At 38.7% G+C, this 144,179-nt stretch overlaps 1 protein-coding gene across 2 annotated transcripts; it reads right to left on the bottom strand.

The window, feature by feature from the left end:
- Positions 1-63,883: 63,883 nt before the first annotated feature.
- LOC142872353 (myosin-IIIb-like) lies at positions 63,884-135,280 on the bottom strand. 2 transcript variants are annotated; one of them, XM_076005644.1, is made up of 8 exons: positions 135,046-135,280; positions 118,726-118,909; positions 117,574-117,708; positions 107,968-108,072; positions 107,623-107,722; positions 104,433-104,509; positions 84,854-84,999; positions 63,884-64,042 (listed from the first exon to the last, which is right to left on the bottom strand). In XM_076005644.1, exons 2-8 carry the CDS (start codon positions 118,873-118,875, stop codon positions 64,021-64,023), a joined length of 735 nt encoding a protein of 244 aa, XP_075861759.1. In that variant the 5' UTR covers positions 118,876-118,909; positions 135,046-135,280; the 3' UTR covers positions 63,884-64,020. The 2 variants fall into 2 exon arrangements, with proteins under 2 accessions (XP_075861759.1, XP_075861760.1); XM_076005645.1 differs by lacking the exon at positions 63,884-64,042 and having other exon boundaries at positions 84,850-84,999.
- Positions 135,281-144,179: the final 8,899 nt, after the last annotated feature.

The following is a 144,179-nucleotide window of genomic DNA, read 5'->3' as shown; positions in this document are numbered from 1 at the left end:
TGTGGGGACAAGTACCAAACTTTCCATAACATAATGTCACAAAGTCATAATTTTTTTTATATAAGGATCAAGATCAAGTTATTTTAAAAGCATTCTAAATGGTCTCAAACAATTTTTCTACTTAAGTGTAAATTCAAGTACATGTAATATTTCCAAAGAGTAAGATTGTTTTGAGATTCTCTTTGGATTTTAAGAATAATTATTACACAAAAATTAACAGTTCAGGGATTTAAAAAAAATTTTTTTTAGGCAAGAAGCCTTTGCTATAGCAACACAATATATACATAACAGACTACCTTACAATCAGTACTCAGAACAAATCAAGAGTGAACCGGACCAAAGGGAAGCCTTCAATTTGATTTAAACAAATTTTGTGTGTCCCTGTCCATAAACAGTAAAGTCAAGGGGAGAAGCTGCATCAATTACTAGAATTAGGGGACTAAAACCAAAATATCTTTATAAACCTTTGGCCATATGGTTTCAGTTCTTATCCTATCATTTATTTAGAGTTTTATTTATTTTAATACCAATACTTATTTTTGTTTAGGCATGTCTACTTTTTATCTAAGCAAGAATCTTGAAGTTAAACACATGGGTAACTTTGTCATTAACTCAGGAGATTTAGCTGTTTTCATCATACCAACTTACCAAAAATCACACATAGATCATTTTGTTATGGCTGAGTTTATAGTGTTATAGCTTGTGTCAAACCTAACACCTTCAAATATGAAAATGACCACTAAATCCAGGCAAAAATGTATGCTGACAATTTTGAAGACATTTCTATTTTTCCAATAATTTTTTTAAAAAACAGCTTATTTACTAAAAATTATTAAATTCATGTGAACTTGAAAAGCCTTTAGGCTTATTTACTTAATTTGTGAGAGCTCCCTTTATTTATAAGTCAATTTTGCTACCAGGTAGACATAACATATATGTAGATACATAAAACACATCTAAACATATATGCACACACACAAAGTTTCAATAGCTTTCATCTCAGAACTCTAGCCATGAGATCTCCTAAAGTTCTATACAAATCTATATTCATTATGTTTCTATTCCTCTCTTTCCCTTTCTAACAGTGGGCACCCCTGCATCTCAGCCAGGTTGCCTCCAAGGACAGAGATGTCTTTTAATCTCCTAGACCTTAGAACAGAGATGTCTTTTCATCTCCCAGACCTTAGGATGGAGATGCCTTTTAACCTTTCAGGTCTTAGAACTTGCCACAAGAAGAACCACCAATTGAGGTATCTTTTAACCTCCCAGAGCTTGGAATGCTCTTGTTATACTATCAACAGCAAATTCTATGGAAAATATAATAGAGACAGAGAGTTTAACAGACTGTACACTTATATAATACACTCCAATACTGATAAATGCTCAATATAAAGAGAAATTAAGAGGTTCTAAATGAATGAACTGCAGTTCAACTAATAAGCCCTGTGAGTGCTCAATCAAAATAGGTTAGCTCCCACTCTCACAAACAGCTGGGGGCTTATCTAAGCCCAAACAAATAGGAATTCCCTAAATTCTCCAAATAGAGAGGAGCATCCCCCATTGTGCAGTACCTTTAAATAGCATTCCCCCGGCCAGGCCTGTAATCCTAGCACTCTGGGAGGCCAAGGCAGGCGGATTGCTCAAGGTCAGGAGTTCGAAGGAAACCAGCCTGAGCAAGAGCAAGACCCCGTCTCTACCATAAATAAAAAGAAATTAATTGGACAACTAATATATATAGAAAAAATTAGCCAGGCATGGTTGCGCATGCCTGTAGTCCCAGCTACTCAGGAGGTTGAGGCAGCAGGATTGCTTGAGCCCAGGAGTTTGAGGTTGCTGTGAGCTAGGCTGGCGCCACAGCACTCACTCTAGCCTGGGCAACAACTGAGACTCTGTCTCAAAAAAATAAAAATAAAATAAAAAATAAATAGCACTCACCCATCTGGACGCAAACATCAAAATCCAAATACAGAGTTCCTTTCTTTGGAGGCAATCAAAAGGTAATCACCAATGTGATGGAGGCTGGTAATGGCCAACCTGGCAGGAGGAGTCTAAAGCCACCCTCTGGCAAATGCAGCTCTCAGGCAGCTGCCAAGGGAAATTTTTGATCTCTCCTTGCTCCACAGCCATCCAACCACAAGCAACACTATCCCAGATGAGCTCCTACAATTGCTGTCAAAACTATAAGTGGGGTTCAGTCTAGGTCCAGTTGCTCACTACACAAAAATCTAATTAGTGAGACAACAAGTATTACCAAGGAAGAAAGGAATTCTTTAACATGATAGATGTCTTGTCAGCAGAATAGGAGAACCTGCCTCAAATTCATCTCTCCAACAAATGGAGATTATGGGCTTTTAAAGGAGGGGCCACATGCCTTGGGACGGGTGGTGGCATGACCAGTAAGGGACTGCATGTATTGGGGGGCAGGTTATGGGGCATGGTAAATCTTGGCATGTCTGCTCTGGGGCCTTCAGAATCTCGATTCCTTTGTCTTGCAGAAAATCCATCATTTCTGGGAAACAAAATGTCAAGTAGCTGCTTAAGGGAGAGGATTATAAAAAAACATATAGGGGTCATTGAAATTTGTTTATGGAGCCAGTTACAGATCCTAGAGCAAAGCCTAACTTCCAAGCTGCAAAACCTCTGCTGGAGGCTGCTATATTCTGTCTTCTCTCTGGTCCCAGTGTGGGCACTAGGTTTTTAGATGTTGAGTCTCCTCCTTTATTAAACAACACAAGTTGGCAATATTTGCCTCAGGACAGAGTTAGTTCTCAGATAAATGTGACCCTATGATCAGGAGGACTGATTATAACCAAGAGTCCAATGGAACTCCTATTTTTCACATCCTGCAGAGGCACTTTCTGTCATTTACTGGAACAAACTCTGTGTCACTATGTGCTAACAGGCATAACAACTTCTAGTGCCAAATAAATTCCATAGATTGGATTTCTCCAATCACTGTTCAAGGCCTTGCTAGATAAGCAATTTTCAGTGGTAGAAATACTCACTGTGAAATAAAGTGGTTGAATTCCTCACTCCATTTTTCTGGGTGAAGTAAAGTTGGTGGAGGATTTCTGAAAAACAAAAGCAATTTTTGTTAAAGGCAAACTATCGACTTATCTTTATTGATATTCTAAATGCTTTAATAAATCTATTCTGTTTCTTCCCCAGTGGGAGTTATTCATCAGTGATAAATTATAAAGTGCCAGCCCCTACTCCTTGGTGATTCATTTTCATCAGCTGAAGACCTACTATGTCCCTGGCCTTCTCAGGACCTGTGAAAGCTACACAGTTCAGGAACAATCTTCAGGAAGCAGACACTCTAACGAGGGGTGAGGCAAGCACACAAACCCATATAACTGAGAGTTGAGGATTATTAGTGCCATAAGAAAGCTATAAACATAGTGCTAGGGGCTTTAGAGAAATAGAGTTTTAATTGTACAGAATTTTCAGATCATTATGGTACCATTTGAATTAATTATATGATGCATTTAAAGTTTTCTCATAAAATAATCAGTCACATTTTTAACTATTTCCCATGTCTCCACTTCAGTAACAGGCACTAGAGAATATAAAACAGCCAAAAACAATGTCACAAATTCCAAGAGTTTCCTGGGTAGAGAAGGAGATAGAGATATACTATAATACCTAATTATTAGAAGTCCAAGAGAATAAGACAATAGCAGAAAGACCCTTAGGTAACCAGACCACCTCCTGGTGAGAAGGCTAGAGAAAGGGGAAGGGAAGAGTCCCAAATTTAACTGAATATTTACCCCAAAGAGATTTAATTTTAAAACAGAAGTGATGACATTACCTTTAATTAATGAGTTTTTTCCCTCCCTAGCCATAAATAGAAACAGGGGCTTGTGGGCAAGTCAAGTTCAGTAAACAAAGAAAGTAACATTTCTGCACACATGAATTATGACTATAAATTTAAAACCCATTACACGTGATCTTTGTTTTCACCTGGGTTCTAAATGCTTCATAAAGCCATAGATTGCTCAGCTTCAATAGGCAGAGGAATGGGAGCAACAAGAATTACCAGCAGTAAAAAATGTATCAGATAATGTGATTGCAAATTGCCTTTCAATAACCATTCTCTTCTCACTTCTTATGGTATCATTTTTCTCTAGAACATTGCTGCCATAAGAAAGACTACAATTTCTTGAGTTCCTTACAGCTAGATGTGGTTACATGACTGATTTCTAGCCAATGACATAGAAGGAGAATTGTTGCATGGTATTTCCAGAAAATCTCCTTTAAAAAGAGGAAACATGTCATTCTTCTTCCCCTTCTTGCTTCCTGGAGCATGGAGGTGATGGCTGGAGCTTGAGCAGCCATTATAGACATCAGATAAACTTGAAAATGAAAGCTATGAGCTGAGTATGCCAAAGTAGATAGATAAAAAACTGGATTCATGATAACACTGCAAAGTTGCCACACCAGCTCTAGACCACGTCCCTCTAGTTCTCCTTAATAGGAGAGAGAAATAAAATTCCATCTTCTTTCAGCCACTGTTATATGCAGCTGAGCCTAATCTTGAGTCAAATATTTCAGAATCATCCTACCACATGATTAGAATGCAATATGGTAAATGACATAATAGGAACACAAGCACAAAGATATGCGGGAGCATAATTAAGGTACTACTTACTCAATCTGGGGAGTCCCAGAAGATATTTATAAAGAAGATGAACTTGAGATGGCTCCTGAAGATTAGGTTGGATTTTTCAACATATAGAAGGTGAGATAAGCCATTTTAGGCAAAGAAAACAACACATACCAAATCAAAGAGGTATAAAAAAGTATGGTAGGTCCAAAGAACCTGAGTAATTTTTTGAGGCTAGACTATATATGATTCTTTTGAGTCTGAAGAGAGAGAACAGGAGGGAAGGACAAGGTTAGAAAGAATAAGAGAGGAGGAATATGATTTACCTGTTTTGCATAAGAATTTAGTTACCTTTCACATCTTCTGATTCAAAAACCAGTAAATTATCTGTGTACCAGCCAGAAAGAGTGGCAGTTGAAGGTTGCCCTTCAATTATTTTTTTATTTTTTATTTTTTTTTGAGACAGAGTCTCGTTTTGTTGTCCAGGCTAGAGTGAGTGCCGTGGCGTCAGCCTAGCTCACAGCAACCTCAAACTCCTGGGCTCCAGTGATCCTTCTGCCTCAGCCTCCCGAGTAGCTGGGACTACAGGCATGCGCCACTATGCCCGGCTAATTTTTATATATATATATATCAGTTGGCCAATTAATTTCTTTCTATTTATAGTAGAGACGGGGTCTCGCTCTTGCTCAGGCTGGTTTCGAACTCCTGACCTTGAACAATCCGCCCACCTCGGCCTCCCAAGAGCTAGGATTACAGGCGTGAGCCTTCAATTATTTTGAGGACTTCCTATTTATCTCATTCATTCCATTCAACAATATTTGCCTTCATCTTTCCCTTGCATTTAAAAAAAACAATAAGAGTACCATCACATAACTTCAGCTTCAATCCTAGTTTGGCTGACCTTTCTTACTGGCTCCAGCTGTCTGAGGTTTTACAACCACATTCCCCCCTCCCCCAGCTCATCTCTGTGGGCAGCCTTGGTGCTGTATCTTTCAGTGAGCAGGTTATTCTGTGTCATCTCTATGCTCCTTTCCAGAACTTGAACTTTCCTTCATTTTCTCAGGTTTCCTGCTCATTCTGTTCTCACTAAGGTCAGTTTCACAGAGAAGAGCTGCTTAAGCAATCTGTTGTCTAATAGTCTTAATCCATCCCTAACACAGTTCACTACGACAAAGAAGTCATTTGTAGACAGAGTGAACAGACTTGATTGAAACAACACTAGTGGGTTCAACACTGGCTAGCCAAACAGGAATGGAGCATCTCTCTGCCACAAGTAGAGAATGGCCTGGCAAGTGTCCAGTGAGAAACAGATGGTGAGGGTCCACTATAGTATAGACAACAATGTGTCTACTTGTTTTCAGTCCCTTTCTCAGCAGGAAATATGGGCAGGGGTTACTGCTTAGTTGTTGGCCCGAGGAGAACAGCTGTAGACCATCGTTCACCTGTGGCCTCACATGAACCCCACACAAGGAAACATCTTCCTTTAAGCTTGGCTTCATGGGAATTTGGTTTTAGAGAAACTCATTTAATCTTACAGATCCTCTGCCTTTCCTGGGGTCCATCATACTTTGGTTCAGCAAATCAAGATCTTGTGAAAGATAATTATCTGTGTATAACGAAAACTCAAAGGAATTTGAAGACTTTATAGTACTGTGTTTGGACTGGCAATATAAATTCTAGTCCTCTCACAATCCAGGAAAAACACCAAATACTAACAGTGTTACTTTTTCAGCTCTTCTCAATGCTACTGACACAAGCTACGACCCTGCCCAGAGTGTCTCTCTTTAAGAGAAGATGAGAGGCTGCCCATTCAGTGTGATGGGAGAGTTGGTGCATGGCATACAGAGACATGCAGGCATCACTCCTTATATGTATGCTGAGGGCCTGCAGAATTGAGGAATGATGAGTGGCTGGAAGGCCCATGAATCTGAATAACTAGCTCTCATTTAGATACTATTTCTAAACATACCAAGGCAATGTAGAATAGAGATTGGTCAGTGAAGGAAAATGACCATATTCAGTTTGCGTATTCCCTGCCTGGACTTTATTCCTATGGTTTGAACCCCAAATTCAATTTCTATAAAGATGATCCCCTGCCCACAGGCAGCATTAGGGTACATGAGGCTAAGAGTGAGGGGTAATGATGAAGAGAAGCCTGAACCTATTATATGCCCATTTTTAACATCATAATCCTGGGTCCAGCAAATACAATAGAGATAAAGTTAACCTTCTTCCCCCATAGCCTCTGTGGAACAAAATGATGTGCTGAATAGTAATACTGGATTTACTCTAGTCCCTGAAATAGAGAAGCAGCTGATTTCACCAGTGTGGGCAACTGGCCTCAGGACAGCCAATCCTAATTTAGTCTGGTGACCTGTGCCACAGCATGATTCAATATGATAAAGTGGATCAACTCAATTCTTTTCAGAAGGTTGTTTTTTTTTTTTAACCTTGAACTGACAAATACCAAGAGAATAAGGCAATTTAGTAATGAAAGTTGAAGCTGAAAGATCCACGGTGATGAGGCAAGGCAGACTAGAGAGGCCACAGTGCACATGTGCAAGCTGAAGTTGTAGAAAGCAGAAACTGTGAGTAGGCAAAAACCAAGGAAATGAGGAGAAAGTATACCAGGTGGAGGGGAAAAGAAAAGATGTGACAAAAGAGACAGAGACAGAGTAAAGGGAAACCTTTTAGGTTTTCTTTAGTTTTATTTGTGCTTCTCCCTTTGTTGTACCTAGAATATTCTTGGCCCTAGGCTTCTGTTCTTATCCCTATTCTCTTTCCATTCTGTATGTTCACTAGGGCTCTCTGTATGTTAATAGCTTCTTAACCTGCCTTGATTTCTCATCTGCCATTCAGCGGCTGGTGTATCTAACTACTTACTAGATGGTTCCATTTTGATTTCCTAGTAACATCTTATGGTCATCATGTTCAAAACCAAACATGTTCCTTTCTTAAGGCTGCATTCCATCTGGTTGTTGAAGTCAGAAACCTGGATTCTACATTATCCCTTAATCCCATATCGAACTGGAGAATGAAGAATAATTATTTCCCTAGAGATGACCACATTCTAATCCACAGAACCTATTAATAGCTTATTCTACATGGCAAGAGGAACATTGCCGATGTGATTAAGGTAAAGGATCTGGAGATGGGAGGTTGTCTTGGATTATCTGGATGGGCCCAATTTAATCACATGAGTCTTTTAAAGTGGAAAAGGGTGACAGAGACAAAAAAGAAGAGGCAGAAGAGATTTAAAGAATGAAAGAGACTTGACTTTCATTACTGCCTTTGAAGAGGGAGGAAGTGGGCCCTCAGCCAAGGAATGCAGGTAGTCTCTGGAAGACAGGAATGGGCCTCAGCTGATACTTAGCAAAGAAATAGGGATCTCAATTCTACAAGTGCAAGGAAGCGAATTCTGCCAATAATCTGAATAAGCAAGAAAATAAATTTTCTCCTCAGCATTAAAAAAGGGGTGCAGTCTTGCTGACACTCTAATTTTAGCCCATGAGACTCATGTCATATTTCTAACCTCAAGAAGTGTAAAACAATAAATTTGTGTTGTTGGAAGCTGCTACATTTGTGGTAATTTGTTATGACAGCAATAGAAAACTATTAATAATACAGCAATCAAGCATCAAGTCCTGCCAATTCTACTTCCTAAGGCCCTTACACATCACCCCATCCCCTCTTTCACATCCCAGTTTGGTCACTCATTCTTTCATACCCCATCCCACTCCAATAGCCTTCTTAGTTTTCTCCCTCCCTTTACCTCATCTACCTCTAATCCATCTTGTACCTATAGCTAGAATTTCTTTTTTTTTTTTTTTTTTTTTGACAGAGTCTCACTTTGTTGCTCCGGCTAGAGTGAGTGTCGTGGCATCAGCCTAGCTCACAGCAACCTCAAACCGCTGGGCTCAAGCAATCCTTCTGCCTCAGCCTCCGGAGAGGTTGGGACTACAGGCATGCGCCACCATGCCCAGCTAATTTTTTCTATATAGATTTTTAGTTATCAGGCTAATTTCTATTTTTAGTAGAGACAGGGTCTCGCTCTTGCTCAGGCTGGTCTCGAACTCCTGACCTCGAGCAATCCCACCTCAGCCTCCCAGAGTGCTAGGATTATAGGTGTGAATCACCGCACCCAGCCAAAGAATTTCTTTGTAACATACAAATCTGAACTTGTTATTTCCTTGTTCAAAATTCTTCTGTGGACCCACACTGTCAACATGATAAAATATTAACCACTTTGCATGATATATAAATGGTCCTGCCTGTCTGTCTAACCAATCTCATCTCAAACCACTTCCCCACACAGACCCAATACCATATCGCTGTACCATACAGTACTTGTAGCTCCAAAGAAAGGTCCTGTTCTTCCATGCCTCAGAGCCTTTGTACATGCTGTACCTTAGGTTTAGAGTTCTCTCCCCAATTTGTCCACCTGGCGTGCTCCTATTCATGCTTCATATGTATCTATAGTGCTCAGCAAGCAGCCCTTAGTAAATTTTTGCTGATTAAGTGATTGCATAAATGAATGTACACAAATATACATTTGTTATAAGTATGTCAAGAAATGATGTCAAGACAAAATATGACTTGGTCCCTAAAGCAGCATAAAAATTAAACATATGTGGAATAGCTCTTTTGGATATGACAAAATTATTCACAGCAAGCAGGTCTGAAGAAAAAATCATTTTGGACTTCAGTTAGATTTGACAACATAAGCCTCATCCCTCTACTTCTGAAGCCCAAATGTTCACAGGTCCCTGAATATTTATAACCAAAAGAAGCAAATAAATCATGTTAAACCTCATTATCCACATTATCTGATATCAAGACCATTATATACCCATACATGGTGGGATGGAGACAGGAGATGAATATCAATAACTATCACATTGAGTGCTCACTACCACAAAGATTCATGCCAAGTGCTTCACAAATAAGTCATATGAACAGTGCAACAATCCCATATAACAGTAATTATTATTCCAGTTTCAGGTGCAGCTTAAAAGAAGAAATTTTTGCAAAAACATTTAGCAAAAATTGGAAGAGTCATGTTTTAAATTAGATATTTCTGTCCCTAATGCACATATACCTCACTGTTTTCTGTATTTTATCTCATGAAGAGTCCATTACTTTGGAAGATGAATTAAGAGAGCATATATGCAAAAAAATGACATAAAACCAATTAGCAAGCAATGCCTCAAAGTAGGAAATGAAGTCCTCAAACATTAAAGCACACTCACCACAGAGATGCTAAGTAAAAGATTTCTCAATGAGGCTGAGTTAATTAAGGAAGGCTTCCTGGAATTTATGAATTTCGAGACCAGTCCTGAATAGAGAGGACATAAACCAGTTGACAAGGGGAGGAGAGTGTTAGAGAAGGAGAGGGAAGATATAGAGGGGAAGATGTAAAGATTGAAGTATAATAATTAATTAATAATTGTTAACATACAGTTAAACACTTAGGAATGTGTTCAAAAGGTATTCTATTTGTTTACTCATAAAAGCAAGAAAGCAAGACATTTGAATGTAATTAACCGTTCTGAAACTATTAATTATAGCAACAGAGCTGCCACTCTGATACAATTCGTAGATCCCATTAATGAAGTTGAATAGTTAGGCATGTGCTTGTGTTTCTTCCTTCAGTATCATGCCCTAGCCCTAGCCAAATTATTTTTCTCTCTAAGCTGCATCTTACCTATTCAAAATTAATTAATTTTATGATTCATCTCAGTGTAAAAAATTAATTCCCCAGTACAGGAACATAGAGAGTAAAAGGCAAAATTCCTCTTTACTACAACCCCTGATCCCAATCTCCTCCCCATATCACTGTGGTTTGTATTCTTTCAGATGTTGTATTTGTTATATCTGCTATAAATATTTATATTTATATATATATATATATATATATATATATATATATATGCCAGGCGTAGTGGCTCACACCTGTAATTCTAGCACTCTGGGAGTCCTAGGTGGGAAGATCACTTGAGGCTAGGAGTTCAGAACTAGCCTGAGCAAGAGCAAAACCCCATCTCTACAAAAAATTAGACAGGCATGGTGGCATAAGCTTGTAGTTTCAGCTACTCAGGAGGCTAAAGTGGGAGGATCACTTGAGCCCAGGTACTTGAAGTTACAATGAGCTATGATGATGTCACTGCACTCCAGCCTGGATGATAGAGAAGGACCCTATCTCAAAAAAAAAAAAAAGAAAAAAGAAAAAAATATATATAAATAAATATATATATACACACACACACTGTTTTCTTGTGCTATAAGTATATAATAGATACAATATAAATATTATAATGTATTAATATTTATAATATACTTATAGTTGAGGACAGTAGAAATGGGATTGTACACTACACATAAGTGTCCTGGTACTTACTTTTTCCATTCAGTAATACAGCTTAAAGATCATCCCATGTGAACTTCATACCTAAAAGATATTCTACAATGTGGGTGCACAATTGTTCATTTAGTCACTCACCTTATTGGTAGATATCTGGGTTATTTCTATTTTTCTCACTATTAGAAAGAAGGCTAAAATGGCTTACACATGTCACATGTACTATGTGATTGCTAACTTTTTTTTTTTTTTTTTTTGAGACAGAGTCTCACTCTTGTTGCCCCAGCGAGAGTGCCGTGGCATCAGCCTAGCTCACAGCAACCTCAAACTGCTGGGCTCAAGCGATCCTCCTGCCTCAGCCTCCCAAGTAGCTGGGACTACAGGCATGCACCACCATGCCCAACTAATTTTTTCTATATATTTTTAGTTAGCCAATTAATTTGTTTCTATTTTTAGTAGAGATGGGATCTTGCTCTTGCTCAGGCTGGTCTCGAATTCCTGAGCTCAAACAATCCACCTGCCTTAGCCTCCCAGATGATTTCTAACTTTTAAAAGGTTGCTTATGTGTCAAATAGCTCTTGCTAGTGAACACTCAGTATCCTGCCAAGTAACTTAAATGTAGAGAAAGTAGACACTGATTGCCTAATCTTCTAGGTGCGGCTCAGTGAGCAATTCCACAGCAGTGGGGGCAACAGAGCCAAGGAGGAAGCAACCAGAACAAGGTCCCAAAAGGTTGAGAATAGTGCTCCCTGGGCCACAACTCCATAGAACACACCGTGAATAGTGTGACCTTGAGTTATTAAACTCCACCAGTGTCAAACTTTGAACTCTATTACAAGAATCTGCAAGAATCTGCTACCTAGTTCCAATGGTGGGTGTCTCTAGATAATGACCACGATATACTTGGCACAGACCAAGATCTATTTAAAATATACATATACTATAATTCTTCTAAAGAGAAAACATTTGAAAAAGTGAAAGAAATGGTTGAAGACATTTCTTTAAAATCAGAAAATAGATGATATGAAAAGTCACAGAAATCAGTATCACAATGCTATAACTATACCCTCATTAAATGTGAAAGATTGGTCCAGGTTGGAAAAGATATCCATGCTAAGTGCTAAATTCCACTATAAAGGCATCTCCTAATCAAGGTCAATCCTTTGAAGTAGGGAAAAGCAGGAGAAGAGGTTTGTAAGGAGAAACACAAGGTGGAGAAGTATCTGGAAGGAAGCAAAGACAAAATGCATCTATGTCACATCTCAGCCTTAGATTACCACTGTCTAAGAAAGTGGAGCTTTTATGATTACTAACTAGGATACTTTACTCCACAATAACTGAAGAAATTACCAAAGACATTAAGGAGAAAAAGAAGGACTCGTACTTAAATTTCAAACCTATTGATTCTTTGATTCTGATACTAGATAAACTATTTGATTCTGTCCCTTAAATAATGCCATTTGCAATGTTAGGCTACAATCATTAAAATGTAAAGTTACTATATCTTATTCATATATACTATATGAATCACATTTTCTCATTCTCTCTAAAGCATGTTGGGGTACCTTTCCCTCTGTTGTACTCTCCTATGCAAACACACAGGACACATAAGCAATTCAGCCATGCATGTGGAATGCAGGAGAAAGTCAAGGACAATAGAAGGTGCCATGTCAGTAGAAATGATGGAGGGGACGAGTGGGTGTGTAGATCACTGTCTGAGCCAATGTGGTAATTTGCTGACATCCGTTCCTTAATTTCTTCCTTCAACGAGAACTCAGCAATACCATCAATTCCAACTGTTAATGTCCAGTGTGTCAGGGAAGCAGACCTTGCCCCAGGGCTGGCTAATGACCCTTTTCCTAGGTGGTCCTTCACACACAGAGTGAAAACCACAAGACTGTTCTTTTTCATGCACTTCTTTAAATGCAGTATTTTTTTTAATTCATGATTTTAAAAGGATATGTTTCATCATGTTGTTCTCTCAATGGACAACAAATTATCAAATTCTGAACTGTTGTGTGGGTTCTTTGGGACTGTAGTCTTTGAAGGTGATTATTATGGCATAGCTAAGTGTTTTAGAGATATATAATCACTCCCCAATTAGATTAGCATTTTAAGAAAAAATAGCTTTATATATGCAATGGGGCAAAAATCACAGTGATATGGTTGAGGGCCAGGGTAGAGGCAAAGCCATGGGTTACACATGCCGTGTTTTCTTAGAATATCAATTACTTTTCTGGGGGTAAGTTATTTAAAATAGTTTTATATGAAAATCATTAGGGAAATGGTAGGGAGTAATAAAAAGCAGAACTTCTCTCTGTCTGGGTTCTGAAGTAACTGAGAAACAAGATGAAATAGTCAGTAGATAGGGTCCAAATAACACCATTTTTACTGATAGAACTGATCTTAGAGACTGTAGCTTTCATTTGGAGGCTGTGGGTTTTCTCAAACGACAGGCAGAATTAGACTTACATGACCAGTCTTGGATCAGGCTGGACTGCCACAGGCCCCTCCTCAGGGCAGAGCCTTGGCCACTGAGCTTACTATGTTGAAAACAATCAAGCAGGCAAGCTGACTCCCAGGAGAAAGGAGAATGAAAAAAGCTGGGCTATGCATGTCCAGTTCCTCCCCAAACTCACCATCTGCATTGTGATCCTCTAGAATCTATCAGTATGGGTCCAAGCAAAAGATAGAGAAACCACATTAAAAATTTGAACAGGGAAAATTTAATGTAAAGAATTATTAACTTGTAAAAGGGGATTATACTGAAGAATAAAGAGAATTCTAAAGAATATGGATAGCAGATATTAAAAGCAGCTATGACCTCTAGCTGAGACAGAGTGCCCAACAAGAAACAAATTTGAAAAAGCCCCTGCCCTCAAACCCAAAGCTGAGATTCAGACCTCAACAGAAAGGATGTGACTCTGGTCCCCCGTGGTAAAGTTCTCTGAGGTGACATAGCCAGGGCTGGCAAACAGGAGACCACCTACTGGGGTGCCTTTGAGACTCACTAGGAAGCCTCTGGATTAGATGCTGGTAGAACTCGTTGGAGGGCAAGCACCATAGGATGGCCTGAATGCCACTTGGAGCCAAAGGCCACAGAAACAAGGGAAAAGCACACTGAAACCAGAAGAGGGTCCTTTCCTCCTGCAGTGGCCTTCCAGTGCCCTCTACTGACAAAGCTTAACACCTGCCACATGACAAAGGAGAAATGCTTACCGAGTCCAAAGCAGAGTAGAATGGCAATAACTTGATAACTGGGGCAGAAATGAAGTGAATGAGGGAATAGAGAAATACCAGGAGTGTTATAATGCTCTTTCTTTCTTTATTTATTTTTTTTGTGACAGAGTCTCACTTTGTTGCCCAGGCTAGAGTGAGTGCGGTGGCGTCAGCCTAGCTCATAGCAACCTCAAACTCCTGGGCTCAAGCAATCCTGTTGCCTCAGCCTCCCGAGTAGCTGGGACTACAGGCATGCACCACCATGCCCGGCTAATTTTTTGTATATATATTTTTAGTTGGTCAATTAATTTCTTTCTATTTTTTTTTAATTTTTTTTTTATTTTGGCATATTATGGGGGTACAGATTTTAAGGTTTCAATAAATGCCCATTTCCCCCCCTCCCCCCAAAAGTCTGAGTCTCCATCATGACCATCCCCCAGATGGTGCACATCTCACTCATTATGTATGTATATACCCACCCCCCTCCCCCCTCCCCCCTCCCACCTGCCCAATACCCTATTACTGTAGTACCTATGTGTCCACTTAGGTGCTACTCAGTTAATACCAGTTTGCTGGAGAATATATCTGGTGCTTGTTTTTCCATTCTTGGGATACTTCACTTAGTAGTATGGGTTCCAGCTCTAACCAGGAAAATATAAGGTGTGCTATATCACCATTGTTTCTTAGAGCTGAATAGTACTCCATGGTGTACATATACCACATTTTATTAATCCATTCTTTGATTGATGGGCACTTGGGCTGTTTCCACAGCCTTGCAATTATGAATTGTGCTGCTATAAACATTCGAGTGCAGGTGTCTTTTTTGTAGAGTGTCACTGGATCATTTGGGTAGATGCCCAGCAATGGGATTGCTGGATCAAATGGTAGATTCACTTGTATCGCTTTAAGGTATCTCCATATTGCTTTCCACAGAGGTTGAACTAGTTTGCAGTCCCACCAGCAGTGTAGGAGTGTTCCTCTCTCTCCGCAACCACGCCAGCATTTATTGTTTGGAGATTTTTTGATAAAGGCCATTCTCACTGGGGTTAAGTGATATCTCATTGTGGTTTTGATTTGCATTTCCCTGATGATTAGAAATGTTGAGCATTTCTTCATATGTTTGTTGGCCATTCTTCTGTCTTCTTTAGAAAAATTTCTGTTCAAGTCTTTTGCCCACTTTTTAATGGGGTCATTTGATTTTTTCTTCCTAATTTTCGTGAGTTCTAAGTATATTCTAGTTATCAGTCCCTTATCGGATGCATAGGATGCAAAAATTTTCTCCCATTCAGTAGGTTGTCTGTTTACTTTCATGACTATTTCTTTGGCTGTGCAGAAGCTTTGTAGTTTGATCATGTCCCATTTATTTATTTTTGTTGCTGCTGTGATTGCCTTTGGGGACTTCTTCATAAACTCTTTGCCCAGGCCGATGTCTAGAAGAGTGTTTCCAACTTTTTCCTCTAGAGTTCTAATAGTTTCATATCTTAGGTTTAAGTCTGTTATCCAGCGTGAGTTGGTTTTTGTGAGAGGTGAAAGGTGTGGGTCCTGTTTTAGCCTTCTACAGGTGGCTATCCAGTTTTCCCAGCACCATTTATTGAAGAGAGATTCTTTTCCCCAGCGTATGTTTTTGTCTGCTCACGGGACATTCTCTAAGATTGACCATATCCTAGGACACAAAGAAAATCTCAAGAAATTTAAAAAAATAGAAATCATACCATGTACCTTCTCAGATCACAGTGGAATAAAACTAGAAATCAACCCTAACAGAAACTCACATTTCTACACAAAAACGTGGAAATTAAACAACCTCCTACTAAATGATTACTTCGTAAATGAAGAAATCAAGACGGAAATAAAAAACTTCTATGAAGAAAACGACAATGGAGAGACAAGTTATCAACTCCTCTGGGACACAGCTAAAGCAGTTCTGAGAGGAAAGTTTATCTCCATAAATGCCTATAACCAAAAGACAAGAAGATCACAAATAGACAATCTAATGAAACGACTCAAAGAGCTGGAAAAAGAAGAACAGACCAACCCCAAACCCAGCAGAAGAAGTGAAATCAACAAGATCAAATCAGAACTAAACGAAATTGAAAACAGGAAAGCTATTCAGGAGATTAATAAAACAAAAAGTTGGTTCTTTGAAAAAATAAACAAAATTGACACACCATTGGCTAAGCTAACGAAAAGCAGAAAAGAGAAATCTCTAATAGGCTCCATCAGGAATAAAAAAGGAGATATCACAACTGATCGCAAAGAGATACAAGATACAATTTATGAATACTACAAAAATCTTTATGCACACAAAGGGAAAATGTGGAGGAAATGGACAAATTTCTAGAAACACACAGCCTCCCTAGGCTCAACCAGGAAGAAATAGATTCCCTGAACAGACCAATCTCAACAGCTGAAATAGAAACAGCAATTAAAAATCTCCCTAAAAAGAAAAGTCCCGGTCCAGATGGCTTCACACCTGAATTTTACCATACTTACAAAGAAGAACTAGTACCTATCTTGCAGAAACTATTCCACAACATCGAGAAGAACGGAAACCTCCCCGACACCTTTTATGAAGCGAATATTACTCTGATACCAAAACCAGGAAAGGATGCAACAAAAAAAGAAAACTACAGACCAATATCCCTAATGAATACAGATGCAAAAATTTTCAACAAAATCTTAGCTAACCGAATCCAGACACTTATCAAAAAAATAATCCACCACGACCAAGTGGGCTTCATCCCAGGGATGCAGGGATGGTTCAACATACGTAAATCTATAAATGCAATTCACCACATAAACAGAAGCAAAAACAAAGACCACATGATTCTTTCAATAGATGCAGAAAAAGCTTTTGACAAAATTCAACACCCTTTCATGATACGAACACTTAAGAAAATAGGCATAGAAGGGACATACCTAAAAATGATACAAGCCATATATGACAGACCCATAGCCAACATCATACTGAATGGGGAAAGATTGAAATCATTCCCACTTAGAACTGGAACCAGACAAGGCTGCCCACTATCTCCACTTCTGTTCAACATAGTGCTGGAAGTCTTGGCTACAGCAATTAGACAGGAAAATGGAATCAAAGGTATCCAAATAGGGGCAGAAGAGATCAAACTTTCACTGTTTGCTGATGATATGATATTGTATCTAGAAAACCCCAAGGATTCAACCAAGAAACTCCTGGAACTGATCAATGAATTTAGTAAAGTCTCAGGATACAAAATCAATACACAGAAATCAGAGGCATTCATATACGCCAACAACAATCTAATTCAGAACCAAATCAAAGACTCAATTCCCTTCACAATAGCAACAAAGAAATTAAAGTACCTAGGAATATATTTAACCAAAGAGGTAAAAGACCTCTACAGGGAGAACTATGAAACACTGAGGAAGGAAATAGCAGAGGATGTAAACAGATGGAAATCCATACCATGCTCGTGGATCGGCAGACTCAATATCATCAAAATGTCTATACTACCCAAACTGATCTACAGATTCAATGCAATACCTATTAAAATCCCATCAGCATTCTTCACAGATATAGAAAAAATAATTTTACGCTTCGTATGGAACCAAAGAAGACCCCGAATATCAAGAGCAATTCTAGGCAACAAAAACAAAATGGGAGGCATTAATATGCCAGATATCAAACTATACTACAAAGCTGTAGTAATTAAAACAATATGGTATTGGCACAAAAACAGGAATATTGACCAGTGGAACAGATGTGAGAATCCTGATATAAAACCATCCTCATATAGCCATCTCATCTTTCTATTTTTAGTAGAGATGGGATCTTGCTCAGACTGGTTTCGAACTCCTGACCTCGAGCAATCCACCCGCCTCCCAGAGTGCTAGGATTACAGGCATGAGCCACCACGCCCAGCCTATAATGCTCTTTCTTTAGAAAGATGAAACACCAGCATTTCTTTAAAAATATTTCTTTCCTTTTTTTTTTTTTATTCTTCTTTCCAGAAGTGCCTATGTTGTCCATAAACACCAGCTTGTAAGAAATTCTAATTTGGGGCTTGCAATAGGCAACTTCAAACTATCATCAACTATCAACTGAATGAGTCCAGTCTCCTCTGACATTAGCAGCACTTGCTAGATTTATTTGAGAGGTAATGAAGAGATAATAGAAGCCATTGTCCCATTTAAAAAAAATCTGTCTTGTCATGGGGCATGAAATTTCCTCATTAGGACTCATTGTTTTCCATCCCAGAAGTTCCTTATTGAAATGGGAATGTTTTGGAAGGCATCCTTTTGTAAACCTTTACTGGCCAAATCTTTCTTTGGAATAAATGATAGTCATGTATAAAAACTTAGGAAAAGGGACCCAACACAGGGATCAGTGAGAGGACAGGACCACAAATACAGACTTAATCTCTTTGTGTTTTTTCCATTCCTGTAGTTTCAACTTTGTGTGGGCTGAAAAGTGAAGAGTCAGGTAGCATGGAACCTCTTCTGACTCTTCCCTGTCCCTCTGCCTCTAAGATTTCTCCCAACATAGAAAAGAAATCAATGAAAGTCAATGTGGTTCAAAACTCTTTTGCCAGGATCAAGGCTGCAGAAGAGGAACTCCTTTTTCTTCTGGACCCCCATTTCCCACCAACTCAGTTACAAGTGCTGCTCAGGGAGTTGGCTGAGAGGAGCTGATTAATAGCTCTTCCCCTTACTTTCTTAGGCCTCGTCAGGAACCCAAGACTTTCCTGTAAGCTGGACCATTGTTCTGCAGACTCTAAAATTATTTCTGGAGTCTGAATCATTCATGATAATAAAAACAATAGCAGGCCAGGCGCAGTGGCTCACACCTGTAATCCTAGCACTCTGGGAAGCTGAGGTGGGAGGATCACCTGAGCTCAGGAGTTAGAGATTTCAGTGAACTATGATGATGCCACTGTACTCTGGGGTGACAGAGCAAGACTCTGTCTCAAAAAAAAAAAAGAAAAAAAAGCTAATATTTCTTGAGAGCTTAATATGTGTAATCTCTGTGCTAAGAATTCACTCACTTAATCCTCACCTAAACCCTATGAGGCGGATATATAATTCCCTGTTTTAGAGATAAGGCTTAGAGAAGTTCAGAAGCTGCTGATGGTGTGGCCGGGCTTCAAATGCAGTCTGACTCTAAAGTCCACAATTGCAACTGCTACAACATTCTGCTTCCCCACTTGGGAATTACTTTTGGTTAATGAGATACCACATCTTTAGATTTTTTTAGATTCTTCCCGAGCAATTTATGTCATATTAATGAGGAAAATGGGCCTGATCTGATAAGCCAGTTGCCCTTCTGACATCCTATCAACTTAAGCATAGTATTTTTCAGATCATAAGACATTAGCAAGCAAATTCAAAGGACATTCTGTTTGGAATGCAGAATGATTAGTGTTAGCAAGTATGAGCTGAGAATGTTTTCATCTGTTGAGTTTTATGTGTTTTCTGTCATTTAGCTCCCTCCAAAGTCACAGCTGGTAAAACCAAATGGGTCATTTTACCACAATCAGACCAACGTCACAGTTCAGCAAGCACCATTTGTCCTCTAAGGCAAAGCCATGCACCTAATTACAACACACTGTTAATAAATTTATAATAGACGAGAAGAAATTGACTGCTATGGATTTTTTTCCTCAGCAAGCAAAACCATTTAAAGGGCAGATTGTGCATCTATTCCTTCTTTTATTGTTTCCATAAAGTTGGCAATATATTCTAGACAGGAAAAATCAGGCCAGACCACAGATGAACAGATTGTATCATCAGATCCTACCACATTGTCTCTAATGGGAGAAATTAGCAGCTGAACATCAACACCTGTCACCATGATCAGACTCTGGCACACATACCAGGTAGCAAGTTTATGCAGTTCCTCAGAGCAATCTGAGCCTGAGTCACCAGAGACAACACACATGCCAATGCTCACAGAAGCATAGGCAGGCAGGCTCCATTTAAAATCAAGCAGATATATGAAATGCCAGAGGAGATGTAGCAGTAGTTCCTAAGGAAGACTGATTGTTAATAATAGTGAGCTCTAAGGAGGTTTTATAGAGACTGTACAAACTGCAAGAATAGAATCACACAGACTTAGGCAGAGAAACAGGCCCCAGCAGGAACTACTGAATATGCATCCCCTTTCAAGGGCAAAGGACACTAAAGCAGCATACCCTCTCACACCTGGGTGGCTTGGGTCATGTCTCCACTGAGCCAGAATATGGCCAATTGTTTTCACCAACTTGAAGATCAATTGTAATAATTGCTACTGAATGGATTATGCCACAAGTCCTGGCAGTTTGTAAAGGGGGCCCAAGTGAGGAAGTCCACATTTATTTTTCTAACATTGTGAGCATATTTGCTCTTTACAAGGGCTTTAGCCATTTTTTTCTACCTGGTTGCCTAGCAACCTTTGGAAGGGACAGCAATTTGGGAGAGGGATACTGGACACATACAGATAAGTGAATTTGTGTTTATTTCATAGATACCTTTTCAAAAACCAATCTTTTGTCACTTCCTGGTGTAGGGGTGGGGTGGTCATGGAAGGGCTGTGCTATATTATAGTGCTCCTATTCTTCTAGGGGGAATATACAATGCCAACAATTAATTGTATCTATTAATACACAAGCATTTTCAGCAAATGAGGAAGTATATCACTGGTATTACATAATAATAGATGAAAACTAAATATATCAACATCAAGTCATCAGAAACATATTGAGTATACATAGTACCCATTTTGCCATCCTCTCTCAAGAATTCTCACACTATGCCCAAGGGGAACCTATAATCTCTCTCACTTCATCCTAGTTGTGAATGACTAGTGAATAATGCTGAATTAGTGTCTATCTGGTATGCATCTTTTCACTAAATTATATTTCTCTATGGAAAGTACCCATTTAATTCAGGTGTTCAAGTTCATTTGCAAGGAATTGGCTAAGTAGTCTTTCATGATTCTTATAATTTCTTCTGTGTCTGTAATTACTTTCTTCGTTCTATTTTTTATTTTGTATATTTAAACTTTCTTTTTTCTTAATTAGGTTAGTTAGCAATTCATCTGTTTTATTATTTTTGTCAAAAAAACCTCATGATTTATATATTGGTCCACTGTTTCTCTATATTCTGCTTCATTAATTTCTACTTCTATTTTATTAAATCCTTCCTTCTGCTTTACTTGGGTTTTTGCAAAAAATTCTAATTTCTTGGGTTGAGAACTTCTTGGTTATTAATGTTAAGTACATAGGCTATGAATTTCCCTCTAATCCCTGCTTTAACTATTTCTCATTAATTCTGAAATGCAGTATTTTACTTATTTTAGAGACAGGTCTTGCTATGTTGCCCAAGTTGGAGTTCAGTGGCTGTTCACAGGCACACTCATAGTGCACTGTAGCCTTGAACTCCTACACTCAAGTGATCCTCCTGCCTCAGTCTCTCAAGTAGCTGGGACTACAAGTATGTGCCACCACATCCAGCTTTAATACGCAGTATTTTGATGATTATTATTTTCTATGTATTCTTTCATTTCCATTTGGATTTTCTTTTTAACTTGAGTTGTTAAAGATGGTTTTGTTTTTTCATACCCAAGTGGGGTTTTTGTTTTCTATGTCTGTCTATTTCTATTTTTAATTCTTGGAGGTCAGATAATGTTGTACATGTTATTTATATTTTTGAATTTTGAGAATGTCTTTGTAGCCTTTGTAGCAGGTATAAAATAAGCATATGTATTATATTTATATATAATACACATAATATAACTTAATGAATATATAAGTATACAAGTGTATTAAAAACAAGCATATATAGATATTTCAAACCCTACCCTCAAAATCAGAGAACACTTCTCTTTTCAAGTGCTCATAAAATATTCACAAAAACGTATACTATTGTTGCTTATTTTTTTAAACTATCTTTTTTTTTTTTTTGAGATAGAGTCTCACTCTGTTGCCTGGGCTAGAGTGCTGTGGCATCAGCCTAGCTCACAGCAACCTCAAAATCCTGGGCTCAAGCCATCCTCCTGCCTCAGCCTCCCGAGTAGCTGGGACTACAGGCATGCACCACTGTGGCCAATTTTTTCTATTTTTAGTTGTTTGGCTAATAATCTATCTTTTTTTAAATATTCATCTCTCATAGAATGAGAGAAGTTCATTACATAAATTCTGTGACCAATGGCTATCTCCTTGAACCTTCTGTAGTTTCTGCTTTATGAATGTGATGACATAAATAAATATACTTCTTACCTCTTCATTATAAAATAGCACCTATTAAAAAGTACCTTCTTGGACTAATGTAATGCTTTTTGTCCTGAATTCAACACTGTCTAATATTAAAAACTTAATGTTATAATTATTGCTTTATAAAATCTAATATCTTCTAAAGAAATTTAAAAAAGTGAGAAAAATATATTTAAGGAATCTTTCATATTAACCCATATCTTTACCATTTCCTATGTTCTTTATTTCTTACTGCAAACTTCAGTTACCACTTGTTTTCATTTCCATTCAGCCTGAAAGACAATCTTTAGAATTTCTTGTAAGGCAGGTCAGCTAACAAGTTCTCTCAATCTTTGTTTACCTGGGATTTTCTTTAACTTCGTTTTTTTGAAGGATAGTTTGCTAGATATAAATTTCTTGATTGACAATTTTTTTCAGCACTTTGAATATGTCATCCCACTGCCTCAGAATTCCATTTTTCAGATGGAAAGTTGGCCATTAATCATACTGATGCTCCCCTGTACATGACCAATTATTTTTCCCTTGCTGATTTCAAGATTTTCTCTTTGTCTTTCAACAGTTGGACTATGACATGTATAAATGTCAATCTCTTTGTATTTATCCTACTTTGGATTTATTGACCTTTTCAGTTGTGTAGACTCATGTTTTTCATCAAATTTGGAATGTTTTCACCCATTACTTTTTCAAAACATTTTTTATGAACATTTATCTCTCTCGTCTCGTTCTGGGAGTTCCTTTACCTGTATGTTGTAACGCATTATGATGTTCCTCAGATCTTTGTGATTCTGTGCATTTTTCTCTAATGTCTCTTTTTCCTCTATGTTCTTCAGATTGGCTAATTTCTATAAATCTATCTTTAAGGTTTATTAATTCTTTCTTTTCCTACCTCAAATCTGCTGAGCTTTATGGTAACTTTTTTCATTTCAACAATTATACTTTTCACTGTCATTCTGGTGGGATGGAAGCAACCTCGCATAGTGAAAAAGAGAGCTCTGGAGTTAAGCTTCCTGAATTCAGACCTACATACCACCATTTATTAGCTGTGTGAACCAAAACAATTTATCTGGCTTCTCTCCACCTCAAATTTCTCAACTATAAAATAAGAATACTAAAAGTGCCTAACTCACAGTGCAGTTTGAGAATTAATTGAGATAATATATAAAGTGTTTAGAATAGTGTCTGCCATAAAGTAAATACTGAATAACTCTTTGCTATTATTATTACTGCTGATGTAGAAGTTTGGTCATCACTAACAGATATAGTCTGAAATTAGTTTTGTACCCCAAACCAGAGATCTGGTATAAGAGAGATTAACCCCATAAATATAACCCTTCAGCCTTTCTTCTTAAGTTCTACCACGTTTCTTCCATAGGTATATTTGGGTTTCCCTATTGTTTCTCTAAATTACACTATAGTTACACCATTAGGGTTAATGTTCAGCTCACGTGGTGAGATCTTTGATACATGACACATATGATTCTGGTCTCATCTCCAGAAGGCCTAGACCTCGATTTTCATGCTTTTAGATACTAGTTGTTATCAAGCTCCCACCCATACTAACAACTCAGAATTATAACACTCTACCTAGTGAATGATAAGCATTGCAGTACCTGCTTCTCTGCCTTTACTACCTACCATACTGGACCTCTTATATATGACTATTTATTACCTATTTGAGTTCAAGTTTGGCCAAACTCCTTGAAACAATGGAATTTGGCCTGGGACCACTCATGTCATGGGGTACAGCCCAAAAGCCACATCAGCACCCCAGGTTCCAGTTCTTCCCAGGTCCAGCTCTCTCTATCCTGTTGGCTCATGGCCCTGAACATCTCCTTCACCATGAACCACCACTTTCTAGTCCTGGTTCTACACTGACTGCAAACTATCCAGGACTATAATATTTGGTCAAATCTATGTATCTGTGGAATGATTTAGAAAGCACTGTTCTGAAAATTTCTAAATAAGCCTTAACATGGCACTGAGACAAATTCTGGTGAATCAAGCAGACCAGACTTTTCAGTCACATTTGGTCAACCTAAGGAAAGTCTAAGCAAAGATGAATACAAATTGTCCAGTGCTCACTCCACACTCTCCAAACCTGTATGCAACTTGTAAGTTTCCCAATGACAACTAATGACACTTTACACTTTGCAAAGCACTGTCACAAACATATTTTATTCAATCCTTACAATAACTCTGTGACCTAGGTATGGTGGCATATTCTTATTTTACAGATGAAGAAACAAACTAAAAGAAATAAAGGACATATCCAAGTTCAGTTAGCTATTTTGGTGAAAAGTTGAGGTTACAAACCAATTTTGCTTGCTTTCAACTCATGGAGTTTTTCAATGTGCCCCATGAATCAGTAGTCCCATGAGAAATTCGGTGAATAAAAAGTTTGAGATATGGTGAAGATTTTTATCAAGATAAAGATTCTGGGAAACCCTACAGTAAAGGAATCTGGTTACCTTTGTTTTCCACAGTGTTTCTCACACTTACCTGACTAGGAAACTCCCTTTTTTCAAATAACTGTTAACATGTCATAGAATTTGGGGAAATGCTACCCTACATAAGCTGCTTCACAGGAAGCACAGAGAATGTCAGGTTGAGTAAGGATGGGGGCTCCTTGAAGGAGCACTCTTCTCTCAGCAGCCTCCAGACTTTCACCAAACATTTCCTCCTGTCTGCAAGTGGAAGGAGACTCTGATGATGGAGCAAAGTAGGCTGTTATGATGAGGATAAGGGACAAAGAAAAATACATAGATATACTCACTATATAAGATCTGGAATCTTTCCGAAGTGGCCCTAACTCAGTGTTTTCCAAAATAGACTTTACAGCCATCTGCCTCAGAATCATCCAGGAAATATGGTGAACATGAAGATTCCCAGACTATAGCAGACCTCATAAAACAGAATCTCTGGGGATAGGGCCCAGGGATCTACATTTTAACAAGCTTACTGATTCTGACAGGACTAGAATTTGAAAAACATAGCCGTAGGTAGTTGACAACAGATGTGAGATACTTTTCCAATTAAATCAAAGTCGCAAACCCAAATGAAAATGGCCCAAGATGCATCCAGTGGGGGACTATTGGGTTTCTCAGTAAATAACCACATCTCAATGAGATCAGCCTTCCTGGGGAAGATTATTCCATGGTCTATCAGATCTCTTCATTAGGGAAACTTCCCAGCTATTCCATCTAAGTAGATTTTCTTAATTCAATCCTATTATTCCCATGCTTTATACAAAGCTGAGTACAGCAGTTATATGCAATAAACAAAAATGCTACATAAATGCCACTCTAGGCTCATGTTTCCATTCAATTACCCTCAAATGGCCATATTTATCTACAAAGTAAGAGTCAACCTAGGTGCTCAAGGCCAGCTTCTTTAGGTATCAAATCTTGATTTGGAAGAGTAGTGCCATTTTCACAGTCAAGTGTGCAGCCATCAATGGCTCATTCTTGCAAACAGATGGCATTCTCACAGCTCCTCAGCCACATTACAAAAACTGGGAGGGACTCAAAAGGCTGTTCAAGATGGAGGCACTTAAGGAAATGAGAATGTGGCCATAATTACTAACTCAGTTACAAATGCTGTGGTTTCTTGGCCTTGGGAAAAGGACCATGAACAAGATAACAGCAATATCATGACAACCAAATGGAATGAGATAAGGAAGCAGGAGAGATTTGGGTTGCACATCAGGAAGTACCTACTAACTATCTAGATCAGGGGTACTCAAACATTTTAAACAGGAGGCCAGTTCACTGTCCCTCAGACCATTGGAGGGCCGGACTATAGTTAAAAAAAAAACAAACTATGAACAAATTCCTATGCACACTGCACATATCTTATTTTGAAGTAAAAAAACAAACAGGCAAAAACACCTGCATGTGGCCCATGGGCCGTAGTTTGAGGACACCTGATCTAGATTATTAGGAATGACAATAAGCTGCCAAGATAGGCCATATGGTTCTCTCTAAGGTCATCAAAACTGGAAATATGATCTAAGATTTCCTGCCCAGACATAGTTGAGTTGACAAGATGACCTTTTCAAGTTTATAATGAAGATTTTACAAGGATTCAGAAGATGCAGCTAGGGAAAATCATTCTGGTGAACAACAACAACAACAAAAGCTCTTTGGAAGAGCAAGTGATTCATTTAGAGATCATCTGAAGAACTTCAATTGATTTTCCTAGGGATACCTTAGATTCACAGTAACTTGGAAAGAGCTTAGCGAATTGGTATAGCTAAAATAATTAATTAGCCATTTAAATCAGATAAATCATTCATAAACACACATATGTATCTATGATTGAAATTTTGAAGATTATAACATTGTGGGAAATGTAAGTATGGAATACCTGGCAAATTATTTCACCTAAAAATGCAATAACAATCAATAATAATTCTGTGCATTAAAACATCCATTAAATCAACTTTGGAATGATCCCTGAAATAGCACAGACATCTGTAATTTTGAGGACACATTTGCATTGATCTGCTTAGATCCTAGGAGATAAAGAATGTGATCTTTCCAGATATCTGTCAGGACCAGGGTTCCAGACACAGAGAGAAGCCATGGCTGCGAGAGCCTGCTGAGTGAGTGTAGGCTCTGAAGTCAGATTGCCTGGGTTCAAATCACAGTTTCATTGCTTACTATCTTCATTAGCCTGGGCAATTTCTTAACCCCTCTAAGCCTCAGTTTCATCACATGTAAATGGGATAGTAATGATAAATACATTACAGAAACCAAATGAGTATTAAATAAAATAATTAATGCAAAGCATTAAACACTGTCAAGCATGAAGTAAACATTCAATAAGTGATAGTTAAAATTGCCCCCATTATTAAGAATTATAAGTAAATCATGAGTCTCTTCACTCCCACCAATTTTCTAAATTATCCCTGACACTGTATGATAAATTTATGAGAAATCAGTCTGCAAAATAAAGCAGATTCCCAGGAATTATAAGGAAACAAAAGAAATAGGGAATTGTGTGCTGTCTTTTGCGAACTCAAAAATAACAAAATACTAAGAACAAGATACCTGTGATATGAAACAAAACTTGACAGTCCTAAAACTATCAGTCAGGGCCTTAACCACCCAATACAAATTCCATACACTTAATGAGCTCCTGCAAAGAAGGCTGATGCCAAATGAAATACGTGGATGTACCTACCATCCTTGAGGGGCACAGTAGGGACATAATTGGGCAATGCTGAGTAATACAATGTTTAGTAATACAGCCTTAGTGTATTCTTTTATGTATTCTAATTCTAGAGATTCACTCCTAGGACCAGCACAAGATGCTTTTCTTACAATATTTCTCATTATAGAAGGACTTCCCATCTCTGTCAACTACCCCAAATCTTACTCTTCCATTAGATCTTGCCTCCCACTATAGCCATTCAAGACATTTAGCTTAAAATATGTAGTTCCTTACTTGAACATTCATTCACTCATTCATTCAATACTACTTAACTGAACCACCTACAAACAACATATAAAATTCTGTGACTGGGAGCTAATTTGATGTATTTTTGTATATACTGGCTCTTTCTTTGCAGTGTTTTCTGTCCTCAACGAGTTAAAGATGTAACAAAAAGGTAATAAAAGAGAAAGCACAACCAAGGGAATTCAAAGAAGGGAGCAAATGCTTTCAGTGGGATGACCCAGTAAATGGCACCCTAGCCTGGCTGCAAGAGATGTTAGTAGGCAAGGGTTACAGTGGGGAGGAAAGCACATACACTTCGTTGGAACGAATGCAAGTTTGACATTTCCTACAGAATTTTGCTCGTTGCTGTGAATTTATGACAATTGTGGATTAAATGCATACATGAATTAATGAAACAGAGCCTATTTTACCCTCATTCAGGAAAACAGGCGAATTAGGTCCTGGCTCAAGGTTATCTAGGCCTATTGGGGGAGAGGTACTTAGCAGAATCTGGCCATAGTAAGGATTCTAAATTGCATGTTAAAGAAGTATAGTAAAAGATGTGAGCAGAAAGGAGAATGGCCATCAGGATGTTGTTTTTCTGGAAATGGCATATGGGTAAAGGGGGGCAGTAGAGAGGGAGCACAGCTCCCTCTTTCCACCTCTTACTCTGCAGGCTTCTGGTTCACTAAAACCCAATCGGACCCTTGCTTTCTTTCCTGAGTCAGTAATAAATGGCAGTAATTATCCATGCGGGACTCTGTGTGAATCATGAGGCAGCTCTGGCTCCCGTCTCCTTGCAATTTTGAGCTGTGTGTGTCTGTATGTGTGTGTGTGTGTTTCACCCACTACTATTGAGGGGTAGAAAATAGATTACAATTACATTCTGGCTGGCTTTTGAAGACTTGATGGACAGCTGGAGAGAAATCTTGCCTGCAGCTGCCAGGATGAGAGGGTGGCCAAGAGGTGGGCGTGGAGAGAGGAAGAAAGGCTCTGTCAGGAGAGGGGGAAACAATACAAAATGAATTCAGTATATTTTCAAAGGAGCATTTTAAAAGATCAGGGTTGCTGACATTAAAACCGAATCCAGGGTCCAGGTGGCTGGTTGCACAGCTGTATGAAGTAGGTCCTTTTCCGGAACATTTTGAGTGTTCAAGTCCAAAGATGCTATCACTGGATCTTACAGCGGCAAGATGAGACTTGGACCAAGGCTGACACTGAGGATGGCTGCAGCCCCCAGCTCTGAATCATAGGGCTCAGCTGCAGGTTTTTCCCTCCCTCTGCCCAGAACCACTTTTCCAGGTTAAAATCAATCTATTCCTGTTCCATCTAATCTCAAAGAGGTTAGGTGAGATGATTTCTAGGTTCCCTTCCACCCTACCCCCACCAGTTTTTAGTAGTGTGTGGGGGGGGTGCTTTCATTTACTTACTGAGCACTATATGCTTGGCCCTAGGCCATGCATGTTATCTACATATCTCATATAATCCATACTACTCCCCTTCAAGAGAAAGGTCATAACCTTTATTTTATAGAGGAGGAAAACGATGTTTAGAGAGGTGAAATAACTCTCTAAAGGGCTGAGCAAACCAGGCAGGCTGACTTCAAAGTATATCTCCCACCCACAGTGCTATGCTGAGCCTACGTCTGGTCACAGGATTCTGTGTTCTCTGAAATATTATCTCACAGGCCACTGGAACCTATTGCTGAATCTATTATTCCATTTTCAAGGATTAGCTGGCCTATGTGGGACACAGGAACAGCTGCGTATGGACAAGGAAAGGACAAGAAAGGCTCAGAGCATAGGGTATAGTTCTGGGAGAATGTCCTGGTTAGGGCACAGAAAGACAAAGGCAGGAACCGCATGAGGAGCTCAGGGGACAGTCACAAGTAGAGCAGGTCTCCAGAAATAATGGCCAAGATGAGCTGCAAAGACAAACTCATCCTGCTTCCTGGCTTGCCTTAGATAGCTCTGACTCTATTGTTTTTACAGTCCTACATGCATTCATCCTAGGCACCAGCGATTCTGCCTCTATAGCTTGAAACCTTTTCAAAAAGGTGGCAAGGGCACTTTGGTTACAGAACATGAGTGTCCTCTATGATCTCATTCCCACAATGTCATTGCAAGGGGGAGCCTTTCAAATATATGAAGACACAGGTATATCTTTAGATGTAGCTTGTTTGATGAGACAGACAGCCTAAAACAAACCAGGTCATCAGGAAATCAAGGGATAACAATTGTCATACATTTCTCAGACTTTGGGAAACCTCACAAACTTTTCTTAATGTGCCTTGAATATCTCCAAAAGAATTACACCTTAGCCTCCTACGTATGAAAATAGAAGAGAAAATTATTAAAACAAAACAAACACCCTGCTTTGGAGCAGCTAGCCCATCTGACCATTTTCCTGACATGCTGAAGTGTATGCAGGTTATGAGTCACAGGCCTAATTGGCAGGTGTGAGGTTTCATTAGAACCTGACCAAGAACCATTTATTTCTATTTTGTTTCCAGCTTCCTTTAGACAATCCAAATAGCTCTGGATCACCAAATACCTATGAGTAAAGTAGAAGTGAGAGAAGGACAAATACCTCTTGACTTGCTAATGGTCACCCTCCAAGCTAAATGCAATGTGTCTTATCCAATCATTACTGTTTTTGAAACAGCATGTCAAAGCAAAAGAGGCAGATCAAATCAGGCATCAAAAATGCAAAAGTCTTGGTACTGGCACAAGAACAGGGACATTGACCAGTGGAACAGAACAGAGAACCCAGATATAAAACCATCCTCACATAGCCATCTAATCTTTGACAAAGGAAACAAAAACATGCACTGTGGAAAAGAATCTTATTCAATAAATGGTGCTGGGAAAACTGGATAGCCACATGTAGAAGACTGAAACAGGACCCACACCTTACACCTCTCACAAAAATCACCTCACACGCTGGGTAACAGACTTGAACCTTAGATGTGAAACTATTAGAATTCTAGAGGAAAACATTGGAAATACTCTTCTAGACATAGGCCTAGGCAAATAATTTATGAAGAAGACCCCAAAGGCAATCACAGCAGCAACAAAAATAAATAAATGGGACCTGATCAAATTAAAAAGCTTCTGCACAGCCAAAGAAACTGTCAAGAGAGCAAACAGACAACCCATAGAATGGGAGAAAATTTTCGCAAGCTACACAATCGATAAAGGGCTGATAACTAAAATCTATTTAGAACTCAGGAAAATCAGCAAGGAAAAATCAAACAACCCTATCAAAAAGTGGGCAAAAGACATGAACAGAAATTTTTCAAAAGAAGACAGAATAATGGCCAACAAACATATGAAAAAATGCTCAACATCTCTAATCATCAGGGAAATGCAAATCAAAACTGCAGTGAGATATCACTTAACTCCAGTGAGAATGGTCTTTATCAAAAAGTCCCCAAACAATAAATTTTGGTGTGGATGTGGAGAGATAGGAACACTCCTACACTGCTGGTGGGACTGCAAACTAGTTCAACCTCTGTGGAAAGCAATATGGAGATACCTTAAACAGATACAAATAGATCTACCATTTGATCCAGCAATCCCACTGCTGGGCATCTACCCAACAGATCCAATGACACTCTACAAAAAAGACACCTGCACTCGAATGTTTATAGCAGCACAATTCACAATTGCAAAGTTGTGGAAACAATCCAAGTGCCCATTAATTCATGAGTGGATTAATAAAATGTGGTATATGTATACCATGGAGTACTATTCAGCTTTAAGAAACAATGGTGATATAGTACCTCTTGTATTTTCCTGGATAGAGCTGGAACCCATTCTACTAAGTGAAGTATCCCAAGAATGGAAAAACAAGCACCACATGTACTCACCAGCAAACTGGTATTAACAGATCAACACCTAAGTGGACATATAGGAATAACATTTATCGGGTGTTGGGCAGGTGAGAGGGGGCAGGAGGGGATGGGCATATATATACATAATGAGTGAGATGTGCACCATCTGGGGGATGGTCACGCTTGAAGCTCTGACTCAAGGGGGGAGTGGGAATATGGGCAATATATGTAACCTTAATATTTGTAACCCCATAATATGCTTAAATAAAAAAAATAAACAGTTTTTAAAAAGATGCAAAAGTGCAGTAAGATATTTCATTTTTAATTTATACAATATTCTATAATATTTTGTTTCCTATTATAATCAAATAAATACAAATTTGGAAAGTAAGACTTCCAAATACTAGGAGTAAAGGAGGGGGAAATGCTAACATATTTATTACATTTGTCTAAAACAGATACCCACTTGCCTAGGTCCTGCAATTCCATAATGGTTAAGAAAATAAAACACCATGATTACTTCACAAATAAAATATAGATAGCTTCTCTAAGTGTAACTTAGAAATATTTGCAGGTATATGGGTAGAAATCCCCACTCCATATAAAGCACTGAAAAACTCACCAGTTAGAACTCAAACTGTAGGTAAACATGCCCCCAAAATTGCAGACAGGTGTGATTTCCCTGGCTAAGAAATAGAAGTGATTTAAACAGGCCTCCAACCTTTAGGGTAAAGGTGGTTAGCACAGTGGTCTGCAGAGCCGCCAAGCAAAATAATCAGAATAGTCTCCCTTATCCTTAACTAATTGCTTCCACTCCTTCTCATCAGCCTTCTATGCAGGACTGCTTTGATGGCATTTGCTTCTTGGTCTAGATCAAATTTAGATCATAATTTAAGAACTGGTCCATTAATCGCCATCAGCAATTCCTTTGCCAGCAGAGCTGGAACCCTTCCCTAGGCACGAGATGACACTTACACACATCTGGTTAGGGATTTCTTTGTTCAGCAACACACTAAATAGGCACAGTAAGTCCCTAGTGAAAGTCAGGAGCTATATTAAATATTAGGGGTGCATCCTCACACTCTGCTCACAGATAAGTAATGGGCCATTAAAAAATGCTGTCTGGGTCAGCTAGATGGGTCATAAAAGGATGCTTGTGTCAAATTTTAGCCCTTTACTATCAGTTCATCCTATCCCAGACCAGTCTTAGAGTCATCATGCCATGAAATCACAGCAAATGTGACCTATTCTATGGAAACATTTGTGACTGTAAGAAAAGATAAACACCTGAAGAAATGTGCATCTTAGGACATTTGGCTATGTGAGTGGTGAAATGGACAGAGAAGAGGGTGTGCAAAGGAATAAGACATTGTCAGCTGCAAAGAAAAAATTATCCAGTGCCAAAACAAAATAAGAACATAGTTTGAGAACTCACACTTTCTGATTTTAAAACTTACTACAAAGCAACAGCAATCAGAGCAATGTGGTGGTAGTGGCATAAGAATAGACATATAGATCAATGGAATAGAATTGAGAGTCCAGAAATAAGCCCATATATCTATGTCTGATTTTCAACAAGGGTGCCAAGACCATTCAATGGAGAAAAAATAGTCTTTTCAAAAAATGGTGATAGGAAAACTGCGTACATACATGCAAAACATTAAGTTGGACCCGTGCCTTACACCATATGTAAAATTAACTCAAAATGGATTGACAACCTAAATATAAGAGCTAAAACCATAAAACTCTTAGAAGAAAACATAGGAATAAATTTTCATGACCATGGATTCGGCAATTGATTCTTAGATATGACACCAAAAGCGCAAGCAACAAAAGAAAAAGTAAATTGGACATTATCAAAAGTGAAAACTTTTGTTTCAAAGGATACCATCAAGAAAGCAAAAAGACAACCAACAGAATGGGAGAAAATATTTACAAATCATCTATCTGATAAGGGTCTAGTATCCAATATATTTTAATAACTCTTACCACTCAACAACAAAAATACAAAAAGTTAAATTTAAAAATGTGCATTGGGGCTTAGAAACCAATACCCCAAAATATGGCATTTTGAAATGCTGAACTGAAGAAGCCCCAAGGTCCCTCTTTTCTCCCCCTAACCCCTACCTCCCACCATCTCTCTCAAAGCATAGGGTTCTCTGAAGTTCCTTTATCTACCTAAAGTCCAGACCTAACAAAGAAGAAAATAATTACCTCTGGTCCCTCCCCTGAGTTTTCATTAATTGAACCCATATCACAAGGAAGGAAGACTAAAGTCTGTCAACAAACCTGGACAGACTTGTCACAAACCATTATCTCCTCTATGGGCCCTACAGACTTTGCCCCAGACCACTGTATGTTCTTCAAGGCCATTAAATACTCCCTAGTAATCATTTATTGCCCCTCAACAGAATCCTCTTCTCCCCCGTTCCCATAACATGCCAGGATCCAAGCTCCCATTCTTTCTACAACCTCAAAATGGTATATAAGCTTCTGCACCCCATTAGGGTGTTGGGTTTTCAGTCTGAAAGCTCCCATGTATACATGTTAAATCAATTTGTATGCTGTTTCCCCAATTAATCTGCCTTTTATGAGTTGAATTTTTAGCAAAATTTCAGAAGACCAAGGGAAATTCCTCAGCCCCTACAGGGCAAAGAACATGAAAAGACATTTTTCCAAGGAAGATATCCAAATGGCTAAAAAGCACGTGAAAAGATGTTCAACATCACTAGTCATTAGAGAAATGCAAATCAAAACCAAAATGAATATCACTTCACACCCACTAGGATGTCTATAGCTTTTACTATATTTTATTTTATTATTTTATTTTATTTTTTGGAGATAAGAGTCTCACACTGTCACCCTGGCTGGAGTGCAGTGGTGTCATTGTAGCTCACCGCAACCTTCAACTCCTGGGTTTAAGCGATCCTCCCACATCAGCTTTCCAAGTAGCTGGAACTACAGGTGCATTCCATCACGCCTGCCTAACTTTTTCCTATTTTTAGTAGAGACGGGGTCTCACTCTTGCTCAGGCTGGTCTCAAAACCTAAGCTTAAGTGAGCCTCCCACCTCAGCCTCTCAAAGTGCTAGGATTACAGGTGTGAGCCACAATACCTGGACAGCTACAGCTTTTTAAAAAATGGAAAATATCAATTGTTGAAGAGAATGTGGAGGAACTGGAATCCTTATACATTGCTGGTGAGAATGTAAAATAGTGTAGTTACTGTAGAAAATGGTTTGGCAGTTCCTCAAAATGTTAAACATAGAATTACCTAGTAATCCCACTCCTAGATATATAACCAAAAGAACTGAAAACAAGTACTGAAATACACATACATGCATGTTCATAGCACCACTATTCGCAACAGTCAAAAGGTAGAAACAGCTCAAGTGTCCATCAACAGATAAATGGATAAACAAACTGTGGTTTATAAATACAATGTAATATTATTCAGTCATAAAAAGGATTGAAGTACTGATGCATGCTACAATGTGAATAAACTTCAAAAAAATTATGCTGGGTGAAAAAAGCCAGACATAAAAGGCCATGTATAATATAATGCCATTTATTTGAAATATCCAGGCTTGGCACAGTGATTCACACCTGTAATCCTAGCACTTTGAGAGGCAAGAGGATCACTTGAGATCAGGAGTCGGAAACCAGCCTAAGTAACATAGCAAGACTCCATCTCTACAAAAAATGAAAAAATTTGCCAGGCATAATGGTGTGCCTCTGTAGTCTCAGCTACTTAGGAGGCTGAGATGGGAGGATCACTTGAGCCCTGGAATTCGAAGCTATGACAAGCTATGACATGCCTCCAGCATGGATAACAGAGTAAGATATGGTTTTAGACTGAGAGAATCAAGGAAGGTCTCCCTAAGATGTAAAAATTAGCTGAGATAGCAAAGATAAGTTAGAGTTAATAAGTGAAGCAGTTAAGGAGGGTTTGGGGCAGTGGTGGGGAAAACATCCCATTCAATGGAAACAACATGCGCAAAGATCTAGTGGCAGATGTATAAAGGAAGCCAGTACCTCCTTGGTATTTGAAAGATTTATCAGTAATAGCTTTGACTATCTGCAACCAAGCCACTGGCTTATTACACACAGTAATTTACAATTTTGTAGAGATAACAATCAAATTGTGAAGCTACGTGGCCATAGCCAAGTTTGTTGTTCTATCATATTTTCATTTGGTGTTGAAGGGTTCACTTAAAATTTTCATATATTTTGTGGTATTTTATAGGGGAAATTGTATGCCATGGTGGTATACATGATTTTGAAGGTCTCAAGAGGTCCCCTTTGAGACTATCCAGTGCTCTATAGATTCAACAGAGACAGTGATTCTTTGGTGAGTGGACCAGATTCAACCACAAGACATATTTTGATTGGCCAACATGGCCTTAATGTCTTTAGAGATGGCAGAATCTCTCCAATCTAGCCCCAGCCTGCTTCATTGTCTTATTTTACACCTAGATGTTCCCTAGTTTTCATTTTTGCTTGGCTTCTGACTACATTTAAATTTGTGCCCCCTGTCAAAGTAACAAGTATATCAGCAAATGTTTGATTAGCTCATGCTATTGTCTTTCTTGAAGGCTGGGAAGGAGGAAGGTGGGAAAGTCAAATGGGGAAAGGTATGTAGGAATATGAGAAGGGGTTCATTACCTATAATACAAAATAAAGGTAATATTTTCAATATATATATATAAAAAAAGGATTCCTGAGAGATAGATGAGAAATTAAACATGAGTGTTTGAAACCAGTCCCCTTGGACTTAAAGCACAGAGATCCATATATACCTAGACTATGCCCAGCACTAAAGACTCTATCTGTGATCAAGGAGGAAGCAGAATTACCTTTACATAAGTCACTATTGTTATGGGAGCAGTGATTTTTGCACATCCGTTGGCATAAATCCTGGGTGGAGATACTGCAGTCTATATACCCACCAGGCCCAGGGAGGTGCCTTTCTACAGAGAAAGAAATGAGGTGCATGTGTCACATTCTCTTAGCAACATGGCTACAAAAATAATTACAGGAAGCAATCTTTTCTTTGAGTTTTGCTTTCAGGCTTCTGCATGCCAGAAAGGCCTCCAAAGAGCACTGCCTATAGCAATTACAACATCCCGTTGTGATGTTGCTAGAACAGAACATTCGCCTTTTCTCAGAAACTGAGAGTAGTCTATTATCACAGTATGTTCTGAGACAATGGAGTTCAATAGGGCAAACAAAAGGCTGGATATAGAAGACCAGTACATTCAAATCATTGCCCTGGCCATTCACTCAATAAATATTTATCGAGTACTTACTATGAGCCAGAGCAGGCTAGACATGAAGACACAAAAAGAATGATTTCCCATTCTCAGCTGAGACAAATCATTCCTTTCATTTGTGACACAAAGAGTCTTGCCTTCCCACTTCAACACCATATGGGAGGATGGGTAAGCTAAGCTAAAACGGATTTAACAGCGTAAGAGGGTCACATATACCACTAATATGCAATACATTCTCCATCGTATTGATAACAATAAGAAGAAAAGTAGCATTGAGAAGAAAACTTTCAACTCACTGACCAAAGTATTTTAATTTTTTCAGGTTATAGGCACAATTCACCACCTGTTTCTGAGAACCCTGTTCTGTGGTGAAAGTACTTAATTTTTTAAGCCAATGGGGAAGAGAAACACAGAGAATGTTATGATCAACCTAAAGTAAATGAACTGATAAATCACAGCGACGTTGAAATAAAGGAAGATTTTATAGCACTTTTGGGTGAATGAGAACAAAAAGTGGGGAAAAAAATGTTTCCCCCATTTCCATTTACTTGAGAACACACAAAGCTACTTGGAAAAAATTAACTAAAACAGTTTTCTACTGGATTATTCAAATGTACAAAATACTCAAATACTCACATGCAATGGTTTTTATGCACTAATATGACATCACAGACTCGACTGCAGAAGAACCTGGGCTTGTTTGTCCCCAAATAGTCATCTATCCATTTTTCCCCTTGCATACCCACATGCAATGGCAGATGGGCTGGTTTGGTGCCAGAACTACAGAAGTTTTCTGGTCTGACATGGGGACTGACATCCTGATTTTAGGCTCACAGGCACAGTGCTCCAGCCAACTGAACTCTACTTGACCAGGATATTTTTGAAAACAACAAGTCAAATTAATGGCCAGTCACCAGTAACTGTATGACAATGAATTATTTTCAAGGATCAGGTTGTTTGAATTCAAATGTCCCCATATCACCACCCACACACACTCACATAAATTGTATATGTATATCTATGGAGTTCATAAAACAATGATGAAAGCCATCGCATGGCTCTGACTTTAGGTTCTAAATGCTGTGGAAGCATGCCCAAAATAATCATGAGAAACTTCCACATGCAAATTCTTTGATGCTCTTCCCATTGAGAGGTGTGGTCCATGCCCTCACTCCTTGAATCCAGGCAGGCTCTGTAATCACTTTGACCAACAGAATCTTGCAGAAGTGATGTGGTGCCAGTTTGGGAAGTTGGATCTTAGTAAAATGGCAGCCTCCACTTCTTGTGTATTGGAATGCCTGCTCTTGGAGCATTGAACAGATACATGCATCCAGTTATCCTGTTAGAGAAACCATATACATAGGTAGAGGGGTCCAGCTGAGCCCAGGCTTCCAGCCATTGCAGCCACCAAAGACACCAGGCACGTGAGTAAAGCCACCTTGGACTCTCTACACTGGACAAGTTACCAGCAGATTAGCACTGGGTTACCCTTGTTCATATCATATAAAATAAAAGCTGAGCTCTGCCCAAATTCCTGACCCCAAAATCATGAAATGTAATAAAATGTTTAATGTTTTATTCCACTATGGTTTGGGATGGTTTGTCATGTAGCAATAGATATTTGGAACAAAAGCTTACCGGATCTCAGGGGTAGGACTATTTGAATGGTAGGCACATGGAAAGTGTCCTTAGAAGGTATTAATTAGCAGTCAGAGGGAAGTCTATATCTGTTTTGCCCTATTATTATTTAAGACATGATAATGCTTGGGGGAAAGGTTAGGAAGCTAGAAGTGCAAGAGTTGGACCAGGACTAAATAATCTTCAAGTCTAGCCCAAAGGAAACTGCCTCTGAGATTATCACTGCCATATTCTAAAATGAATAGCCTCTGAAAGAGTGAAAAAATACACAGAAACATTTTGAAAAAGAAACAAGGACTCATCCTCTCAGATAATAAAATACAGCTTAAAGTAACTAAAACAGTATGGTAGCGTTTTAACCACAGAACTGAATAAAAAGTACAAAAATAGATCCAGGTATATAAGAGATTTTATTGTGAGATAAATAGATATTTCAAATCATTGGGAAAGGATAAACTATTCTATATAGAGATAATAAATGCAGCATGTGTCCTATGCTATTGGGAAAATAGGTTATTCATACTTTAATGTCTAATTACAGTCTTACTTGAATTAATCAGAAAAAAAGTTCAGATGGACTAAAAACTTAAATATTTATATTATCTAAATATAAAACGTCAAATGATAAAGAATACTTTTACAATCTTGAAAAAAAAGAGAGATTCATGAGTTTGATACAAAATTCAAAAGCCACAAAGGGAAAAATGAACAAATTCAAATGTACTAAAATTTCAAATTCTTACAGAAAAAAAAACCCCACATTAAACAAAATTAAAAGGCCAAGAGAAAACTAGGGGAAAAAACACCTGCAACATATAATATTCGAAGGGTTAAGAGCCATAATATATATATTTTTTAAATTTTTTTCTCTTCTTTTTTGTTCTTTTTATTTTTTATTTTTTTGACCAAAGATAGGTGACTCTATCTGCACAAGGAGCCATAATGTATTACAAAGAAAACATAGAAAACCACGATAGAAAAATGGATGAAAAACATGAACAAGCAATTCACTGAGACGAAGTGCAAATAAACAAAAACATACAGAATTATATTCAACTTCACCAATAATTGAAGTAATGAAAATAAGATATAATTTTACCAACCATATTGGAAAAAATTTTGATGATGAGTAATAACCAGTTTTGATAAAAATGTAGGGAAATAGGAATTCTCATACACTGTTGGAGGAAAATATAAATCTCTATAGTCACTTTTTAGAACTTGGCAATATGTGTCAATATTAAAAATAAGTATTTCTTTTGATTCATAGATTCCATTTTTTTCTAACTAGCCTACAGGAATGCTCACACAAATACACAAATGCATAAATATACACACAATGATACTCATTCAAGCTTTGTTTATAATAGCAATAAAAAAGGTAAACAATCAAAACACTCATCTACAGGGGAATACTTAAATACATTATGAAACCTCTATACTATAAAATTGTGGTCCCCAACCCCTGTGCCACAGATTGGTACCGGTGTTAGATTTTCATAGGAGCATGAACCCTACTATAAACTGCTCATGTGAGAGATTGAGGTTGCACACTCCTTATAAGAATCTAATGCGTGATGATCTGAGGTGAAGCTGAAGGTGATGCTAGTGCTGGGAAGCAGCTGAAAATACAGATTATCATTAGCAGAAAGGTTTGTATAATTATTTCATTATATATTGCAATGTAATAATAATAGAAATAAAATACACAATAAATGTAATGTGCTTGAATCATCCTGAAACTCTCCTCCCCCACTCCCAGTACCTGGAAAAAATTGTCTTCCATGAAACCAGTCCCTGGTGCCAAAAAGGTTGGGGACCTCTGCTACAGAATACAACACATCCATTGTAAAAGAATAAGGTAGGTCTTTATAAATACTGATAAGGAAAGATATGTTTGATAAAATTGCTAAGTGAAAAAAAAAACAACACAAATGATATGATCATATTTTGGTAAAAAGGCAAATTTACAAATGAATGTGTATAAATAACATATATTAGTATGTGCATAAGAAAATTTTTTACATTTATGTATTAATTCTATGCGAAAATGCCTTGTGGAGAGAAATACAAGACCACATACCAAAGATCTTATTCATGGTTTTTCAACTTCAACTATTATTACTCATTGTGCATATTCCTTTTTAAAACAAGAAGTCATGCAGACCCCATACACTATGGTAGCATTATGGTTTTTAGGAACTTTGAGAGCTGCTAAAGGACATATCCAGCTTGGTGGGAAGACTTGCTGGTGCCTACTCCTACACTTAGTCTTGCTCCAGGGCTTTGGAGAAGTATCCAAAACCCACAAACACCTATCTGTTTAGAATTTCCCAATATGGTTTTAATTTGCCTCCTGCTGCTGGCTCTAATTATCTAGCCAGTGCCTGAGAGGGGAAATCCAGCCTCCTGCCTCCACTTTGCCTATATGGCAGCTCTATATTGCTTGTTTCCTATAAGCATTCTCATCTTGCACAGACCCTTACACACAAAATGGTGATGAAATACTGGGCCACATGTCCTCACTGCCCCCTCTGCATGACTATGTATCACACAATCAGGAAACAATTACTCATGATAACTATCATTTGTTATTGCACATATACTATTGAAGATTAGTCATTAAACCACCCCAGCAACTCCCAGCCCTCGTTTTGTTTTGCTTGATGAAAGCTGAGATTCTAGCTAAGGGCATTCTGCCTATATCATCTTCTGGCCATTTTAAATAAGAGTTTGAAGCAGAGAATTTTCTTAGTAACATCCCGTCTTATTTTGACTATATTTTGTGCTACAGAAATGTATAAAATTCAAGTGATCAATTCAATTTGAGGTATTATGACTCTTCGTAGTTGTTTCCTGATTTCAGATAAATCATTTGATGTATAAAGTAACTAAAATATCAACATCCCTAAACTTGACATTTGAATATATTGTCTTCATTAGTCAACTAGGACACATTAAACTAGGATTTCAATCTTCAAAATAAAGCCTGGTTGAGCAGCTGGTACAGATAACTAAGGGTTCTGTGGTCTTTACAGTTCAGCTGAGTGATCATCACATACTGATAAGTAGATTGGTTTAACATTCAAGGAAATTGCTCTCATTGCCATCCAGACAGAGTCCAGCTCCCCTTCATGTTGAAGGATCTTTCCTAGGCTGGGATGCCTTTTCGATAGGCAATGTGCACAGATGTAGCCTATAAAATCTAAATTGCTTACATGCCAGCAACCACCATGGTTTGTCAACTAACTAAATAAACCCTCTTTGTAATTCACCACCTCTTCCTGAGATTTGATTTTAATCTCCAAGATATCTTGTACACCGAAATCTGTTTCATCTTCATACTTAGCTAATTTTGAGATGGGGAAAAACAAAAACAAAAATAAACCTTAAATCTAAGTCTTAACCAAAGAAGTCACTTAAGATGTATTGTGATAGATTTTGAAAAGTAGGAAAATACTCTGTTTCGTGAGCACTCACTAAAGCTGGTTGCAGACTGGATGTGCCAAGGTGAAAAAGCCAGCAAGAAGTCTAAGTTGGACATGGTTATTGTTTCCTAAAATGCTTGACCCTCCACTTTCCAAATCTCATTCTTACATATATAGCACTAAGTGCCTAATTCTGCCATCCTAGTCCGGGCACCAAGTGCCCCTCATGCCTGATTACCAGCCTCCCAAGGAGAGCAGCTCTATCCACACTACTTCCCAGAGGAAAATGTTTGGGGGCAGGAATTGGGATAAAATATGCAATATTATAAGGATTTAGGAAATGACATAGCCTTAGATTGAGGGCTAGAAATGAGTCTTCTCTGGTGACCCTTTGGCACCTGGTAAGGTAGAAAATATAGGAGGTATCGATATGCAGATTATGACTCCGCTATTTTAATATGGGCCCTCCCATGTCAATACTCTAAGCATACAGGCTAATGAGCCAACACTATCCAGAACACTGCCCGTCATCATGGCAGGGGAAAAAAAACATGGCAAATCACCTTTCAAAGGCTTCCACCCAGAAATGTCATGTGTTATTTCCACTCACATTTTATTGGCCAAAGTAGCTCATATGGTCATATCCAACTTAAAAGAAGCAGGTAAGTGCAATCTACACTGTGCCCAAAGAAGGGAATGAGAATACTGAGCAGCTATAATGACTGCCACATCTGCACTGTAAGATATGAAAGTGCTTTTAAAAACTACAAGCCCTAGACAACAGTGATTTATTTTATTGAGTACCACACTACTGAGAATATTTAAGGGCTTCCCCATACTAAGATGCTATAATCTAATCCTAACAATGTAAGGACAATTGTTTTCTGTTATTTAGAAAATGCATCCTAGGTCTTTAGATCTCATCAAAGACCTGACATAATTCTTCCTGTGATCTAGCAATGCACTTTTTTTCCTTACTGCCCTTGCCCACAATTAAAAGATCTTTACCCCAATTTCTTAGATCCAAGAATTGGGCTTATTTCCATTTATACTCAGTGTTCTGGGAACAAAGGGGAAAAAATGGAAGCTAGATTGCTTAATTTCTAATTCTGATCTTGCCATTTGCTAGTTACAAAATCTTAGACAAATTACTTATTCTTTCTGGACCTTGGTTTCCTTCTCGAAAAGAAGGAATATTAACAACACTTACCCCTCCCAGGGTTTTTGAAAAGATTATATATACATAGTAATATGTAAAGTACTCAGCCCATTGCCTGGCTCATAGCAAGTATTCAGTAAATATTTGCTCTTTCCTTTTAGAAAAAAAAAATGTATTGGAAAGTTCTCTTAAGGGCCATGGTAGCAGTAAAGGTAACTATGATGTCAGACAAGCCAGTGGCAACATCCAGGGAGCAAGAATGGCCTCAGAAAATTGCATGTGAGTCTGCCTCAGTGGATTCATTGATTTAATCAGTCAATCAATCAAAGAGGCATTTATTTACCACTTTCTCTTTCAGGAACTGTGCTAGGCCTGTGACTCTATGGGTAATTAAGACACTATTCTTCTCTCCTTTTGTGAGCTCATATTCTAGTAAAGGAAGCATATACATAAGTGAATAATAGTACTGTTGTTTTAGAGTATAAGAAACATCATAGTATAGTCATGTGTCACTTAACAATGGGAATACATTCTGAGAAATCCATTGTTAGGTGATTTTGTCAGTGTGTGAACATTACAGAGGGTACTTACACAAACCTAGATGGTATAGCCTACTACACCCTGAGCCTATAACCTATTGCTCCTAGGCTACAAACCTGCACATCATGTTACTGTACAGAATACTGCAGGCAACTGTGACACAATGGTACGTATTTGTGTATCTAAACGTATCTAAACATAGAAAAGGTACAGTAAAAATATAGTATTATAATTTTATGAGAACACCATCATATATATGTTCCATCATTGACTGAAACATCATTATGTGGTGTATGGCTGTACATGTAAATCCTAACTAATCCAATGTAGCCCCTAGTCACCATCCATCCAAAACTCCCACACCAGGTTATCTATCCCTGAGATTCTATTTAAAGTTCTGATCCTCTAGTTTAAGAATTTCTCTCTCTTATTAAAATTAAAATAGTCCTAATAGAAAAACCACATTATTCTCACTTCTTGCCAGGTAGGACCAACTTTACCAAGGGTGTGATCTCACTGGTCTCTAGGGAGGGTCATATCCTCAAACTCTCCTACCCATTCCTACCATAGGGCCTAATATTTCACCATCTGAGATCCATTCATTTGGAGCATTTTTTAGACAGCTTGGAACCTGATTTTAAAATAAAACAAATTACCTTGAGAATGATTCTAATTCCTTGGAATAAAATTTCCAGGGAACAGGCCCTGGAATATATATGGTATATATTTATACCACACATATATAAATATACACATCTATAAGCCTTCATCAAAATTCTATCAACCCTCCAAAGAATATTTCTAGAACATGATTATCATCATTATTATTTCCTAGCCTAATCACTTTTCCTTCATATATTTGTGTCTTTGGTCTCATGATGGCACCTGTGATAGGCTAGAGTTCCCTAATTGCTAATGGCACATTCTCAGCTATTCCTTTAGTATGGCTGCTATATTAATCATGAACAACGATTAAATATCCTCCAAGCAATTTTAACATTCATCAAACTGATAATGACAAGAAACAAATTGGAGCTTTTCAGTGTTTTACCAAATGTGCTCTCTAATTCTTTATTACTCTATATATTTCTGGAAACTATTTCTATATACAAACTGAGCTGAAAAGCACTCTTTGCTGCAAAAATAAAAGAACAAGTTTAAGCTGCTTGCCACCCTGGGGATAATCACAATCACATTAAAATGCAGCTCAATGGCTCATCTTTCTTCTTTCCTCTCTATCAGTCAGTAAATTAATTCCTTTATAGATATGAACATCAATATGCTATTTTTATAAAAAGTGCCTTTTTTCAATTACTTCCTGGGAAAGCAGAGTTACTATGGCAATCTCTGAAATTTGCACTCCGCAGCTTTAGACTACCACTGTTTTATAAATGGGAAGCTATAATTTAGCTCAATTCATTTTACAAGGTGTAAGGAGAACACCCACCCACCCATTCTTAACTGTCTGTGGCAACAATGTGATGTGTGTGCATGGTAGCTGGGGAGAGGGTGGTGGTTGGTGGAAAGGGCTGTTTCATTTCTCAGGCCTATAAAATGTGGGAGGGGGAGTGGAGAAAAAAATCTTTTGCTAAGGTGAACCCAGCACCTAATGACATGCCTCAGTCACAATGGACGTTATATAAAACTTTGTTGAAGATGAAGATGAAGAAGAAATTGTACATCCTCTTGTGAATTTCCCCCAAAGCTACCTCCTATTAATAATCTTATTTGTTTATGTAAACAGATGGAAATCCATACCATGCTCGTGGATCGGCAGACTCAATATCATCAAAATGTCTATACTACCCAAACTGATCTACAGATTCAATGCAATACCTATTAAAATCCCATCAGCATTCTTCACAGATATAGAAAAAATAATTTTACGCTCCGTATGGAACCAAAGAAGACCCCGAATATCAAGAGCAATTCTAGGCAACAAAAACAAAATGGGAGGCATTAATATGCCAGATATCAAACTATACTACAAAGCTGTAGTAATTAAATCAATATGGTATTGGCACAAAAAGAGGAATATTGACCAGTGGAACAGATGTGAGAATCCTGATATAAAACCATCCTCATATAGCCATCTAATCTTTGACAAAGCAGACAAAAACATACGCTGGGGAAAAGAATCCCTTTTCAATAAAAGGTGCTGGGAAAACTGGATAGCCACCTGTAGAAGGCTAAAACAGGACCCACACCTTTCACCTCTCACAAAAACCAACTCACGCTGGATAACAGACTTAAACCTAAGGTATGAAACTATCAGAACTCTAGAGGAAAAAGTTGGAAACACTCTCCTAGACATCGGCCTGGGCAAAGAGTTTATGAAGAAGTCCCCAAAGGCAATCACAGCAGCAACAAAAATAAATAAATGGGACATGATCAAACTACAAAGCTTTTGCACAGCCAAAGAAATAGTCATGAAAGTAAACAGACAACCTACAGAATGGGAGAAAATTTTTGCATCCTATGCATCTGATAAGGGACTGATAACTAGAATATACTTAGAACTCACGAAAATCAGGAAGAAAAAATCAAATGACCCCATTAAAAAGTGGGCAAAGGACTTGAACAGAAACTTTTCTAAAGAAGACAGAAGAATGGCCAACAAACATATGAAAAAATGCTCAACATCTCTAATCATCAGGAAAATGCAAATCAAAACCACAATGAGATATCACTTAACCCCAGTGAGAATGGCCTTTATCAAAAAATCTCCAAACAAAAAATGCTGGCGTGGGTGCAGAGAGAGAGGAACACTCCTACACTGCTGGTGGGACTGCAAACTAGTTCAACCTCTGTGGAAAGCAATATGGAGATACCTTAAAGCGATACAAGTGAATCTACCATTTGATCCAGCAATCCCATTGCTGGGCATCTACCCAAATGATCCAATGACACTCTACAAAAAAGACACCTGCACTCGAATGTTTATAGCAGCACAATTCATAATTGCAAGGCTGTGGAAACAGCCCAAGTGCCCATCAATCCAAGAATGGATTAATAAAATGTGGTATATGTATACCATGGAGTACTATTCAGCTCTAAGAAACAATGGTGATATAGCACATCTTATATTTTCCTGGTTAGAGCTGGAACCCATACTACTAAGTGAAGTATCCCAAGAATAGAAAAACAAGCACCAGATATATTCTCCAGCAAACTGGTATTAACTGAGTAGCACCTAAGTGGACACATAGGTACTACAGTAATAGGGTATTGGGCAGGTGGGCGGGGGGAGGGCGGTGGGTATATACATACATAATGAGTGAGATGTGCACCATCTGGGGGATGGTCATGATGGAGACTCAGACTTTTGGGGGAGGGGGGGAATGGGCATTTAGTGAAATCTTAAAATCTGTACCCCCATAATATGCCGAAATAAAAAAAAATCTTATTTAACATGTGAAGGAGATCAATTGGTGAAAAGGTTTTGCTCTCCTTTGGGCTTATAAAGAGTAGGCTTGTGGTCAATAAAGACTCTCATATCTCCCCATTATAGGGCTCTGCTCAGTTCTGTAGCCTTCTTATCCCATACAATGCCATTTTGTAGTTTCCAATGCCTGGTTAACAAGAACCTTCTATCGACTGCATTGAAATGGAGAAATCTAAGTAATTCTTATTGGAAAGTCCTTTTGAACACCCCTCTTGAGGTACACCATGTAGGTGTAACTGTACCATTAACCACTCATGGTTACACAGACAGACTAGTAATACCCTAGCAACTTGTGTTTCACCTTCAGCTTCTTCATGTATAGCCCTTTAGCAATTTATTTCACATTGGATGAGCTTATTTTCTCTACTACTGTCTCTTTCAGCTAAGCCTTAAGCTAGAAAGACAAGAAGCTTTCTTACATGGTTCAGCACACTGTCCATCAGGATAGGAGCTTTAAGGCCAAATTTCTACACAGAAAGATATGGGGCCTGCCTCTCACTTGGAAAGACCTCCCACCTTTGGAGGCCCTATTACAAGTATTCTTAACCTGAAGCCTAGGAAGAGCTTCAGAGAATCCATAACTCTTAATAGGTAACATTTTATCCGTTTTTTTAGGGGGAAGATTATATGATTTTCAGCAGGCTCCTAGGGGTTCAGGACACCTGAAAATGGTGAAGTCCATTGGCTTAGCAGGTACAGAATGGGCTTCATATAGCGAAGACTTGGAGCAGATAGCCAGAATTCTATAAAATATCATTTTCAACATGCTAAGAGAAAATAATTCTCAACATGGAATTCCATACCCAGCTAAGTTTATTTTTCAAACATGAAGATGTTCTATAAAAAAGAAGAAATAAAGATATTTTTAGAAAGGCAAAGACTTAGAGAGTTTATTATTCAAAGACTCTTAAAGAACTATTTAAGGTTGTATTTTGATCTTAAATGAAAAAAATAGATACAAGAAGCTATACTGAATAAAGATGTTGGTTAAACATGGATAAATTTATTTCAAATGATAATAGTAATGACTAATTTGGAGGTAGGGCATGTTAAAAATAAAATATAAGTAGAACACACAGAAGAATTGAGAGATTTATAGAGTTAAAGCTTTTTAAGTTCCTTCTATGCTTTAGGAAATAGGTAAAGATACAGATCATCTTTAGACCTTGTTAAGTCAGTATAGTATATTAACAATTTAAGGGAATCCACTAAAATAATATAAATCTAATATACACAGGCCAAATAGCAGAGAGAGGGAAAATGGAAGCAATAAAGAAACTCAATAAATACAATAGAATGTACACAAAAAAGAAAAGCATTATACATAGAAAATAAAATTAAATGGTAGAAATCCAAAAATGTCAGAAATCATTAGCATAAACAGAATAAACTAGCCAATTAAAGAGTGTCAGATTATATTTTTTTAAAAATCAGCCCTAAGTTATTTACAAGAATACTTGAAGCACAGTGATACAATAAAGTTTAAAGGAGATATTATTATATCTTATAATAAGATATAAGAAAAATACTAACAAAATTGAGTTGGTATAGTAAAATTAATATGAGATTACATAATGACAAAAGGAACTATTCATCAGTAATAAATAATAGTTCTGTACTTATAAAAATTGAAAGAGTTACAAGGAGAAATTGATCTATCCACAATCAGTATGATGAAAATTTTTTAATAGATTTCATTTTTTAGATTTTATTTTTTAGCTACAGAAAAACAAGCAGAAGACAGAGATGTCCCACTTAAGAGGCTCCACATATGTAGAGCCTCTCCCCATGATCCACATGCCCCACCAGAGTGGTACAATTGAACCTACATTAACACATCATAATCATCATAAACATATTCTATGGGTTTGGACAAATTTATAATGTCATGTATTTTCCATTATAGTATCACACAGGTTAGTTTCACTGAGTGCAAGAATTTTTAACAAGCTTAATTTGATGGTGATATGTAGGATCTGGCCATTCACAAAGGGCATGCATTCTTTTCCAACATACATGAATTCAAAAATTGAACATGAACTGGGTCACAATTTTTCAATAAATAATGTGAAAATTAATTCATACAAACCACAGTGTATATAGCCATAGTAAAATAAAACTAGTAGTCAATTTTCAAAAGTATAGCAAACTATTTGCTTGAAAGAATAAAATAACCTATAAATAATTTGAGTCAAAGAAAACTATAAAAATAGAAACTACAAACTATTTATAACTGATTTACAATGAAAATAAACACATCCAAAATCAGTTTTTAGAAGAAATTTTGTAACATTATTTCTATATATACATTATTAGAGGAAAAAAGAAAAATTGGGCTGTCTGCAACTCAAGATTGCTGGTGCTATTGGGGGAATAGCAAGATAAGCCCATAGAAAATAGAATGTAGGGAAATTTGATTTTAAGCACAGAAATTGAATAAAATAGAAGCAAAGAAATAATAGAATCAATCAAGCCTAAAGCTGTTTCTTTAAAAAAAATAAATAGGTCCTGGTTCCGGGTAAGATGAAGTAAACAAATTCTGCCTTGTCTCTCTCACTGAATGCAGCTACAAATTTTGGACAGAATGCATCAAGCAGTCATTTCAAGATTCTGAAAAGTAAATGCAAGCAGGTAGCTTGAGGGGAAAGAGCAGAATTGTAAGAATTATCCAAATAGTGGTGAATTTATCATTTTTTCCCCATATCCCCCAGCTTGGTCCCAAGGCAGGCTGAAACCTAGAAGTGGATATTGGCATGGACAGAGAAGCTCCCAGAGAATATCTCTAGTTTAGGTTCTAGAGGCAAGAAAGGGGCTTCCAAGTACAGTAGCAACTGGCACCTAGAATGTTAAGAAAGGGAACTTTTCTCTCCAATCAGAGGAGCTGTGGTCCTAAAAGAAGCAGTGAATCCCTATTAATTTTTTCTCTCTTTCCTCTAGCCACTTGGCCCAAGACGCAAGTACAGTCATAGAAAGCGTATAGCAGTGCATAGTAAATAAATTCCCAGATTTATGGGTGGAAGGCTGAAGGAAACCAGATAGTACCATAGAGATTGCATAGAAAGAAGAGGCTGTAAATGCAACCCTATAAAGATTTATAACCTGACAAAGTATTATCACCAAAAAACATTTGTAAAACCATTCTCTTAAAATGGAAAGCAAGACAGATGCCCACTATCACCACTTTATTCAACATAATACAAGAAATAAGCTTTAGAACTAATAAGAACAAATAAATATTAGAACAAGCAAAATACCACTTATAATAGTAACACCAAAAAATACATATCTAAACATAAATCTTTTTAACGTGCAAAACAATTATGGAAAAAGTATACAACTTCACTGAAGGACATAAAAGAAAACCCAAACTAAAGAAAGGCTATGCCATTTTTGAAGGTTAATACCTCAAAGAAGTTGATTCTTCCTGAATCATTCTTTATGCCATTCCAAATAAACTCCAAATAGGATATAACTTGACATCCTTTTCCTAAATTTCATATGGAAAAGTAAAAAGTCAAGGATAGCCATAATAATTTCTGAGAAGGAAAAGGAAAAGGAGAAAGAATATGGCTGCCATGACTAGATCTGTTCAGGGAAAGCTTCTAAGTAGACATAAATGGGAAACATCCTACACCATACAGCACGGGTACAGAAAGAGGCAAATTGCCCCAGAACTGACCAGCAAGACCCCATGACCAGCATAGAAGAATTTCTGACATATATTCATGCCTCCAGTTTTAGGTTCATCAGATCTAGAGGGCATCTCACTCTGCTGGGGCTACCAAGAATTTGAACTTGAGATGTAATTAAATGAGATAAAAGAGAACAATGGAGAAACAGCCATTTCCTTTGCATTGCTTATTAGCTATTTTGGAAGTTCTGCTCATTCATCCTCAAACCTGGACCAGACTTCATCATATGGCTTATTAAAAGGAGCTTGCTTTGAAATATCATAAATTATTATTAAATCATGATAATTCCAATTGTGTGGTATTCACACAGGAGATTGTCAACAGACCAATGGAACAAAATACAGATTCCAAAAAGAAACCTATATATAGAGTAAATCTAAATATATGGTATATATGATATAAATCACTGGATAAAACACTAATCAATAAATGAGATTGGAACAATTGGCTTTTCATATAAAAAAGGACTTTGGTTTCTCCCTCATATTATACACAAAAATTTAAAGTTCTAGATTAATTAAAGACCTTGAATAAGAAAAGCAAAACTTTAAAAAGAGAATAACTTCATGACTTTAATGTAAATAATGATTTCTACAACACAAAAAGCATAACCCAAAACAAAAAGATTTAGAAATTTGAGTACACTAAAGTTAAAAGCTTTTACACAACAATAAACATCATAAACAATGTTAAAAAACAGGCCACACAAAGGACTTAACAGAAACCTTTCTAAAGAAGACAGGAGAATAGCCAACAAACATATGAAAAAATGCTCAACATCTCTAATCATCAGGGAAATGCAAATCAAAACCACAATGAGATATCACTTAACTCCAGTGAGAATGGCCTTTATCAAAAAGTCTCCAAACAATAAATGCTGGCGTGGATGCGGAGAGAGAGGAACACTCCTACACTGCTGGTGGGACTGCAAACTAGTTCAACCTCTGTGGAAAGCAATATGGAGATACCTTAAAGCGATACAAGTGAATCTACCATTTGATCCAGCAATCCCATTGCTGGGAATCTACCCAAAAGATCCAATGACACTCTACAAAAAAGACACCTGCACTCGAATGTTTATAGCAGCACAATTCATAATTGCAAGGCTGTGGAAACAGCCCAAGTGCCCATCAATCCAAGAATGGATTAATAAAATGTGGCGTATGTATACCATGGAGTACTATTCAGCTCTAAGAAACAATGGTGATATAGCACATCTTATATTTTCCTGGTTAGAGCTGGAACCCATACTATTAAGTGAATTTTCCCAAGAATGGAAAAACAAGCACCACATATACTCACCAGCAAACTGGTATTAACTGAGTAGCACCTAAGTGGACACATAGGTACTACAGTAATAGGGTATTGGGCAGGTGGGGGGGGAGGGGATGGGTATATACATATATAATGAGTGAGATGTGCACCATCTGGGGGATGGTCATGCTGGAGACTCAGACTTGTGGGGGGAGGGGAGGAATGAGCATTTATTGAAACCTTAAAATCTGTACCCCCATAATATGCCAAAATAAAGAAAAAAGAAAAAACAGGCCACAGACACAAATACACCATCTAAGAGAGAACCTGGAATTCAAGCAGAAAAGTGATAGGAAACACCTGAGGCACTGAAGGAGAGGAAGGCAAAAGGGACAGTCCAACTGAGCCCAAGAGCCTGTATAGGTTCCCAAGGGCAAGGAAAAGATGAGAGATCCAACTGCAGCAGTCCACAATCTCACTGGAGACTCTCCCATGTAATCCTAGCCATGGGAGAGTCTCTTGATCCCTGCAGGCCCTGAGACCAGCATAGGGAGCTCCCTGGAGTCCATGTGATGCCACGGCTCCAGATAGGAAGTTCACACTGGGTCCCACACATCCCCTCACCTTTCCTCCCCAGTCCCAGGAAGTTACAGCACAATACCATTTTGAGAGCCCAGCCACTACCAGACTACGTCCTGACCCAAAAATCAACAGCCCCTGCATTTCCACATGAAGCACCCCATTGACATCCCCCCATGTCCACCTGGAGGGCTGCAGTGATGAAACACCAGCTGGACCCAGCAGAGCGGCAAGGTCGCCAGCACTCCAGCCCATACAGTGTCCTGTGGGGAAAGGTTGGTACAGTGCACAAGGAAGGCTGTCCCCAGGACAAACAGAGCCCAAAGCACTGCTCCCCAGATCCTGAAACCCACCTTCCTGGGGACACTGTCATTGATAACAACCCCACCCCACCACCAGCAGGAATGCCATGTACTTACACGCATCCTGAGGACAGGCTTTCCTCACCAGTTGCTGCAGCCATTGCTGCCACCGGGAACACAAGCACATGTTCCCTAGAGCCTGAAATCTGCCTACCTGGGGCTATTGTCACAATAGCTACAAAAAAAGAAAAAGAAAACCCTAGAATTTAATTTAACCAAGGAAGTAAAAGGAAAACTATAAAAACACTGATGAAAGAAATTGAAGAAGACACAAATAGAAAGACATCCATGCTCATGGATTAGAAGATTAATATTGTGAAAATGACCATACTACCAAGATTTTTCTACAGTTCAATGCAATCCCTATCAAAATACCAATGACATTTTTCACAGAAATAGAAAAAGAAATTCTGAAAAATAGCCCTAATAGCCAAAGCAATTCTGAGCAAAAACAACAAAGCTGTAAGCATCATACTACCTTACTTCAAAATACATTACAAGGCTATAGTAACCAAAACAGCATAGTTTTGGCAAAAAAATACACACATAGACCAATGAAACTAAATAGAGAACCCAGAAATAAACCCATATATTGACAGCTGATTTTCAACAAATGCACCAAGAACATACACTGGAGAAAAGACACCCCTTTCAATAAATGGTGCTGGGAGAACTGGCTATCTCTATGCAGAAGAATGAAACTAGATTCCTATCTCTCACCATATACAAAAGTCAACTCAAAATGGATTAAAGACTTAAATATAAGACCTGAAGCTATTAAACTATAAGAATAAAACACAAGGGAAACACTCCAGGACACTGATCTAGGCAAAGATTTTATGGCAAAGACCCCAAGAGCACAAAAAATATATAGACAAATGGGACTATATTAAACTAAAAAACTTTTGCACAGCAAAGAAAATAATCAACAGAGTGAAAAGACAACATGATGAATGGATGAAAATATTTGCAAAATATTCATCTGATAAGGGACTAATATCCAGAATATACAAGGAACTCAAACAACTCAATAGTGAAAAAAAATCCCATTAAAAAATAGTCAACAGATCTAAATAGATATTTCTCAAAAGAAGATCTACAAATGGCCATCATATATATAAAAAAAATGCTCAACATCACTAATAATCAAGGAAATGTAAATCAAAGTTCAGTTAGAATGGCTACTATAAAAAAGAAAAAAATAGCAGATGCTGGCAAGGATGTGGAGAAAAGGGAACTCTCATACACTGTTGGTAGGAAGTTAATTAGGACAGCCACTATGGAAAACAGTATGGAGGTTCCACAATAAATTAAAAATAGATCTACCAAATGATCTGGTAATCCCACTCCTGAGTATATATCCAAAAAGAAGGGAAATCAGTATATTGAAGAGATATCTGCATGCCATGTTTATGACAACATTATTCACAACAGCAAAGATATGAAATCAACCTAAGTGTCAATTAACAGATGATGGGACAAAGAATACATGTGATACATTTACACAATGGAATACTATTTGACCATAAAAACAAATGAAATCATATCATTCGCAGCAATATGGATGAAACTGGAGGTCATTATGTTAAGTGAAATAAGCCAGACACCAAAAGAAAAATATCGCATGTACTCACATGTGGGAGCTAAAGAGTTGGAGGTAGAGAGTAGAATGATAGTTTCCAGAGGCTGGGAAGGATGTGAATAGGGACTGATGGTAAAGGGAGGTTGGTTAATGGATACAAACATCAGTAAGAGAGACAGAAGAAGTTCTAATGTTCAATAGTAGAGTGACTATAGTCCACAGTGATGTGTTGTACCTTTCAAAATAGCTAGAAATGAGGCTTTGCAATGTTCTCCATGCATAGAAATGATAAATGCTTGTGGTGATTGATATCCTAAGCATCCTGACTTGAGCATTACACATTTTATGCATGAAATGAAATATCACACATATCCTCAAAATATGTATTAATACAAATAAAATGCATTAATAAAAAATTTAAACACTATAATGAATTCTTTTTAGTATTTAGGGTATTTGGAATTATATTTAATGGCTTCAAAAACTTGCAGCTGTTGCCAAAAATAGATTTGTGCTATTTAAATTCCGAAGAGCTATTTTATAACTGAAATGGAATGAATTGTACAAGGGATTCTGAGTATAATCTTTTCCTACATCCTTGCTGTATTTAGGACTGCGACATTCTTAAAATTTCAAGCAGGGAAACCTGCTCTGGTTACCTTGGTGATAAACTGAGGATAAAAATTACACATAATTGCTGCTGATGTCACTACTGCCATATTGTTTCCTAGGCTACAGATTGTCTCCAAATAATTGTAATGCTTTGTGCATTGGAAGCCCACTCTATAGCAAAAAGCTTAGTACTGCTGTTATTCTTTCTAACTCTATCTAATAAACCATCCATGGCCTCTCGGGGACTTTGGATAATTACGGAGATAAATGGGCATTGAAAATGCCTCTATCTTAACCTATTCCAGGTGCACAAACATAATTTGAAAAAGCTAATTTATAGAAAAGTTAGTTTCTATTATGATACATCAGAAAATTTCCTTCTAAAATACATGTCCCCTTAAATGCTAAGGGGGAAAAGCAAATTGCAGAAATGTATGTGTATGTATTCTGCATGGAAAAGAGCTAAAAGATATACAGCAAACTGTTAGCAGTGGTACTATCGGAGGGGTAGGATTTCAGCAGGCTTTCATTCTCTGTAAGACATACATTTGTGTAATATTTTATTATTTTTAATCAGCCTATGTTACTTTTGTAATCAGATGAAACAGTACAGGTAAAATCAAATTCCTAGTCCTCAGCAATGCTATCCTTAAATCGCTAGCCTAAAAGAAATGGTTTACTAAGTCGAATGAATAGATGAAGCCCTTTATAAAGGACAAATTTCCCTCTGACCTCATTTCATTTGTAAAAGCATTGCCCAGTGAGTTCTTTGAGTAATCACACTCAGCCACAATTTAGTTACCCTTATATAAGTTACATTATGCAAAAATCAAGACTATCTTTGAAAACCAGCAATTGATGTATTTTGATTTAATGACGTTTTATGCCAGCCATAGATGCTGACTGTCAAGAGATTGCCACAAGATAGCTATGGTTGATGAAAAACACCATTACATTTTAGCTTCTGGGAAAATCCTATTTAAAGCATAATATGCTCTAAAAACACACCCGTAATGATGTGATTAACAATAACAATCATTAGTACAGAGTATGTGAGCCTCAAAACCTACTGCTAAGCCTGGGCTTTATATGTGCAGCTGGAACTGTGTGTTTCAGGCACTCACTTGACCAACAGCAAACAGAGCAGAAGCCTCCCAGCTCAGCCTTCCCCAGGGTGCTGCATGCCTGCTGCTTGATGACACTGGCTCCCAGCACTGACCTTGTCAGCATGACATTTTCCACTAGAGCAAAACAGAGCTGGTGCTCACTGTATTTCAGCTGCCTTGCCTACCTGACCAGCTGGTTTTGAATAGTAACAATTTATTTCCAGAGCCCATTTACTATATAATCCATAAAATGGCGCACATCTGGCAGGGGGTTCCTCACTGAACAATCCTCATCTTTTAGACTAGAATATACAAAAACCAGAAACAAAAATGATGCTCTAAATAAATAAATTATAAAGCAAATGACACAGCCCTTTTATATCACAGGGTCCTGATTCTTTTCCTGCTGGTGAAATTTACATAGGAAATTGCTGCTACAAAAGGGAATAGAGATCAAAGAATTACATTTACAAGAAATGTAATTGGTTATATTGGGCAGGCAGTGCATTATCTGCCTATGAAAGACTGAATACTAAATATTTCTACCTGCCTTTATATTATCTCTTTAGGCTCTAATACTGATTTAATGATTCATTTTTGTGCTTCCAATAACTGGCAAGGTGTGCCTACCTTCAAATTTACAACCTAATAGCAGCAAACTATACAATTAAGATGGCAGAACTGTTAGACTACAGGATTTGCATACCATGTAAAATGTTTCCTCATTTTACCAAAGTGGATTTTGGAAGCTCTTGGATAACCAGTAAGCATATGGGTTCCACACTAGAAAGCTCTTTAGTGCATCATGAGACTAGAATTAATATAGGTTGGGTTTTATGAATAAGCAGTCTATAAATAAAAGAGGACCCATTCATATCACTCAAAGATTCTCTAAGTGACCAATTTATTTGCCATTTCAATGGACCATATTAGGAATAATTCACTCAGGACTTGAACCCATGCCCACACTAGTTTCCACGTTGCCCACTGCTGACTTGAGAGAAAGTCTCCTCTAATGACAGTAGATATAGATGGGAAATCTATACTAGCTCTTAGCCTGATTTCATTTGTCTAAAGTGACCATCACTATTCTAGGAGTAAAAGTCATAAGTGATCTATGAATGATCCCTTCCAGGGATAACTTTGGCTGGCATGGAAAAGCACAGAATTGTATCTCCAATGTCCCTCTCCTCTGTCATTGCAGAGAAGAGAACAGCTTGGATTTAGTAAAGTTTAAAAAATTCTGCTGTTAAAAAAGCCATAAATAATGGAGAGTATTTAAAGGTCCATAATCACTATAACTATATGCAGAATCACTCAGAGATGCTTATTTTTGTTTTATTTTTTATTTCCTGTGTGAACAAAATATAAACACCATTATTAAAGCGAAAATTTCTTCCTTTACCTCCACAGAATGCCAAATAACTAGTTTAAGTCCATTTATTTTGTTTTGAAATTTTTTTCTGCACATATTTTACTGGTTTTATGATACTATATGTCTTTTGCAAAGCATGAAACAATTAATTTAATAAAGAAAAAATGCCTTAGAAGTCAAAACTAAAGGAAGGAAACCCATTCATGCCCTGACAATGAATATTCCTTACACGTTCCAGAGATTCATTTTTAAAATAAGTTAGTATTTAGCTAACATTTGTGTTATTTGGCATAAATATGAATAAGAAGTTCAAGAGGCCCTAGCTTCATATATTTCTAAAATAAAATTAATGCAACTACACAGTATTTAGGACATACTGCACATAAAAATACTACAGTAACAATAACAATTCCATTAAATCAAATTCCAAAGCAAAGGTGTGAGAAAGAAATGGCAACTCTAGAAATTGTGGATGAAGCTTGATGTCCATTCTGAGACATCAGCAAATCCTGAAATTAAAAAACCTGCTTACTTTGTATAAACCAGAATTTCCCAAATGCACTTGGAAAATGCAACCTTCATAAGTTGTCATTGTTGTTCTTATTTTCAATTAGCCTATTTAAACAGTCTATGAACCAGCATTTAAGTCTGGGAGATGCCTGATTAGGGTAGTATAATCAATATTGTTTAAAGCTCTCAAATAAAATAGTTAATAGTTTGGCAGTAACATTAAATAAGAGCCTAGCAGAAGCTGAAGGTCAGAAATATGGGCTTATTTCTTTTTGAAATTAATCTTTTGTTTTTTATCAGTACTCAAAACTAGAAAGTAGAGAAATACTATCTTCTATGTTGGCAACATTTTGAACAACGTCAAGCTTGCCAAAAAGCAATATCATGTTCCACGACCAACTTTCCTATTATCTGGATTCTATGGTCACAGAAAAAAAAAAAGAATTTGGTAAAACTACATTAAAAAAAAGTGTTGAGATTCTTAATTAGGAAATTAATACGTTGTTGAGAAAATCTTATTTTACTTTGCTTTTTGTCTTTTTTCTTTCAAATTGACTCATTTTTAGGTTAAGTTTGTTAAGTTATAATTTATATACAGTAAAAGTCACTCTTAGGTATATAGTTCTGTGCATTTTGATAAGCATATAGTCAAGGAATCACCACTAGAATCAAGATACAGAGCATTTCCATCACTACGAACAGTAGTTGCCTCATGTCCCTTTGTAGTCAGTTCCCTCCCCTCCCCACAAAACCCTGTGCCTTTCAGGTTTTGATTGTACAGAATAATTTCCTGGATACTATGCAGCATCCTTAGTGCCTACTGTTAGTTCACTCATCCAGTATTCATTGATGCCTACTAATACCAGGCACCGGCCTATATGCAACTGAGGATACAAAGTGTAGAAAGCCTTACGGTCTTCTCTCAGAAAGCTCCCAGAGATAACGCTAGTCAAAGCTCTTCTGGTTGTACTGAAAAGAAAACTGCTTCAAATAGCTTGAGTAAACGGAGTTTTATTTAAGGATACAAAGGATACAACATTCCGAAGAATCTGAGAGCACAAAATTACATTCAAACATTTGCTTATATTTGCATGTTCACAGCAGCACCATTTACAATAACCAAAAGGTGGAAACAATCCCTTCCCCTCAAAGGATGAATAAACAAATTAAGGTAAATTCATACAAAAGAATATTATTCAGCCACAAAAAAGAATGAAGTACTGGATGCATGCTATAATGGGGACGAACGCTGAAAACATTATGTTCAGTGAAAGAAACCAGACATAAAAGGTTATGTACTGTATATTCAATTCATATGAAAAATGTCCAGAATAGGTAAATCCATAGAACTAAAGTGAGCTGGCGGTTGTCAGTGGCTGGGGTCAAAGAGAAGTGGGTATTAACTATTTAATGGGTACAAGGTTTATTCTGGGGTGATGAAAATGTTTTAGAACTAGGTAGAGATGATGGTTATACATAGTACATGAATGAATAGTAAATGGTTCACTCTAAAATGTTTAATTTATGTAATGTGAATTTCACTTCAATAAAAAATAATAAAAAAACAAAAAAAAAATTACATTCAGATAGGCTTCAAGTGAACAAGGCTGGGAACAGAAAAGAGGAAAGGCAGGAAACACTGATCATCTCCCTAAGCCATATCGTCTCACCAATTTTTAAAGTCAGCTCAGTGTGTGCTCACAACTCCTACTCTCTCTCGCTCTCTCCCCACTTCCCTTTATCCATCTTGATATATACCCAATATGCCACCACAGCCTGAACCCTTTCCAACCTTCCAACTCATGCACATACCACCAAATGGACCTCTATGTCTCAGTTAAAATTTCCAAGAATGGAAATATGATTGGCCCAGCTCAACAATGTATGACTTCTTCGGCTGCCTTCTCCATTCAAAATGGGGTTCCAGACCTCTTATTAACAGCCATGACCTAGGAAATTGGGGTCATTTTGAGTCTGGGAATGTCTTATTCCACGAATAAGGCAATTATCATAAAATACTATTAAGCCCTAAGAAACAATGGTGATATATATAGCACATCTTGTATTTTCCTGGATAGAGCTGGAACCCATACGACTAAGTGAAATATCCCAAGAATGGAAAAACAAGCACCGCATATACTCACCAGCAAATTGGTATTAACTGATCAACACCTAAGTGGACACATAGGAATTATGTTAATTGGGTATTGGGCAGGTGGGAGGGGGAGGAGGGGACAGGTATATACATACATAATGAGTGAGATGTATACCGTCTGGGGGATGGTCATGCTTGAGGCTCATACTTGTGGGAGGAGGGGGAACAAGGACATTTAAAAATAAAGTGTTTCTCTCTGCCCCCATTTAGAAAAAGTTGTTGTCACTTTGTCTAGGGGCATTCAGATAAAAATGTAAAAACATAGCAGTCCCTCACCAGTCAGCTGGCACTTGCAAGGCTGCTAGACACAAAGAGCTATTTTCACATTATTGTATACTGAAGTCTGAGTGCAAACAGGCCACTAAAACCTACTAGTCCCCACCTCGAATTCTGAGACTACATTTAAAGCAACTTAAAAACAAATGCCATTGTAGAGAAAGTTTCCAAAGTCCATTGTAGTATCAGAGTCAATGCTGGACATAAAGCAAAAACTCAACAAATTTGGCTTCTTGGTATTTAAAATAGTCATTATGACTATTAGCAATTTTTAAAATTTCTTAGTAAGACCAGAGAAGTAGCACTGATACATCACTTTTCACAAGATAGTACAGTTTAAGGAGTTTTTGAGTTCACTGCATGTTAAAATGGCTAATTATTATACAGTGACTCTCAGCATCAGGCCATGTTGTACTTTACACGCTGGGCCAGACTCCACACTTAGGTACAGGCAGCAGATGGAGGAGGTTAAAAGTATCAAATATCAAAGTATCAACTTTGCTAGGCCAACCTCCCTTTATAATTTACACTCTTCTGTTGGAGACTTGAAAATATATTCTAGACCGATGACATGTTAGCAGAATCATTTCATGGTTCAGCATCCTCTCAGTGTGATTTATCTTTATCTGTAGGCACCAGAGGCCCCTATTCAAGAGATTTATGAGCTACCTATATGATTCCATTTTGTTGAAGCAAACGTGTACATTACTGAGAAACAAAATGATCACACATATTCTAAGATTATGCCACTTTCCAATTAGAGGCTTTACAGCTAAAACATGTTCACCACTTTCGCATTCCTTGTACCCCATTCATTTCTTTACTCCATTAACAATACTAAAACAAAACCTGAAGAGAAAAGGAAGAACCTCAAGTCCAATATCCAAGAGTTTAGAAATGATAAACTCTTAGAAATCAGACTTGAGGTTACAAAACCTGGATGTAGCTTCCAAAGTTGCTACTTAGTAGCAATCTTTATAGGCTTCAGTTTCCATATCTGGCAAATAAGTATAATAAACACTTCCTTTCAGGGTCTGAGAATTAACTGAGATAATACATGTGGATATGCTGTGCAAATGGTGAATTGTTACACAGCTTCATGGTTGTAGAACTGGCAGTAGTGGCAATTGGAGTAAAATACTTTTCTCTCTCTTCACTCACATCTACCATACAACTTCAGCTAAAGAAAGGCTGGCTAAATAAACAATGAAAGGTACCAAATGTCAAAATTGATGCAGTGGCTAACCATGAGTTATAGCTCCTTTGGTGAGTACTTTCCTTCCCTAAAGTCACAGCTCCAACCCCTGAAAACTCTAATAAGTCCCCTCCTAGACTACCATTCCAACAACCTTGCCACCACTGGAGGCAACACAAAATGGTCACTGAATGCTATCCAGTGATTGTCATGCTATAGAGGCTGTCTACACAGGGCAGGGCAGGAGCCTAAACTGTGCAAGTTGGTAGAAACTACAGGTTTAAACAACATAAAATTAAAGCCAAGAACTAGAAAAGTCAAATCCAAAATCTGAGAGAAGAGGCTCAGAGAAAAGTAAATACCTCAGATCTAAGCCAGCTATGTGTCCAGAGTCTGAGAAATGAGAAAATTTCAAAGTGAAACTTTTTTTTTTTTTTAGACAGAGTCTCACTTTGTTGCCTGGGCTAGAGTGCCATGGTGTCAGCCTAGCTCACAGCAACCTCAGACTCCTGGGCTCAAGCAATCCTCCTGCCTCAGCCTCTTGAGTAGCTGGCACTACAGGCATGTGCCACCATGCCCAGCTAATTTTTTTAGTTGTCTGGCTAATTTCTTTTTATTTTTAGTAGAGACGAGGTCTCACTCTTGCTCAGGCTGATTTCGAACTCCTGACCTTGAGCATCCACCTGTCTCGGTCTCCCAGAGTGGTAGGATTACAGGTGTGAGCCACCACGCCCACCCCCAAACTCCTCTTTTATGCATCACATCCTATTCAGGTCCCCCAAGCCACCTTTGTTCCTTCAGTTTCTTTAATCATTTTTCCTCCAACATAGATTCTCTCCAAGCCTAAGCTCTTTTACAACTATGCACCTAAATGCCAGATTTTCTGGGATGCTAACATACCCTGGGCCTCCAGATTAAATCTTCAAATTCCATCATCTGTGTCCTTGAAGTAAATATTAGCACAGATTATTAATATATCTACAACTTTGCTTCTATCAGATAGCAAGATAGAAAGAAAGTTTCTAGAAGAACTGTCCAATGACAGGGAAAGTGGGAATTTTCCTGACTAGTTGACACAGCATTTGGAATGGATAACTCTACAGGGCTGAAGACTGGCAAAAGGACCTGATCTCCACATCTAGTGGGAATAATGATATTTATTTAATATCTTGTCCTTATGGTAAAAGCAGATATATAACTATATGTACAGCATGATACTATTTTTCTGGAAGAATATACATGTGTATGGGAGTAGTACAACTAGTGCAGACTAGTTGTCCACCAGATCAATTCCCCTTCTTCCTGCACACAGAGCTAGATTACATTTCCCAGCCTTATAATTTGGTGTGAACATGTGACTAAGTGTTGACCAATGGCATGTGGCATAAAGAATGGATATCACTCTTGTGCAATCCTGTATTTTCTTTCTAATTGTCTGCCAGCCCAATGCAGAGCATCCAGTGGTGCAATAAGAGGCCCTAGAAGATGGCAGGTCCACTTGTTAAATATGGCAGAGCCTCCATCAGCCTGGGTCCCCCAAAGACTGTGTGAGGCAAAGCCCACTCCCCACCCCACCACCCCCTACAGCTATTTGAGCTTTCTGTGAACAAAAAATAAACTTTCATCTGTTGAGCCACTAAGGATGGGGGGATTTCTAGCTAGCTTACCTGACTCTAACTAATATAGAAATATACCCCTAGAAAAATATCTAAGAAAATATATACCAAGATGTTAACCAGATGGTGGGCTTTTTGTTTTTTCTTCATTTGCCTTATGTATATATTCTAATTACTTGTATACTGTTTAAAGGTTTCTTAAAATTATATATAATATATATATATATATATATGTAGAGAGAGAGAGAGTTTCCTTTCTGGAAAACTGCAAGTTTGGTCATTTTCTGCTGATATTACCCAAGAGGAGCAAATGATGCCAACCATGGTCATTTGCCATTATCTACAGTTTTTATTCTATTGCCATCAGAAGAAACCACTTAGGAATGACATGGGACTATTTACAGTTTTTATTGACTTTCTATCAATTTTGACTCCATGGATGAGAATCTGTCATGAACTAAGAGATATGAACTCACTATAGACCTCTAGCTATTGTGATGCTTACATAGAACCTGGGACTTCCTTCTCTCATGTACATCAGAGTTCTTCCACTCCCCTGCTTGAAAAAGAAAAGGATAATGAGCACATTTCTATAATATATGCATAGCACTGACCCTTTTAACATAAACTGTTAAGAAATAGACAAGTTATAGAAAAAATGACTTAAGAGTATTCCAAAACCAGAGTCATAATTTCTGGCAGATATTTCACAAAAATATAATGAGTTTATAACCAACAACAAGCCACCTTGATAAGTTACCTAGAAATTCATTTTTTCAACTTAGGGAGCATACCAGGAAATGAAATAAATTGAAGTTAGTTTAGAAATTAATGCTTTATTGAATTTAGATAAGTTTTTGTTTTATGGCCAAGGCAGGCACTCAATCCATTACCCTATGAAATCCAAATATTAATTTTGTATTAGGCCATGCCACCAGAGAGCTATATACGCTGGGCTGCATTGTTTTATTAATTTCAACTGAATTTTTCTTTATAATCATGGTATCAATCTACACTGAAAAACCGTTACTGGAATTACCATAAAGATTATAGTGAAGACATGGTACACAATTTTACCCATCCTGAGCACTCTGCTTGTGTTTAGTATTCCGAATACTATAAATGTGTAACTGATATTTTTCTTTTTGTCTCGGAAGCTAGGAAGCTCAGAAGTAAGTGTATTGTCAAATAAATAGGAAAGTACTGTGTGTGTTTTGTTTACTAATCTCTCCTTGGTCCTTGGCTTAATCCTCTTTTTCCTATCTTTGTTTTCTATTCAAGGAAAATTCCTTCTCTCACGTGTTTCATCTTGTTGCATAGTCTGTATTTTTGTAAATGGCCTTAAATATTTTTGAAAACAGCCTTAACTACTTTCTGGATGAGCTAAGTGATGGAGAAATGTACACCTAACTATAGAAAAGAAAAAAATCAAAGTGTAAGAGTGAAAGCTAAAGGCTGGGCGCGGTGGCTCACGCCTGTAATCCTAGCACTCTGGGAGGCTGAGGGGGGCGGATTGCTCGAGGTCAGGAGTTCGAAACTAGCCTGAGCAGGAATGAGACCCCGTCTCTACTATAAATAGAAAGAAATTAATTGGCCAACTAATAGATAGATAGATAGATAGATAGATAGATAGATAGATAGATAGATAGAAAGAAAGATAGATAGATAGATAGATAGATAGATAGATAGATAGATAGATAGATAGATATAATTAGCCGGGCATGGTGGCGCATGCCTGTAGTCCCAGCTACTCGGGAGGCTGAGGCAGAAGGATTGCTTGAGCCCAGGAGTTTGAGGTTGCTGTGAGCTAGGCTGACGCCACGGCACTCACTCTAGCCTGGGCAACAAAATGAGACTCTGTCTCAAAAAAAAAAAAAAAGAGTGGAAGCTAAAAGTAAATTCTCAGTAGTACCTCAAACTTTCTGCAAGCAACAAAATCTGGCATTAACTGGACTGTAATGAAACTAGGGGACTAACATCCCTTAACTTCCATATCTCTGCCTATCTCGAAGCTCCTAGTTTTGACATCCCTCTGACCTGACAACTCCTTCCCTTTGTGTTCTGGCCCCTGCCTGCCACATGCCTTGACCCCTGCCTAGCCCGAGCACACCTTCCTCTGTCTCTGTGTCCACCCACACCTTGGCATGGGAACTACGTTCCAGGGTATGCTCTTAATATCTCTGATTAGCTGATTCTAGACCCAGCCATGCTATAATTACTCCCAAACTTACATATGATAGAGGTGTGTTTTTTTTTATCACATTTACCTTCCAACTTATATAGAAAGTGCTTTCTTTTGGAACCTTTTTGAACATATGAACCTTTTCAGTCTTGGAACCTCTAGCAGTGTGATTTATAGGCTAAGGATTCATGGTGCTCTGAAACTGAGGCCAAGACTTAAAAATCTAGAGGTGCTACATATTCTTTAAGTGTCTGACTCCAACCAGAGGGAGACTTTGGGAGGTGACGACAAGAGAGCCCTCTTTCAGGAGGCAAGAAGAGATAAAGAGACCTAGTCCCGTTATGAAAGCCAACCCCAACGGCTTTCTGGTTCATCATCACAGCATTCTAAATATAAATTCTGTAAAATCTTAAGCATCCTTTTAAAAACCCTGCTCTCATCAATTATCTCCTCTCACATGTCTTTGTTTTCCACCTCCACATTTGGCCCTTTGGCTTAACCTGATTTCCCCACATGACAGCAGGCTTTTCCCTATCACTGACAGGATGCACTCGCCACCCTCAAATCCATTTGCGGCTTAACTTTTGCCACTAGCTTTTACTCCTCAGTCTGCTACTCCTCTCTTCCAAAACTAAGCAGTCACCGAAGGTCTCTTAAATGTCAAATCCAACAAACATACTCTTTCCAATTTTCACTGTATTTATCCTTTAAGTGCATTGCTGAGTACCTACTACATGCCAGGGCACTTTGCCATACAACTCTTTCCCTCATGGCACCCAATAACATTGATATTGTCAGCTGGGGGAATTCATGTAACTTACCTTACCCAACATCACACAACCAGCAAGCAGCAGAAGCAGGATTCAAATCCAGGAATGTCTACATAGTATATTAAAGATGGCTGCAAATTCTTTGCCACTCCTCTCTTGGAGTGGTGGAGTCTTTTCCTCCCCTTGAATCTTGGCTGGCCCCTGATTTGTTCTCACCAGCAGAAGGTGGCAGAAGTGATATATGTGACTTCTATGGCTGGACCTTACGAGATCTGCAGCTCTGCTTTTCTGCACCGGGAAAGCTCTTGCTTAGAAGCCCACTGCCACATATGCAACCCAACTACCCTGAGACCACTGTGCTGGGAGGAAACCAGGCAGAGAGAGGAAGCCAAGGGGACGAGCACCGGTTTCTTGACCCTTCCAGCCCAGCCCAATTGCCAGCTGAATGGAGCAGCCAAGTTGATGTCTCCAGCTGACACTCACTATGTGAAGCAGAAAAACCAACTCACCAACTCTGCCTGAATTCCTTACCCACATTGTCATCATAAATCATAAATTGTTGTTTAAGCCACTAAGTGTTAGGGTTGTTTGTTACAGAGCCATAAATAACCAACATCTGATTCTAAAAGTACCTGCCACTTAGCATTTTTACCATCTCCTCATTAATTTCCACCAAACCAACCTGTCCTCCCCTATTTTAAGACTTATTTAATGACACAATGATCCTCGTTTATCTCAAAATATTTTTTTAATTTAAAAACACTTTGAGCATATAGTATGCATTAAATATTGTGCTAGGTGCTATGACAGATATAAAGTTTTAGAAGGATATATTCCTAGCCCTCAAAGGCCCTTATATTCTGGGGAGAGAAATAATCAAATATACAAATGGCCCCAAATACACAAAGGAGCAAGCAAAGATGGGTGCTGGAGTGGGAACCTGATCAGGGAAGAGTACAGGCTCAGGGTTCTCACTGGGACCTGCAGGTTTAGGGAGTGGCTTCCGTGCACAGTTGGTGGAAGCACATCCACCTGTATGTGGACAAGAATCAGCCTTGATTTCTTCCTGGCCCACAGACCCTACCCCACAATCAGTCACTGAGTCCACACAGCCACCTCCTTCCACACTGTCCCTACCCTCTGCCCTGTGCTGACTTGCTTGTTATAAGCCTGTTACAGCCTCCTCACACTCACCTTGCCTCCTATCTCCTATTTTCCCCAGTTCATCCTTACTGTCTCTAGGATGATCTTTCTGAAACAGGTGAAACTCTTGTCACTATTCTCAAAAATGGCTTATAGCTTCCAGTTCTCTGCAGTCCCAACCAATGGCTCTCTGCATGGCTACCAAGACAATCAGTGTTCTGTTCTCAAGGTAACTTTCTACCCCCATCTCTCACCCCAGCAACTCTAGAGCCAGACTCACTTTTGCACAGCTATTCATTCCTTTGCTCATGCTCTCACTAAAGCTCTGAACTATTGCCTCCCACCCCCAATCCTTATGCAAATTCTACCCTTTGTAGATTCAGCTTGAATGAGGTACAAGGCCTTCCTAGTTCTCCTTGGTCAAAATGAATCATTTCTTCCTTTGTTTCCAGAGCCCTTTCTTTAAACCTTCATTCCATTATGCCTGATGTACACACTTAGCCATATGATAGAGTTTCAAACAGACTGTGAACTCCCGAGGGTAGATGCTCTGCCTGACTGACCTTTACAACTTCCTTTACAACTAAAGGATAGCTTTGAGCTATCCTTCATATGTTGTAGGTGCTTATACATAAATATTCCATTGATGTTATCTTATATTCTAATTCCAATCTTCCTAAACACTTATATATTTTACTTTGAACTTTGATTAAGTCTATCTACCTAATCTATGTCATTCTCAGACATTTGTATCCTCAGCCCAAAAGATGCAGATTAACTCCTCAGACTATCAAATCATCCTATATGGGATAAAACAATGCTAAACATAGCATCACATGCCACAGCCAGGCATGTTTCCCCAGAACATATTTTTTACACTGCATATGCTTCATAATGAAAGATCACATTGTGTGTATACACCTAACACATACCATGGTATTATGCACATATACTGGCAGTTCCCTACTTATAATACAATCATACATAGAAAATGTGTTTGTTATCTTCCCCTCCAGCTACCCTTCCATTTCTCTTTCCCACTTTAGAGCAAACTTCTTATAAGAGTGTCTTTACTGTCTCCAGTTCCTGTTTTTGTCTCTTCTCCCTTTGTATTATGAAATATATCACATATACTCTAACACAAGTATAACCATCCTCCAGATCAAGAAATACTGCTAGCACACCAGTCCTAACTCTAATTTTGTTTTTATCCCCACAGTTCTATCAAAACATCTCTTGACAGCATTACCAGTTTTCTCCAGGCTGTCAGATCCAATGATCAAATCTCAGTCTTCACCTTACTTGACAGAGAAGCATTTGATACAGTTGACCGTTCAATCTCTCCTTCAACCTTTTCTTCTTTGGTTTCTCAAATACCACCCTCTTTTAGTTCTCCTCTTACCTCAATGGACACTTCTCTTCACCTTTCTCACCTCTAAATGTGGAGTAGCCCTCAGGAGATTTTTGTCTTCTTATCCACAACCCCTGCCCAGGTAAAGTCTACTCATCCCATGACATTAAATATCATCTAGATTCTAATGATTCCCATATTTATATCTCCAGTCTAAATGTCTCCACTGAACTCAGACTCCTGTGTCAACTATCTACTCAATGTCTCTTGGATAACAAATTTGCATCTCAAACTAAATGTCTGAAATGGAACTCTTTTTTTATTAATTTCATAAAATTACAGGGATACAAACATTTTGGTTACATGAACTGCTTTTGAGACAGTTTGAGTCAAAGTTATAAACGTGTCCATCACCCTTATAATGCACGTTGTACTCGTTAGGTGAATTTACTCATCTCCTCCCCCCCCCACCTGTTTGATTCCATTGAATTTTACTACCATATATGCACATGAGTGTTGATCCATAAGTTTTAATAGTGAGTACATGTGGTTTTTGTTCTTCCATTCTTATACTTCACTTAAAAAGATGGTCTCTGCATACCGCCACCAAGTCACCTCCTCCCACAACCGTCCCCAACTTGGAAAATGACAATTTCTGTTTTCCAGTTGTTCAAGTCAAAAACTTTAAGATTTTCATTATGTATGTCCTCTTTCCCTCTCATATCCTACATTCAATCCAAGAGCAATCACATAAGCTCTACCTTCAAATTATATCCATAATCCAACTTCATCTCACCACCCCCACCTTAGTCTAAGCTGCCATTCTCCCTTACTTGGATTATTACAAGAGCCTTTTACCTTGTCTTTCTGCCTCTACTCCTACTGCCCCCTTCCCTAACATTCCATTCTTCATGTAGCATCCAAAAGAATCCTATAAGAAGAGATCATTTCATGTTACTTTTCTGCTCTAAACCCTAATGGCTTCTCCTCTTATTCACAGAAAAATCCAAAATCATTCCAGTGACCTACAAAGGCCCTACCTCATCTGTCCCCAGCTGTCTTTGGCATCATCTCCTACCACTCTCTCCTGCTCACACTGTGTTCTAGTTGCCTTGGTCTCCTTGCTATTCTTAAAATGTGCCCACATGTCCCCACCTCAGGACCTTTGCACTTAGGCTTTTCCCAGTCGTGGCTTGCTGCTCCCTTACTCCCCTGGGACTTTTCTCTTTACCTCTTTACCTACGAAGAGAAGCCTTCATAGGACCTTACCTAATAGCAACCCCACTTTCTATTTCCCTTATCCTACTTTCTTTTTCCTAAGACAGGCAGATTTACCACCTACTATATTATATACTTTTTGTTTATTATTTCTTCCTCCCTCAAATATGTAAGCTCCAAAAGGACAGGGACTGTTTTGTTTATTGCTGTGCTTGATACAGTGCCTGACCATAGTAAATACTCAAAAATATTTAACAAATCATTAGATAAATTAGTTCCAAGCATCAACTTAGAGTCTACTTGTAAGTAGGTCACTATTCACACACATGCTCCTAAAGAATTAAAATTCATTTAATCAGGAATTTCTTGCATTTTGCCAAACTCACTTGGCAAACTTTTTTCTCCTACTTTTTTCCCCTTGATTTTTTTTTAAATCCCTTTCCAGTTGGAGAACATATTATTACCAAGCCAATGAACTATTTCCTTGTTGATGTGCATATTTAGTTATAGTCAGGAATTTTTTTCCTTTTTACTAAACAATGAAATGTTAACATGTGAACTTTGGGAAGGAAGGGAATCAAGGGTAGAGCCAGGAAGACAACTATGATCTCCAGGTAAGTGCATCATCATTAAGACAAAGATGCAACCCACTTTCCATTTGTTCCTTTGAAGTCATTGGAAGAATGGTGAGCTGTGCCACATCATGGTCGACCACAGAGGCAACACCAAATCTAGTGATAAGGGAGACAAGCCCATTTCCCCACATTCATTTCTCTTGGCTTGAAGTTGAACTTAGTAGTCAGAATGTATGGGACCCAGCCATGGATCTCTCTAGCCATATCACCTAGGAAAACTCACTTCCAGTCTCTGGGTTTCCTCTTCTGCTTATGACTGCAATGGATTATATCAGTGCTTTTAAATGTTTTGGGGTCCTGAGTCACTTTAGTGTTATGGACAACTGTATCAAGTTCCCTGGAGCTGCCAGAACAAAGTACCACAAACCTGGTGGCTTAGAACAACAGAAATGTAATGTCTTACAGTTCTGGAGGCTAGAAGTCAAAAGTCAAGGTGTCAGCAGGGCCATTTGCCCTCTGAAACCTGTAGGGGAAGGATCCTTCTTTGCCTCTTCCAGCTTCTGGTGGCCCAGGTGTTCCTTGTCCTGTGGCATCACCGTCTTCCTTCTGTATGCATCTGTCTCTGTGTCTAAATTAACCCCTTTCATAAAGACACCAGTCACATTGAATTAGGGCCCACACTAATGACCTCATTTTACCTTGATTACTTCTTCTGTAGAAGATTATTTCTTCTGTAAAGACTATTTCCAAATAAGATCACATTCTGAGATAGTGGGGGTTAACACTTCAATGTTTCTTTTTGGAGGGACACAATTCAACCCATAACAACCATTTTCCTAAAAATGGTGAATTTTGCATTCAATCTTGGGAAATTTACAGAACTCTTAAAGCTCACTCTCTGCCACTTATTAGCTTTTGTTAATTGTGTGTCTTCAGCAAACCATGAATCTGAGCCCTGACTCCTCCAAACTCTAACATGAAGAAACCCTACCTATCAGAGTTGCCGTGCAGATTGAAAAAAAATTGTGCATAAGACAGTAAATGTAAATTGTGAAAGGACAAACCATTATAAAAGAGCTATTTACAGTGGCTGAACTGGGACCCAAAGCTGTTGGTTTAGAACAGTAGTCTCCAAACTTTTTTATTGCATACTTTATCAGTAATAAACTTTTGAGTGCATATTCCAATAACTATTTTCTTTCTCATCAATTATGCATAAGTGTTACTAAACTTAAAAATGCATCATATGAAATAAATAATATGTCTTAGTAGTACCCCAAAATATTTTGCAGTTAAATTGCAGAGGTTTATCTTTCTGTTCTGAATGCTGACTAATCTTGATGGTGTCACACTAATAACTTCATGCACAAAGTACACTTAGGAAGAAGGCTCATCGTTTATAATAGTGAATATAAATCCATATTTAAAATAGTATTCATGGTAATTCTCATTTTTTAATGATTTCTTAGCAGATTTAACTTGTCATTGTTCTTAACCTCACATGGCTGATGAAGAGCTTGTACTAGGAGGAGAAATGTCATCATCTCAGCCATTTTTTCTTTCGCTTACGTATGCTTATATTGGTAGAATTAGATTCAGTCTGAGGTTTCTTTGCAGAAATCTTTTAAAGTCACTTTGTCCATTTTGTAAAGGTTTAGCTGAAACTCAATGATATTTGCCATAGCCACTTAACAAGGAATCCTTAAATGACAGTACTTTCCAGAACTCTATAACTGAACCCACAAGTGGGGCTTCTTCAGCCCCTTTGCTGTGGCACTTTCTTGTGATTCATCTGTAAACAAAACCAAAAAGGAGCATTTGATGTTTAGACTGAGTGAAGGCAGCAGTGTCAATCTTTATACCTTGTAATATGAAAGCATAATGTTTCTTATTTTTTAGATTAAAAATGCATAGGTATAGAAGTCCTCATTTTTCTCTCTGTAAGCTGAAGGGTGGTTCAGATGCTCGTACTTTGGAGACCACAGGAATAGTCAGCACCTCTCCCTTATTCCTCTTCTCCCTCAAGGGTATGTTGGCATTGAGTAGGAGCACCTGTTACTAAACTGCTAAAGACAAAAGGGTTAGGTTTGAGGCAGAGGAAGTACGGAGGAGGGTGGAGGGGGTGGTGTGGTGTGAATTTGTTTCCTGTCTGGCTCCTTGGACTAATGAAAAAAATGAGGATAAAAATAGAAGGGCCTTTTTTATAGAGGGACTTAATGCTACTTTGTCAAAAGAGGAGGGCCAGAAGTTGACCAAATGGTAAGGCACAAGCAGAGTTGCTCAGGGACCTAATGGCAGAGCATGGCTCAGAGCTCATGTACTTCTTTCCTCTGGTCGGAACCCAGTACTCTGACATCCAGGACTAGAGGCTTTGGGAATAACTAGGACTAGCATCCCCCAAAGGCACAGGCATTCTGATGGTAGATAAGTGGGCAGTATATGTAGCCAAAGAAGACCCATATGGGAGAGAAATAATAGGACAGAGGCCACATAATGATGGTAGCTCACAATGGCTGTGACCACGTAAGGAGCACACCTGTGGAGATTTCTAAGAATTCCTGGAGAATACTTTGGGAGGTGTTGTAGGCAGAATATAAGGCCCCCAAAGATGTCTATGTCCTAATGCCCAGAACCTATGAATATGTTAGGTCACACAGCAAGGGAGCATTAAGTTTGCAGATGGAATTACGATTACTAACCAACTGACCTTAAAATAGGAATATTATCCTGGAGTACCAGTATAATCACAAGAGTCCTTAAAAAGGTACAGAAGGAGGTAGAAGAGTCAGTGTCAAAGTGATGCAATATGAGAAAACAAGACCAGCCACTGATGGCTTTGAAGATGGAAGGGGCCACATGCCAAGGAATACAGGCAGCTTTTAGAAGCTAGGAAAGGCAAGAAAGCAGATGCTCTCTTAGAGCCTTCAGAAAGGAACACAACTGTGTGATGCCTTGATTTTTAGCCTATTTCATACTTCTCACTTTCATAACTGCAGCCCAAATGGACTAAGACACCTTGAATGGGTCACTTACTTAGTGTAAAGATAAAGAACAAAACCTGGATTAGGCCTGGTAGAAGTCAATGCCCATTTCTCATGACCAGGATAAGTCATGATGCCAGGACGCCCACTTGCCCTCTGTGCAGGTTTTAAGACCCTTTGGAACATGGAAAGCAGGTGGTGCTTCCTCTTGGAACATGCTCCACAAGTGCCTGATCCCTGCCCAGGCAGACACCTGGATCTTCTGAGAAAACATCACCAGCCTCACAGCACCTATCTCAGAAGGATCACAACAGCTGCCTCAAATGCTACTTTGTTCTGTGAGGGAAAGGCTGAATGTTTAGCAGCCATGTCTTTTCATTCTGTACTCCACTCTGGAAGAACTGAGTCTGGGAAGAACTCAGAGAAGAAATGCAGAGCTCCTTTCTCCATCCCAAACACGGCAGAAGAGCCTGGATAGGGAAAGAAGTCTTGGTTCAACAACCTAAAGCAAGGGAGAGGAGGAATCTCTCATGTATCCACTTCCTATCTACAGGTAGACAAAGCCCTGCCAGGCACTCTGTGTAAGAGCATCTTGATTTCTATAGAAATCCCACTTAGGGTTTTGAAGGAGTGGAAGTCTGGCCCATTGAACCCCAAAAGAATATCTCTCTCCCACTCCCAACTTCCCCGTTCCTAATCACACCCTGGGCAGCCCCCCAGATGTTGCCAGGAGCAATAGGCTACAAAATAGATAGTCACTGTATTAGTTTCCCATGGCTTCCATAAGAAAGTACAACAAACTGGGTGGCTTAAAACAATACAAATTTATTCTCTCACAGTTCTAGAGGCCAGAAGTCCAAAATCAAAGTTTCCCTAGGGCTAGTCTCCCTTTGAAGCCTCTAGCAGAGGAACCTGCCTTGACTCTTCTAGTGTGGCCATCTTCCAGTGTGTCTTCATATGATGTTCTCCTTAGTTTTTGTCCTCATTTTCCTATTCTTTTAAGGATACCAGTCACATTGAATTAAGAATACACTCTACTTCAGTATAACCTCACCTTAATTTGTCTAATTACATCCGCAATGACCCTATTGCCAAGCAAGGTCACATTCTGAGGTACTGCAGGTTAGAAGTTCAACATAGCCTTTTGTGGGAAATACACTGTAATTCAGCCCATAGCAGTCACCACTGATTATTCTGCTGAAATATTTTTTCCTACTTTTACATTCTTCATAATGTACAACACATTCCCATCAGTATCAGCTCTCATTTATCAATTCTCAACCATGGGGTGGGCATGGGGAAGGCAGGATGAAAAATTTCCAAGAGAGGGTATAGTTTTAAAATATCAACAAAAAACAAACAATGGTTTGAGAGTTGCTTCAGGGGAGGATTTTTCTCAACCCTGGTTACACGTTAGAATCATCTGGGGAACTTGAAAATATAAAACATTATGTATGTTATTACAAATATTTATTTGTAAAATTAACTATATACTTATATAAATGCTGAACTTGACCCAAACCAATTAAATTGAAATCTCTAGGAGTGGTATCCAGGCATTATAATATGTGCTCTATCAAACCTCATATTAACCATGTAAGATTGTCTTACTGTTTGACCCCTATAGGGCTTACAGCCCCAATTAATTCATTTTTCACCATGGGCTATTAAGCCATGGCTCTCTCAGCCTATACAGTTTGCCAGGGTTTCTGAAGGTTCTATTTGCTGTGAGAGCTTCCCATTGTCTTTGACAACTAAGATCTTTTGGGATTTCAAGTCTGCCATTCAGCATACCAGCTACCCCATCCTTGCACGTGACAGACATGCTGCCAAAGTCCTCCAACTCTTCAAACATTTTTAAATGTTCAGCCAGCAGGATGGTCAGCAGAGTCCTGCCTCAGGCCTCTAGGACTTTGTCTACAGACTATGTTCACACTGACACAATTATCCAGTACTCCTCAACACAATCCTTCCTGGCTTATGAATCCATCACTACCATCATTCTCCAGTCTATGTTTCTCCATCTTGACCACTAAGGTATCACAACAGCTTTTACCTAAGGCCAAAACCCCAAATATGGTATATCTAAAACAGTCCCCGTTTACACCAGTCTCACAATAACACCAAATAGGAAATTAATCTGACATGGCTTTTTTATAGTGAAGCCTTACTAACTCCTAGTGATTACAGCTTTTTCTTTTAAGAACCCACAAACTATTCAAGGAGGAAAAAAAAGGAATATTAGTAATCAGCCCAGAATAAAAGTCCAACTCACTAGATGACAGTTTGCAGACTCTGCCTTCTTCCCCCTTTTGAGGAATTGAAGCACTTTCTCCCTTTTCCACTCCTCTACTGCTGTTCCTGTTCTCCAGAATTCTTCTAACATCACTGACAGTTGATCAGCAGTCTCACTTCTATATTCCCTCAATACCTGGGGTATCACTCTTCCCAGCCAAAGAAACCTGAACTCATCTGGAACAACTAGGTGCTCTCCTTACAATCCCCTCACCTGGCTTCTGTTTCTGCCTCCCTTTGCCAACGTTTTTAGCCTTTCCAGGATAGACTGGGGAAAAAAAATCTTTCTATTTGGTAGAGAAAATGGAAGCAAAATGGGACTCAATTTCAAGTCCTATGTCTAAGACTTCTGCTATTGTCCCTTTACCTGAAGACAAGATATTTCTAGAAGCTTGGGGAAGATAGAACTTACCAAGGGAGATAAAGGGACCCTATAGAGAGAAATAGCCAAGCCCCAATCATATAACTCCTCGACTAAGCCCAAAGCCACCACAAAAGATGGAATTGATAGCAAAGGAAGAGCACTGTGGCCTCAGTTCTCTTCAGAGGATGACAGCATCACCACTCACTGTAGACATAATGAGTGCAGACAAAGTGGGAGTGGAGACTAAGGCCAGCACTGCTTCCTAATGGGCAGTTCCTGTACAACATTCATGTATGGATAGAGTGGTAACCATATCTCTTAGATGTGTGTCTATTAATAAAGGAGTTGTGACAATGGATACTAATGGCAGAGCCCTTCAAACAGATGGGATATAAGTAGTAAGGATGTATTGAAAAATTAGCCTTCATCATCTCTCAATTCCCCATACAATTATCAATCAATCAATTAACTGAACTTCCAAATGACTGATCTCATGGGTGGCTCTTTTTGAATGGAAGCTTTCAGTTCTTGAAATACAAAAGAAAGAAAATTCCTTATAATATCAATATGCCCTTGAGATCTTTTCTTGGTAGCACCCTGTCTGAATCAAATGTTTACTATGTACTATTCTAAGCACTTTACATTCATTAACTCCTCGCTGATTCTATTCATATGCCCATTTTACAGGGGAGGAACTGAGACACAGAGACATGAAGTAATTTGGTCGGATTCACACACTTAGAAGGTGGTGGAGCTGCTAGTTGAACCCATGCAGAGTGATTGTAGAACATTGTAGTAACCTGATTGTAAAACTGGTCTAATATTCTATTCCTTCCTGTATCTATGCTTGGAACCCTGTCACCAATATGAGAACAACCGTGGCTAGCCTGCTGGAGAATAAGAAACTACATATTCCCTTTGAATGGTAATTGAAAAAAAAAAAAAAAAAGAAACTACATGGAACAAAGCCAAGTCATCCTAGCCAAGGCCATCCTAGACCAGCCAGCCCCAGTCAAGTCCTCAGTTGACCACAGATGCATGAGCAAGTCCAGCTAAGATCTGCAAAACCACCAGAGAATCCACAGACTCAAGATAAATAATAAATATTTGTTGTTTTAAGAAACTAAGTTTGGGGGTGGTTTGTTACATACCAGTAGATAACCAATGCAAATACCCAGGCTTGACCACTACTCTGTATTTTCCTTCTAATGATGCTGGCTTTACATGATGCTAGAATTCTCAAGAATAGGCAGCTCCAGTTGCGAAGAGCCTTCCTCTAGGCCAGTGGTCCTCAATCTTTTTGGTACTAAGGACCAATTTCATGGAAGACAATTTTTCTGCAGACTGGGAGGAAGAGGGGCACGGAGGCTGAGCTCAGGTGGTGATGTGAGCCACAGGGAGTGCCTATAAATACAGATGAAGCTTTGCTCGCTTGCCTGCCACTCACCTCCTGCTGTGCAGTGCCCTCCCCACCGCCACCACCAGTACCCTGTACTGTCATGGAAGACAATTTTTCCACAAGGGTTGGGGGGCAGCAGAGCCCTGCGGCCTGGTCCCTAACAAGCCACACACCAGTACTGGTCCATGACCCGGGTGTTGGGCACCATAGTTTTAGACTACCACTTCATCTCTCTTCATCCCTGTCTTATCCCTGCCCTACCACTATGCCAATCTATGAAGGCAGTTTTAACTATTCCCCACCTTTATTCCTTAGTTGTTTCTGGAGTTGAGAAGAAACTAGGGTGCCTCAACTCTTTAGTACTACTTTGAGCTCTGTTTCCTTCTCTACCCTCTTTGCCCATCTCTCCATCATTTAAGGAGCAACACTAGAATTAGCCAAAGTGAGTGGTGCCAAAATAATGACACTAGGGTAATGAGAAGATAAAGCACAGGTAGCACTGTAGGTCAACACCTTGCATTTCTGGCCTTTGTCTTCTTAGCCAAGATGGGAACCAGCAGTCCCTGAAGTAGGCCTCTGCTTTGCCACCTGATCCCCAAATGAAACCTTGCAAAGCTGAACACTCCCTGCCTGCCAGGACTCAGGGGGCAACAAGCAGTACCTCCACAGGAACCAACAGCCTCAGCTGCTCAACTCAATTTTAAAAGAATTTGGAAACATGTTCCACAGAGTAAAAACCTTCTGGGGCATTTCTGCCAGCTGCCTCCATTTACTAGGTTCCCAAGGAAATGAAGTGTCAAGTCCTGAGCCAAAGATATCCCATAGGGAGAAGAGAAGAGCACACTCTAGACATCCTGAGGAATGTGGACAGCAATCCACTAAAAATGGTACTGGAAATCTCCCCAAAGAAAGGAAAAGACTCATAAAAGATAATCGTTTTTCTATTGGAGTATTTCAAAACTTTTTTTGCTATTAGGCACTCAATAAATGCTAAATGATGCTAATTCTTCTAGCACTTCTTGCTTTATGAGTGAAGCTGGCATTGTGAGGGTTCATTGCTTAAAAGGCCAATAGCTAAGTGACCTAGGTTGGTTAAGAGAAACCAAAACTCCCCCGGGGCAAATCCAGCCTTACTGTGCCATTAAACACCCACCACCCCTCACTCATTACACTTCAACAACAATAGTTTAGTTTTAATTTCTTTTCCTTATATTTCACAGCCCTAAGGGAAAATGTCTTGTGACAATTCTATAATAGTAAGACAATTACTGGTGACTCAGGGCTCCCTGCTGCCTCTGCATCTCACAGATGAAGAGCAGGCAGGGACTGCTGCTTCTCATGTAGGAACAACTGGTTTGTGAATAGGAAAGTCAGAGTCAAAAGGAATCTTTATCTTGAAAAAACAAATGCCTATGTAAGATGAAAATTCAGCCTAAGGATTCTATTTCAGGACAACAGTCAATTGTAGGCATTGAGTCCCTACGGCAGGCATCCTCAAACTATAGCCTGAGGGCCACATGCCACCTGCCTAGGACATTTATCCCACCCACAGCAGGGTGTTTTTGCCGCAGCTGCCTGTCCTGCTTAGCAGCCTCTCGTCCCAGGCCCACAGCGCGCACTCTCCAATGGTCTGAGGGACAGTGAACCGGCCCCCTGTTTAAAAAGTTTGAGGACCCCTGCCCTAAGGAGACCTTTCAAACAGACTCACAAATGTTTCAAGTGGTGACATGCCCCTCCATTCCCCACGACCCACACACAGCATCCAGGCAGTTGAAGAGAATCCAGACTCTAGATTCCCAGTCTGATTTCTCCTCCTTTTTGTTATCCAAATTCTGCCTATTTCACCTTTACCAACAAATGAGAAGGCAGAGAAAGTATGTGCTCCTTGAGAGTAGAAACTCTGTCATGTTCATCTTTGCAACTGAAGCACCCAACTTAAGCCTGAGTTTGGATGAACAAAGTTAAAGGTGTCCTAGGGCAGAAGACATAGGCATTCCCAAATTCCCAGTGGATTGTGTTCTAAAGCACTTTTGTAAATTAGTAGTTTAGAACTTGAAAAGCATTTTTTTTCCCATCAGCATAAAGTTCTAGAGGGAGTTTAAGTCCTTAGAGGGGGCCATAAAACTCTATTTAGCCACAAAAATCTAATAATGCACCAACGTAGAGAACTTCAGCTATTATATTGCTTCTTCCTAAATAACCATTTAAAATACTGTTTTCATGAGAAAATGTGTTTCAATTCAGGATGCCAGAAACAAATTTCCATTTCCCCCATAACCAAGCACATCTCATTGAGCTTTTCCTACTGAAAAAAATAGAAAGGAAGAGAAAAAATATGAGGAAAGCAAGCAGGTGCTGTTGGTTCTACCAAAAAATAGCCCTGACCCATGGCAGATGCAGGTTTACAAGGAGGGTGAGACAGGACAAAAACTTCTGGGTACCAATAATGATATCTCAAAGTATCTGTGCTTTTACATAACATATAGTCTACAATTCTTTGGTTTAAACACTTGTCTTAAGTGTTTTAAATTAGGAAATAGAAGGCAGTTGCTTGAAGGGGGATTTGGAGAAGGGAGAGATTTCAGGTTGACAAAGTCAGTTTAAAACTGGAAGCAGGAGTAAGGAGTCTGGGTTGTAAGCTTCTTAAAGGCTGGGACCATGTTCTAGTCATTTCTATATACCCCAGTCTCCTCAGTGCTCAATACTTAATTCACCAACAAATAAATATGATTTAAGTATGAAATTTAACTTCTCAATGTAGCAACAAACGAGTGGGCTTTGGAGTCAAACTTCTTAAATTCGAATCATTTTTCCTCCTCATGTTTCATGACGATGGGCAAGCTGCTTAATCTCCCTGGTTTTCTAGTTTCCTCATCTGGAAAAAAGGGGTTGTGATAGTACCTACTTCACAGAGTTGTTATGGGATTAAATGCATTTATACTTGTGAAACATAGAGCACTATACAAGTGCACATAGCACTTGATAAATCTTAGCCATTATTATCTTTTCCATCAGCATTTAGCTAATTATCTTGTATTTTGCCCCCCAATCAGTTTCTTGGAGAATCTGGAAAACACAAAAGCTGGCTGGTGCAATAGGTTGCATTGTGGCCCCCAAAAGATACCTCTACTCAAAACCTGAGAATGTGACCTTATTTGGAATAAGAATTTTTACAGATATAATCAAGGCAAGGATCTCAAGATGAGATCACACTGGATTAGGATGGGCCCTAAATCCAATGTCCTTATAAGAGACAGAAAAGACCCAGAGACAAAGGGAAGATGGCCATGTGAAGATGTAACCAGAGATTGGTGTCATGCTGCCACAAGCCAAGGAAAGCCAGGAGCCATGTGAAGCTGCCAGAGGCGAGGAAGGATTCTTTCCTAGAGCCTTTGAAGGGAACGTGGCCCTGCTGACTTGTTGATTTTGAACTTCTGGCCTCCAGAACTGTGAGAGAATAAGTTTCTGTTGTTTTAAGCCACCAAGTTTATGGTGAATTGTTGTGGCAGCCCCCGGCAACTTATACATTTAGGTACAGATGACTTTGGAACAACCTAGATTTTAGTGAGGGAAATAAGCTGAAATGTAAATTGGTGATTATCACGAGTTCTCCTTTTCTCGAACTGTACTTCAGGGAAAGTTCTCTTTAAGAAGGGATTATCACCAGCTTCAGAGATTGGAATATTCAGGCCAGCCTGTCCCATCTACTTCCTGCCAAGGGCATTTCTGCTGGGAATCTTACAAACATTCTGCATTTTCCCACAAGGAATAAAGTGGAAGTACTCAATATGCAATGAGATACTGGACAGAGTCAGCTGTTACCTGGCCCCAAATAAATGAGCAGGCAACACAGCTCTCAGTGCTTGTCCAGTAAACACACCCACACTTGTCCCCACTGCCTTCCTCACTCCTGTCCGTGGAGGTCGAAGGAGTCATTAGCCAAAGACTCTAAGGTAAGGAAAGATACCTGGTTGTCAAGAAAGTAACATAATTGTATATTTCCCCTAATTCTATTGATTTTTGCAATTATATCTATGAAATAGATCTCCTTTAAAGTGAAAAATATTTCCAGGTCATCTATAAGATCCTTCTAAGCCTTTGGAATTTTAAAGGCACCCTCAGGAAAGAGTCAGGAGAGAGAGCTCAATCCACTGATGTTTAGAGAAACGGTTTTCGTTCTTTTCCTCTCTTATAACTCTTGGAGAAAAATAGCAGCAGACAGAGCAGTGACAGTCAGAGAAGGGTGACTTTTTTGGAGCAAAGGCATTAGACGAGATGACACATGCTGACAGATTCAGTAAACAGTGGATGCTCTGCCAATCAGCAGATAATTTCTGTGTTTGCAATGTAGGAAAGATTGTGAGTCACGCAGTATTTCAAAGATAGGTCATGATTACCCTGTGTGTCATCTTCTAATGTGAAGGTCAAGAAAAAGGAGATGATGGGTAAAGGCAGAAAAAGGAAGAGCAAGACGACCTGTGTGCAGGCAAATCAACCACATCCAGGCAGGTCTGGCTTCATATTTCCTGACAGTGCCCAGGGAACCTTCGTAATTATCTGCTTTGTTGATATCTGAGGCTCACAAGTAACCAGCACTTCATTAACTCATAAGTCCTTTACAAATTGTGAAAGTCACTTCTTCCCTGACTCAGTCAAGGTTTTCTTTTCTTCCCTTACTCGCTAGTTTACTCAGTATAGTTCCAGTAAGAACAGGGCTGCAACCTTTCCCTGCAAGGAAGAGGCCAGTGAGGAAAACCAGAGGAAGAAGCCACACACAGTATTCTGGATCCCAGAGTACCCTGAAATGGACTTTCTTGTTTAATTGAAGAGAATTCCAGAAAACTAAAAATATTCTCATTCAAATAAAAAAAAATAATAATAATTCTGAAGCCAAATGGATTCAAAGGATTTTCATCATTATTTGTCATTTGCTTTTCTCCACTGGAGGGGGAAGGGAAGAGAAAGTGAAATGGATCCCCCTGAAACACACAGGTAAATAATTGAAGTGCCTTTTAAAAATATGTAAATACTTAATAAGTAAATTTTTCCACTCTTCATCACAGAGCTTTTCTGAGGAAAGTAAACATTTTTAGCATTTAAAATTAAGATAGCATACACACACATGCACATTCACACACATATGCATGTGCACACACATACACTTGGTCAATCAACAACCATTCAAAGAGAACTGTGCAATTCTAATTGACAGGATAATTTTTAAGTAAATAACTGGTGAATACAAAGCCAATATATTTTCCCTGGTTTCAGGAAGAGAAAAGCTGTTTAATACGTGCCAATACACTAAGATTTTTTTAAAATGTCTCTCTCGTTGCTGTCCAGGAGTGTCAAGTCAGCTGTTATGGCTGTGACAATGGCAAGTGTTCAGCACACAGGAGCACACATAATCACACTGGGAATCTGCTGAGCCGTAATGTTGACGTTCCCTACTTAGATCTCATTCACCACTTACAAAGGAACCAAGAGACAGTAAAAGGGCAGGAAGTTACACTAAGAGGAGAGAAACAAAGCCTCTAAGTTAGGATAAGGATCCTTTTCTAGCAATTGCACTGTTTGGGGGCATCCGCTCTGTCCTGAGACACAAGTGAGTGGAGTGAGAGCATAGAGATTGTTAGAGATCAGAGGCTTGGCTGGGCACAAAAGCAAGCTAAATAGAGTCATTGGAGATGAAGGGTCTATTTAAGCACACACTCCTCAGCTGTCTCACATTTAATACCTTATGAAATTTTTGAACAGTTGATCTATACACAAATGCATACTAAAAAGAGAAAAGAAAAATATACCCAGCTAGATGATCTCTTACCAAAAGTACACATACCTTGCTAATCAGAAGCCACATCTTAATCTTGATATTTGGGAAATTATGCTGCCACAATAAATAAATGGTGAGGGGAAACCCATTTGTAAAAAAATCAAAGCACATGCACAAAACATTCTAGATACCATTTCTCATTTTCTGACATGTTACTGTACACAATGCTGCTTTGGGTTCCTGCATCCGTATATCCTTTTGAACACTCACTAGACTATTAATTTAAAAAAACAGGAGCTTCATCTGCTCCTCTAATCACCATGACCTATTTTTATATTTTGGAAAAGGCAGAAAGATTAACCCTGACTTGGGTGAGAACCATTTTTGGAATAGTGGTTGGTGGTTGTTCACATCTGGATTAGGTATAAAAAATGATAACATTATGATGATGAACACCAGAGAGCCTCATCTGCATATAAATAGACCTAATCAGAAATGCAAATTGCAATCATGAGAAATTTTTAAAGGCTGTGATAGCTGTGTGATTGTGCAGATAAGGAAAGGTCAACACTTGTATTGTTAAAGCAGTTAAATGGCTCCCAGCCTGCCCCAGAGCTTTCCTGTGAAAGAGACATTTGGAAGGTACAAATTATCTATCAATCTACACCCAGGCCAGGAAGGAGTCCCCAGATAGCTTCTTATTCCGTAACAAGAACCTTGAGCTGGCCATATATCAGCCCGATTTCAATGAAAGACAACCAACCAAACCTCTTGTACAAACCCCCTAATGAATCTATAGAGTGGAAAATACTCGTATACTTGCATTTAAGTACCTTCCAGATTTCTTTCTTTCAGCAAAATTCCCATTGAGATGGAAAGTAAGAAACATCACTGATACAACATTTTTCTGATACATTTCAGTGCTGGTTTGAGTGGAAAGAGTAGTATGATACACATATTTTTTGACCCCAATATTTTCCTGAATACTAGAGAAAGTATATAATTATAAGAAAATACCAGTATTTAGATAGATTACTTAATCCAAAATTGCATGTGTCATCTTATCATGCAAAGTACAAAAAAATGAATAAAAAACAGAAAGCTGAATCTATGCAATTGCTCCAACATGGTCCTATTATTCCTTGGGGCATGTTATCTTTCAGGAACATCCTGTCTCCATTCCCCCACCCCTTGTTTTTTTCAAAGGAAATATATTTTACAAACAGGCTTTGTCAGGTTTGGAGAGAAATTGCTTATGAACTATTTATTAGCCCTTTCACAAAGAACTGATGAGTCAAGAGCGCCATCTTGTGGCCTACCTTGGAATCTTAAAGAGTGTTTTCACAGGATGCATGTCAAAGAGGGGAGGATCTCCATCTCCCAGTTCAATAGCTGTGATTCCCAAGGACCAGACGTCACAGCGAGCATCATAGGAAGAGTCATACTGCTGCTCACAAGCAATGACCTATTAGACAAAAGCAGAACACATCAATCCCACTCACCTCAGATATTCTAAAAAAACCCTTGACCAACCTTAGCTCCCTTCTCAGTTCCCTTGGCCACAGTGATATTAAATTCCAGTAATAATAAGATGCATGAATTCTAGGCCTTATTTATGTGTGACTAATTTTTCAACTGATACGTTCATTAACTTTTAAAAACGTGCTAGTTCAGTTCAAAAAACATGCATTGAAATTTCTAAGTACCAAAAACAGTGTGAGGGGAAGCACAGGGTAAATAACACACTGTCCCCACTCTGCCATCCTTTAAGGAAAGCCTTTGTCGACATCCTTCACCTCATCACCAGCTACTGAATTCAGGAACAAAAAACAGTTGTTCTCAAAGATGCTTGCCTATTGCACAAAATCCCCAGGAGTGTCACAAATTGAATGGAAAGATGTTGGAAGACTGATGTGGTTAACATAAAATAGGAACCACCCCAATCCCCATTCCCTTTTTCCAAAACATCTGCCCCCTCCTCAAACCCCAACAACTGGTTTGCATTATAGCAGCAGCTGCCACTCCAACTATTGGCTTGACTGGGTACAAGAGCAGCAGAACCAGAAAATGACCCTAGGCTTGTTGCACTGGGGAGCATGGGACCCTATAGAGAAATCTGTTTCTATTAACTTTTTGAGTCAGGCAGGAAAAGTCTCTACACTCAGACCCTGATTATTATCACAGTGGGGATGGCAGAAGTAAGGGGTGGAAGGACGAGGTACCCCTGTTTGACCTGAAATCTGCCTGCCTGGATGACCCATGGCTATGGGCAGGTGGAAAACTTTGATGTCTGGTGATCCAAATACCTATGAAGCAAACAAGCAGCACTGATGGTGAACACACAGAAACCAGAGTGACAGGGCTGCCTTTCTAGGTCATCATAATGTCTTTAGCTTTTGCTCTGAATAAGATGGGACAACTGACTAGTGAGCAGAGGAGGGGCAGATCTGGCTTGTTTTAGCAAGATCACCCTGGCTACTGTGCTGAGGATAGACTGAAAAGGGACATGAGTAGAAAAAACAAAACCAGTTAAAAATGCTACTGCAGGAATCCAGATAAGAGATGGTGGGCAATAATCAGATCCTAGATATAATTTTGAAGGTTGAGCCAACTGGATTTGCTGAATGGGGCTTATAAAAAAAAGAAGTTGAGAACATCTCAAAGTTTTTGACCTGAGCAACTGCCAGAATTGTAAATTGGTATTTACTGAGATAGGAAAGACATTAGCAGAAGTAAGCGTGGGGTGAAAAGCTGGATCTCCATTTAGGACTGAGGAAGTCTCAGATGCCTGGGAGACTTCCAAATGGAGAGGTTGATTTTATCCTGGCAAGAGTCACACTGGATTTCTGATTTAGAGAATCATAAGATAACTGCTATGATCTGAAAGTGTCCTCCAAAATTTATGTATTGGAAACGTAATCCCCAATGCAACAGTGTTGGGAGGTGGGGCCTTTTGGGAGGTGTATAGGACATAAGGGTTCCACCCACTATAAAAAGGGCTTGCAGGAGTAGGTTTTGCTTTCTTCTGCCACATGAGGACACGATAAGGAGGTCCACACCAGATGCCAGCTCTTGACCTTAGACTTCCCAGTCTCTAGAACTGTGAGAGAATAAATATTTGATCTTTATAAATTACCCCGTCTCAGGTAGTCTGTGACAGCAGCACAAAATAGACTAAGGCAATAAGAAACATGTTGTTTTAAGCCACTAAATTTATGGTATTGATGGAAGTGATAGAAACTAGTACACCTGCTCTCTTCCAAACTCAGTCTTGCAGGGCCTGGTAAAGTGTGCCAACCACCTTACCCTAAACCAGGCATCCTCAAACTACGGCCCGCGGGCCACATGCAGATGTTTTTGCCCGTTTGTTTTTTTACTTCAAAATAAGATATGTGCAGTGTGCATAAGAATTTGTTCATAATTTTTTTAAACTATAGTCCGGCCCTCCAACAGTCTGAGGGACAGTGAACTAGCCCCCTGTTTAAAAAGTCTGAGGACCCCTGCCCTAGACCTTGCGCTCTTACTCCCATAATTGCCCTCTCCCCTTCTCCTCTGGTTTCTGAACTGGAGAACATTTTCCATAAACCCACATCCCTGGCCTGGTCCACTCCTATACTCTGAATAGAATATCCTGTCATAGAATATCCTGTCTCACTTTTAACATGTTATTTTCAAACATGCATTCAAACTGAAGTTCAAATAATTCCAATGTCAGAACCAGAGGCCATTTCATTGCCCTCAAAGACCTCACTTTCCTCACCTCAATCAGGTGAGAAGCTACACTATTTTTAAAGATCTCTAGAGAAGGCTATTCAATACCTTCCCTTTCAGAAATGACATTTTCAAAAGTGTGGGGCAAACATAATTTTAGACCTATCAATCACCAAGTAGTTCACCATTCTTATTCGTGATGCTGTGCTGGGCCCTGTGAAGGAAAGAGAAATAAGACTCTATGCTTCCCCCACAGGAGCTATGACCAATTGATCAGATAAAGTGAACATATTATAATTAAATGACAAACCATGACAACTACAAATGTCCTCAGACAGTGTGTACTAATGTGTCTAATAAAGGATATGGGGCTCCAAATGCTTAGGATATTAGAGGGAGATCACTGCTGGCTAAGCAAGAAAATAAAAAGTATCTAGTACCCATAGTCTCCAACTTCCAGGGAGAAATTCAAATCAACTTCTAGCTATCTTGGATGGGACACAGAAGGCAATTCCAAGAACACATCCAAATGTGGGAATGGAGATATCCTAACGTTTCTCAGGTGTTGTCATAAAATATTCAAAACTTTTAGTCTGGTTTCAATTTCTCTTTACAAACAGATGGTATCTTCAGCCCATTCCAATTAATAGAAAAGCCTCTCTTGGCCAAATTCTTCTCTTCCCAAAAGTTAATTCATCACATAACAAAGAAATTATTTAAGCTCAGCCTTCCAAGGAAGTTTATAGAAAATTATGCTAGTAAAATAACTCACAAATAATTACTGAATATCCATTATTGAGCCAGGCATGGTAGTGGGCCCTGGTGAGAGAAAGTCAAATATACACTGAAATTAATCTTCATAATAATTCTGTGAAGTAGGTGCTATTATCACTTTTTATAGATGTGGAAATTGAGGATAGCACAGTTAACCACTTCAGTACGAGCGCCAATATAGTTGATAGCCACAGATGAATGCTCACAGCAACTTTAGCCGACAGCTGTGATATGACTTTTCTAATTTTTCATTTATCAAAATAAAATTGTGAACATTTAAAAAATAACATAATAAAAACATATATGTATATGTTACCTATTCGGATTTACATTACAAGTAAAGCTGCCTGTAAAGTAAAACAAGCTTTCAGTGATTTAAAGCTTTCCTCATCACACAAGAGCAAAACGATTCGTCGTCAATGCACAGCACAAACTATCGTGCGGACTATGAGTGCCGGCTGTGGGCAAGGTTTTGTGGTCGGTAAGTGCCGTACAGAAGTGGTTTAAACAGCTTACCCAGCATCATACAGCTAGTAATTGTCAGGGCCAGAATTTGAACCCAGGCAGTGGGAAGAATAAATAAACAAATCATTGTCATATGATAAGTGCTATATATAATAAAGATTATATTCAGTTAAAATTATCAGCTTCTGCACTCAGATTTTAACTAAACTAACCAAGATTTTTGAGGTTTTGTCACCTAAACTCCATCTTCCCAGAGGGCCTCTCTTTCAGGATTGCTCCTTAACAGGAGCAAACAGCCCTTTATGTGGGTTACACGTGTGATGGGATTTGAAGAAGCACTCTAAAGAGAATGCATCCCAACTGAGGTCAATGCATCCTGTAATTGGATCCCCTATCAACATAATACCAAAGTCTGTTAACTGTTTCTGTAGAAGAAAAAAGTAAAATCATTCTCCTTAGCTCAGCATTCTCCTTGTCCCTAGGTAAAATAAAGCTGAGTTAAGGATGCTCGGATGGTCAAATGATCTTTGGTTCTCTTGCCCCCAGGAAAAGGTAACCTCACAAAGAACTCTCTGAATCAGTTGTTATGATGCTCTATTAAGAAAGGAGAGTGGCAATGGCAAGTAGGTGCACTGCTTTGAGATTGGGTTTTCCAGATTCTGTAGGTCATAAGGGGGGAGAAAAATGGGTTGAGATGGTTTTTGACACAGGCCCAGGACCCCAAACACCTCACCCTCTCACACTCCTTCACCTCACTTTTACCACCTCAAAGAGTACACATGCCCAAGTGCATACTCTCCTTTACTTTCTCCTTTAGAGTCTTGCCTTCAATCATAGGAGTATAAATGATGATAGTGGCCATGGAATGGGGAGGATAAACTAGATGTGAGAGAGAGTTCAAGGGAAGACTTGCAGGACTTAGAGAGTGATTTAAAATGGAAGGGTAAGGAGAAGGAGACATCAAAGAAGACTGACATTTTGATCCTGGGTGACCAGAAGAATGATTTACAAAAATAGGAAAATCAGAAGGAGAAGTCAGCTTGCTAGGCAATATAACAAGTTCAAATTGGGTCTGAGTGCTACCCTTAACCAGGTATAAACAAATCACTTACACTATCAATACCTCTCTTGATCTACAAAATGGCAAGGTAGGAATGAATGACCTATACTATCCTTTCTACCTCTAATATTCTATGACTTCACTATTTCCAAATAAGCGATGTTGGGATAGTATTGCTAACATTCCCATGAGAATTAGGTAGAGTGAACAGTAAATTATTCTGGGGTGTGAACAGGATGGCTGGAACCTTGAGGGGATTTTATTGCCAATATTTTATAGAAGGTCTTAAGATCTGTGAAAATATGCCAGTTGCTATGATAATACCTACGTTCAGGAAGATGAGCTTCAGCAACAGAGCAATTGTTTGGATGTTGGTTAATGGAGCATGTCCACATTCCTACCTTGAAATGCGAACTTATGGCTTTTCTGGTACACTTAGACTACAGTGCTGTTTATTTTAGGAAGAGGAAAAACACTAATGTCAGGATTACTAGCAATATTCATGCTCTGGCAGCCTTAGTGCCCAATGCCAACAGCTATTTTACCGAACAGTGGGCTTCAGCCTCCCAAATGTTGGTTATTATCTCTTTGGCTGCCAAAAACTTTTCTTTCGGGGGCGGGAGGGAGGATTAAGAATAAGAAACAAATTTTCACTAATGTTTTAGCTCAACTGGTCTTGGGAGAAAAGGCAGCTGTTAGATTTCTTTGATTGTTGGGGCAGTTCTCTTTAGCCTTCCTTAGACTAACAAGTTCCACATTTCCAGACTTCTTAAATCCATCCCTAGTCACTCCCTCCTGCCCTACAAAGGCAGCACCTCCTCTTCTCTCCTCCAGGAGTTTAGGAGGTAAAACCAAACCCACAACTTGATAGCACAACTACTTGGACACATATTTATTTATCCCCTCATCCAACCTTGGGCATGGTCAGCTGAGTTCTGTTGAAAATAGCTGCCCCTTTCCTCAGCTACCAACCAGAAAATGGCAGACAAATGCCAACTGTCTGCAGCTTTTGGGTTGTAGAGAGACTTACACATCTGGCTGATACCAGAAAATCACAAAGCTTGACATTTTTTATTTTATTTTTTTATTTCAGCATATTATGGGGGTACAAATGTTAAGGTTACATATATTGCCCTTGCCCTTCCCCCTCAAGCCACAGCTTCAAGCGTGTCCATCCCCCAAACGGTGTGCATCACACTCATTATGTATGTATATACCCATCCTAACAGCTTTATTTTGCTTTTGTCATCCCCTGACTGGATGATTTTGGCAAAATATTTAATCTCCCTCCACCTTGCCCCCTTTTTATGGGCTTCATCTGAACTACTGCTTATGAAAATGCTAGTTATTCAGCTTGTTCTATGGTACTGAAACATTCATAGTAGATACCACTGGGACATTGATGTATGCATACATAATATTTTACTTGCCTTTTCCAAAATGTTTATAGGAAGCATGAATTATTTCTATACTAAAAATGAGCAAGTTTTTTTGTTTTGTGTCTTGAAAGTGTTTTTAAAGATTCAAAAGTTTGCCTTAACTGTCAAAGGTGTGGTTCCTTCTTCCCAGGTATTTGTTGACTGTTGGGATTCTTTATCAACAAGTAGTCAAGTTAAAGGTGATGTCTTGTTATAAAACTAGGTCCCCATGGGATTAATACAAGAAAAATGAAAGAAATTCACTTCCCAACTATATCCCTTCCTATTGCAAACACAAGGTTTAGGTAGTACTTTCACTTTCTCAGGCCACCATGATCCAAGAAACACCGCAGGATTATATTAATAGTTTCATTTCAGTCTGGACCAAGAGTATGGCTTATTGATAAGGCTCCCAGGATACAAGTAGGATTCACCCTCTGCCTCTTGCAGAAACATTTGGGCTATATAAGGACCTGAGAGATCTCCTCATCTTAAAAGAGTATTTATATTAATTAGACTGAATATAAAGGGAATAACAACAGTCAGCATATGAGCTCCTGGATTCAGAAAACCTAGATTTCTCCAACAAGATATTTAACTTGAACAATTTATCAAATTATATCTGAAAGAGCTTCTGAGCCAAAATATCTTCCAATAATGCGATCTTAATTCTTTCAAGCAAATAATATTATAATGTGTTGCTTTCATAAAAATAATTTATCAGACTTAAAAAACAATAGATACTATTCAGACTATTTTATTTTTCCACTAATATTTTAAAATGTCACTAAAAATGTAATTTTTGTCTTCTATGTTCTGATTTCTTGTCTTACTAGAATTGATCATGCAATCCAAAATTATAACCAAAGGTCAAGATTAAAATTTCACTCGAGTACACCGGCGAAACGCTGTTATCTCAAGAGCTAAATTCAACTAAATAAGAGGCAAGGCAAATAGATCTAAAGCTATTAATCCTTGGCTAACCTTGAGCCCAAAAATGCAGGCAATAGACTGGCAAATAAGATGGGCTGAGAGGTAGAAAGGCAAACAGGATTCTTAATTTTGCTTATACAATTCATGCAGCATAATTGGTAAATGTTATTGATTGTAAAAATTTCTAAAATAGAACTTCACAGGAATCAGAAATTGCTGTTACAGTATAAATATTCCAGTGGCAAATATCTTTCAATGGTTTTGCAAACATTTAAAGTATTACAAGTTGAGATTTAGAATAAACAAATGAAGTCTCTTCCCTAGGATTAAATATAATTTCAAGGGAGGATATATTTGAGATTTAAGGGGTTTTTTAATGGACTCCTTTAAGTCCTTAAAGGAGATAAGGACTAGATGAACTGAAATTGATGTATTTAGGGGAGGGGTCTTTCATATTATAAAACTCAAACTAAGGCTATAATTGAATCTATATTTTGTATAGTGAGAAACTGCCAGAAATAATTTAAATTAGACTGTTCGTAGAAACTTCAGAAAGGTCTCTAATTAAAATGTAATGTTCTACAGGTATCTTCTGCCAGGATTGTAATATTCAGCCTTTAGAGAAATAAAACCAGGTGCAAATTTAAAACACACAGAGCAGGCCAGGTGCGGTGGCTCACGCCTATAATCCTAGCACTCTGGGAGGCCGAGGCGGGCGGATTGCTCGAGGTCAGGAGTTCGAAACCAGCCTGAGCAAGAGCAAGACCCCATCTCTACTATAAATAGAAAGAAATTAATTGGCCAACTAATATATATAGAAAAAATTAGTCGGGCATGGTAGCGTATGCCTGTAGTCCCAGCTCCTCAGGAGGCTGAGGCAGCAGGATTGCTTGAGCTCAGGAGTTTGAGGTTGCTATGAGCTAGGCTGATGCCATGGCACTCACTCTAGCCTGGGCAACAAAGTGAGACTCTGTCTCAAAAAAAAATAAAAAAATAAAAACACACAGAGCACACTTGCACAACAACCAACTTCCCTCCATGCCTAGTGGAGGGTGGAGGGGAACTAGTTTTGGATTTGAGGCCAGCATACAACATTGAGTTTTACTCTTAAATTCCACCAAAGCCCTGGATAGATGTCAGTTATTCTTATTTGTGTGGTCAGTCCCCTCCTCATGCTCAGGACCAATATCTCCGGAAATCCCCTACAAAAGGTAAACTAGCCCAAATGTTGTGTGTCTCAAGAGGCTCCTGCAGGAACACATTTGCTTGGAGGTCCAGTGCAATCCCACTGTCCTTCCTTGCTCCAGCAGCTGCCTCACATGGAGTTGGACACTGAAAGGACTTTGAGATTCACTCATTCAACCCCCTTATTTTACAAAAGAGAAAACTGAGGTCCCTAGTAGGGAGTTAGTTGACTTGTCTGAAGTCACACAGCTGGTTCATGGCCAAAACAAGAACAAACTCCATGGTTCCTCACTACCCACCTGAGTGAGGCATCTCCTGGGAATCCTTACAACATGGAGAATGCTGAGCCGCTGCCAAACAGATTCTGTATACAGTAAACCTCAGCCATAGTAACTTCACACTATGAGTGCATAAACACATCATCTAAGCATTCAGCAGACGGAGTTCTTGCTGCATCTCACTTCCCTGTCTCCTCATGTTCCCCTCCTTGTTGCCCCTTTCCTTTGCCAGTTACTGCTCTACTTCCACAGAGCACAGGTAAGCACAGAGTGAAGAGGAGCTTCACAATTCAGTCCAGTTTACAGCTTGTTAGTGCAGGTATTATTACCCCAGGCCAGGAAATAGATTCAGAAAGGTTAAGAGACCTGCCCAAGGTCACACAGCTAGAAGGTAATAGAATTGAAGCATGAGCTCACAATAAGAAACCAGTGAGGGAAAAAAAAAAAAAAAGAATGTTTTTCTCCTCTGTGATGCATCTGAAAAATAGGAAGGAAAGCCAATTGAACAGAGTATCTAAAGGTTCCCACTTGGGCATAACCCTTTCTCTGCAAGTAGTCTCTTGATAGCACCATGCAAATCAGGATGTCCTTTGGAATGTCATATGTTTCTGTGATTCTGTTTAACTTTGTAAAACTAAAAAAAGTATGGAAAATATCTGGGACATACTATGCCATGATAAATACTAGTCTACCCACCTCCACTTGCTCCTGCTTCATCCTACTCAAGGTTCCTCCGGGGTCCTATTCCTAATGTTGACTACCCACCTCCCATTTGACTTGGGGTTAATTCCCTTTCATGGGCTGAGCCTCTGTACTCTGGACAAGGCCACAGAGGCATTGACAGGAGGTCAGTCACCAGATAATTTGAGATTCAGAGCTCAGGAAGAGCCAAGGTCGACTCTGACATTCCTTCAGCAAAAGCTTCTGCTCTGCAGTAACAGAATCAGTTCTTCCCCTTTGGTGGATGAAGAAGGAGAAACAGCAGATGCCTTAACCCTTCTCACCTCCCCAGAAAGGGGTAGGGACAGCCTGAAAAGTTCCAAATGTTCCTGGGGGCTGTTCCTTTGATATTTCTTGATTATCACTGAGTGGAGGGGATGTGAGGCCTCTGCTCTGGGCCTCATGTGCTTCTGCACATCTGTGACCTGAAGCCCTCAAATGAAGTCCTATACTTAGACCCACCAGAAGGAGAGTGATGGCATGTCTCCACCGCCTCCAGGGCCAGCCCCCCACCTCCACACTGATGCATGACATATGACTCAACCTCCCCACAGAGCTCCAGCTGGGAGGGAGCTATTACTGGAGCTGAGTGAAAAGCTGGTGATACACCCAGTCATTTTACCCTTGCCTTGGGCCCTTCGCCCACCAGCCCCCTGAGCCCTGGGTCATGCCTCAGGGCCTTAAAAGGCAGAACCACTCTGCAGATGTATGCAGGGTCAGCCCCAGAACAAGAAGGGAAAGAATCTGTTTCTTTGAGGCTAATACACAACACCTGGGGGAAACCAGGGAGCAGCAAAAGGCTATAGAACCTCAGAGATAAATGTTTCTAGGGAAAGCATGCAGGTCTTCCATCCATTGAGCTAAATTTCTAAACCTCTCACTTGACTCTCCTGAGCTCCCAAATCCTGCATTCCTCACAGTGATAAGACTGGTAGTTAGGGTCCCAAGAATCACCAGTCTTTTAAAAGACAGCCAGGTAAAACAGACCCTAGAGACCACGTCGTCCTCATCAGTTCACCCCTATTAAGAGCTTGGTGAGATCCCACCTTCGTTGTTCATGGAACACCAGAGCCACGGAATATGAGAGTTGGAAGAGGCCCTTCCCCCTAAAAACTGCAAAAGTTCTCTGTAAAATAGAAAGGCTTGGAGGCAGCAACTACCTAAACCAATCTTCTTTTTACAGGAGAGAACAGGCTAGGCAGAAGTAGAGGTAGGTGCAATATATACCACCAAGTTTTAAAGCACTTACTATGCCAGGTACTGCCCCAAATGCTTTTAGTACATTATTTCATTCTGACTTTTGAGGCAGTTACCTCTTTTAACTTCTCCCCATTTTACTCAGAAATATATAGCAATTTTCATGAGGTAAGTGGTTAAGTGGGTAAACAAGTATCTGTGATTTATTCTTAGATCTGACTCCAAAATCTGTGCTTTTTTTACCCAAATTGAACCCATATTAAACTAACGGAACCACAAACATTTTTTAGAAAATGAGTGGCAGAGCTAAGACTAAAGTTCAAATCTCCTAATTCAACCCTGAACAACTTTACCTTACTTTTCCAGACTCTTCCTTTTGGTCATTAATTACATTGGCTTCTAATGTCATTTCGAAACATTATGTTTTCCTTAACATATTAGGAAGGATAATTTTTATCCAACATAATTGAAAAATTTTTAAAAACCCAAGATTCATATCTTGTACACTGGTGGTCACAAATAGTTTGTTGTAATATAGTGGTTAAGAGTGAGGAATTCGGAGCCAAATATCTGGGTTCAAATTCAAGTGGCATTACCTAATAAATTTTCTAAGGACAAGAATGGTTACTTTCTGTGACTTATCTACTCTATCTAAATCATTGGACTAGTACTAGTTCTGACTTTTTGGCATTACTGTGAGAATTATAAATGAGTTAATATATATAAAGTACGTAAGGCCTGGCATATGATAAGTACTCAATAAATACTAACTCTTATTTGGGAACCAAACCCATTAGCTAGAGCTTAAGGAACAAAATGGTAACAATGACAATAATAATATTTCAGCTCTGTAGTGTTTTATGGTTTTCTCAGCTCTTCAACACAAAATATCTCATCTGTCATCTTTAGGCCCAGCAGTGCCAAAGGAAATAGCATTATTGTATGATTTAGCTAGGAACCGCATAATTAATGAAGACAAGAGTGATTGCAAAAAGCCTGTGATATTTCTGCATTGTTGTAAGCTGGTTGTTATGGCAACGGTCCCATCAACGACCCTTTGCCAGGCAGAAAGAGACCCATTTTTGGAGCCCTCACAGCACATCTGTTTCTCTGCTCAGCTGATTAGCTCTTGTTTGCAACAACGAGCAGATGGAAGTAAAAAGGGAAAAAAATTTCTAAAAAGAAGCAAATGTTTATTTTATCCACAAGTCTGTTTTCCAATTCAGAAACAGACCTTTAGCTGTTTTAGGAAGATGCTGAGGACACTGGATTCTTAATACATGGGCTCCTTCTTGTATTGGTAGGATTGCAAAGTCCAGTGTCAATTATAGATGATAGGGCTTTCACATACATCATCTTTTAAAATGATGTGTCTCAGACTCCAATTTCACCATATCTGTGCTTATCTTTGTTGTATGAGTTGTCTCAGCTGGTACACATTTTCTACACTGAGTACCCCATATAAATACATTGTAAAGTGAAAGAACACAAGTATTCTCTCCCTGTCTTGGTTTCTTCATCTGTAAAATGGGACTTGTCTTCCTATGCTCTCTGAAAAGTCCAGCTGCTTCAACACTTACTAGGTACGTAAATTGAGCATGGTACCTCCTACAGCTCTTTAAGCCTCACTTTCCTTGGTGGTAAAATGGGGGAAATAATATCTACTACTGAAAGCGGTTATGAGAATGAAATAAAATTATATATATACATATATTATCTCAAAATATATATATTTTGAGACAGAATCTCGCTTTGTTGTCCAGGCTAGAGTGAGTGCCGTGGCATCAGCCTAGTTCACGGCAACCTCAAACTCCTGGGCTCAAGCGATCCTCCTGCCTCAGCCTCCCGAGTAGCTGGGACTACAGGCATGTGCCACCATGCCCGGCTAATTTTTTCTATATATATTAGTTGGTCAATTAATTTCTTTCTATTTTATAGTAGAGACGGGATCTCGCTCTTGCTCAGGCTGGTTTCGAACTCCTGACCTCGAGCAATCCACCCACCTTGGCCTCCCAGAGTGCTAGGGTTACAGGCATGAGCCACAGTGCCCGGCCTAAAATAATATTTTTTAAAAGCCCCTTATGTAATTCCTGGTATATTAGTCACTTGTCAGTAAGTGAAAGTTTCCTTCCCACTATACACTTGCTTAGCAAGCACAATGTTCAAAATGTCTGACGATCAGTTGGCATGTGGCCCTGGCCATTAGAAGGTAGATCAGCTGGAGCTGGCCCTGGAGGCTCCCTCCTTGTCAGACACATCTTTCCCCCCATAGTTGCTGGATCATTAGGAAGTCAGGGGTGTCTTAGGAAAGAAACAAGGAACCTCTCATGACTGAAGGGCACTCAAGGGGCTCTGGACAGCAGCCATTTACCAACCAGAATGAAAATAATTTAATATTCTAATAACTAGCATGGCCACACCAGTGCACATCAGCTAACTACATGGCATCATTTTAACACAGTTTACTGATGCCCTCAATGAAAATAATAATGACATCATTGATTCTTTTTCTTGGATTTCAGTCATTTACAAACAATCAGTTTAATTTTTCCCTATGTGTAATGGGGGGAAAGGTAGTGTAAGTATCAACTGTCTCTAACCCCCTGCCATCACCATTAATAAACATAAATTAGGCTTGTACCCCTTTTTGCCATAGAAAATTACCTGGCACCTGTGTGATACAAATATTGGTTGAGCAATACTGACAGTAGTCATGGGCTGTACTGGAAATCCCTTAGTTCAGTGCATCACAAAATATGGATTCCAGACACCGTTATCTACCTACCCCCTCTGTGCTCATGGGCACTTGGCCTGGCAGAGTGTAAGATTCCTTATCTATAACATAAATGTAATGACGCCTGACTGGCATCCTCACAGGTAGGTATATTTGTGAATATTCTATGCAAATTATTCACATGATTTATTATAAGAAATTGGCTGTCAAGAGACGGTGGAGGAGAAAAGAGACAATAAACATGGCTAATAGGAAGACTACAGAAAGTGCCTAAGATACAGGCTAAAGTCACAGGCCAGGAGACCAGAGGCTTAATCAGGTAAACAGAAGGTTGAGGAAAATGACTATGACATGGCCAAACATTTCAGGAGATGATAACAGTAATAATAATAATAATAATAATAGTAAAAAAATACGTGGCCAAAGAATAAGCAGAATAGAACAAAAGTCTGAAGGTGTTGGGGACCCATGTGGGAAGGCAATTTGGTATGCTTGGTACCTCCAAAAAGAGCCATGTTTGCCTCAAACACCTGAGGCTGTGAGTACGTGTGTGTATGTGTATATATTTATGTAGACAGGCAAAGCTGAACCCTCTAAGTAAGCCAGGATCCTTAACATGCAGCTCTGCAGGTTCCAAATAGTTGGCTGATTATCTTGGGAGCTTAAATGATTTACTACAAAGGAAGGGTGCTGAGTATTTGGGAGGTTGTAATGAGTTGAATTATGTCCTCCAAAAAAAGATATGTTAAAATCCTAACCCCCAGACCTCAGAATGTGAACCTATTTGGAAACATGGTCATTGCAGATATAATTAGTTAAGATGAGGTCATACTGGAGTAGGCTGGGCCCCTAATCCAATGTGACCGGTATCCTTATAAGAAGATGGTCATGTGATGACAGAGATACACAGGGAAAACACCATAGGACTACCAAGACAGAGACTGGAATTATGCAGCTACAAGTCAAGGAACACTGAGGATTGTCAGCAAACCTCCGGTAGCGAGGAAGAGACAAGGCAGGATCCTCCCTTAGAGACTTCAGAGGAAGCATGACCCAGCTGACATCTTGGTCTTAGATTTCTAGCCCCCAGAACTGTGGGATAATATATCTCTGCTGTTGTAAGCCACCCAGTTTGTACTACTTGATTATAGCAAACCTACAAAATAATTATAGGGCTGGACAAGTCTTCAACCCCAAGATAGGAAGGGAACACACTTCAACTTCTTGGTTGGCTGTGAGAACAGCCACATGGTTATAAAGGGAAGATTCTGTTTGCACCATGGGCTCTTTCACCAGTGACTGCTGGAATGCTGTGACCACTACTTTCCCTCACATATTTACAGGCAATGCTGTCATAACCACCCCAAGTCAGTTCCTGAACAATGAAGCCATGCTGGCAGTATTCATAGGCAGAGAGATTTAAGAACCTGGGTTTTTGATGACTTTATTAAGTTGCTGAATCAACAAGCTCTGGAATCACCTACTTCTGCTCTTATTATATGAGAAACTTAATTTTCTATTGTTTAAATTGTTTTGCTCAGGATACATAGTTTCTATGTTGAATTTTTTTCTTTCCCTCTAAGATAATCGTTCCTATAGTCACAGTATGCTACCCACATGCAGTGTAGTTTATAAAAAATTGTACTGATCGTAAGCCAGATGTCGTGGCATGTGCCTGGAGTCCCAGCAACTCAGGAGGCTAAGGCAAGAGGATTACTTGAGCCCAGGAGTTTGAGACCAGCCTGGACAACATAGTGAGCCGCCCCCCCCATCACTAAAAAAGAAAAAAATTGTACCAACCTTGACTTTTAGATTAACCTTTCACTATGCCAGGCAATTTTCTCCCCAGTAGTATTGTTTCTAGGTACTAACATACTAAGGATACCCCACAGAATTCTTCTCCTACATTGCTGAGTTGATACTACTCTACCAATATTTTTCAACTTTAGTAGTGCCCAAATGAGGCAGTGAGAGGAAATGAATAGAGAGGGTTGACAATATGATAGTCAATTCATGCTGCAGCTTTGAGCTGCCCCAGTGAACTGTGTGTCTTGACTGCTCATCAACATTTGACTGTGGTATGGTCACATTCCATTAGCTACCTAGTTCATAGTATAGACTATTTGAATTAAATATTACAGTTACTCAAGCTTGTGAAATAAAAATGGAAATAAAAATAAGAAAAGAATAATTTGGTTCAATTTCTCAAAAATAAAATAGGATCAAGGATCTTGCCTTTGCATTAAAAAATAAAAGCACAATTCATCTGCAATGGTTTTATTCTACTGGCATTGGTGTTGCATGTAATGTTGCCATATTTAATCTAAATACCACTTATTCATATAAAAAGAAGTGAAAGCATGTTAAGATTAATATTCTATGTAGGCCATATGAAGACAGTGTTAATTTGAACCATAACTGATTACACTTTTAAGGACTGCTCTTGACCCCAAAGCATTGCTCACAGTGGACAGTATAAATGTTTGTTCACTTGAACTGACAAATGAAAGTTGTTCTTCTGGACATTCCTATGGAGGATTATGAAGCAAAAAGAGGCTTTGTTGGAAAAAGTAATTCTCCATTTGGAAAATAAAAGTATGAGGATGGTGCCAGCCTGAGTCCTAAGAACTGCAGCCTGGGTCCTGGAGCATATTAGACATGAGCACATGTCCTTTGAGAATTCTGTACTGAGCAATCAGACACTTGCTCCTGAAAGGTGCTGTCAAGGTCTCCACGTTTTAAACTGCCTACTCCTCAATTTACCCATGGCAACAGGCAGAATGCAGTGCTGGCTTTACCCTGCTGAGAGCAGAACCAGTTCCAGGAAATCTGGGCAATAGGTGATCATCATAAACCACTAAACTGTCCTCTATAGAAACACTCCACACAGTTTATTCAACCCATCTGAAGTTGGAAAGTCAGAAACACCTCCTAATAAATAGTTTGCTATGTTTTAGAACAAGAACATCTTTTTCCATGTTATGACAACCCAAATATGAGCTGAGTGACCTCAGTTACACTTTCCTTTCAGAACAGATTGATCAAAATCTACAGAGAAATTTGCTAATACCGATAGTTGTAAAGCCCTCATCAAATTACTCTCCAAAATCATCATAACCCTTCGGCTTTTTTTACCAACATAATCATTCATCGAACAGATATTTTTTGATCACCTATTTTGTATTAAACACTATATTAAGAGCTGGGCATCCCAAGTCCCTGCCAGAGCTTAGAATCTAGTTGGGATACCTGCCTACCAGCAATGACAATGCAGAGGTGAAGTGTGCTACTGAAGGCTGTAAGGCTGCAGTGGAAATTTAGGAATAGCAACCTCAATGTCAGCAAGGGATTAGGGAAGATTTCCTAGGAGAGCTAGCATTTGAGACTTGAGGATAAAGAAGGAATTTTCCAGACCTCCAAGGGCTATTCCGGATGCTATAACAGTACACCAGGGGTTTAAAGGAATGACATATCTGTAGGGATTTGGAGAGTTACCTGTTGTTCACTACTGTTGGAGCATTAAAAACAAATAAACTGGGGGAAAATAATGTGAAATGAGGCTGGATAGATAGATAGGGACTGGAATATGAAGGGCTTTATTCACAATCCAAAGGAGTTTGGACTTTATCTTTCAGTGTTTCTTAAAGTGGAGTTCACAAAGTCTCTATGAAAACTTTGTCTTTGGTTTTGTTTTAATGATAATTATATTAATAATTATAAAAATAATAATGGGGGAAGGAGGAGTAAAAAACATTTTCCAGATTATCCAGATGACCATTTGACACACAATTTCAGCATCCACATTATGTTTGCTATTAAGTTAGCACCAAGCCAATAGAGATGTAACACTTGGAGGAAATGCTGTTTGAACAAAGAGATCACACTAGCTGAAACAGAGTAAAGCCATAGAGCTGATTCACCACAGGGTACATGGTAATAGTTATGCCAGACTCAAAATAATCCATGCTACTGTGCTCTGAAACATAATCACATTGCAAAGGACAACTGAGATCTACAAAACAGTATCATTTGTCTCATTAAATTAAAGCTGCTTACTTGAATTTTCCTGGCTTTCTAATAGTTTTTTCATAATATTAGGTCATTACATATGAAATTTCTGATTTTGAATCAAAGTATAGTTCATTATATCTCAAACAAGGGGCAGTACAATTAATCAAATTATGCACCTAGAATCTGTAGAAGAATATTATATAAAAAGAAAATAGAAAAAAAAATTATGCACTTAAACTATTGACACAGTTTTGCCATCTTAAAGGTAGCTTGTTTATGCCAGCAGCGAAGAAGCCTGCAAAGCGATTGGTGATGAAATCACAAAAGGCGTTTTCCATAGCTTGTTGATAACTGAATAATTTTTCCTGGCAAGAAGTGCTCTAAAGCCTGGAAGAAGTGGTAGTCAGTTGGTGCAAGGTCTAGTGAATATGGTGGATGACAGAGAGTTTCTATATCCAGCCTCTATAGACTGAGCAACATTGTTTGTGTGACATGTGGTCGAGCATTGTCTTGCAAGAGGATTGACCTGTCTCAGCTGCTTAATCACAAATGTCCTCATCACTTCATCTAATTGGCTGCAGTAGTCATCTTCTGTCATCAATTGACCAGATTTCATGAAGCTGTAGTGGATAATACCAGCACTGAACCACCAAACAGATACCATTAGCTTTTTTTAATGAATATTCAATTTTGGACTGTGGGCACTTCATCTTTATCCATCCATTGTGCCAAATGCTTGCAATTGTCAAAAAGAATCCATTTTTCAACACTTGTAACAATATGATGTAGAAATTGTTCACCTTTATGTAGTGATAGCAAACAAAGGCAAGCTTCAAGACAATTTCTCTTCTGACGTTCATTTAATTAATGCAGTATTCATCTATCCAGCTTCTTTACCTTGCTGATTTGTCTTAAATGGTCTAATATTGTTGGAATAGTAATGTCAAACTTTGCTGATAATTCATGCATAGGTTGAGATGGATTCACTTCCACTACAGCTTTAGCTCATCATTATCCACCTGGGTCTCAGGTCGCCCATATGGCTCATTTTCAATATTAAAATCATCAGAATGCTACTTCTCAAACCATCAATGTACTGTGCATTCGTTAGCCACATCCTTCCCAAATACTTGGTTGATATTTTGAGCTGTCTGCACTGCATTGGTTCCACAGTGGACTTCATACGTAAATAACTCAAATTTTTTATTTATCCATGGTTTCACAAAAATTCCTCTAAAAAATTTTGAAAGATAAACACAAGCCAAACTGTGCATTTAAAAGAATAAGGATGTACCTTCACAATAAAAATAAGACAAGAAGTATCAAAGTGAAATGTCAGAGATATCAACTATCAAACTTAGTACTTAAGGAAATCAGACATTTCATACTTAATAACGTAATACATGTTTTTCTTTTCTAGTTTTATAGTTCTACAAATGTGATTGACAAGGAGTTTATATCTAGTTTTATGTTTTTTAAAACCTGTTTTAAAAACACTTTTAAGATTTTAGTAAACACTAGAATCTGTAGGGTTTTTCTTTTTCTTTAAATGGGATCTATTTCCCAAGTAAGAAAGAGAGGGCCATAGCCGATGGGGAGTCACTGAAGAAATCTGAGCAGAGATTGGTATGAACCAGTTACTCTGTTAAGAGACCACTTTGGCAGTCACACAGAGGAAAGACTTCCATGCTGACAGACTAGAGATGGAAAGACATCTAAGCAAGTGACCTGAGTCTTCTTATAAAAAGAACTCATTTGCTTAATCCCAGAGAGCTGTTCTCAAGCAAAGGTCAGCATACTGTGTAATTAAATGCTGACCTGACAAGCAAAACTGCACTGGTGTTTCAGGGCATGCCTTATCTGGCCAGAAGGTTCTTCAAATTTCAACATGCATCATTTCCCAGAGAGTCCTGTGATGATGCCAGAACTAAATTAGGACCAAATCCCATGTTTTACTATAGAGAGCCAACAAAGTACACAAGAGAAGTTGCTGTGTACACGGTAACAAAAAACAACCAAGACCATTGCATATAGTTCTGTATGACAGTTGGAGCTGAAACCTGGCTCTTCACCAGGTCCATATATCTCAGGGGCTACCCCTATCCAGCGAAATTGACTTTTTCTAATTTATACAAAGGCTGAATGAACTTGTCAGTCATGACCCTTGGAGAGGGCTGCATCTTCTGAAGGGAATACATTTTTTTAATTTCACCCCATGGGCTAGCTGTGACTCAGTTTTGCTTTTCTTAGATTAAGTATCATCAGGATCACTCACAAATTAGAACTCTCATAGTTCAATGAAGATAAAAGATTTTATCCTCCCTGAAAATTGGGGACAGCATATGACTTGCCCATAAAAAGGCATAGTACCAAGGCACTCAAAAGTGCAAAGAACTAGATGTTCCTGCTTACCTCAGGGGCCATCCAGAATGGGGTGCCAACTGATGTATTTCTCCGTAGTCGTGTACTGGTGAGTTGAGCTGAGACACCTACAAGAAAAGGGTATCAGAATTCAGCAGTGAACAGAGGATGATGCTAGACCAGGGGTTGGCAAACTTTTTCTATAAAGGGCCAGACAGTAAATATTTCAGGCTTTGTGGGCCATTTGGTCTCTGTCATAACCACTCAACTCTGCTGTCATAGTGCAAAAGCAGCCATAGAAAACACATAAATGAATGAGAGTGGGTGCATTCCAATAAAACTTTATTTATGGATGCTGAAATTTGAATTTCATATAATTTTCACATATCACAAAATATTATTTTGGTTTTTTTCCAATCATTTAAAAATATAAAAACTATTTCTAGCTCATGAGCCCTATGAAAATAGAAGGTGGGTCATATTTGGCCCATGAGCTATACAGTTTGCCAGCCTGTGTGCTGGAACATTTATCATTCTATCTAAATCATTATGATATTTTTTTCCTAACGAACATTCCTGTCCACAATGCTGCAAACTTGGAATCAAAGAAAAATATCAACAACTAGCATCAACCCAAAATATATTCCTGTTATATTTCCAAATCATTTCAGATGATTTCTTTCTTAATGAGGTACTTCATTTTATGGAGAAAAAAGATTGGCATGTACTATCTATAATACAGCATCAGTGTAGAAGTAAAAAGATTTCAGTGCCTTATCTTGCCTATAAGCCTGAGAATCTAGCAAGAAAGCTATGTTTGTCACAAGGAATAAGAAATTGACTAATAATATCATCTAGGGCTCAACGTTGAGGATCTGAATTTAAAATAATTCCAATGTCCTTTAACCAGATCTCTTCTTTATACCACATGAGAGTAAAGTAGAAGTAAAAGTATACTGGATTCAGAGTCAATGTTTTCCATCTCAGTTATGCCTTTTACTAATTATGTGACTGCCTCACCTTTAAGCTTCAGTTTCTTCATCTTCGAAATGGGGCTAAAGAGAGTGAGATAGAGCAGGGTCTGCTGTTAAGGGCCTGCCAGGTCCCCCCAGTCATGGAAATAAAGGAAAAATCTTGAGTCTCTTCAAGGGAAATTTCAAATACCTAGCCAGCCTTGAAAAGTAAATGATTTACCTAATAAACAAGAAGATAGTAACAATAGCCTCCCAAGCAAGCCAGAGTTGCAAGGTATGCTGGTTCCCTAGAGAAACTAAAAGATAACATCTTACATGTCCTTGAGCTGTTGTTCAAAAACCTGCACCAGATAGAAAATGTGACCCACTGTCACCTAGCCCTCAGAAAAGGGAGAACTGAGGATTGAACTCTGATCATCATTCTTTGCTCTGTACTTCTTCCCAAGGGTCCTAGAGAAAGTCATACCCATGCACCAAACCAATGTATAACTTCTGCTTTACTGATAAGTACTCCTGCCTTTAAAAACCCTTGCTGTAAGCTATCAGGGAGTTCAAGTCTTAAGTGTTAGCTGCCCATTCTCTCTGCTTGGTGCCATGCAAATCTTGCTGCAAATCTTGGGGTCAGTGATTGGCTTTGTTGCGCTGGCTGAGTTCAGTTTGGTAACAATAGCAGTCACACTTAACACAGAGGGTTCTTCTTAAAGACCAAATACGAGAACAAATATGAAAATGAGAGCACTTACAAATATAAGGCATTCTTTCATACTAAACAGAAGTCTAACATAGCCCTTAAGATAATTACAAGGGTTGTCACAATGTCATTGATGATGAGAACTTAGAAACCTGACTACTGTGTGTTCATTCGCAAAGGACACACCTTTGAGAATACCAGACATAAATTTGCCAAGGATCCCCAGGTTGTTTTTGGTGAGTGGCTGTTCTGTTTGCTGCTTGTAGTCTCTATTAGAAAGCCAAAGAGGGCTCTTTAAACTCTATTGGCCGTGGCTAATTTCCCTTTTACCAAGTCTTCCACTACAATTTTGGTAAAAACAACTATAGCTTTCTGGTTTTAGTTTTTAGAAATTTCTTTTGCAGCGACTAGAAATTTAGAAGTTTCTGCTGGAAAGATTAGGAACATTTACCCTCATACCAAATCACAAAGCTGGTAAATAGATAAATTAATATCAATTTCCATCTCATCTGTCCTCATCCTTCTAAGCTGCTTTCCTCACAACATATTTACTGCCCCCAGGATCATGTAGAAAACATTCTAATGCTAAACATACAGCATATTATTGGAATTAGATCATTCCTTATATAGAGAGAGGAGCATAAGACTTGAACAAAGTACTCCTTCTGCTATTTTCCTTTGCTTACTCTATAGTAACAGACCAATATACCTAAAGTAACTTCTTTATTTTTAAGTAATTTTTTCTGAGAAAATTATTCACTTACACATTTTAACTGAATTCTTTCTTACCAATAAAACAATGAGTATTCGAAATCATCAATCTTATTTTTTACTATGATGATATTGATAACATTTTAAAAAGTTTCTGTAAATGTTTTCTCATCTTTGTAACAATGACCTATTGTTGAACTTATTTAGATGATTAAACCATTTAACAAATCTAAAAAGGAAAACCAAATGTTTGTTGTTTTGTGAATATTAACATAAGTATTGCAAGGAAATATTTACCAGTTCTCTGGCCTTAGGTGAAATTGCCCTGCATTTCCTCTCACATGTCCATTTCCCATTAATGTTTTCAGTTCCACCAGCCTCACATATGTAGCAGCAATAATCACAATTTAAAGGGATGTTAGCTCCCAGACCCATAGGACTATTTTTACCTTCTGCTCACTGGAAGTAAGAATGCCTAAGGCTAGTGAAAGTCATTTAAAAATCCAAATCGCTTTCTCTTTTCATATGCAAAAGAAGAAATGACAAAATGTAAATTATGGACAATTGCCCTGAGATGTGAAATTCTTACCAGAAAAGCAAAAAGTTTTCCTGTCAAGTTCTCCTTTTGAAACACTTTTATTTTCTATCTTTAATAAAATTGCTTCTAAAGCTGAGAATAGATTAACAAACAGCATCTCCCAGGGTGATCCATCTGTGAAACCCCCTCTCTCCAGCCTGCGTTTGACTGGAAAAGTCCCTCAGCCTATGATGTAGCAGAGAGGCCCCAGTCTTCTGAGATTGCAATAAATTGTCCCCTTTGGCTAAACTACACACATCAAGAAAACAAACGACAAGCAGTCATTACCAAAGTCAACGAGCTTAACTCCTCCTTCTGTTGTCAGAAGAATGTTATTCCCTTTCACATCACGGTGGATGATTCGGTTGTTGTGCAAATGCTGAAGGCCCTGCATGGCGTCCCACCACCGCCAAACAACAGGAAAGAGAAAGGGGAAATTTACACACTTATTTTAAAGCAATTACTCTACTATTTAAAAATCTCATCAAAGTCCACAGTTGGCTACACCTTCCTGCTATTAATAATCTTTGCTTATCATAGGGCAGTTTCCCCATTGTTAATATGCAATGAGGATCCAAGCAATGGACAAATTGTCCCCGCAGCTGTCACCCCCAGCTTGACGGACATTCTTACCAAGAGGGCCCCATACAAGATGTATGAGATCATTGCTTCATCCAACTGCTGGCCACACCTGAGTAGACCTTTGACAAGCTCGGTGACTGAGCCCCCATTACACAGCTGCAAGAAGAGGTGCACGGACACAGAGAGATGAGAAGACCACATACAAAAAGAAAAGAAAAAGAAATTTTTTTAAAAAGCCCACTGATTACGACTCAATATAGTAAAGTAAATTTCCAGATTGCAAGACTCTAGCTTGGAATAATTAGACTTCAAACTTCTATTACCCAGTCAAATCTAGTTCTGTGTGTGTGTGTTTGTGTATATTCTTTATGTGTGATGATTTATGAGTGAAAGTGCACATCCAAAAAGCTGACTTTTTAATTGCCAAGTGAAATATAATAGAACAAGTAATTCTTTACAAATTTGAAAGAAAAAGCATATTTTCATATTGACTTACTGGATATCTTTCACTTTACATAAGTATTGTCTATTTTTTTCAAATGTGCCTTTCAAGGATAAGAAAGGACCAGAAGAAGCAAGATGGATATGCTTGATACATGAGAGGGAAGTCATTTCAGTGATTTCAAACCTTCCTGCCTCCAGTGGTAGCACTGCAGGCATCAGAAGCCCAACCAGCAGCTTTTTCTAGAGTTGTCATTGCGGGTAAAGTTTATGGGGTGGAGTTGCATTATGTGTGCATTTCACCTTTTCATATTTAACTCTAGCAACTTTATGTTCTTCTCTCTCTTTTTTTCCCCTGTAATTAGAAATACTGCAAGGTTATATTCTGTATATTTGATATTTATGATATATTGTACATTGCTAAAGTCTGAGTACATACAGCAAGTACATGGTACTTTCTCAGCAATTTAAGAATTTTTCAAAGAAAATTTTTACTAACCGCAGAAGTCAATGAGCACGTTTGAGTCTGCTCCAAGCCATCTTAAATCAAGCATTCTTAACTGTTTTGAGCAGGGCATGTAAATACCCTGAAATTGTAGGCAGAATGCTGTATATGCATCTTACATTTTTCTGGGGAGAAAATTCAGAGCTTCCATCATATTCTAAGACCATCCTTGACCTTATAAAGGTAAAACCCCTACTTTAAAGACATAGGTTTCCTCTTGACACTTTGAAATTTGGGAAAGAGTTAACCAGTGAACAGCAGGTGGTCCCCTGGGTTACTGATGCTTAAGTCAACCGGCTTTTCTTAAGCAAGGAAACCTAAGGAAGCACAGATTAACAGCTTTCTGAAAAGAAGACAATTTTTTATCAAGATAATAACACATTAGGATCTAGTTGACTATAATTATGAACACTGCAACATTTTAATAAAAGGTGAGCACATATTTTATTCGATATGTGTATCATTCCCTACTATATATTTGACAGATACTTTGTATGCATAATAATCAAGATAGCCTAGAAATGAATCTGCCCAGGATTTTACCATTTAAATTGTTCAAAAGTGACAGCATATGACTAAAAACTTAACATAAAATTAGGGAATCTTTAAAATTAGCATAAAATTACTATCTCTCAGGAATGACTTAGGAGGGACCCAAAAACCCGTGAAATGCATTGAAGTCTATGATTCCCTAAGTTTGGGACTATATTAAATGACCTCAAAATCCATTGTCTGCCAACTTCAGGTTTAACTTGCAACTCAACACCATGGCTCTGATGGCCCTAATGTTGAGTGCCAGGATAATGTCTTCCACAAGATTTCATATTCTTTTGATTCTAACTATATCTTACATGACCTGAAAAGACAAATAACATTCAATGTTCAATCTAATACCCTCTTGAGCAGCGAATGCATTTTTGGTGCCATAATTTGTAGAACAATCTTAAAAGCTAGGCTTTTGAGAGACATAAAATACTGTTCTTAGAACTTCCCAAACTAGATTTTATGTTTCAAGAAACAAAAATGGGAGAATTGGCCACAGAACTGACGACCAGGGAAGAAGCCAGGACTTGGCATAAGGGAAGTTGTCGCCCCACAAGAAAAAGAAGAGTCCTTGTGGGGCTGTGGACATGGAGCTTGGAGAGACTGAGAGAACAAGATTGGAGTGAGGATGCTCCTTCTGGGAGGTGGGTGTTTGTGGAAGGGGATAATAATAATAGAAACTGAGTTTCTTATGACCCTCTCCCCATTCGGAAATCTAACAGGAGACCTCATAACAGCAAGGGTGTCTATGTCAAGTGAAATGGCAGCATAACATGGTGAGGCAGACCACGCCTGAGATTACAATAACCATTCCTTACAGCCTGCTCATCGCTTATAAGAGATTCAGAACTTTATGTTCCATTTGGAGACCAGGGTAAGGTTAGAGTTTAAATAAGGATGAAGAGTGAGAACCTCATGATAGGAGTGAGTGTCAGGGACCAGGAACCTCAAAGATACCAAAAACACACAGTTTTATCATCACAAGGATTTGGTGTTCACAAAATGATTCAGAGCCCCCTGCCCTCACTGCTATGGCTTATGTAAGCATCTGCTTGTACCCAGATCCACATGTCACCCAGAGAGAAGGGAGAGGAATAAGGGAGAGAAGAAACTCTAAAAAATTGAGTACTTATCCAACTGACTGAGCTTTGAACTGGACTGTGAAAATAAGATACAAACAATGGATTTGACCCTTCCCAAAGAAGCCACTCAACTGAACTTAAGTTTAACGAAATGGGTTAGAATCAGTTGCCTCCTCTAGTTAGTCTGTGGGCTCAAGGGTAAATTTGAGCTCAGTTATTGAGAAGAAACTCATCTCTCTGTTCTCAATAGTTTGAGACTATCTGGTTTATTACCTGTTACTCAGGTAATAATCATGACTATGACACAATACCTAGCCTCTAAGAGCTCACCACTCAGTAATGGACATGAGTAATTATAGTATGGAACGTGGAAGCAGGGATACGCCTCAGGGAGTGTGGTGGCACTGAAGAGGGAAGGGTGAACTCTGCTGAGGGAAGGTGAAAAGGGAACAGTCTAGAAAATCTTCCCAGAGGACATAACATTTACCATGAGTATGAAAGACAAATGGATTTTGGGCAGGAGAACAAGAAGGAGAAGAGCATCCTGAGAAAAGTAACATGGGGACATTGTGTGCAAAGAAACGGAGCATGAAAGAATGAGAGAGGGGTGTGTATGTGAGAGAGAGAGAGAGAGAGAGAGAGAGAGAGAGTTCTAAACACCGTGCTACTTTTGGGACAAAGGATACCAGGATCCTAGGGCAGGGAGATGGGGAAGGAAGGTAAGGGACAGGGAATGACAGGCATGCCCTGCTAAGAAGTATGGGCTTTACTATTCTACATTATGTATATTATAAAACCATGATATAAAATTAGGTAAGGAAAATAAGCTATCAACAGATTTAAGGCAGGAGGTCTTGATGTTCTGATCTGCATTCTAGAAAAATGATTTGGGCAGCAGATTGGAGGATGGACAGAAGACAACACCAGGAATTGAGGCATCCATTAGGAGATGCTGAGGCAATCAAGGAAGGCAGGGTGAAAAAGTCAAGAGTTGTGAGGATGTAAAAGAGGGGACAGATTTGGGAGGCTTTTATGAGATAGAATTGATAGGAATTTCTGACCATCTGGATGTGGAAGGTGAAGAAGAGACAATCTAGGGAAACTGAGAATTAGGAAAATATCTATAAAGTTCTTTACTCCTATAAAACAAAAGCAGTAATAGGAATAAAAGGCATGATAGCACCTTCGTCAGGTCTGATTCCCCAGCCTGGCTCACATCTCAGGGAGGCACATGCTTTCTTGAATTGCAAAGATGCTATTAAAATTCTACTGACAGAAAATTTAAATTAAAGGCTGGGTGATGATCCAAGAGAATGCAACCCTGGAATTTTCCTCTGACACCTCATTTTGGTCTCTCTCCTGTCCTACTTTAAGTGTGGCCAATTTTGCAACAAGGGCCTCTTCAGTGATATTTTATATAGCTAGCCAACTTATAAACTTTCTTTGTAACTCTAGAACCTATGAAGGGATTAAGAGCAGCTATTTGTCAGCAGGATCAAAACTCAACTATGGATTTAAAAACAACAAAGGGATCTTACTCAGTCGGTACCTTTTGTTCACCAAATGTCAGAGTTTAAGAGCTGTCTGACTTCCCAAGACTCATAGAAACATATAATTAAACTGCTCAGGGCACCTTTAAAGGAAGCTGTCCTGTGAAGTTGATAAGCCCACCAGCAAGGTTTTAAAGGGCAGCCTGTGGGTTATAGAAAAAAGACTCTGGGCACTTGGATATAAAAAAAGAAAGCAGGTACACACTGACAATTGTCTAACCAGAGTAAATGTTCAGTGAAATGTGTTGAACATTTTAAAAGCATGACAAGGAATTATATTTAAATGCACCAAATAAAATAATCCCCTTAGAGTTGTAAGAAGGCAACCAAGCCTCCTACCCCAACCCTGAGGGTTGGCACATCAACCTTTTATTCCCACCTACTCTGCCAATCATCAGATTCAAATACAGAGGTGTGTCTCCATCCCTGCAATTCCTCCCTACACCCTCAGCATTCAGGAAATGTGGCAGCTGGATGCCTCTAGAATTTAATGAACATTTTGCTCTAAACCAAGAAAAATAGAAAAATCATTTACATTCCTCATCTATTTTCTAACATTGCTGAATATTGATTCAATCACAGTATGTGCATTTGCTAAGACAGACATAATTTGAAGCAATAAAATGTTCCTTGCTCAAAAAGCCATCAACTTTCTTCTACATTATTAAAGAACGGTGCATGCAACACAGTCACCAGACCTTTATAGACCAGCCTAGGCTCTAACTTTCAAGTAGATTCTATACCACCATATATATTCTATAACAGTCTAGGCCTAAATATTAGTATCATTGGAAGTGTTATACATGAAACTATTTTCACCCATTGCCATTGTGGCATAAATTAAATATACCAGGTTAACAAATCATGGTCTTAGCCAGACTCTGATGGTCTGGAACATAGGACTGGTAGGTTTTGATTGACCAGAGATGGTTAGATTACAGAATTAAGAGGAATTTCTTTTCAGTGCCCAATACACTTTGTCTTTGAAGGTTATTAGGTTCTCTAGAAAACATAAAGCAAAAATCAAAGATAGTCAATATTACCCTACAGCAGGGGTCCTCAAACATTTTAAACAGGGTGCCAATTTACTGTCCCTTAGACCATTGGAGGGCCGGACTATAGTTTAAAAAAAACTATGAACAGGCCGGGCGTGGTGGCTCATGCCTGTAATCCTAGCTCTCTGGGAGGCCGAGGCGGGCGGATTGCTCGAGGTCAGGAGTTCGAAACCAGCCTGAACAAGAGCAAGACCCCGTCTCTACTATAAACAGAAAGAAATTAGTTGGCCAACTAATATATATATATATAAAATTAGCCGGGCATGGTGGCACATGCCTGTAGTCCCAGCTACTCGGGAGGCTGAGGCAGAAGGATCGCTTGAGCCCAGGAGTTTGAGGTTGCTGTGAGCAAGGCTGACGCCACGGCACTCACTCTAGCCCGGGCAACAAGCGAGATTCTGTCTCAAAAAAAAAAAAAAAAACTATGAACAAATTCCTATGCACACTGCACATATCTTATTTTGAAGTAAAAAAACAAATGGGCAAAAACGCCCGCATGTGGCCCGCAGGCTATAGTTTGAGGACGCCTGCTCTAGAGGATCCCTTAGGAGGCATCACATTGAACACTATCCACCTCTCAGTAAGTCCAGAGCAGCCCATTTTTCTTCCTGTGTTGGGACAGGTCATATTTATTTCACTGAATACCAAGTAAAGTCACTGGCTTACTAGATGAATGAAAGCTTTGTCACTTATGAAATCCTAGATCTTCCATTGGAGTGGAAAGGTGCTCACATTATGTCATGAGACTCCCACTTCCCATCTCAGTTTCTCTCCAGGACATGTTCTTATTGATCCATGGATGGCCAGAATCACTTCCATTCCTCAACTGAACTCACTCTCTTTTGCTAAACACATAGTACATGGGTGCAGGATGTAACTCTGTTGCATTTCAAAGTTCTTCCCTTTTCTCCAGTCTTAGTGTTCTATACCTTCATCCTGACTCCAACACTCCAGTATCTCTCACACTGTCCAAGTCAGTATTCAATGCTGCCGTGCTTTCTAACCATCTCTGGTCAATCAAAACCTACCAGTCCTATGTTCCAGACCACCAGAGTCTGGCTAAGACCATGATTTGTTAACCTGGTAAACTTAATTCATGCCACAACAGCAATGGGTGAAAATGGTTTGATGTATAACACTTCCAGTGATACTAATATTTAGGCCTAGACTGTACTTTTCAGGGCCTTGAGTAAAAGCAAAAAGTGGGTGGAGGTCTCTCTCTGGGAGGAAAGAAAAGATTTTTAAAAAACTCATTCTTTTATCTGGTTTAAAAACAAACATTTTTGGGTTTTGTTTTGGGGTTTTGTTTTTGGGGGGGTTGTTTTGTGTTGTTTTGTTTTACTTTGTCCACGGCCTCATTTACCAGTACTCTAAACCATTTCTTTAAGTAAAATACTTGGTTCATGCTGAAATTAATAGTTTCTACCTGCTGAAGGTTTTAACGCTAAAAAGAAAAAGAAAAAATAGCCCATGTCTTAGCACATATTAGGTATCTTTTCTGAATATTATTTTCCTTAAAGGTCTAATTTCTTATCATACATATTTAATGTAGATGAGAGACAATAGGACTTTTAGATTTTTAAAAATTTAATATTCACCTAAAATAAAATGTATTCACAAATTTTCCAAAACATTATCACATATGAGTGTTTTCACTCTGTATTTTTCTAATATAGTAGGTGTCTGTAATGAAAGAAAGCTTTTGTTTGCTTTCTACTAACAGAAATGAATTTCAGAAATGACATTTTTATTTGCTTTTGTTTTCAGAGGTGTAGTGATTTAAGGAGAATATTAATAACATTTTTCTATTCTCTAGAATTGCTCTATGAAATAGCTTCTCACTAGTCCTTTTATCAAGTTAGGCAAGTAAAGAGCAAAAGCAACATAAATTTAATCTCAATATACAGAATGAAGAGAACAATGTTAAACAGATTGTAATTTTATTGTCTGAGTCTCCTAAAGCATGCCTAAAAAAGCTGCAGAGGGATCAAAACAGTCAGGGTGCCACATGGACTATCATTGTCATCCAGCTGTGTGTGTGTGGGGGGGTGGTTATCAGGAAGCGCTGCAGTCCCAGCTAGAAACCGCACATCAGTGTTTCCATGATTCCACAGATAGCATCACAGGCAGCAGCAGCACATGATGACAGAAAAGGCTGAAGCATGGTTTTCCCTCCAGTTCTGCCATATAACGGGTTATGTGACCTTAGGCATGTCATTCCCCTCTCTGGGCCTCTGTCCCTCATTGGAACACTAGGGGACTGAACTGACTGGCTTCTATCACTATTAGAAATCCAGGAATCCCTGTTTTGTTTTGTTTTTTTTTTAATAACATTATTGGAGGCACTGAATGTACATACCATCCAGCAGACTGGTTTAGATGGCATATCCTAGGACAGAAAAGACTGAGGACAGCCAGCATCCCATACCATCAACTTTGGCATGGGCCGAAACAACCAGCAAAAGTCATAAATGCCAGCACACTGTATTGCTGGGGTATAAATAATTCAGTGTCTCAGGGCAGCCTCATCATCTGCCTGTGGTGACTCTGAAAAAGCAAGAGACAGTTGGCGGGTGAGTATCTGTACAAGGCGCAGTTCATAGCCCTGGGCTCCCTCTCATCTTTCAAGCCACGTGCACCCTTCTGGCTGCCTGGGCCATTACTGAGGTGCTGTGCCTGAGGGCCACACCTCATCAGGGAGAGCATTCACTCACCAGGTGGCCTTAGATATGAGCAGCCCTCCTGCCTGCCTGGTTGCACAGAGGGAAGGCTCCTTTTTATGCTCTGGAAAATTCCTGAAAAATCCAGTTCTCTATGTCTAAATGCAGAGTCTTTTTGAGTCAGGAGGGAAAATGTGCAGAAACTGAGATTTCCTGGTCACTGCACATCTATTACTAAGTTACACTAAGGTTTAAAACACAGAGATCTTTCAGAGCTGAGGATAAATATAATCGGAGACACTGGAAACAATACCACTTCCAAACATAGCAACATTGCTAAAGAGCTTCACTGGCAGGATAAAATCCTAATATTCTTGGGGTGGGAGGAGAGGCGGGGAGTTAATAAAACCAAAAAGATGATAATATGAGAATGTTATATGACTTAACCAGCCAACTAAAGGGACAAAGATAATTCCTGAAAACCAAAATCCCTTATATCTTTATATTCTGAGGAAGGCAATTGATGTATTCAAACATCAATTATCCCATTTGAATATAACTAATGAACTCTGCATACATGGTTGCCATGGCAGCCAGTACATATTCTCCTATGCTTAGGCACTCCCAGAGCAAGGAACATTTGGACAAGAGGCACCAGATGGTGAAGTGAGGACTGTCCTGTCCTCTTGGTACTTCTCTCTTAAGGCATCCACTTGTGTCTACCTGCTCCTGAATCACCTAGGTGACCTCAGGCATGGAGACAAGAGCTGCTTCAGAGGGGCAGAGGCCAGAACAAATGAGGGTAGGCCTAGTAAGAATGTGGCAATAGACCTGTCCTAATATACTAATTCATATATTGTCATTATTGTCCTTGTTATTGAATTCTATCTGTGGGGAATTGACTCTTTGGCACCCAGATACACACATTCATTCCCATTAATAAGGAAGAAAACATGCAGGACTATGTTGGATACAGTGATGTTCCCTTCAGATCCCCTCTTGAAAGTGGATGCTGCTAAGTGTATCGACTGCTCCCTACTTCCAGCTGCACATTTCACTAGAAATTGCCCTCCACTACAGGGAACTGCCTCCCCCAAGGTCATGCTCCCTCCCAGGGATGGCACACAGACACTGATTGGCTGATACGGAGATAAAATTCAGAACAATTTTAAAAATGCTTCCCAGCTCTCCATTTCCCCAAAAGATCAGCTGAAACCTCTGTTGTAACCATATTGCTGTTCAATGTCCTCCTTACCCCATCCTGCCTTCCACACTTTCTTCCAGTTCTATCTCCAGCAAGAACTCTGAACTCTCCAATAAAACTTCCATACACAACTCTCAGAGTCAGTTTTCAGGAAACTTATTCTAAGATGAGGACTAATGGCCATGAGTGGGCAAATGCAAACTTGGCAAGCCAAGAAAACCCTGGGTTAACAATTTTTGAAAATGAGTTGCAATCAATTGGAACATGTTTACTATGGAATGTTCCCAGTTTAGAGAAGAAAATAAATGTTTCCAATTGTATTCCTATGTTCACTCTGTACCAGAAGAAAAGATTATTAAACTTTTGAAGAAGAGAAATAAGAATATTTTCAGCATATGGCCTACCTATGAGAACCTGCAGAGGAGAACTTCACATCTGGTGAGGTACTTGTGACATGAAGGAGGGACCTACTCCTCAAATGTATATGTTAAAACACTATTTATTAACATGAGTTCTACCATCTTAAAAAAATATATATTTAGGCAACAAAACATCTGCCTGTCACTGCCTTTCCTCTGTTCAAATCACAGATCATCCAATCAATGGGAATCTCTTACCTCCAGGACCAGCCATAGCTGTCCCCCCACACAGTGATCCGCTTTGTAAAACATCCCATAAAACTTTACAACGTTGGGATGATTAGGAAGGAATTGCAAAATGTTGTATTCCGCCTCAATTTCTTCATCCATATCCTAAACAGAGTAGAAAAATGCATACTGGGTTAAGTTTACTCTGTAAAGAAGGGTACAGATATGACAACATATTCAAGTAATCATTTAATCATATTTACTATGTATTTTTAATGTCATCATTACCATATCTTCAAAATACCTAACATTGGACATTCACATCTCAATTTAAGCCTCCTAATTATTATAGCAATAAAATTTCTTTATATTTTTTCTTTAATAATACTATCATAAAAATATTTTTCATTGAAAAATATCTAAATTTTTTCAAAGCAGTTAAGAAGTAGCTCAAAGGGACCCAACATAGGATAGAACACATACCACCTCACTGTGCAAAACAACATACAGCATTATAACCTCAGTGCTGTGAAATAAGATGTCAGCTTAAGATAATCAAATGTTGGTTGGGCGCAGTGGCTCAAACCTGTAATCCTAGAACTTTGGGAGCCCAAGGTGGAAGGATTGCTTGAGACCAGGAGTTGGAGATCAGCTTGAACAAGAATGAGACCCCATCTCTACAAAAAATAGAAAAATTAGCTGGGTGTGGTGGCACATGCCTGTAGTCCCAGCTACTCAGTAGGCTGAAGCAGAAGAATCGCTTGAGCCCAGGAGTTTGAGGTTGCAATAAGCTATGATGCCACTACACTCTAGCCCTGGCAACAGAGACCCTGTCACAAAAAACAAAAAAAACAAAAAAAAACCCATAATCAAATATCCCAAGTCTGAGTCACTTTATCACTTACAGGGAGACCAGGTAGTAAAATATATTACTCTTTCCAAGAGAATAACTTTTGAAGAGCTCAGAGGTCCCAAAACCAAAACAAAAATAAAATGGACAAAAAACAAAAGGAAAGTTTTAACTCCAAGTGGAGTCCATTCAGGGAAGATGACAAATCATGACCCATTTTGAGATTTCATGCCAGGTTTCAAGAAAATAATCCCTAAAATCAAGAAAAGAAGTTAAAAACTCAATGTGCATGAACCAGTAGGTTGTGGTTACAATTAACTACAGTTACTTACACTGATTGGGTCCAGAATTTTCACAGCAGCCAGGCTCCCATCTCTCTTGTTAGTTACTTTGTAGACCTTGCCATAGGTGCCTTTACCAATGGTCTCTATAATTTCCCAGGTGTCCGTGGGATCTGGAAGCGATTCCAGTCCAAGCATCATAGGATTGTAGTGAAATAATCCATACAGATGTTTCCTGATGGGGTAAAAAGTTTAGTACATACAACTCATCACAGGATTGGGAGCAGAGGGCTTTCAAAACAAAAATATTTTCGTTTCTTAACCAGCAACCTTGTGTTACTTTTTCTTTTTATTTTCCTCTTCTATTAAATAGACTTTTTATTATACAAAAATAACTTAATGCCTCCCTAAGAAATGGTAATAGAAGATAGAGTGGAGGAGTAATATGACTCTGAAACATTCTAAAAACATGATTCTAAAAGTGAAGATTGTACACATACTGCAAGAGGGAGTAAAAGGGCCAAAGAGGATGTTCTGGTCATGACTGGACAGTCGTCTCAATAGACTGCTGTTTGGTGGTTGCTGCCAGGAAGGGTGACTGAAAATGGTTAAGTCTATTATAAAACCTTTGCCTCCAGGTTACGGTAACCTTGACCAGGGCTCCCTGACGGCCACTGGAAACCAATCCTTTGTGTACAAAGTCTGAGCGTCTAATAAGAAGAATTTGGTGCATGTCCCAAGCATCATTCAATGAACAGCACCCATTGCTGCTCAGGTTTTGGGGCTGCAAAGATTAGCCAAACTCAGACCCCATCCATACAGCAATACCTTAGTATGGAAATCACATTAAAGGATTAACCAGGAGCTGCAAACTCACTTTGCTTTAGTTAGTGCTCTATTTAATAAGGACATAGCTCTGTGTAATTTAAGTACCAACAGGAAGCTTGGCAGTCAAAGTCACCCAAGACTGATGACATGAAAAAGCCCCTTCAATTTCAGTTGCTCTCAGGCTGTATGAGGGGTCCCAACTCTGGTCTGCTTCTAAATCCCAGAAGAGGGACTATCAGGCTCCAATAGCAAAAGCATCTGATCCCCATGGCTTCTGATCCCCATACTGTGGCTTAGTGTCCACCCACAGTGACCACTTTTGCCTTATGCTGGGCATTCCAATTTGCACTTTTAATTCTAATTATTTTCTAGACTGCATTCTCCCAATGCAAAGCCTTTGACCTAGCACAAAAATTCACTTTTTTTCCTAAGCCTGTCTGATTGGGAGTGTTTCAAAAATATTGAAAACCATTACAAACAAACAAAAAAAATCAACAAAGGGGCCTGCAACCAGTATAGTACCTTGAGGGCCCAGGCAAATCCCTGGGCTGAGGAAAGTTGGCTAGTCAAACAACTCTTGCCTTTCATGTGCTGCTTTCAAGATTCTCAGGAATTGTAACCTTTCCTCCTATCCAGTGATTCACAAAACCAATCTTTCTCACCACATGCGTCACAATTTTGCCACATATGTACATCATCTGTGCTATTAGTTACTAACTACTTTTAAATTACTTGTTTTTTCACTTAAATGTCTTTTAAAGGTGCTTTATAATACTACCCTAAATGCAAATGATACCTAGCATCATTTGCCGTATATCAAAATTAACCACAAAAAGATGATTACACTAAAAACAACAGAGAGTTGTTCAAGTCCATCCAGATATTGTTGACCCTGGGCTCTGGCCTAAGGCTGCTCTTTTACTTGAAAATGGAGATCATCTAATGATGGAGAGGAATTAACAGTTGGCACAAACTTTTACCTTGATGTCATGAGAAGACCAGAAAGAGAATTAATTAGCAAGGGAATAATTTGTCATGATATGACTCAGTGTTCTTTACTGCGAGATCCTCAAAACATCTTGACACCTGAGAACATTGCTCTAAGCTTGGCTTCTGTAAGAGCAAAAGGAGGCCCCGCTTGGGGTGCTGGTCAAGGCCAGAGAGGCAGAGGAGGGCACTGAGATGAGAGTCCATCAACCTAAATGTCATTCCCTTACACTTACTAGTGTGGCCCTGTTCCCCATCAGCAGGGACACCTGGATCTGGGCTTAGCACTGGGACATAGCAGCACTCACATCAAACTGTCTCCACAATCCTGGCCCTGCCCAGACCAGCCATGAGACTTGAGCTAGTTACTCTTTCTCTGTGCCTCGGTTTCTTTACTTGCATCATGGGGTGGCAGCTGCTGTCAGTGACGCTACCTACTTCACAGAGCAGCTATTAGAATTAGGAGATAACAGAATACAGTGAGCACAATGAGAGCTCAGCAAGTGTCATCTGTCATCACAACAGCACGGCACCAAGATCTGCCTCAGAATAGGCAAGGCTTAATAAACACTTCCCCATTTTGTTTTATCTCACTTTGAACCACAAACTAACTGAGAACTAGATGAGTTTTGCCCCAATCAGTTATTAATTTCAAACAAATGGCTGAATTTGTCTGAATTCTCCCACTAAATTCCAGCGTGTACAAATGAATCTAAATCATGGAATGTGGCAGCAAGAGAGGACCTTGGAGGCGTTCAAATCAAATGGCTTTCTAATGATTTCTGGCTATAAATTATTCTGTTAAATTCATCTCACTTAGGATGCTGACGTATAAGCTGAAAGAAGTGGCACAGCTCCGGCCGAGGTTGGCTGGTGAACTAAGCACCTGCCCTGTGCCCCCATAGGAGCCGGATGAGGCAATCGACCACCCTGCTTGCCTGGGACTGCCTCCATGTTAGCACTGACAATCTCACATTCTGGGAAAACTATCATAAGAGGGTAAACTAGGACAACTTGCCACCCTACCCTCTACAGCCTTCCAAGGACATGCATCTACTCAGAGCATTACTAGAAAACTACTGATTAAGTACCCCCACCACCACCTCACCCCCTGCTATGGGCTGTACTGTGCCCATCCATAATTCCTAGCTTGAAGTCCTAACCCCAATACATCAGAATGTGACCGCATTTGGAGATAAAACCTATAAAGAGGCAATTAAGGTAAAATGAGATCATGGGGGGGGGGCGCAATTCAATATGACTGGTCCTTATAAGAAGCGATTAGGGCACAGACACAGAGGAAAGATCATGTGAAGTCACGGGAAGAAGACAGCCCTCTACAAGCCAAGGAAAGGCCTCAGAAGGAAATCAGCCCTACTGACATCTTGATCTTGGACTTCCAGCCTCCAGAACTGTGAAAATTTCTGTTTCTGTTGTTTAAGCCACCCAGTCTGTGGTATTTAGTTATGGCAGCCCTAGCTAACCTGTATACCCCCAGATAAAGAAACTGAAGTTCAGAGTGGTGACACAACTGTTTATGGACAGTGCAGGAATGGGAATTTAGGCTTCCCTAAGCCCAATCCTATGACCTTTGTTCTACACAATACAATGAAGAGCATCAGCTGGTTAACAATGGTTCATTCATTCTAACCCACTGTACCAAATATTAAAAAGTTCTGTGGGGGAAATACCCCAATCACGTGGAGGTTAAGTGCCCCAAAGACCTCATGAACAATAATCTTTTCTCCCCCTAAAATGAGAACTGACCCAGAGGATTCATCTACGTTGGCACCAATGATGGGTGAGCAGAAGGCAGACCAATCAGGTTCCACCTCAATGTCTCTCATGTACTCTCTGGGCATCCACAGACAAGGTTAAATAAAGGTGCAACAGAAAAGGTGCACTATTAACAGGGTTGCCTGTCTTCTGTCTTTAAAATCAATACTTCACTCCATAAACTCTCTGACAACTGATTAAACAGTCAACCCAAACAGTGGCTGCTTACACAGCCTATAAGGGCAGTGATAATCAGGTCCTGGGAGGCAGCTGAAGCAGACCTTCTGATAGCCAGAAAGGTGCTCCCAGCCAAAAAGCCAACCTTGATGGCAGACTGCAATTCTGACTATGTCTGTGTTTGGGGCATGGCCTACCTGAAGCCTCATGGCAATAGCCAAGGTTGACCAAAGAAAGGGCCAGGAGCAGTTTGGAGTGACAGGGACAATACCTGTAAACCTAAGAACTCTACAGAACCCTCAGAAGTCCCTGTAGAGGCACCTGGGCTTCTTACAGCCCCAGAAATGGGAGCTCCATGCATTTATTTGGACATGAAATGAAACCTCAGGAGGCTAGAAATTTTAGGTTACACAAGCTACATTCATTGAAAAACAAATAGAAGGACAAGGTCTATCCAGTAGAGGTGGATGATGGCACTTGTCAGTGTGGGAGAAGCTCACACAGTTCACAAACTAATTGGAAGTCCAGTTGACCTGGAAGTCTCTGTGTGTGCAGTTGCTCTAAAATGAAGATTTGATGAACACTCTTTGTTTTTGTACGTAGTATTATGTAAGTCGATGCCACAAACAGATTTCTCATCAAAGTCACTACTCTTTCAGAGCCAGATTCTCATGTCTCCCATATTCCTGTGGCATCCAAACCCTTCCACTACCAGGAAGAGCCAAATTATTAGGAAGGCAAAAAGGACATCACCTAGGAAAGATATTTCTGTTTAGTAAATAAAGGTAACAAGTATTAAAGGAATATTTTCCTATCTTTGCTTACACATCATTAGCAAAATATCTAGGAAATACTCAAACTTCTCATTACTTGAGCCACTGTCTTGATAGGTATTTATTTAATAAAAGACTTTATCCTTGTGGTAACACACTGCCTTGGAACAACTGTCCTTTTTTTCCTTTCATTTTAGAAGGCAAACTCCTAAAGGGCAGAGGCTTATGGTGGTTGAGAAAGCAGGCTCTCTATAATCTTTCTGTTGGCAAGAACAAATGCACTGAACATAACTTCTATTTGTGATTAACAGCAAAAGGGGCTGGTCTCGCACCACCAGAGAACAGCTCAGCTCCAGATCCCTGTGACCACAAGAGAGCCGGTGAGTTGCCCACGGTTAAACATCACACTATGGTAAGCTGTTTCACATATGGCTGTAAGCTAATAGCCCAGCCACAGCTTTATCTTATCAGGATTGAATATCTAAATACTTCCGTAGTGGTTTTGATTTCAACTGTCAGCAGAGGACATACTTTTAAAAATAGTCATGAAATAGTCTATGGTTAGGTTTTTGCCAAATATTGTGCTATAGAGATTTCTCTGTAGATTTCCAGCCTCACAGAAAAGAAAGACATTATGATTTCTGATGGAAAAATATCCCCTACTTAAGAAACAGTGTTGCCAAAAAAATTAAACCTGAATCTGACAAGTTTCTAGATGACCAATTAACAGGAGTAGCAAAGGACAGTGCCACATCCAGTGGTCCCCCACTTTTTTGGCACCAGGGACAGGCTTCATGGAAGACAACCCTTCCATGGATGGTGGGGGGATGATGGTCCCAGGATGACCCAAGCACATAACATTCATTGTGCAATCAAACCTCTCTGCCAATGACAATCTGCACTTACAACTGCTCCCCAGTGCCAGCACCACCGCCCCAGCTCCACCCTGGATCATCAGGCACCAGACTCTCACAAGGAGCACAATCTAGATCTCTCACATGCCCAGTTTACAGTAGGGTTCATGCTCCTATGAGAATCCAATGCCACCGCTGATCTGGCAGGAGGCGGAGCTTATGCAGCCATATGATGGGGAATGGCTACAAACACTGATGAAGCCAGCTTGCCTGCCGCTCACCTCCCACCATGCAGCCCAGCCCCCAAGAGGCCATAGACCATGGACTGGTATAGTCCACAGCCCAGGAGTTGGGGACTGCAGTATTAAACAACACCATGGAGACACAATGAGCAAAATCCTGACTGTAAGAAACTCTCCTAGACAAATGACACAATTTCTTCAACAAATAAATTGCAAATAAAAATAAATTGAAAGAGATGACCTTGGGATTAAAAGAAGCTTAAATACATAATGAATGTGAAATAAAGTGTGGATTCACACAAACAAGCTAAAAAAACTATAACATTTATGAGATCATTGGAATATTGAATAGTTACTTGATGACATTAAGGAAACATTGTTAATTATGTTTTAGTTGTAATAATTGTATTTGTGGTTGTTTTTTAAAAGTGTCCTTATCTTTTAGCAATACACACTGAAATATTTATGGGTGAAATAATATAGAGGAGAGGAGAAAATAAGAAGCGGCATACATGAAATGAGATTGGCTATAGGAGGGATAATTATTGAAGCTGAGTACATGGGGTTGCATGATTATATTCTGTTTACTTTTGCATGCTTTTCAATTTTTAACAAAAAGTTTTTTAAAATCTGTGTAGTTAAGGTATAACAGTGTATATTTAGTTATTCATATACATGGTGAATCTTACTTCCCTGAAGAATTTCCCAACCAGTACCCTGAGACTATCCTAAGAAGTCTCAAACTCTATGTGGGGGAGCATGTTACCTGTGTAGGAAACAGTAAAATCAACAAAAAACACCCAGGCATTTGACTTCTGTTTCTGGTCTTCTTTTTTACTATCATTCTGTGTTAGAGAATTTGAGCGAAAAGAAAACTTTACAGCACCCACATTCATATGGTTGGAAAGTCACCTTCTCAATCCACCTCTCTCTTACTGAGACACAGTCAGTCCCCCACTGTGGCTGATGACCTCGGCCAAACTGCTGCTAAGTGCAGAACTGTAGTTAGGAAAAAACTACTGAAACACTAAATGGCACAAGGAAAATCAATAGTCAGAAGAATGCAAGTGACTTTCTTCTGCCCATCCAATTCCTGTTCTTTCCTCCTCAAGGAGGAAAAGAGAAAGAATATTAACACGCAGAAACTGAAATGAACAAAAACACTCTTCACTACAAAGCTCTATAATCTTTTTCATCTTGTCCTTGAAAAGAAACTGCCCCCTAGCATGAAGCTGAATTTGCCCCAGGCTGAACACAGAGTCACATAAAAGAAAAAAGAAATATGCATTAACTAGCTGGGTGGACTGTCTCACTCAGTGAAACGCCTGGAGGGAAAATGAAGAATAGTCTAAGGTGAACCTTGACTTTAGCAATAATAGAAATTCAAGAAACAAATTTCTTGTGGTGCCCTTAAAACTGATGTGTTTAGTGTAGAAGGAAAAAAACTAACCCAAAGGAGAAAAGCGCTCCTGATAAATTTCCTGCTTATTCACCTGTGTCTTTTTAGAGGCTCTAGGAGCCAACCTCCAACACTGGGTCAAAAGCAACAGATGAGCTCTATTCTTCCAGGGTTGCAGTGAGCACTAAACATATTCATTCTGACCTGTGACTGATTCTTCCATGTCTTATTGCTTTTTTCTTGCTGCTTTGCTCATCAAATTTTAAGATGAATCAACAAATATACTTGTTCCAAGGTGTTTGTACCCCATCTACCCTTCTTTCAACAACAGGTCATAAATTAGCCAAAATTATCATTAAGATGTTATTTATGCATTCAGTAAGTAGTTATTAAATGCCAATTATATTCAAGCTATGCTAGGTTCCACAAGAAATATAAGGAGGAAGAAGAAACTGAGTTGATTTCAAGGTTCCAAATCTGTTTAGAAAATCTTTGTGACTTCTGGAAAAGATTAGTTAGGTATCTTGATGAGATGGCAACATTTGGTCAGGTATCTCCTTTCCCTAAAGCCAAATGAATGAACAACATTAGTAATAAAAACTTGAAATCCAGCAAACAAAACAAAATATGCTAGCAGTAATCAAACAAAAGAAGGGACAGGACTTCCTGTCCCTTCTTTGCCATAATCTTTGAAAAGTAGCATTCAAGGAAAGTGAGAGAGAAAAGATGGCAGGAATCACTGCTGTTGTCAAACCAGCTCTCACTCTCTCTTCTCCAAGAGTATGGTGCAGTTTGGGAGATGATGAAGGGAAAAAATTGTGAAAAATCTCAGTACCACTCCCTATTTAGAGAGAAGTAGACAGAGAGGGTGAGTTAGCTGTAAGAAAATGAGCCCAGGCTCATTTTATACATTTAATAGAAATTAAGAACTTTTCAAATACATTACTCAACACCAGGCTCATAAAAGAAAGTAGAAGAAATATCTCCAAAGCCATACAGTAGGAGTTGCCTACTACCAGGGGGAAACACCTAGCACAGCACTTTAAATGACATTTCAAAAAGAAGAGCAAAGCTGATACACATCAACCGTAATTGTCCCTAATGCCCAGAACCCACAGATCTGAAGGAAAAATGAACAGTTCTCAGAAAAACAGATAGTTCCTGATAAAATTACTGAATGTCAAGGCAGAGAAAGATATATATGACACACATACACACACATATCTCCAAATCAAATAAGAGTAAATAAAACAGAATAAAAGCTCAGGTTTCTCTCGACATTAAAGATCAAAATCAGAAAAATATGTAAGCCATGTGTACAAAGTTCTGAGGGAAGAAAAAAGTATAAGCAAATATTATTATATTCAGCCAAATTGTTGTTCCAGTATGAAGACAACAACAGACACTTTCAGACATGCAAGGCTCAGTGACTCCAGGAGTACTTCCTTAAAAAAAGAATCACTGAAGTCCAAAATCCAGCAAACCAAGAGATAAATGTGCAGCTCTAGTAAAAAGTCTGATAGGAAGAACTGAATCTATTTATATTTAGAATAAAGTTAATCACCAGTGTGAAGTATGTTTATAGAAGGGAAATGTTATACATTTCAACAATAAAAACCAATAAACCAAATTCAATAGTTTGAGGAGAGAGAGAAAAATTAAGAGTAGAATTTCCTCATATTTCTTACTTCTTAAGGATGATAAATCAAGAAATTGAGATTTAAGTATCTTATTTGAAATTATTAAATTAACTAAGCCAAATGACAATATTAACATAAGGAGAAAATACTTACGTTAATTTTCTAAGCCATCTCAGTAAGTAGTCAATAGATAATTGATAAATTGGTAAAGTGGCTAAAACCACTATATCAAGTTATCAAGGAAATCTCTAAAAGACCTAAAAATAGACTACAAATCTTTGACATTATTACAAGAAAAACACACTCACTCATTTAAACACACATACATACACCAAACAAAATACAATCTAAGGGAGAAGAAATGGGGAAGGTAAAGGGGGAAGGGAGAGAGAAAAATCATTAAAAGCAGAAAATATAAAGTAAATTAAAAAGCATTAAGACTAGAAATATCTATTATATCAATAAATACAGCGTTCTTTAATAAGGTCAAAATATAGAAAAAACTGGGGCCAGGTGCAGTAGCTCACACCTGTAATCGCAGCACCTTGGGAAGCCAACGTGGGAGGAAAACTTGAGGCCAAGAGTTCAAGACTAGGCTCAGCAAGAGCAAGACCTTGTCTCTACAAAAAATAGGAAAATTATCCAGGAATGGTGGCATATGCCTGAAGTCCCAGCTACTTGGGAGCTAAGGCAGGAAGATCACCTGAGCCCAGGAGGTTGAGGTTGCAGTGAGCTATGTTGATGCCACTGCACCCCAGCCTGGGCAGCAGAGCGAGACCCTGTCTCCACAAACAAATAGAAAAAACCAAATCTGTAGATATTCATACCTAAAACAAACTCTCCAAGAGTCTCTTTATGACTCAGAAAGGTTAAAAGTAAAAAAAAAAAAAAAAAAGATCAAATATAAACCAGGTAAACAGTAACAAAACAAAAAGAATAATATTATTATTAATAATATCAGAAACCCACCAGGTTAGGAGACAGAGCAAGATCTCTTCTTAAAGATATGCATATATATGTATAGAAATGTATATATAGGTATATACATACATATATATTAGAAAAATTCAAGTCAAAAACTATCAAAGAACAAAACGGGAATATAAAGAGTTAATTTACAGTCAATAATAACAATTGAGCAATCACTAGGCATCAAATACTATATTACACACTGTTAGGACCACAATTTAAATCGATAATGAGCTTACAAGTGTTATAAATCTCTCAGCACCAAAAGCAAAGTGTAAAAATTCATAAAAACATAAATTGCTAGAAGAAATTAATAAAACACAATAGTAACAGACATTGTCAGCTATGACAGAACAAGAGGACAATAAAAAAATGTTTAATATAATCAATAAAGTTAACCCAGTAGATCTATATCAAAGTATATATCTAATATAAAACTTCTTTTCAAGCACTGATGGGATATTTTCATTTTAAACATAAAGAATAATCAGGCCACAAAGTAAAGCCTCAGTAGATTCCAGGAAAATGGAATTAGAACAATCTTCCCTGAATACACTATAATAAAACTAAATATTAATAATAAAAAGAAAAAACTTAGCCATCTGAAAATTTTAAAACTCTTTCAGATCTTGATACAAAGGCAAAAGTCAAAACTGAAATTACAGAATATATAAAAAATGACAATATTGAAGATAGTACCTAGTAAAAACTTCAGAAGCTCAGGTAAAGGTAAAACCTTATGGCATTAAACATTTTACCAAGTAAATGATACTAAAAACAAATTTTAAAAATATTCTATTCAAGATGGTAGAGATAAATCAACAAAACAAGTATAAGGAAAGTATAATTAAAAATAAAAGCAAAAATTGATGAATTAGAAAACAGAAAAGCAATAGAAAATATAACTAAATTAAAGGTGTAGTTCTCTGGGGGAAAAACAATAAAATAGATAATAATAAAACAGCTTCATCAAGAAAAAGAGAAAAATAGAACAAATAAAATTAGAAATAAAAATGAAAAGCAACATATGCATCAGAAATTTAAAAATTATGAGATTACTTTGAAAAATCTCTAAATAAGTAAATTATAAATATTTGTTATAAATAAACTATGACGTGGATATTTTCTTAGATAACTATAAGTGACAAAAATTGAAACCAAAAGAAACAAAAAAATTAAGTATACATTTAACAATGGAAGAAATTCAGAATATTAAAAAAAAGAACTAGCCCCCAGAAAGCCACAGGCTCAGATGGTTTTAAAAATAAATTCTCTCTGCATAAAAATAGTGGACCAAACCAAAAAAAAAAGCCAATAAATTCTTGCAGACCAGATAATTATCACAGAACAGATAATTATAATACTATTTATACTTTTCCAGGACATGGAGAAATAAGAAAAACTTCAAATCACTTAGAGTAGAATAGCAAAACACTCTCACCAAAAACGGATAAAAATAGCACAGGAAAAATAAAACTACAATAAACCTCACTTAAGAATACCTGTATAAAAATCCTAAAAATTAAAAATCAGCCAATAGAATTCAATATTAGGGAATATATTACCATGATTTTCCCATTTATATATCAAAGTACAAAACCTCATAAACAAATGGATACCAAAAATGACTGACAAATTTCAATATTCATCTCAATTTTTTAGACCATTATAAAAATTGAAATAGATTTATTCCTTTATAACATTTAAAAAGCATAAAAACATCTCTCTCAAACCAAAAGTCAACATCTTACTTAATGGTGGATTTCTAGAACCATCACTAACAAAGTCAGGAAAAAAGACGGGGATTTCCCACAATCACCATATTATTGAATTGTTTTGAAAGTATTAGCCACTACAATTAGACACACATACAAAGAACAGAAATAAACACCGAGAAGACGGCCAAAAAAATAAGAGTTGAAATGTTAAATTCTGAAAAATTAGTTTAACTAAAAGAAATTAAGTTCATTCATTGAGGGGCTGAGTATAAAATCAGAATACAGAAATAAAATGTCAAAATATATTTTTCTATATATAAAAATTAATATATTTTTCTATATGTAATAATTAATCAGTCAGAAAATATAATAAATACCATTATAAAAGGAATGAAAACTGAATATGCTCAAACTAAAACTAACAAGAATAGAGCAGAATGTACTCAAAGTAAAATCTTAAAACTCATGGGATTAAGTGAAAAGAGACTTAAATAAATGAAAAAACATACACCTTATTTTTGGATAGGGAAACTTTACTGTGAGGATGTCAATTCTTCCTAAATTTATCTTGAAAGTAAATACGATAAGTTTATTTTTTTAAGAATTTGACAAAATGCTATTAAAGTTCATCTAGGAAATTAAATAAGTAAAAACATGAAAATTCTGAAAAAGAAGAATTAGGGGACATAATCTGACCAGATAGTAAAACATGTTACACAGCTGCAGTAATCAAAACATTATTGTCACCTGTAATCACTATAAAAAAAAAGAAAAAAAATATTATAGAATAAAAAATTTTATATAAAATATAAATAAAAAAAAAAAAAAAACATTATGCTACAGGAGTAGATATAAACATATAGGTAGTTAGTACAGAATAGAACCCAAAAGTAGACTCAAATATATAAGGAAATGGAGGTTATAATAAAGATCACATTTCAAATCAATAGGCAAAAGATGGAGTAAATAATACTATTCAATAAATAATCCTGGCTTAACTTGTAGGCTAACTTGTTTAGAAAAAAAGTTAAGCCAGAACCTTACCTCATTCCTTTCACCAAAATAGATTACAACAGCTCAAATATTTTTTTTAAGTAGGTGAATATAATATCAACATAGGCAAGAGATCTTTCGAAGCAGAATATAAAACCCAAAATACATAAAGGAAAAAAATTGATAAATATAATTGCATACAAATACAAAGCTTCACTACAACCAAAAAAAAAAGTTTCAAGTACTAATATTTTTCCAAAAACTAACCAGAAAAATTATTTTCATCAGAAGCTAATTTTCTTATTTTATCAAGGGTATACACGATAAGAAAAGGAACAACACATAGAAAAAGAAATTCAAATGTATAATAAGATACTAAAATCTCACTCATAAATTTTAAAGTGCATATCAAAATAATGAGATACCATTTATCTTCTACCAGACTAATAAGGTATTTAAAAGCATGATAATTCGTAGTGTTCAGAAGAATCTGGAGAAATAAGCACTGTGAGACAACATGAGTGAGAGTGGTACAATCTTTTTGAGGATTAATTAGTCAAAATCTATCAAATGCCCATACCCTTTGTCTCTGTAATCTGGTAGGCATTTACCCTATGTATATAATCAAAAAATCACACTTAGAGTCATCATATTGACAGATCATAAAAGAAATGCCATTTGATCATCTCAATAGATACAGAAAAAGCATTTGAAAAAAATTCAACATCCATTTAGAATGTTTTAAGAAAAACTTCTCAACAGACTAGCAATACAAGGGACTTCTTCAATCTGATACAAGCATCTAGGAAAAACTTAGAGCTAAGATCACATTTAATGGTGAAAAACTGAATGCTGTCATCTTAAGATCAGGAACAAGGAAAGGATGTCTGTTCTCATCACTTCTATTCAACATTGTGAAGACAGTACAATAAGGCAAGAAAAATAATTTAATAGCATTCAGGTTATAGAGGAAGAAGTTAACTGGACTTTATTTGCAGATGATATGATCATCTACCTAAAAATCTGATGGAATTTATAAAAAACTACTAGAACTAATTAGTGAGTTTATCAGAATTACAGAATACAAGATCGATATTTAAAAATCAATTGTATTTCTATATACCAGAAAGGAAAACTCTTCAAGAAACAGTGTTGAGACAATTGTATAGCAATATGCAAAAAAGAAAAAAGAATCTCCATCCTTATACCACATATAAAAATTAATTTTAGATTAATCATTGAACAAATTTAACAGCTAAAATTCTATTAAACTTTTAGTAGATAGATATACAAGGTTGTTCATTGTAACATTATTTTCAATAGAAAACCAGATATAACCTAATGGTCTATCATCATGGAGAGATTATCTAATAAGTCATAATAGTTACATAAAATGGAATACCATCTAGCCACATGTAACTACTAAAAAGAAAAAGGTAAATTTTCTGTCGATGCATACGGAAAGAATGCCAAATACATAAATAAGGCCTTTTTGTAAAAAATGGTGAATTGTATATCGAGATGATAACTTATTTTATGTGTATATTTATATGTGCATATCTATGTATGTGTATATCTTTATACATTTTTTTTTCCAGAAGGCTACACAAGAAACAAACTTTAGGGAGAGGTACCAGGAGTCAGAGAGGTTGGAAAAGAGAGAAATTTATATATTTTTTTAAAATATTATGCCTTTCTATACTAGTCATATTTTTTACTAGTGCATATATTATTTTATTTTTTAAATATATCTTTTTTAAAACAAATAAGAGATCTCTACAGAGAAAATTATTCTGGAGTAGATGTGGCTGATGTCATGGGAGAGTAGAAAGCATGTGAAGCAGAAGCCCATACTGAGAAGAAAAACAGAGAAGCAAGAAATCAAAAAAACAATGCTTGAGAGAGTGAGACAGAGAGGATTCACTATGCATTCTACTTTAGAGCTTTGTTGTCTGTCCTTGGAACCATGAAATTTCCTACTGTATTCTTCTAAGAAACCTCTCTTTTCATGAGCTGATCTGAGTTTCTCATGAGCTGCTTTTAGTTCTTTAACAACCCCAAATGAAGCTGGCCTGAACCCTTGCAAATACCCTGAATTAGTCCCTAATGGAGGTGCAGCCTTACCTTGTTGAAAGTAAAGCAATCTGTAGCATGCGCCGTGTGAACTTGTGCAGTTAGTCAAGCCTATCAAGTATGATTTAAATAGAAACTTGCCCAGCAACATTTTATACTCATGAAAAAATTCATGATGAAAATTCCCATTGCTGAGTATGCTATTCAGAATACTTTTTCTAGATGTTCTAGAATGTTATATATGAATCACAAATCATAGAAGAATGATTTCAAACCTAGAGAATAGCTTTTAGAAAGAAGAAATAAAACATCTGAACAGTGAAAATTCAGAGGAAATTTGTACAAATATTAAATATAATAAATATTCAGAGATACACAAAATGAGAAAACACATACCATACAAGCATGAATAGATTAGAAAATAATTCCAAATTAACACATAAGCAAGTGCATAATAGGATGATTTCTTAGTCCATCTTCTGCTGTTATAACAGAATACCACAGACAGGGTCATTTATAAACAATGGAAGTTGATTTGTCTCATAGTTTTGGAAGCTGGGAAGTTCAGTAACAAGGGGCCACACCTGGTGAGGGCCTTCTTGATGCATAACATAGTGGAAGTTGTCACATTGTGAGAGAGGGCAAGAGAGGGTAAGGGAGTGAGAGTGCACAAGACAGAGAGAAAAAGGGGGCTGAACTTATCCTTTTATCAGAAGCCCACTCCCACAATAACAGCATTACTATCACAATGGTAATTAAATTTCAACATGAGTTTTGGAGGATATATTCAAACCATAGCAATGGTAAAGACATAGAGTAAGAACTGGCTTCTTCACAAACAACCTACCTGCACACAGTAGATAGGGCCTATTCAAGTACAGCTCAAATGTCATCTTTTGTAGGAAGCCTTTCCTAATTTTCCCACTAGACATGACCTTTCCTTTATGATAACTTTATGTACTCTTTTTAGCATTATCATATTGCCTGACATTTACTTGTTCACATATTGGTTCTACAAGGGAGTTCCTTAAGAACAGAGGCCATGCTTTAATAATTTTTCCTGCCCCATAGGCATACACCCATTATATAATATAAGTGCTCAATAAATGTTTAATACAGGAATAAAAATCATAACTTTAAAAACCAATGAAGTTTTTTTAATTTAAAAAAAAAAACTTAGATCTTCATAGAACACTAAGAAAATAAAGAGAAATAAAAGAAAAAAATTATTACAACACTCATAAAATCTCACTGTCCAAACATAATCACTCCTAACTGTAAATATCTCTGCAGAAACATACACACATGCACATATACATGTACAGATAATGTTTGTTGTTTCACAAGGCAGAGGATCTGGTTCCTAGCCCATACTACTAAATTGTTATTTAGGTTTCCATTGGTCATGAAAGGTTTCCATCAATCATGAAAGGTTTGTATTGGTCATGAAGGTTTTCATTAAATTCGATGCACTTACTCAAGTGCTCAACCTTTGCACCATCAGCCGTGTTCAACACTTCCATCTTTCTAAAACACTCCCCTCTCTTTCTTTCCTTTACTTTGTTACTTTCCTGGTTCCTCTTCTGCCTTTCCACCTCCTGCGCCAGCTTCCATTCTCCTCATTAATGCGAATATTAAACCAAAGTCCTGCCTTCAGTTCTCTACTTATCTTCCAAAACACTCATCTATACCTAAGACTTCAACCACCATGTCTTGGCAGGTGACACCCTCTCCCCAACCTTATTTCCTCTAGCAAACCCCAGCCCAGAATTACTAACTTCTTGCCACATATCTCCACTTAGACAAACTCCCTGACCTTCAGACATGACATATATGTAATTAAACCAAACACCTTCAGCTCCTCAAAACCACTACTCTCCGATGTCTGTCAGGACCCCACCATTTTCCTAGTAACCCATCTCAAAACCTCCCACTACCTCACCTCTCACATCAGTCAGTCACTAAGGGAAGGTCTAGAATTTTGTCTTCAAAAGAGGTGTGGTGAAGAAGGCAGTCAGATCCAAGGAGCCTCCTGGTGAGGGTGGAGAGAATGGCCAGGATTTGAACCACACCAGCTGTGAACCAGAAGCAAGATTTCCTAAATGTTACTTGGGCAGTGTGGTCAACCATGTCCAGAGACCTGTCAGGCCCAGCACACAGTCACTGAGCCTGGAGAATGGCTCTGAGCTGTATGACCTCATGGGCTCACAGAGCTGGTGGGGAAAGATAAATGGGTATGGGCTGAACCTTTTTTTTTAAAGACTGATAGAAAAATCAGATAAAAGTCATAGTCTTCATGGGCTGGTGTCACTTTGTGACACACTTCATGTGTCACTTTGCTCTCTAACTTTTACAAAATAGCTTCTGGAGATGAAAATCTCATTTAGCTACTTAAAAAACTTTTTTAGGCCTGGCGCAGTGCCTCATGCCTGTAATCCTAGCACTCTGGGAGGCCAAGGCGGGCAGATCATTGGAGCTCAGGAGTTTGAGACCAGCCTGAGCAATAGCGAGACCCTGTCTCTACTAAAAAAATAGAAAGAAATTAGCTGGACAACAAAAATACATAGAAAAAAACATTAGCTGGGCATGGTGGCACATGCCTGTAGTCCCAGCTACTTGGGAGGCTGAGGCAGTAGGATCATTTGAGCCCAGGAGTTGGAGGTTGCTGTGAGCTAGGCTGACGCCATGGCACTCTAGCCAGGGCAACAGAGTGAGACACTGTCTTAAAAAAAAAAAAAATTCATTTGTGGAAGTGACCAAACTTTATAAAACCAGAGTAACTGAAAAAGCATTAATAAATAGAGCACATTCTGATAAATCCTTGCTTTTACTTAGAGAAATAATTCTGTTCTTCTGTGGTGAAATCTTATGCTTCAGGGTGAACAGTCACCAAGCTACATCATAGATAAAAACAGAAAACAACGTCATGATTTGATCGTGGAAGGCTTCATAATGATGGGAAAGAAATCTTTTAAATGTATAAGATTTCCTAATTCCAACAAGTTCCACATTACTTCACAAATATGAAACTATTAATAATTAATTAACACTTCTTGTGGACAACAATTCCTGTCGGCTCCACTCTAAATATCCGTTCCTGACGTCAGCCTGGCAAGGTGCGCGCCGGTAGGCACAGCCGGGGTACTGCAGGCCCTGCTGGCAGTGACATGACGGCAGCTCCGCCACCCGTCACCTGGTGCAAACCACCCACGTCTCCCACCTGGATTACAGCCACGGCCTCTCCACACAGGTGCAAGAGGGACCTTTTTGAAAGTCCTATAAAATGCCACTATATTTACAATAGGATCCGACCTTCTCCCACCATGGCTCGCAAGGCCCTGCAGACCTGGCCGCTTTCTCTCTCTCCTCTTCGGACAGCGCACCTGGCCAATTCGGGTCGGGGGGCCATTACCCCTTCTGCCCCCTCGGCCAGAGCCATTCCCCACGCCATTCGCGCCAGAACTCTGAAAGAACCTCCTCCGAGTTCAGGTCTCTGCTCACGTACCGCGTCCTCTGAGGAGACTCCTGGAACCGTCTCGTGTATCGTGGACAAGCAATGGGGTGAGAGTGAGTGTGCGGGACGGGTGGGGTCCGGTCAGGGCTCCCCATCAGAAGTACCAGATTCCAGGAGGTCGGAACAGGCGAGAGGAGGACACCGCCGCCTGAGGACGGAGTCAGGCTTCCAGGGACGCCCAGCAGAGGGGCGGGACTGCCTGTGGCGTCCGGCAGCCAAAAACAAAGTGAGCCATGGGCTTGTTGTTGCTTTTCAACTGCTGAGTCCTACCTGAGACCTACTGTGCAGACAGTCACCTGTTTGGGCAAGAGGACAGGAAGTGGCACTTCGAGGCCCCCTCAGACAAGGGAGGCAATGAAGCCAGGAGGAGGCCACAGTCCTAAAGCAAAGGTCTCCCTCTTCGCGTCTGAGGGAGGCCGGAAACGAACCCGGCCTCAGCCAACTGGGCTGGTGATCACGCGGCGCCAGAGTCCCAGTATCTGGAAAACCGGAACCGCGAGGGTCAGCTCTTGGGACAGGGCAGTGGGAAATGCCCTGAGTTGAAAGCCAGAGACCTGGGCTTGAGGGGCAGGCCTGTATTTCTGAGACCCTGACAAATCACGAAGTCCCTTCATCTCTTCGTGCTTCAGTTTCCTCATCTGAAAAGTGAGGTGGTTTACCCAATTACTGTTTCTCAAAGTTTGCTCCAGGCACCCTTCACTGTGCTTGTTCAAACCTGACCATGAACCTCCAGGGATTCAGGGGAGAGACCCAGGAATTGGTGTCTGACGGAGCTTCGTAGGTGAGTCCAGTGATCTCTTGGTTGATCTCTAAGTTCCTTTCTCTGGCATTCTATGAATTTTAAACATTTAACATATAAACATATTCAAAGAGAAATGGCATAATGGAATTTATGTAATATTGTTGAAATTGTCACGTTAGCAAATTCACAAATCTGTCATGATGTGGCAGTCACTAAGGAACACTACATGCTCATAGCTCTTACAAATTATTCACTAAATGATCAGATTTTTCATTTCCTCACCAAAGCATGGGGAAATTAATCTTAGCTTTAGCTGCCTTAAACCTGAGTGAAAAACATTAAAAACAACTGCAAATTACTGATGACTAATGCCCTTCAATTTGGCCTCAAGCTGAGAAATTCTGTGCAGAAATAAAGTGGTTTATAATCCCACAGGTTCGTTCTATTATAAACTGCAGGTGGCAAATCAAGTGACTATGAACTATGCTCTGTGCCTGTGTGTGTAAAAATCAATACTCAAGGAGGGCATTTCTCCTGCTCCTTCAGGGGGAATTTAACAGCCCAGACAAAAGGCAGATGCTAGTTGCAAGGACCCAGGAATCTGGGTGATGTCTAAGGCCACAGTGGCTGTTACCCTCCCCTCAGCTGCCCACTAGCCAGGGCAGCTGCATCTACCCTTTGCAGAAAAGCAATCTAAAGCAAGCACAGAAGAAAGCTGGAAGGAAAATAACTGCAACTCACATCGATGACCTATTTTCTGAATCCGGCTTATGTGAGATTAGATTTTCATTCCTCCAAATAACAGCAGAATGCTTCAGGCCCAGAAAACGGTGTCTTTGAGGAGTGTATGGACCAGAATGTATGACAAATTATTACCAAAGGACTTTCTTTCCACCCAGATTCCAAGAGGTGTTAGCCTCAGAGGACTGTTGTGGGAGGAGCTGATAAATCCACCAAATCCTTAGTGACTGTGCTTCACTATTAGCCAAGATTAACATGATGTTAATTGATAGTGAATCTGATCTATTTAATGTCTCCTACCAGCACACAGAGCAGAATCAAAACTATTCTCCTTGGTCCTGTGTGCATGTCATTTAACGGTTCTGATTTTGTATTCCTCCAACTTCAGGTTGCAATGCGGTCATTCCAGATGCTACACAATCAAAACCTTTTTTGTGTCATCTTTTTGTGAGCAAAGGGCTTAGTCAAGGCATGGAGTCAGGTTCACTTTTCTGAACTGCAGATACATGCAGGGGAAATGCCATTTGTTTCTGAATCTGAATTCCTGAGAAAGGAAAAATGACTGTTCAACAGCATTCAGGAGCATGCCATGGGCTGTGTGCCGAGCACTAGGTTAAGAGGAGAGAGGGGAAGCAAGGGACAAGAAGGTAGGGCCTGCTTGTCTGCAGGACACTTCTTTTCTGGCCAGCGGACATGACCACAGGCCCATGTGAAATAGTTGAAGACTGTGCAAAGTAGCAGGCAGCAGGCACCAAATAACTCTGGATTTGCTATATCCATAAATTCTGAGGAAGAGTCAAATCAACTTAGGACCCAGAATCAGGTAGGAATGCCTCTTGGAGCAGGTAAAGCTAGGTACAGTTTTGAAGGGAGAAGTGAAAAGGATTAGTGTAGATGAAGCAAGAGAGAAATCCAGAGCCAGGAAACAGCATGCAGAAAACACAGATAATAAGAATGTGGTTTAGAAAAGGAAGGTCTCACTGCCACTGGTCAATAATGGCCTTTTGTGTTTCCATTTATTGTCATAAGAATCTAAGAATGGTGATAATGTGTTCTATATCCCTGTATTCCCCACATTATTTGCAAATAATAGTTGTGCACATTATACCTCATAGAATTACAGAACTGAACTTACTGGATATCCCATCTATTTGCTGAATGAATAAATTAATGAATAAATGAACAGGTTATTAAAAAAACAAGCCTGGTTCTAGTAGAAGGATCATAGAAATAATTAAGAGATGAAGTTGGATCTGTGTACAGGAGTCAGCTGATGACAGAGTTTTCAGGAAGCCGAGAGGGTTGAAATTTTATCTCAGAGGTGATAGAGAGCCACACCAGGCTATTAAGCAGTGGTGTGACATTGGAAATTTTCTTTAAGAAAGATTGTCCTGGCAGATTTTTGCAGGAAAGGGCAGAACAGGAAGTCCAGCAGGATCCCACTGCAGCAAGGAGTTAAATGCTATACAGTCTGAACAGTCATTGACAGTCTACTCAGGGCCAACAGGGAAAATACAGATGCCTCGTGAAGAAGGACTAGCTAACCTGTCTTTACCAGAGATTTGCCCCAGGCCCTTCCAGACTATAGGACCCCAGGAATTTATCCTACTTACCTTTCCTACAGCCCCACTCCCCATCTCAACTCTGACTGTATTTATTAGCTCAAAATGGACCCTCTGAAGGAAGAGACACACTCCTGCAAATGCCTGAGAGCTTGATCTGCTCCTGATAAGTGTTTCCATCCAAGAACAGAGTTATTTAATATAACGTATTCCCAGCATGAATGCAGCAGCGAGAGCCTAACAGTTATTTGCATAATTTCTTTTCTGTAACAAATTCAAAAATAACAATAGGCAAACTAGATTGAATCTATTAGTTTTAAATTTGCTTGAGCTGCTGTCTTTAATGAAGCTAACTACTAAAGCACCATAAAGGTTTTATTAATTTTTTTAATTTTATTTTTTATTTTTAATTATTATAGGGACATAATAGTTGTATATCTTGATAGGGTACATATGATGTTTTGATAAAGGCATACAATGTGAATTGACCAAAACAGGGTAATTGGGGTATCCATCATCTCAGGCATTTATCATTTCTTTGTGTCAGGAACATTCCAATTTCACTCTTTTAAATATTTTAAAGTATACTCTAACTTATTGTTGATTATAGTCACTTTGTTGTTCTATCAAATATTATTCATTCTATCTATCTAACTATATTTTTGTACCCATCAACTGTCCCTACTTTATTTCTCTCTCCCCAGGACCCTCCCCAGCCTCTGTTAAACATTATTCTACTGTCTCCATAATATAAATTGTTTTTAATATTTAGCTCCCACATATGAGTGCAAACATGCAAGATTTTAAATTGAGGAATTATGTAGTATGTCATTCATTCTCTCCAGTGAGACATTTTGGGAGATGGATACTTAATTTGTGTTACTATAGAATCACCAACTTATACTGAGATGTCCACTTGTTTTGAGATGTACTGATAAGGTTGGAAGGTAGCTTCTTTAGAAAGTTCATCTAAGAGTGGCAGAAAAATGGTAATTGGTATCAAGAATAAGATACACACACATACGTAACATACATATACATATCATGTCAGGAATGACTCAAGAACCCAGAAGCAAAATAATCTCATAGTTAACTTTTGCAAATGCTGAAACCACTACACAGTCAGCAACAGGAGGACAGGGACCATGCCTATCAGGTCTATCATTATATACCCCATGCCTAACACAGGGCCTGGCATGTGGCCATAGGATATTGAAAGAAATGACTGACTGGATGAATGAGTAAATGTGATTTATTTGCATAACAAAGGCAATTAATATAGCTAAGAACTATATACATAATATTTATTTTCCCAAAGAGCTGGAAAGAGCAAGAATTTCATGAAGATGTTCATTCATAAGCATATATACCCACATGTAAGCACAGACATACAAGCACCCTCCTCAAGTGAAAACACCTCCAGAAGGAACTACATCAAAAAGAAATGACTTTAAGTCTTAAATTCTTTATTATAGCAGAAGCATTTCAAAAATAGCAAAGCATTTAATAACATTTTTAAATGAATTACTGCAGGTTAACCTTTTAGTCTTCTTTATTTATTTATGGAGTGCCAGGAACTACACTTGGTAGCTAAAGAACTGCAAAAAAGGTAAAAGAGAGCTAACGCTTGAGTTTCTTCCACTGGATCATTTTCCCAAAGAACATCCTATTAAGTTTTACTCTAAAGAGATGCATTTTTGGCAGGACCAAATAATCCATTTTCTGCTCTATTTTAATATTCACATTTTCATGTCATGGGTTTTATCCCTCAATTCCAAATGACATTCTAAGTCAAATGAGAACTTACCCAAAGTCATCAGCTGTTACTTTAAAAAAATAAATAAATGTTAATGGTAAAAAGAGAATCTCTGGGACTGGAGTAGGCACTGTAAAACAGGGCAAACAACAAGTCCAATTTCTTATTTTAAAAAATGTGTGGAAGATTTTAAAATGTGAATCTGGAGTTCACCTGCTTTATCACATACAAAAACACATGTGCCACTGGGCACACACAGAGCTCACCAGTATCTGAAAGACACAAAAGAAATAATGGTTCTTTTTTCTGAACTACATTAAAAAAAAAAAAAAAAAAAAGAAATAATGGGTAAAGTGGGAGGGGCAAAGACTGAGGACTGTGGCTTTGATGTGGGCCATGTTCCCTAAAGATTTTTTCTCTCACAAAGATCCAATTATTGAGACAATGAGGATTGTCAAAGAAGACAGGAAATTTTTAATACAACAGATGTCTTGTGACAATCGCAGAAGTTGCCTTGAATTCATCTCCCTGACTAACAGAGATCATGGGCTTTTAAAGGAGAGGCCATGTGCCTTGGGACAGGCTGTACACTTTTATACTTCTCTCTACGTAAAGGACCATCCTCCTTCATCCTGTGAAACTACTATGATCTTGCCATAATACTTCCCCAATCTTATTTTGAATAATGCCATGTTGAAATCTTTTTTTTTCTTTTTTTTTTTTTTTTTGAGACAGAGTCTCGCTTGTTGCCCAGGCTAGAGTGAGTGCCGTGGCGTCAGCCTAGCTCACAGCAACCTCAAACTCCTGGGCTCAAGCAATCCTGCTGCCTCAGCCTCCCGAGTAGCTGGGACTACAGGCATGCGCCACCATGCCCAGCTAATTTTATATATATATTAGTTGGCCAATTAATTTCTTTCTATTTATAGTAGAGACGGGGTCTCGCTCTTGCTCAGGCTGGTTTCGAACTCCTGACCTCGAGCAATCCGCCCGCCTCGGCCTCCCAGAGTGCTAGGATTACAGGCGTGAGACACCGCGCCCGGCTGAAATCTTTTTGGTAATAGTATTTTTAAATTAATCTTTCTAGGCCGGGCACGGTGGCTCACGCCTGTAATCCTAGCTCTCTGGGAGGCCGAGGCGGGCGGATTGCTCGAGGTCAGGAGTTTGAAACCAGCCTGAGCAAGAGCGAGACCCCGTCTCTACTATAAATAGAAAGAAATTAATTGGCCAACTGATATGTATATAAAAAATTAGCCGGGCATGGTGGCGCATGCCTGTAGTCCCAGCTACTCGGGAGGCTGAGGCAGGAGGATCGCTCGAGCCCAGGAGTGTGAGGTTGCTGTGAGCTAGGCTGACGCCACGGCACTCACTCTAGCCTGGACAACAAAGCGAGACTCTGTCTCAAAAAAAAAAAAAAAATTAATCTTTCTAACATACCCTCTGATCAAAGCACAGTGTGATTCATTCTGTCAACATTCAGTGGTGCCTATGGTGTGGCAGGTCCTGGTGACAAAGCAAATTCCTTGTCTCAGTTGGGCTTATAGCATGAGTGTTACAGAAGAGAAGTACAAGAGGCTTTGGGAGCCCATGAGAGTGGGAATCCAGCCTCCAGGGTGGTTCTCCAACTCAGTTGCATATTGGAATCACCTGGGGAGATTTAAAAATACATATTCCTGGGTCCTACTCACCCCTAGAGATTCTGATTTTATTGGTTTGGAGTATGGCTCTGAGCACCAGCAGTTTTTAAAACTTCCCAGATGAAGCAGCAAAGTGTGTGAATCATTGCTGTAGGGCAGTGGCTCCCAAACTCTAGTTTGTATCTGAATCTGCTAGAGGGCTTGTAACAATAGACTGCTGGCCCCACACTGAGAGTTTCTGAACCTTAGTTGTGGGAAAGGACCCCAGAATGTGCATTTCTAACAAGTTCCCAGGTGATGTGGGACCACACTTGGAGAAGCACTCTCCAGTGGGTCAGGTGAGGAAGTGAGCTGAAGGGATAGGAGACAAAGGAAGTGTCCCCACAGAGAGAAGCATGTGTGAAGGTCTCAAGCAGAGACAGCACCAGGACAAGCAGGCATTCCTGGAACTGAAAGATCTGTGGTATGGCCAGAATTTAGGGAGCAGGGAGAGAGTCATGCAAGTCAAGGCCAAATGATAGGTGCAAAACCTGGTCTTGCATCTGTGGTTTTGACGAAGGAGACAATGGCTGCTCTTCACACGGATTTGCCACAGCAGTATTGTCCAACCAATAGGCCTCTTAATTTTCATTTTATTAAAAATCTAGGCTGACTTATCATTAAAAAGTAACAATGCTCTATGCAGAAGTAACATTTTATAGCTTTCATGACACTTTTGCAAAACTTATCTCCTCCATTTCTTAAAGAAATCCTAGAACATAAAAAGGGCTGGCACTGCTGTCTTCATTCTGCCAGGTCTGCACCCCAAGCATCAGCCTTCTGGTGTAACTGGCTCTATGAACAAATTTCAGTGACCTCTATATGTTTTTTTATAATCCTCTCCTTCAACTAACCATTTACATTTTGAATTGTTTTCCAGAAATGGCGGATTTTCTGCAAGACAAAGAGTTGAAATTCTGAACGCCCCCCGCGCAGACTTCTTAATGCCAAGACTCACCATCCCCCACAACCTGTTCCCAATGCACATAGCCCCTTGTTAGGTACACCACGACCTGTCCCAAGGCACGGGGCCCCTCTTTTAAAAGCCCATGATCTCTGTTAGTCAGGGAGATGGATTTAAGGCAGCT

Source organism: Microcebus murinus, chromosome 8 (assembly GCF_040939455.1).
Source record: "Microcebus murinus isolate Inina chromosome 8, M.murinus_Inina_mat1.0, whole genome shotgun sequence".
In the NCBI taxonomy this organism is placed as follows: Eukaryota; Metazoa; Chordata; class Mammalia; order Primates; family Cheirogaleidae; genus Microcebus; species Microcebus murinus.
This window is presented reverse-complemented; position numbering and strand designations above follow the sequence as displayed.

What these genes read in the sequence shown, in the direction of transcription:
- LOC142872353 (XM_076005644.1), bottom strand. Translation starts at nt 118,875, where the DNA reads ATGATGCTTGGACTGGAATCGCTTCCAGATCCCACGGACACCTGGGAA. An exon ending in TCTTGTATGGGGCCCTCTTG is followed by an intron (nt 107,723 to 107,967) that starts GTAAGAATGTCC and finishes GACGCCATGCAG; the next exon opens with GGCCTTCAGCATTTGCACAA. An exon ending in AGTTAAGCTCGTTGACTTTG is followed by an intron (nt 104,510 to 107,622) that starts GTAATGACTGCT and finishes CTTTTCTTGTAG; the next exon opens with GTGTCTCAGCTCAACTCACC.